The sequence below is a fragment of the Indicator indicator genome, unplaced genomic scaffold, assembly GCF_027791375.1.
Source record: "Indicator indicator isolate 239-I01 unplaced genomic scaffold, UM_Iind_1.1 iindUn_scaffold_57, whole genome shotgun sequence".
NCBI lineage: Eukaryota > Metazoa > Chordata > Aves > Piciformes > Indicatoridae > Indicator > Indicator indicator.
In genome coordinates this window covers 221,015-359,435 of record NW_026539190.1, presented here as the reverse complement: position 1 = coordinate 359,435, position 138,421 = coordinate 221,015, and the positions used below count along the sequence as shown (strand labels likewise).

At 54.3% G+C, this 138,421-nt stretch overlaps 1 protein-coding gene across 3 annotated transcripts; it reads left to right on the top strand.

The window, feature by feature from the left end:
- Nucleotides 1-72,946: 72,946 nt before the first annotated feature.
- NEDD4L (NEDD4 like E3 ubiquitin protein ligase) lies at nucleotides 72,947-121,530 on the top strand. 3 transcript variants are annotated; one of them, XM_054398478.1, is made up of 27 exons: nucleotides 72,947-72,998; nucleotides 94,056-94,106; nucleotides 94,562-94,623; nucleotides 94,723-94,825; nucleotides 95,639-95,805; nucleotides 96,695-96,827; nucleotides 97,748-97,924; nucleotides 98,219-98,283; nucleotides 100,742-100,748; nucleotides 101,480-101,614; nucleotides 102,060-102,179; nucleotides 102,638-102,835; nucleotides 103,900-103,977; nucleotides 105,484-105,538; nucleotides 109,057-109,115; nucleotides 110,936-111,001; nucleotides 111,669-111,898; nucleotides 112,527-112,648; nucleotides 113,245-113,315; nucleotides 113,871-113,966; nucleotides 115,322-115,395; nucleotides 116,355-116,415; nucleotides 116,858-116,917; nucleotides 117,293-117,400; nucleotides 118,096-118,192; nucleotides 118,639-118,711; nucleotides 121,326-121,530. In XM_054398478.1, exons 3-27 carry the CDS (start codon nucleotides 94,577-94,579, stop codon nucleotides 121,426-121,428), a joined length of 2,505 nt encoding a protein of 834 aa, XP_054254453.1. In that variant the 5' UTR covers nucleotides 72,947-72,998; nucleotides 94,056-94,106; nucleotides 94,562-94,576; the 3' UTR covers nucleotides 121,429-121,530. The 3 variants fall into 3 exon arrangements, with proteins under 3 accessions (XP_054254453.1, XP_054254452.1, XP_054254454.1); XM_054398477.1 differs by lacking the exon at nucleotides 100,742-100,748 and adding an exon at nucleotides 100,051-100,110 and having other exon boundaries at nucleotides 98,219-98,293; nucleotides 101,483-101,614; XM_054398479.1 differs by lacking the exons at nucleotides 100,742-100,748; nucleotides 101,480-101,614 and having other exon boundaries at nucleotides 98,219-98,293.
- The last annotated feature ends 16,891 nt before the right edge of the window (nucleotides 121,531-138,421 follow it).

Sequence of the window (138,421 nt, the reverse complement as noted above, 5' to 3'; positions counted from 1 at the left end):
GTCACCTCAGAGCCTTCTTTTCTCCAGACTGAACAGCCCCAACTCTCTCAGTCTCTCCTCATAGCAGAGCAGCTCCAGCCCTCTGATCATCCTGGTGGCCCTTCTCTGGACACCTTCCAGCATGTTCTTATCCCTCTTGTAATAGAGCAGTACTCCAGGTGGGGTCTCACCAGAGCTGAGTAGAGGGGGAGAATCACCTCCCTTGACCTGCTGGCCACACTTCTCTTGATGCAGCCCAGGCTCTGGTTGGCTCTCTGGGCTGCAAGAGCACATTGACAGCTCATGTTGAGCTTCTCCTCCACCAGCACCCCCAAGTCCCTCTCCTCAGGGCTGCCTTCCAGACAGTCCCTGCCCAACCTGGATTTGTGCTTGGGATTGCCTCGACCCAGATGCAGGACCCTGCACTTGGTCTTGTTGAACCTGATGAGGTTGGCTTGTGCCCACCTCTCCAGCCTGTCAAGGTCCCTCTGGATGGATCCCTTCCCTCCAGCCTGTCTGCTGCACCACACAGCTTGGTGTCATCAGCAGACCTGCTGAGGGTGCACTCAATGCCTCTGTCCATGTCACTGACAAAGATGTTGAACAAGACTGGTCCCAGGACTGATCCCTGAGGGACTCTGCTTGTCCCTGGCCTCCACTGGGCCATGGAGCCATTGACAGCCACTCTTTGGGTGCAGCCATCAAGCCAGTTCTTTATCCATCTCGTGGTCCACCCATCAAACCCATGTGTCACCAGTTTGGAGACCAGGATGTGGTGTGGGACAGTGTGGAAGGCTTTGCTCAGGTCCAGGTCAATGCCATCAGTTGCTCTCCCCTCATCTATTAATGTTGTCACCTGTTCATAGAAGGCCACCAGGTTTGTCAGGCAGGATTTGCCCTTGGTAACCCCATGCTGACTGTACCCAATCACCTCTTCACTATTCTTCTGTCTCAGTAGTGCCTCCAGGAGGATCTGCTCCATGATCTTCCCAGGCACACCAAAGCCTGCACACCATTGCCAGTCCTGACTCAGGGAATGCACCCAAAGGCCTCACTGCTAACACCTCCAGTGGCTGCCACTCAGGAAGCAGGGCTGCCTGCCTGCTCTGTACCCACACTGGGGACCAGCAGTGGCCAAAGGGACGCTGGAGCCACTGCCAGGGGTTGTCAGTGAGCAGGGCTGCTGGCCTGGAGCCTGCAGAAAGGCACCCACAGCACGGAGGAGTCCTGCAGTGCCAGGCTGACAAATTGCTTTAGAGTTAAGTTTCCTGACACCTGGTCTGCATGAAAAAGGCTAGCTGGGACATCGAAGCCATGTCACAAGTTCAGAGCAAGGTGGAGAGCAATCACCAGGTGAAAGAGGAGACAGCAGGAACCAACAGCACAGAGCAGGGGAGATGCCAACTAATGCTGGGCCAGCGAGGGGTGGAAAGAGAGCAGAGCACAGCTCCAGCAGCAGGATGGATGCAGGAAAACAAAGGTGAACCAAATACATCAGGAGGAGAGGGGATCACTACTGTTTTCTGCAGCAGCCATTACCCTGAGGAGGAAAGAGCACCCCAATTAAAAACCAAAGCCATGCAGGAGAAACAAAGCATGCCTAGCCAGTGGGGAAGGAGACTCAAAGCAATGCTCCACTCCTGGCAGAAGACAGACAGACACCTTCTGTTTGCCAGCTCTGCTCGTGCTCAGGCCTGAGCTGCAACAGAAAATGGTCTTTCAAGGAAGGCAAACAAAGGGTCTGGTTTGCTGCAGCTGGGGGCAAAACTGTCTCCCAGGTCCCAGCTGCTTTTGCTATCCCCCAGTAACATGAGCAGAAAGCAGCACTGCCTTGCCTGGGCTAATAAAAGAGCTGCAAAGAAAAGGGCCTCTGAAGACAGGAGGCTGAGGCTCAGCCAGTAATCAGCAATGTTTGAACACAGGCAGTGTTCAGGAAGCAAAAGGAATGAGCAGGAGAAAATCCAACCCCAGAAGAGCTGCAGAGCTCTCTGGGAGGCAGGATGAGCACTCCTGTGAGGTCTCCTTGGCCATCTACAAACGTTTAGACTCTGAGGGATGCTGCTGCCCAGGGACAGAGCTAAGCACTTGCAAGGGCAGCCAACAGCTTCCACACAGCTCCTGAACTCAGACTGGACTTCTGCCAGAGCTTACAGGCAGAGCTTTTGGTGCCTGTGGGAGCAGCTCTTGGAGGGCCTGAGATGGAACAGCACTTGCTAAACTTCTCAGAGCCCTTAAAGCAGTTGGCTCTTGGCTGTGTGGTCCTTACTCTCTAGCTCCTGACTCGAAGGCAGAGCTTTCAGTGCACTTCAGAGCAGAGCAGACCCCCTGCAATCAGACACAGGAGAGGAAATCAATCAACCTCAGCAGCCCCTGAGCCTGCACCCACCAAGCACCAGCCAGAGCATGGGCACACAGAGCACCCACAGCTGCAGCTGCCTTCCCCTCACACAGACCCTTGACCCTGGGCTCAGCTGGCAGCCTGGTGGCACCAAGCAGGGGTTAGCTCCTGGCTGTGGCATGGCAGGCCCAAGGCAGGCTGAGAGTCTCCTTGCCTCAGGAAGCTGAGCCAGGGCTGATGCAGGGGAGGGAAGGTGAGGAGCAGAGCTTTGTTTACTGAGAGGGCACAGAACTCAGGTGCACATTCCACAGCCTTTGCTCACCCTGCCAGCCTTCTGCCTGCTCCTGCCTCGGGGCAAGCTCAGCTCATTTGGAACCACTTACACACTGACTGCATCTGTTTAATGGCAGCAAAAAGCACCACGGCAATAACCCTGCTCTAAAGTCTCCTCTGGGAGAGGCTGCAGTTAGCTCAGGTCACAGGGAGCACCCAGAGGGGCCCAAAACAAAGATACAGATCCATGCAGGATGAGGGAGGGGGAAAGGAGAGGATCAGAGAGCTGCTGGGTTTGTTACCTGTGCTGGTGTGGGTATGAGAGGCCACAACACGGAGCAGAACAAGCCTGGCAGTGGCACACCTGCCAGCCCCCAGCCCCCTCACCTGTGCACAGCCCTCACCAGCACAGATCTCACTCTGCTGCAGTGCTGAGTACAGCTGCTCCTCAGGGTGCTGGGTCAGGACACAGCCCTGGCAATGCTTTAAGCAAGAGTCACAAACCAACTCAGACAGTACAAAAAGTCAGCCCTGGGAGCCCCTTCTGCTCTACTGGAGGCCTCTGGAGCTAAAACAGGATCAAAAGGCTGTCCCCAGGTGTTTAACTGTGTGCTTCTAGCCTGGGGCCACCTTCTCTGTCCTCACTTCAGGCAGACTGGAAGAGCCAGCACCACATCTTAAAAACCCAACAAGCTGAGCCCAGGCAAAGGCAGAGCTATGCCCCTGCAGGGAGGCCTCCTGGCACTTGTGGAGAGGGTCCCCAGAGCAAGCCTGCAGAGCAGCCACTGCCGACTGCTGGGGCAGGCAGGGGGCAGGCACCAAAGCCTCCAGAGCTGCCCCAGCTCAGCCCTGCTGCACCCTGCCCCCCCTGCCCAGCCACAAACAGCCTCCAGAGCTGCCCCAGCTCAGCCCTGCTGCACCCTGCCCCCCCTGCCCCACCACAAACAGCCTCCAGAGCTGCCCCAGCTCAGCCCTGCTGCACCCTGCCCCCCCTGCCCCACCACAAACAGCCTCCAGAGCTGCTCCAGCTCAGCCCTGCTGCACCCTGCTCACCCTGCCCAGCCACAAACAGCCTCCAGAGCTGCTCCAGCTCAGCCCTGCTGCACCCTGCTCCCCCTGCCCAGCCACAAACAGCCTCCAGAGCTGCCCCAGCCACAGAGCTGTGAAAAGGAAGCATTTCTGCCAGTCCCTCAGGGAGTTCCCTGAGCCTCCCCAGTGAGCCTGTAAGCCCAGAACACCAAAGTCCTGGTCAGTAAAACCTGGCTTGGGAAGCTCCATCCAACAGTCTACAGCCAGCACTCAGGGCTCCATCAAACAGCTCCTCAAACACTGCTGCTTTCCCTTCCCATCAGGAAGCATTGCAAGAGGAACAGTGGGAAAAGAATCCTTTGGGAATTCCTCCACCCAGGCAGCACTTCCATCCCTCCATCAGCCCCCACCCAGCAGGCAGAGTCCTCGGGCAGCAGGATATTGCATTTCTGCTCCACTGCAGCCACCCAGCCATGCTCCTGAGCACCATCCCTCATGAAAAATGCATCCACCTGCAACAGGAGCTCCAGCTCCAAGGGGCAAACAGAGCCACAGCTACTGCCCAGACAGAGCAGGCAGGGCCCATGCTACCCAGAGCTGAGAGGAAACTGCCCTGGCACCAAGTGCTGGGCTGGCAGATGTCCTCTGAGCAGCTGCCAGCTTCCAGCTAACCTTAGGATGTCTAAGGAAGAACAAGAGCAGGTAGCTGAAATGCCATGGATCAGCACCACTGGGCCAAGGAAACAACCTCACTGCAGGCCCTGGCTGAGTCAGAGCCCAGCAGCTCCACGTCAGCCAGGACAGCCTGGGTCAGGCAGGCTTTCCTGAAAGCAGCCTGGCCAAAGCATCAGCTATCAAAGCCCTGCACACCCTCCTCCTTGCACTGTGACCTGGCAGAAAGGTGCCAGCTGGAGCTGCCAGCACGTGCCAGGTGACTCAGGGTTCCCAGCAGAGGAGGTTAAAATGCCAGTGCCAAACCCAGCTGCACATAAATGCTGGTGGTGAGGCAGGGCACCTGCAGAGCCCAGCACACCACTCTAAGCCCCTCAGAACAGTAGAGCCACCAAAGGCTCAGGCAGTGTCCTGGAGCCTCAGGCTGGCACTGCAAGGGGAGAGAGCCCCAGGGAAGCTGTTTGGGAAGCAGCAGCTCTCCCCTGCCTCAGCCTGGCTCCATATCCTGCTGCATATCAGCCAGCCTTTGGAGCAGTGGGTGACCACCCATGGGGCAGAGCCTACTTGAGCCTGAATGGCAGAGTTCATTCCTCCTTCCACAAGGCTCAGCACCCTGCAGCTACACCTCGGTGTATCTATTGATCAGAAGTACTGCCCCTTACACACCCTAACAGAGAGCCAGACAGCAGCACTGATACCCAGCAGAGGAAGAGGAGCTGAAGATGGGCAGAGCCCAGTGCAGAACTGATTTCTCTTTACCAGCCCTTTTGGCTGTGCCAGGCTAAACTCTGGTGTCCCAGCCTGCAGCCAGCTGGAGATGGTGCCCCAGCTCCACAGCTCTGTGCCAAGGGGCTGCTAGCCTACAGTGCCTCACTTCAGACTTCAGCAGTGCTCTTACTGACTCCTCCACAGCTGAGGTGGGAAAAGAGAAGAGCCAGAAGTGTGCAGGATGAGGATGCTGGAGAAACAGAGACACTTCCCACTGTACAAACAAAGTGCTTTGGCAAGGTGCTGGAGCGAGGCTGCTGTGGCAGGAGAAAAACTTTGGCACACCACAGGAGGCAGCTGCAGCATCTCCTCCAGCTCATGCTGCAAGCAGAACACACACAGAGCTGTATACGACATGCCCAGGGCAGCCCTGCACCCAAAGGCTGCCTGCAGAGGGGTTCCAGCTGCACCTTCCTAGCTGTGAGCCCAAGGACTCACTGCTTCCAGCTACGAGGGAGTTCCCTTGGGCCCTCATTTAGCAAAGGGCCCAGCCCAGCTTCCTGCTGGAGGGAGCACTACAATTAAACTGGTGGCCATGGGGTGCTCAGCGGGACAGCTTCCTGCTGCCACGTGGGAACAGGAGTGTGCAGGAGGTGTCAGGGCAGAAGCCCTCACTGGGAGCCAACAGGGCTCTGCACAGGGATGAGATTAGGTGGCACACAAGAAGAGATTAGCTGGTCACCAAGAAGGCAGCAGAAACCAGCCACGGCACAGCCCCACAGCCTGCAGCCCAGGCTGCCAGAGGTGAGCAGGGGTGGCTGAGTGTGGGCCACCTGTGGAAGAACAGCAAGAAGAATTTCAGCCATTATCTGCCTAGGAATCTTCATTACAGATAAGCAGAGCCTCCACCAGTTAAAGTCCAAGTCAGGACAAGTTCTCTTTCCAGAAGATAAGCAAGCTGGCAGCCTGTGCTCCAGCTATGAAGGCCTTTCAGTCTGCCTTTCACAGAGCCAAAGAAGGACTCTCGGGCGTGCATGGGGCTGCAGACAGGTACTGCCCTCCTTCACCAAGCCTGGCAGGCCCTTGGAACTGCCCCAAGCAAAGGACACTTCCTGCCAGCAAGCAGCAGATTAGGCACTGCTGCACCCCTCCTGCCAGCACCTCAGAGCCACACTGCAGACGCTGCCCCAGGCTGACCTTTATCCCCTGTGTGCCCCAGGGCCCTCGGCGCTGCCTGGGGGCACTGCTGGGGGCACGCCGAGCCCTGGGGCTGCTCAGGGACACTCCTCTGCATCCTGTAGCTCCAGGAGCTTCCAGCTTCCAGAGGCTCCATCTGGAACACCAGAAGGTTAGGTCTTGGCTGCCTCCACCCCGCGGGACTGTGCCCACACAACAACCACAGAAAACCTCTTCTAGGCCAACGGGGAAATTAACTTTGCCCTGCAGAGGTCTCTTAACAAGAGAGCTTCTGTCAGCCCACCACAGCCTCTCACGCTGCCTCCTCTCAGGCAGAGGCCCTTTAGAGGATGACCTGCTGCTTTCCTTGATTTGTTTCCTCTTTGCTCTCTGCTGCTTCCTTTTCCCCCCTCCTTTTTGCTCGTTTTACACCTCCCTGTGCACAGCTACACAGCACTTGGCCAGCTAAAGCACCCAGCAACTACTGAAACTGTCCATCTCCACTGTCCAAGATATATTTCTCACGTGTGTAAGAGCACAGGAGGGAAAGCTGCACAGCACTGTCCACACCAGACACATCACAGAGCACAGCATCTCCAGAGCAGAGCTGAGAGCACCATTGCTCTCCCAGATGTATCATGAGAGCCATGTTCTTCACCCCTGCCAAGTGCAGGAACACGGAGAGGTTAAGTGATTTGCCCAAGGCCATGGGGTAAGTCACAGACAGGGCTGGGGTTGGGTTTCAGAAGCTCATGGCTAATACCTTGCATTCAATTACACTTGCACAAAGGCTCTCATTTAACAGCCCAGATGAAGGGAGCATCAAACCCTCTCAGCAGCCAAACTCAGTCACACCCCTCCCCACATCCAAATGCAGGCAGCACCTCACAGCAGGCCCAGTGTGATCAAGAGAAAAGCCACAGCACCAAAGCAGGTGGAAAAGAAGTTCCAGCTCAGCACAGAGCCAGCAAGGGGCTTTTGGAGGTCACCACCACAAACCACAGAGCAAGGCACGTGCACAGGCTGGCTCACAGGGGAGAGTGAAATGAAGACAACAGCTCAGAAGCCACCCAAAATAATCTCTATAACGCCTGCAAGCCAGCAAAGAGACAAACACAGGTGTGGGACAGACACAAAAGCAACCACACTCGGATGTGAGCAGCAGGAACAGCACTGCAGGAGCTGACGAGGAGCAAGACAAAATGATCCAATGCCACCTGACACCTGAACCAGAGTTGGAAGAGAAAAACAAATTTTAAAACCCCAGAAGCAGAAAACTGTGAGCAAATCTGAGCCAGCACAGACCCTTCATCAGGGAGCTGAATCCAAGGACTCCAGCAGCAGCTCCAGAGATAGGGACTGCAGGAGCACCAGGTTGTCCTAAGTGCCACTGAGCTGCCCAGGGCACTCCTGAGCCGTTTCCATCCAGCCCCCAGAAGACAAAAGAGGCTGCAGAAGCTCATTAGCAGAAGCTGGCTCTTGCCAGCAGCTCCCTGCCCAGCATGCCTCCTTCGGTTTCAAACTGCTGCTGCTGACATCCAAGCCAGGGGTGAAATGGTCATTAGCTGCTCCATTGAACACAGCTCCAGCCAGGCTCTAAAGAAGAGATGCTACTCAAGCTGTAGGGACAAGGCAGCAGGCAACAGGACTGAGACACTGCCTTTGGGGGGGGTTCAAAACTGCTTTCCATCTCCCAAGGAGGGAATTGACCTCACAGAAAGCTTTTCTGGCATTTTCTGCTGCAGAACGATGATGGTTCACAGCTATGACTGCTCTCAAGGCTCCACAAACACTGACTGATGAGTAACCTCCCCCTCTACCGAAGCTCTTTGCCTCATATATAGATACAGAAGGGAGGAAAAGGACAGAAACCGGCCAGGAGCAGAGCAAGCAGCCCAAGGCCACAGCAGCAGGCAGCAAAGCTGCACTGTGTGCCAGAGCTCAGGGCCACAGCGACCGGCAGCTGCTCCCCATAGCCTTACCTCCAGCAAACGCTGCTGCTCTCCTCGGCCAGGGGGGCAGGCTGGGCAGGTGCTGGGGAAGCCTGGAGATCAGCCGACGGGGGTCTCTGGGGGGAACAGAGAGACAGGGTGAGCCGGGCACTCCCGAATCCCTTCGGGCCCCAAGCTGGCAATTGCCCTTGCGTGAGACGGAGGGGCCAGCAGCGCGGCCAGTGCCGCGGTAGCTCACTCAGTGCCCACAGCGGCCCCACCACGCCGGGCAGGCAGGATGCAAGCAAAGGCCTCACCTGGCACTGCCCGCCCGGGCACAGCCGCCCGCGCTGTCCTCGGGAGGAGCATTCACCTGTTTAAATATTGATGGCCGCTACACCTCCGGCCCAATGGAAGCAGCGCGGCCCCGGCCCCCGGCCCCGCCCGTGCACAGCCGGAGCCGCCGCCTTCGCACCCCGGCCGGCTCCAGGCCCCCGGCACAGCCCGGCGGGGCAGGCTGAGGAGGTGACGCTCCGCAAGTCGCTTCGGGACGGCCCCACTGCCCTCCCCGAGCTCTTCTGTGCCGGCGGGGCTGCCAGCCAGCCAGCTCTGTCTGTCGGCCGGCCGGACCCGCCGGACAGCCGCCCGGTGCCCGCCCCGCTCCCCTGGCACCGAACCGCCGTCCCTGGGCGGGTGCCGCCGGCAGTGGCATCGCCCCGCTCCCGCCGCGGCCCCAGCACCTGTGGGCGCGGGGCCTGGCGCCGCTCGCCGCCTCGCTCGCTCACGGCTCTCTCACGCCTCCGACGGCCCCGCTCCGCCCGGCTTCCCCGCGGGAGCCGCCGTCAGACCGGACTAACGGGTTCCCCCAGTATGCCGGGCCGGCCCCGCCGCGCAAAACCAGGGGAGGGGCCGCGCTGTCCCTGGCCCTCTCCCCGTCCCCATTGCGGCGCGCCCGCACCCGGCACATGGCAGTGCCGGCGGCGGCACCGTCCCGCGGGGGAGCACGACTACAGCGGGGGAGCTCCTCCCGCCGCTTCCTGCCAGGCTGACCAGCGTGGCCGCAGCCCCACACGGGCAGGGGAGGGCGGGAAGGAGCCGTCCCTGAGCGCAGCCCCACACGGGCAGCGGAGGGCGGGAAGGAGCCGGCCCCGAGCGCAGCCCTCTCACACGGACAGCGGAGGGCGGGAAGGAGCCGTCCCTGAGCGCAGCAGTCTCGCACGGACAGCGGAGGGCGGGAAGGAGCCGTCCCTGAGCGCAGCACTCTCACACAAGCAGTGGAGGGCGGGAAGGAGCCGTCCCTGAGCGCAGCCCTCTCACACAGGCAGCGGAGGGCGGGAAGGAGCCGTCCCTGAGCGCAGCCCTCTCACACAGGCAGCGGGAAGGAGCCGTCCCTGAGCGCAGCCCCCTCACACAGGCAGCGGAGGGCGGGAAGGAGCCGTCCCTGAGCGCAGCCCTCTCGCACAGGCAGCGGGAAGGAGCCGTCCCTGAGCGCAGCCCTCTCGCACAGGCAGCGGGAAGGAGCCGTCCCTGAGCGCAGCCCTCTCGCACAGGCAGCGGGAAGGAGCCGTCCCTGAGCGCAGCCCTCTCGCACAGACAGCGGAGGGCGGGAAGGAGCCGTCCCTGAGCGCAGCCCCCTCGCACAGACAGCGGAGGGCGGGAAGCAGCCGTCCCTGAGCGCAGCCCTCTCGCACAGGCAGGGGAGAGCGGGAAGCCGTCCCTGAGCGCAGCCCCCTCGCACAGGCAGCGGAGGGCGGGAAGGCGCCATCCCGCGCGCAGTCAGCGGTCCTGCTCCCGCCGGGTTCCCGCCAAAGCCGGGACAGGCGCCGGTCACCCTCAGGAGGGAGCGGAGCGGGGTGCCGGGGCTGAGGGACGATGGGGTACCGGTGATAGAGGAACCGTTACCCGTGACGGTGGGGCCGCGCCGTGTCCGCAGGGCCATGGAGAGGCCTCGGCGGTGCCTCTGGCAGCAGAGCTGTCGTGAGGGCTCCGGCAGCGTGAGCCTGGGCAATGCGGCCCGGAGCAGTGCCTGAGGGCTGGAGAGCAGCAGGACTGGAACCATTGAGGGAGGAAGAGGAGACAGCCCCAGACCTTCCTTGTCTGTGTCATGGAAGAGGAGACAGCCCCAGACCTTCCTTGTCTCTGTTGGGGAAGAGGAGACAGCCCCAGACCTTCCTTGTCTGTGTTGTGGAAGTGGAGACAGCCCCAGGCCTTCCTTGTCGAGTGGCAGCATGGCCTGAGGCCATCTCAGCAGCATTGTTGTGCTACAGAGAGAACCTTGGGACACAGAAGCTTTGTGAGAGGTCAGCCTGGACTCCTAGTTCCCATGTCCAGGAGGACTGGAAGGACAGGGGAGCTGGAGGGTGCTCGCTGTTGACACTCCAGCAGTTTTGCTTGTTAATTAATGAATAAAGTCCTTACGTTTAGGGTTGGCAGCACTGCAGGTAGCATCTCTTTGCAGCCCTCTTCACTGTGTTTTTCTTCTTCCAGGCTGCTGCAAACATCTCTGGATCCTGCCAGGGCCTCATCAGATGAATAGGACAAGGTCTGACTGTAAGTGTGATTTCAGCTCAGCTTTCATAAGCTCCATGTTGTGCTCCCCAGAGCTGCTGGCCTTGGCAAAGGGTTCCCTGACCTGAAACCCAGGAAGTGGCAGAGTTTGCTGCTGGTAGGTGTCCTGGCTGTGTTGGTCAGGTCACCCTGGCTCCGAGGCCTCCAGGCTGCTGTTGTGCTGCTGCACACAGGAGCACAGGCAGCCAGACCCCTGCCCTCAGTGCTTTCTGTTGTTTCCCAAAACCTGCTTCCTGCACAACCATGGTGAAGAGGTTAAAACTTTGTTATTGTTGGGTTATGGGTAAGGTCCTGACGTTTGCCTGCCCAGGGCTCATATGGGATCTGTTTGACAAAGCCAAGGTTTGCCTCTTTGCCCCAGTGAGGACTGGCACTGGCCCTGGGTCAGAAAGTGAAAGTAATGCAGAGGGTTAAATGATTGGAGCAGCAGCCAGCCCAGAGCGGGGCCTGCCGCTGCTCCAAGCACTGCTGCAAGCTGTGCAGCTCCAGTTCATCAATCCTGGGTACCAAAGCTGGAGCTGCAGATCTCTGCACTGACACCAACACAGAGCAGAGCTGCAGCAGAAGCTCAGCCAAGTCTCAGGTGGACAATTCTTACCAAGCAGCTGGGCTGGAGGAAAAGGAGCAGAGCCTGGTGCCCGTCCCTGCCTCTGCTGACTCCAGAGGCTCAGCCCTGCACAGAGATGCTCCGTTGGGGGGGTTGCACCCTGACCCTGGCTGTCTCTGCCCTGCAGGAGCTGTTCAGCATGATTTGGGTGGAGAACTGAGGAGCACAGGCATGGCTGTTGAGCATGGCCTCCCTTTGGCTCAGGAGCATCCCCAGGGGCGTCCACTTCCCTCTGAGCATTGCAATGAAGGAGGGGAAGGTCTTGGCTCTGGCACTGGAGCCTTCAGAAGCTGTTGGGCAGTGCTGTGGGTTTGTTGTTGTAGCCTTGCTTGGTTAGTTGGAGCCCAGCCATTGCCCTCTGATCTTCATAAGGTGCCTCCTCCAGCAGCTTGGCAGCCAGCTGCAGATGTTTACTGCCTTGGTTGTGAGTGCCTTGACCTCGCTCCTGCAGTTTGCATTCCTCTCCCACAGGCAACTGGGCAGTTCCCCACAATTCTGCAGCCCAGCTTGGAGCAGATGGTCAAGGAATGCTCCTGCAGCAGAGAGCAGTACTTGGTCGTTGCTGCCTGCGTCGTACTCATAGGGGCTGCAGATTTTGGCAGGGGAAACGCAGCTGCGTTTGCTGTGCTGGTGAAACAGAACCAATGTGCAATGTTAGCCTCATCCCAGAGTGGTGATGGGAGCTGTGAGATGAGCCAAGTGCTCTAGTGCTTAGTGTGCTCCCTCTGCAGGAGCCTTTCCCATCTCCTGCTCAGTGGCTGGTCACAGGAAGTTGAACATATGCTTCTGTCCTGCTTTCTTTCTACACCAGCTCAGCTTCTGTATTTCTTTTAAATGGAGCTTCATCTATTTTTTAGTTGGCCTTACCTGTACAAGTGGAAGCTCCAGAACCATTCAGTGCTCCTGCTTTTGGTTTGTTGCCCCTGCCCTGGCAGCTCTGGTGGAAGCTGTCTTGGCTGACAGAGGTTGAGACGAGTGCGTAAGCATCCCCAGTGCTGCACCTCCTTAAGGAGGGAGTGACCTCTGGGCAGCAGTGCAGGGTCCCATGGCTTTGGGGTCAGTTTGTGTGCTTTGGGTTGATTCTCCAGACCCAGCTGCTGTGTCCCAGCTCCACTCCTTCCCCACAGAAGGTGTCAGTGGTGCCTAGTGCAGGAATTTCCATGCACTCTCAAACCAGTGCCCAGCTGCCTCTCGGCAGTTAACCCTAGCCCTGAAGCTTTCCCTGTGGGTCAGAGCTAAGTGGAATGAAAGCTTCTGACACCAGAGTGTTTTAGAAATGCAGCATCCCCTGCCTTTCACCCAGTAAGGAGGAGGCCTAGGTCCCTGGAAGCCTCTGCTTTGCTCCCCTGAAGAAGACAGTGTCCCTTTGGAAGCGTGGTGGGGTTCAGCTGTGCCCAGGATGTAGCTGTAGCTGCAGCTGGCCTGTCACAGCTTTGTTGCTCAGGTGACAAGAAACTTCTGCTCTTCTCAGGACAGATCTCCTTTGGAGCTTCACACAGGTTGTGGGGTTGACAAAACACTGCTGTGGTGATGGGACAGGGAGGGAAAAGGATGAGCTTGGACTCTTGCAGTTCTCACCAACACCGTCACAGCTCCTGACCCCTTGTGGAGGCTTAGATGATCAGAGTGTGCTTGGGCATTGTGCAGGGCAGAGCCTGTCTGAGCTGGACACTGCTTTGCTGTTCATCTCTGAGCAGCTGTGGCAGAGCAGGCTGCTGCTCTGTGATAAATTGAGCTTTGTTCTGGCCTGGAGACAGGGAAGAGACCTTTCAGTTTATTTTTCAGTAGCAACAATACTCAGCTTCCCTGTGCTAGCACAAGCCTCCTTCAAAGAGACTTTAGTTGGCCTAGCCCTGCAGCATGGTGCTGGCTTCCAGACTTGTGTCTTTCAGCACCTTTCTCCTTTCCACCCTGCCTCCAATTCCTTACAGAAGGATAAACCTGAAGCTGATTAAAGCTCAGTACTCTGTGAGCTCACCAAAGCAGCAGGTGTGTGCTGATGCCAGTGATGCCAATCCCAGTCCTGCCCAGGAAGGGAGTTGCTGGCCAGGGCTCCATGTCTGGTTCCTCCCTCAGGTCTCATCAGGCAGCTCTATTCACAGCTAGATTTGCATGAGGGCCTTTTAGGAAGATTATTAGAGGGAAAAGGCCTTTTAGCAGTGATCGATGGCCCTGTCCAGATACTGCTTTTCACACCCCTCAAAGCCCTGCCTGGTGCTTGAGGGCAGTGCAGCAGCCACTCTGTAACCCTTGGGCATGGAGAGGGCAGAGTTACCTCCCCCTGGCATCTTCTCAGCTTGCCGTGCCTGGCTTTGCCCAACAGGGGCCGACTGTGCTGTGTGAAATGACCAATTCTTTCTGTGCCAGGCTGCCTCTCTGCAGGCACAGCTCTTGCCAGCAGTGGGTAGGGCTCTTTCCTACAGCATTCCTGGAGGGATGAGGCCCCCAAACCCTGGAGATGTCCTGCAGGTCCCCAGGTTACACACAGCTCTGGGTTCCGTGGACACTGTGGGTCCCAGCCTCTGGCACTGGCACTCTGAAGCCTCTCTAGCTCACAGGCTGTGCCACCTTCTCCCTCTTCAGCTTTCCAGTTAAAAAGTTCTCTACATCTTTTAGCTAACCTGGAAGCAGAACCTGTGAGGTTTGCAGAGGCAGCAGGTGACCTCTGGCAGCATTCTGTGTGCCCAGCAGCTGTCTGCCTCTGTGCTGTCCTGTTCTGCCTGCACTGAGGGATGGAGGGAGGGCAGTGCTGCGTGCAGGGCAGTGCTGGCTGCAGGGAGTGCTGGGTGCAGGGCTAGCTGCTGCTGTGGTTTCACAGGACAGGCTGGGTGTTTGTCAGTGCTCACAAAGGTGGGTGGCAGCTGGGTTTAACCTCCTGGTTTCAAGTGTTGCTGGTGCAGGTGGAAACTTGGCTGCAGTATGTTCTCAGATGGGCATTTTGACTCACTTCAGGAAAGGCCCAGGCAAAGGCAAGCTTTATAGCAATAATTCTCTGCATGGGTTGGAGTCTGCCTCGGCTGGTTTTGTACTCAGGCCTGATCTGCTAACTTGAGCTCAAGCTGGAAGTGAGGCATTTGCACTATTTCTGATTTCTTTGCCTCCTTTTACCCCTTTTCAGCACTGAAATGCAAAGCTTTCAGACAAAACTGATAGGTGGAAGCCCTCCTAGGCTAAAGCCCTGTTTCAGTTACAGAGGGGCTGAGGCCAGACCCTTCGCCGCTTCGGACATAGCAGCTGCAGTATCCCAAAGTCAGTCTTTGGAAATGAGGGAGCCAACAACCCCCAGGAGCAGAGCTCTGCAGACTGCTCTCAGGGTACAAGAACACCCCTGCCTTCTGTACCCCCCCTGCCTTCTGTACCCCCCTGCCTTCTGTACCCCCCCTGCCTTCTGTACCCCCCCCTGCCTTCTGTACCCCCCTGCCTTCTGTACCCCCCCTGCCTTCTGTACCCCCCCTGCCTTCTGCACACATCCCCCCCCCCTTCTGCATCCCACCTGCCTTCTGCACACAGTGGAGGGACTTCAGATGGACAGGAGTCACTCCAGCCATGGAAAGGCTAGGGTCAGGCTGATCTCTGCTCTCTAATGACAGAGCAGGCTGCACTTGTGCAGCAGCTAGGCTGGGAGCTGTTGGGGCTATGAGAATTGAAGTTTATTAGCCATTAATGGGTTTATTAATTGAATGCATTGAGTGGGTTTATTAATTGCAGTACCCATGGGATGCTAGATAATGACAGCAGAAGGGACTCTGCTGCCCTGCCTGCAGCAGCTGGGCAGCTGAAGATTCCAGGCGGGTGCTGTGCAGATCCCTGCTCACTGCCTGCAGAGACTGCAGTGGCTGTGAACTGCTCACAGGGGGATCCCATGCAGGGCGCAGGCTGTCGTAGCTCAGGAGGCTCCAGATGCAGGGTGAAGCACTGGGAACGTGTGAAGGCCCAGGCAGGGGACTGCAGCATGAACTGCAGGGCAGCAGCTTTGCCAGAGGCTCAAGAGCACCTGTGGGCTCAGTTTACAACTGGTCATGGCAGAGGATAGTTCCCAATGCCAGCCCTTCAAACAGCTCTGCTAGCTGTGCACTCCCTTTGCTGGCTGCAGCCCACCAGAGCCACCCTGGCTGTCACAGCCATCCCCTTTCTGCCCAGAACCCCCTCTGCAGTGCTGGCTCCTGTCAGCTACGTGTAAGCCAGGGCTCAGTGCTTGCAGCAGCTGCAGAAGCAGCCCTCGTGCCGCGTTTGCTGAAGCTGGGATGATGCTGTTGGCTTTCAGAGCAAGTCCTCTCTCATCTTGCCTCCCAAAGCTACGCAGGGTGTTGGAGGTTTGTTTCCTAAGCCAGGTGCCTGGCACAGGGCAGGGCAGCCTGTCACTAGTGGTGTCCCCCAGGGATCAGTGCTGGGCCCCATCCTGTTCAATATCTTTATTGATGATCTGGATGAGGGGATTGAGTCCATCATCAGTAAGTTTGCAGATGACACCAAGCTGGGAGCAGGTGTTGATCTGTTAGAAGGCAGAAGGGCTCTGCAGAGGGACCTTGACAGGCTGGAGAGATGGGCAGAGTCCAACAGGATGGCATTCAACAAATCCAAGTGCCAGGTGCTCCACTTTGGCCACAACAACCCCATGCAGAGCTACAGGCTGGGGTCAGAGTGTCTGGAGAGCAGCCAGGCAGAAAGGGACCTGGGGGTACTGGTTGACAGCCGCCTGAACATGAGCCAGCAGTGTGCCCAGGTGGCCAAGAGAGCCAATGGCATCCTGGCCTGCATCAGCAATAGTGTGGCCAGCAGGAGCAGGGAGGTCATTGTACCCCTGTACACAGCACTGGTTAGGCCACACCTTGAGTCCTGTGTCCAGTTCTGGGCCCCTCAGTTTAGGAAAGATGTTGAATTGCTGGAGCATGTCCAGAGAAGGGCAACGAGGCTGGGGAGAGGCCTTGAGCACAAGCCCTATGAGGAGAGGCTGAGGGAGCTGGGACTGTTTAGCCTGGAGAAGAGGAGGCTCAGGGGTGACCTCATTGCTGTCTACAACTACCTGAAGGGAGGTTGTAGCCAGGAGGGGTTTGGTCTCTTCTCCCAGGTAACCAGCACCAGAACAAGAGGACACAGTCTCAAGCTGTGCCAGGGGAGGTTTAGGCTGGAGGTGAGGAGAAAGTTCTTCTCAGAGAGAGTGGTTGGGCATTGGAATGAGCTGCCCAGAGAGGTGGTGGAGTCACCATCCCTGGAGGTGTTCAAGAGGGGATTGGACGTGGTACTTGGTGCCATGGTTTAGATAGTCATGAGGTTTAGGGTGACAGGTTGGACTCGATGATCTTTGAGGTCTCTTCCAGCCTTCTTGATTCTTGATTCTCACTGCCACTCGCTCCTGTGCAGCTGGTGTGCTGGTACTTGCCTGAAGTGAAGGCGGGTGGCAAACAGAAGGAAAGAGCAAAGGCTCAGCCTGTTGTAAGTTCATCTCTGCAAGCCGCAGGGTGAGGTGCCAGCCCTGAGTGCTCCTCCTGCAGCCAATAATTGGAGAACCCAGCCCGCTGAACGTGCTGCTGCGGCGGCAGCCTGCAGCCTCGCCGGGCTCTGCTGGCCCTCAGGGGACTGTGCTTCCCGAGGGAGCACCTTCTGCTCCACAGGCGAGCTCACGCAGCGCTGGAGGCACTTCTGTGCTCGCAGATCCCTGTGACGCAATTCCTGGAGGCCTTCGTGCAGACTTTACTCAGGACTGGTACCCCAGGCAGCATAGTCTGGGTGTTTGACTTGCTGGCCCGCTAGAGGGCTGGGGGAAACTAGTGTACAGCAGTTCCCTGAGTGGTCCCTGTGGCTGTGGAATCCCCCAGGAAATAAAGCAGTGCTGTACAAACATCAAACAATGCTTACATCAAATCCAAGGAATTGCTTCAGTTGAGTTCTGGGAAAGTAGCTGCAGTGACTCAGGGCTGCTGAGTGCAGCACTAGGGCAAAGCAGAGGGCAGCAGGACAGAAGCTGTGGCTGCAGGCTGTGTGTATCCAGATGCTGTGAGGGGCTGCTGTGCACAGAGTCTGCACACGCTGCAGGCACTGAGTGCAGCTCCAGGGCAGAGCAGAGGGCAGCAGGATAGATGCTATGGCTGCACGGAGGCTGCAGCTGCTCGGCAGCCATGTAGCCTGCCTGCCTGCACAGGCTTCCCTGTAACAGGTTGGGTTTGCTGGGCTGGGGTCTGTCTCAGAAGCAGTTTCAGAGGCCATCCTGGTCGATCAGACCTGCACTGAGATCCCCAGCGAGGGCTCTCCAGGCGGTGGGCTCTGGGTGGCAGCCGAGCAGGCAGTGCTGCGCTGCCAGTGCTGGTGCAGTGCAGGGGCTGCAGTCGTAGCTGTGCCCTGCAGCAGCTCTGCCCTCATCTTTCCAGGCAGCAGCTCAGTGCTGGCAGAGCCCTGCCATGTGAAAGTGAGTCAATTTGTTTGTTTTCAGGGGAAGCTGCTGCTTTTAGCAGCCTCTCCAGAGCCACTTTATGTAACAGCTCCACGAGTGGGCTCCCACCACTGCCACCACCACAGCTATATATATTCCAGAGGTATTCCAGCACGGTGGCCACAGAGGGCCTGCCCAGAAAGGCTGCCACAGCAGCCTCCTGCTTTCCCTGCTTTAGAGCTCTGTGGTCCCTCTGCAGGTTTGGCACCGTGTCTGTAGGCACAGGGCAGACATGTGGCCCTGCAGGGAGGGCAGCAGGTCCTTGCCCACTGGGCTTTGTGCTGCTCAGCAGTCAGCCAGCGGAGCACAAGAGGGCACGGAGAGGGCTTTGCAGGGGCAGCTGAGGCCAGTCCTTGCTGAGAGGTGCCCAGGCAGGAGGCACTGAGGTGGCTGGCTAACATCACACGGGGCCTTGGCCCCTCTCCTGTGCACCACATCCCTACAGAAAGGTGCCTGATGCAGGCAGAGCATGGTGGGAAAGGCTGCTGCAGCACAGTGGGGGGAAGGACAGGGGGTACCTGCCATCAGACCTGGGGGTGCTTCACTTACCCTTCTAGCTCCTGGCCTTTTCTCTTAGAACCAGAAGGACTTGGACTGGAACACCTGGGCTCAACACATGGGTTGAAGGTGGTGTTGGAGTCTTTGCCCACAGTGTTGCACATGGCATCTTCTGTCTTGTCCCTGAGCACTGGCAGCGCTCAGAGTGCTGCTGGGCTGCAGAGCAGTCCCGTGTGTGGTACTGAGAGCAAGGAGCATTCAGCAGCAGACACACTGCCAGCGTTTTCCCCTTGGACTCATTTCTTTCTGAGGCACTGGGAGTAGATTCAAGACTGGAAATCAATCTGCAGTGAAGCCTGAGCTAGCTGGAAGTTCACTCAGGCTTCAGCCCCTGTCCCTCCCTGGCAGGGCTGAGTGCTGGTGGCAAAGAGCAAGTGCTCAGCTGCTGAACCTCCCCAGGGAAGTGCTGCTGGTGCAGGGCCTGCTGCCCTGGCTGGTGGGCTGAGCAGCAGCCACCCCAGCTGGGCACATCTGCATCACAGGCTTGCAGCTTCTCCAACAGGCAACCTCAAAACCTTCCCTGGCATCCTCTGGCCCTCTGCTGATTCTCCTGGGCCTTGGCAGCAGGCTCTTGTCTCCCTGCTGCCAGTAGGAGGAGTGATTTGCTTTGGTGAGTTGGCATCTCTGGGCTTGGCTTTCTTGGAGTCCTTTCAGCTCCGAGGCAGAGTGCCTCTGGTGCACAGCCCAGCAGCAGGGCTGCCTGCCAAGGTGCCACCAGCACCAACAGCTCTGTCTGGAGCACAGGGCAGCTGTCAAATCACACAGCTATGGCCATGGGTGTCTGAAAATGGGGCTGGGGAGAGAGAGGAGCCAAGAGCTGGGCAGGTCTGGTGGCCAGAAGTGAGGGAATGTCTCAGGTGGAGAGGCCAGAGAGGGTCAGTGCGCCTGGGGCACACAGACGGAGCTCAGGGGGGATGAGGCCACGGAAGGGCGTTGGGAGGGGAGGGTGCAGAGTGCAGGGCTTGCAGGGAGCAGGACTTGCAGGGAGCAGGACTTGCAGCAGGCACAGCTCTGCAGGCAGGTGGTGGAGCAGAGCCTGCCCCACCATGCCTGGCACCACGCTCGGCCATCTGCCGCAGCCCTGCTCGCCAGGCCCAGCTGGGCACCCTGGGTGCTGGCTGGCACCGCTCTGCTGTGCTGAGTCCAGAGGGCCAGCTGGCACTGCAGGCTGTCCCAGCAGCCCTGCCAGGGTGGTGGGTCTGCACCAGGCGGGGCTGGTGTGCCTGCAGGGAGCAGCCTTGCTGTTGCCTTGGCAGAGGCTGATGTCAAGCAAGCTTCATTTTAGCCCAGGGTTCTGCACCTACAATCGTGAGGGATACCGAGGGCTTCTGGAAAATGGGTCAGTTGGTTTGCCTTCCAGCTGGAGAGCTTTCACTGAGGTGCTTGTGCAGGGCTTTCAATCTGTTTATTTAGGATCCTGAACCCCCATCCCTGGCTGCCCAGCTCCCCTGCCCAGAGGCACACAGCAAAGCTGTGCCTGCTGCAGGCCAGGCAGGGGCACACAGAGCTCTCTCTGGAGGCTGTGACAACACACAGGGCTCAGCACCTTAGCTCAAGTCTTTCTTCTCTCCCTGCTAATCCTGCTCCCACTCAGCAAGGGAACAAGCTGCCAAGGCTCAGACAAATGTCAGCTCCAAGCCTTGTTCTAGAACAACTGAACAGCTCTCTGGAGAGTTTCTCCTGCCGTGCTTGGGTAGGCTGAGAGGCAGGTTCCAGTAGTGCTCAACCTCTGTCCTCAGATAAACAACCAGGTGTGGCTTCTGGCCACCACTGGCTGATCCACATTGCCTGCAGAGAGCCTTCTGCCTCCCAGGCTGTGTCTTCCTTTCCCAGAGACTGGAATTCTCAGAGCAGGCTCCAGTTCCACTGGAAAGCCTTGGGGCTGCAAGCCTCTAGAGATGAACAGGGAGGTAATGATGGCATCAACATCTCACACACATCCTACTGTTCTTTGTGCTTTCAGAGCACCCAGTGGTAGCCACCCTTGCCCTCAGGAGTGCTGCAGATGACTCTGGGCAGAGAAGCTCTGCAGAGCCTGACTTCAGTGGATCGAGGCAATGTGTCCCCAGCTCCCCCTGCAAGCTGTTAGCATCCTATGTCCGCAGCAAGGGCTGTGCTCAGAGCTCAGGACAAAGGCAGCAAAAGCTGCTCCCGTGGCACAGTCATGCAAACCTGCTGGGCCCTGGGCAGCTCCAGACTTAGCATTCCAGATGGATTCATGGGGCTTCCTTGCTGCTGAGAGTTTCTCTACAGACAGCAGAGAGGTGCTGCAGTGTCAGAGCAGGGGTCTGCCCTTCCAGGGCTGTTTGACTCAGAGGGCTGCCTGACCCCCTCCCTGTCATTTGCATTCCCTGCTGCCTGCAGGGACTCCTGGCAAGGAGAGCCATCACTGGCTCCTCTTGCAAGCATGCCAGATGGAGGGCAATGCAACAATGGCAGCAGAACAGTCTCCACGTGATGTGTAGCCAGGCAGGGCTGAATTTCACCCAGAAGGAGCAGCAGCCCAAGTGCTGAGCTCCTGTTGAGGCAGAGCTGAGCCCTGTCCTGCACACACAATGCTTTGTCTCTGCAAGCAGCAGAGGAGTTTGGGCTCTGCTGGGTGCTTTAGCTCCGGGCTGGCAGGGAGTGCCACAGCCCCTGAGCAAGGAGTGCTGGATGTGAGCTGGTTTAGCCCAGCGGCCTGTTGGCAACCCCCTGAGCTGTGCTCTGCCACCTCTGCTCTCTCCTGGCAGCCACCTCAAAGGTGTTTGGCTTTGCAGCCTGTTCCTGTCCTTGGCCAGGCACAGACCTGTTCCTTAGCTCTGCTCCTACCCTCCCCAGCCCTTCCCCAGTCCTTGCTGGTGCTGTGCTGGCAGCGTGCCCCTGCCCCTCACTCCAGCTGCAGCTTTCAGAGGCAGCTTGTGGTGCCACAGGCACTCACCTCCTCATGACACCCAGCTAGGGTAGTTACAGAGAGGAGCACTGGGGGGCCCAGGGGGAAAGCTGAGCTGCCTGCTGCCCATAGGGACCAGCAGTTTAGGTGCTCTAGAGTAGTGTTAACTCCCAGAAATGAAGAGTAAGTGTGGAGAAGGTGTGGAGTCACGAGCCCAGCTCTGCCCTGTTTGCTGTGAGGAGCCTGCTCTGTGCCAGCTGCCAGCCCCGCTCCACCTCAGCCTGGCCACCCCGGGCTGTGCTGTGTGCCTGGTTCCCAGCTGCCAGTCTTGTGCAGGTGTTTGGCAGACAGACATCCCTGCTCCATGGGACACAAGTGGCAGCCCCTGAGCAGGCAAGAGAAGCCTGGAGGAAGGTCTGGAGACCTGATTTCAGCCAAGGGTTAGGACCCTGGGGGCCCAGAGCTGAGGGTGAGTGTGCCACAGCCCCTGGGAGGGTTTGCAGAGTCCCTGCAGGTGCCAGCTTTTGCACCAGCTTTGATCCCCTCTTCCTGGCATCTGTGACACTGTGCCCCATGACAGCACAGGGCTCACCTCCCGGCCCTGGCTCCTAACTCACCCTTCAAACAGCACTGAGCCCCCAGGGTGGCTGCAGGTTCTGTGGCACATCCCTGGCACGGTGGCATTTGCAGACACTGCTGAGTGAATGAGGAGGCTCTGGGCTAGCCTTTGTGGATTGTTCCATGCCTCAGTGTTTGACTCACGACTCTGTGAGCTGCTATCATCTGCCTGCTCTCTCTACCTCTCACCTGCCCACGGCTCAGATCTGCCTGCCTCCTACTCACTCTTTGCTCACTGCACTCCTCCCAGTCCTGCTCTAACTAATCCCTGCAGCTCATTTGCCTCTTCTCTCTTTCTCCCCTCCTCTGGTGCTGCCGGGGTTCTTGGCCAGTCTGACAGCAAGAGGGAAGCTGCTTTCTGGGCTCCTTGACAGCCTTCCTCTGAGCACTCCATGAGTGGTGTGCTGTTACTCCTGACCCCATGCCAGCACTCTCTTGTAACCTTCATCCTGAGCAGCCAGGCATCCAGGTGGCTTTGTCAGCCTGCTGGCTGTACTCAGGGCTCTGTAGGTACCAGTGCTTGGTGTGACAGCTCTCAGCAGCCACCCCGTGGCACATGCTCCCAACCTGTGTGACGTGCCTGGGGCTGAGGAAACCTGCTGGTGCCAGAGGCTGGGTGGAGATGGAGCTGCTGAGTCACCAGTGAGGGCTAGGTCCAGTGCAGGCTCCCAGGGACAGCTGCTCTCTGGAAACTGCTGCACACTACAGCTCCTTCCACACAGCCCTGCTCGGAGGTGTGCACCTCAGCCAGCAAAGGAACTCTCTCTGGAGCTGTCCTGAGTCGAGCTGGAGCTATCAGTGGTGGTGCAGCTTTCCCTGGAAGTTGAGGTGAAGGATAAGAGCTTCCCGGGGGTTTCTTCAGCAGCACTGGAAGGCAGGGCAGATGCCAGCTTTGAGGGCAGCACCAACCACATGAGGACTTGGTTTAACAGCAGGAGGCCTCTCACCCTCTGTGAGTTGCTGTTACACCACTGTGCAGTCTGGATGGAGCCCTCAGGCCTTCTCAGGTGGTTGACTCCTCTGCAGGCAGCAGGTGCAAGTCCCAGAGCTGCTCCAGGAGGCTGAGGCAGAAGGCAGGGCATGGGCTGGGCCATGGCCTAGAAGGCCAAACATTAGGGACATTACCAAACATGCAGGCAGTGCTACTAAGGGTTTGCATTTCTATCTTGGGCTGCTCCTGGAGACTTCCCTGTGCCCTGGCAAGGCTCCAGACCTCTGCTAGTGTTGTCTTAGCTGATGTACACACATGGCAAGGGTCCTTGCTGCCACTCAGAGAGGGACAGGAAGGGGATGGTGGGGCTGAAAGGTCGTGCTGTGCTCCCTTCCAGTGGTCCAAAAGGTCTGGAAGGTCACAATTTGGGGGGTACTGCTGCTCCTCCTGAGGCCTGCAGCACACTTTACACAGACATGGTGGGAAACGTGCCCTGGGTTCTGCTAGAAGCAGATCCCTGAAGCTGAGAGGAGCACAGTACAAGGGTGATGATGAAAAGTGGGACCAGCCCTAATGATGCTTCTCAGTAGCAACTGCAGGAGGGTTTCCTTCTCTGATCAGCCTTCCCTGCCCTCAGCCTTCCTGCCTTTCCCCACCAATCTCTGTCCCCCCAGAAGCAGCAGTGTGTCCTGCACTCTCCAGCTGCCTGCCTGTGCTAACAGAGTGGGGTCAGCACCTCCAGGGGCTCAGTGCTCCTGGAGTGTGTGCAGAGCTCCTCTGGCAGAGCAATCCTCCCCAGCCCATCCACGAGGGATGGCAGGAATCCAGCAGCAGGCCCTCCAGCTACAGAGCATGGGGAGGTGTGATCTGGGCCCAGCACTGAGTCACCCCCCAAAAAACATCCCCCCAGCTGTCTGCATACACACATAGCTGGCAGCCAGGCTGGGGAGAGCCTGCTGAGAGCAAGGTGTCTCTTAGTCATTCCGAAAGGAGGAACAGGAGACCCTGGCTTGTGGGGAAACCTGGCTCGTGTCCTCTCCCTAGTCAGCCAGGCCACAGTCAGCTCCTCTCCTGCACTCCCTGTGCTCTGGTGCTGACCAGTCAGTGCCAGAAGCACAGAGAGGCTGCTGAGCAGGAGAGCAAGGGGGAAGTGACCTGCTGAGCAGGAGAGGTCCTCCTGCAGCCCCAGCCTGTGGGGTGGGAATGCCTGCAGCACCCAGCAGCCTGCTCCTGCTCCAGGGTGGTGGGAGCAGGCAGCAGCAGTGCCCCTGCTGTGCCCAGCAGCCACAGAACACCTCAGCCTAGTGAAAGAGCTGTCCTCCCAGGGTCAGGAGAAGGGCTTGTCCTGCCTTGGACAAAACTCTCCGAGGCTGCTGTGCTGCCACTCTGCCTTTAGAGTGGGAGAAGCCAGGCGGTAGCCACAGCGCCAGCAGGAGAGGGGATTGAACTCTGCACACAGACAGGGATGTTGCAAACCCCAGAGTACAGGGAGAGGCCTCCCTAGCCCCAGTGATATGCATGCCAGGCTGGGGCTGGGATGGGGTGGGGTTGCTGATTGCTGGTTGGGACAGGAATGACAGAAGAGAGGCTGCTCAGGCGGTGTTCCTGCTGTGTTTGTGTCGAGTGCTGGGGAGCAGCCCAGCACGGGGGCAAGGAGGCTGCTGCTCAGCTTCTGTGCTCAGGGCACTGAGCTGCAGTTGTTGCTGATCCAGACCCCAGGTGCCCCAGCTTGAGTGCTGGAGGCTGGTGTGCACTGCAAGTGTGGGCCCGGGATGGTCACTGTGGGTCTGCCAGGCAGCAGTGTCCCTGCAGCTCCCTGGGCCTGCAGCCTGCCCTGGGCAAGCAGGGCTCTGCCAGAGTGCACCAGCAGGTGTCAGGTGGCACCGTGCCAGCTCAAACAGGAGAGATGTGCTAAGGAAGGAGATCTGGAGCAGGGCAGCCTGCCGAATGCTCTGAGCTCCAGACTGCAGTCAGACCTCCCTCTGACAGGCTGCAGGCCTGTGAGGGGCCAGCAGAGCACAGGAGGAGCTGGGGAACTGACCAGGCAGGTGGCTCCCAGAGCTGCTACTGCCAGCAGGGCCAACAGGACCCAGCTTCTGGTTAAGGGCACAGCCCCTTAGGGCCTGCAGTGGTGACTCTGGGGCAAGATTTGTGCCAGCAGCTGAGTGACTGCCTCCCGACACACGAGCTAGGAGGTGAGGGGACCAGCAGAGCTGTCACTGAGCACTGCCTTGAGCCAGATGTCCAGTCAGTCTGGAAGCCCAGGGACCTCAGGCCGTGCTGGCCATGCTGTTTGCCATCACCTGGGATCTGACTCCCAGTGCAGGGCTGCAGTGTCTGAAGGCTCTCCTGGCTCCCTGCTGGGCTCTGGTGGCACAGGAGGATGTTGGCAGCAGGTCTGTGATGCTGGGAGCTGCACTAGGCAGGATCATGGCAGCCCTCACAGAATTCCTGCCTCTGCTCTCAGTGCTGAGCAGCTTCTGGGGGCACAGGGACAGCCTTTAGCACTCCCCCGTCCTCCAGGCCTTGCCCTTGGGCTGGGGATGCATCTTCTGCTTTCAGCAGGTCCTGGGTGAGTGTAGGGGCTTCTGCTTCTCCCTCCTGCTTCCTGAGCCAGGCAGGGCTCCTCTGTGCTGAAAACGCAGAGGCTGGCTGCCTGCTTTGGGAGCAGAGGAGCCTTTCGTGTGGAAATGCAGACCTGGAGACAGCTGAGGCAGGCTGACAACTTAAAGGGCAGGAGCATCAAAAGACCTCTTCTGATCTTCCCCCAGCCTTCCAACCTGCTCAGCCTGCTACTTAGTGCAGATCTGGTTACCCTGGCCACGTCCTGTGCTCAGCCCCAGCTCACACAAGATGCTTGACAGAGAAAAGTGTTCCAGGAGCTCTGCCACAAAGCCTCCCATCGGCTGTGCGAGGGCAGACCGCAGCCTGCTCATGCACCAGGCTCAGGGTTGCTTTTTCCCATCAAGGGGTGAGCAGCAGCTGGAGCATTGGTCGGGCAGGCTGCAACGTCCCTGGCAGCTGGCATGTGGTGTGGCACACGCCCTGGGTGGTGTAACAGGAGAAGCAGCGTGGTGCTGCAGAGATCAGAGCCCAGGGCAGGCAGGCTGCAGTGCCTGCTGCATGACTCATCTGAAGTAGCTGCATTTCAGTGGCTCTTGTTGGGAGGGCTCTCAGCCCCTGCTCTGCTGGGTGCTCTGGCTCACCTGCCCACGCTGATGTGGAGCTCAGAGCCAGCCTCGGGACAGGATGTGTGCATCTGAGCAGCTTTGCTTTTGCAGCCCTTCTCCAGAAGGGTCTCAGCCTGCTTTGATTTTGCTTCTCCCCGGGGATGTCTGCCTGGGATCATCAGTGCCACAGGCATCTGGGCAGACCTGGGGGCTCACAGGCAGCAGGTGCAGTCCAAGGGGAGGAAGCAGTTTGCACAGCCAGTCTGGTGATCTTTTGCACTGCTTGTGAGCGGAGGGTGAGGATCCTCTGCTCAGTTCCTGAGGCAGCAGAAAAGCCTCTGCCGTGCACTGGCTCTCATCAGCCCGGCCACATCGCTCCCTGGGGCCCTGGATGCTCCCTTGGCCCCACTGCCTGCAGAGCTGACACACCCTGGAAGGCAGCAGACTGCGGGCAGCTCCTGTCAGGGCCCCAAAGCAGGCCACTGGCTACAGCCAGGCTTTGCAGAACGATTAGCAGCCTCTTCTCAGAGGCTTTGTGATGCCACACCTCGCTGGGCAGGTGGGCACTCGGGGGAAGGCTCTGCTGAAATCCCTCCCTCCCCAGGTGGTTTCCTTTGCCCTGCCGGGAAGCTCTGCAGTGCTGGTGGGAACATAGCCCCTCCACAGCCTCCTCAGCTCTCACTGCTCTGGGGCAGAGAGAGAATGGGAATTCTGGAGTTTGTCCTGAGGGAAAAAGACCTGCTGCTGCTTCGGGAAACAGCAGGGCCAGGGTGGTGGTTTTAAGGCTATGCCTTTAGTTTCTTTTCACAGAGTTCGAGCAGGAAAGTAAAAGAATGTAAATAAATCACAATTGGGTGTAAGAAACAAAAATGATGATTATTCTCAACACTTCCACTGGGGAAATAGACATGTTTCAGAGTCAGTTCTCCAAACAAAGTCCAGTCTGTGCAGTCTGCCTGGTGTTTCTCTGCTGGGCAGTCTAGCAGGGTGCTTCTCTTCTGGCTTGGCTTTGGAGACAGCACACCTGCACGCTGACCTTGAGAGCTAAGTTCTAACAACCTCTCTGCTTCTTGTCCTTCTTCCTTCTGCCAGGGGGGGCTGGAGAAGGCAGGGAAGGGGGAGGCAGTGGGGCAGCTTTCCTGGCTTTGGCCAGGAGGGTTTTGTGCTGTTTCTGTTAATTGTACGTATCTGTAAGTCCTGTTTATTTGTACATACTCATTGCATTCCATTGCAGGCTGTAGTTTTTGCCTCTAAGTACAGCCTCATTTGCTTCAAAACTGAGCTAGTCTGGTGTGGTTAATGTGGGAGGGGAATTTCAGCCCACCACAGCCAGGCACTTTAACCCTCTCCTTTGGAGCTGGATGCACAGCACTGCTGCACAGTAACCCAGAGGAGGTGACCTTAGGTGGCTTCTGGTAGGTTTTATTTTCATGGCAGTCTTAGTGTGCCCCAGCAGCAGAGCTGTGAATGGAGAGGCAGGGCCACTCTGCCTGCCAGCACCAGTGGGCAGAGCTTATCTTGCTCTCCTCCTGCTGCTTCTCATCAGAACACATCTCCAGCAGCTCTTCTCCATAGCTCTGTGCTCAGCCCACCCTCCTGTCAGCCTGTCTGGGCTGCTGCTCACCTGAGCTGCAAAGCAGCACAGCAGCAGGCCCAGGCAAGGAGCAGCAGCAGCTCCAGCACACACTGGTGGCTCTGGAGTCGGGACAGAAGGTGCTTTGACTTGCTTTGGGAGTTGTTCTGGTGGTTGTGCACTAGGCTGCCACTGGCTAGGAAGTTCTGAAAGCAGCTCTCCATCAGCACCCTGACAGCCAGCCCGGGGTCCAGAGCGGCAGGGAGGTTACAACACAGTGGGAGGGTCAGGCAGCTGCCTCATGCCTGAGGCCTCAGAGCCTTACTGGAAGCTGAGTCACAAAGAAGCCATCCCACAGGTAGGGCAGAGCTTGCTGCCGCTGCAAGCAGGCCAAGGCAGGGGCTGTGGGGCACAGGTGAGGGGCAGCCTCGGCTCTTGGTGGGCAGCACTGCTGAGATGGGCTGGCTGCAGCTCTTGGCTTGGCACAGGCTCAGAGGGTATTCAGAGCAGTGCCAACAGGAAGGTTTCTCTTTTGGGGACATCACAAATCCCTTAGAAAGGGCATCCAGCTGCAGGCCCGGGGCTGGCTGCTGCATCCTCCTGAAGTGATGAAACCAGCAAAGAGCAGGAGTGGGCAAACAAGTGGGCGATACAGTATTGAGGCTGGTTACGTGGGGGTTGGTTCAGCGTGGCTCCGAGCTGTGGGCAGCTCTCCCTGCCAGCCTGGCGCAGTGCAGAGCCCTGGCACGCTGCTGAGCAGCTCGTCTGCTGCGTTCTGTGTGCAGCCCCTCCCCTGGCGGCTCAGCTCCTGCCTGTGCTGCAACAGCAGCTGCAGCGCCGCCGCCCCGGCACAGCCCCGGCGCGGTATTCCCATTTCCTGGGAAGCTCTCCCTGTTTCCAGGTGCGCGGTGAGCAAACCTCTTGCTGGGGAGCAGCAGCGGAGGTGGAGCTGCGAGCAGCCGCGGCTGCGCCGGGGGTGGTGCAGCCTCGGGGCCGAGAAGCTGTGCTGTAGAGCAGGCACTGGAAGGGCAGCAGGCTGAGATCTGTGGCTGCCCGGGCACCCCGAACACCTTCTGCCTGCCGGCTGGCCGCGCAGACCCTGCCCAGCAGCGCAGCCAGGCGGTGGCAGGGGAGCGCAGTGTGCCCTGTGCCCCCCACAGCAGCCGTGCCTGGCAGGCGGCGCCGGGCGCTCGATGGCCGCTCGATGGCCGTCCTGGCCACCCTTGGCTGAAAATAGCCTGATTGCTCCTCTAATTAGCAGCCTGCCCTCGGGGCTCCTGCGGGTTCAGCAGAGCGGGGCCATTCACCCTGGGCCCTCCGCAGCCGCTGGGGCTGGCGACTGGCACGGCGAGGCTGGTACGGCGCGGCTGGCATGGCGTGGATGGGACAGGCAGGGTGGGAAGAGCCCCACACAGCGAGCAGCCGCTTTGGCCTCTGCTGTGCTGCCAGGCTGCTGTTGGGAGGAGCAGCGAAGGCTCAGCCCCGAGCCTCACTGCAGCACTCACAGCAGGTGGAGGGAGAAGATTCTGCCCCTCTGCTCCACTCTGCTGAGACCCCCACCTTTAATGCTGAGTCCAGCTCTGAAGTTCTCAGCACAGAAAAAACATGGACCTGTTGGAGCAGGTCCCAAGGAGGGCCACAAAAATGATCAGAGGGCTGGAATGGCTCTACTGTGAGGACAGGCTGAGAGAGTTGGGGTTAGTCCACCTGGAGGAGGGTCCACAGAGACCTTATTGTGAGTTTTTAGTACTTAAAGGGAGTCCATAAGAAAAATCTTTTGGGCAAGACCTGTTGTCCTAGGACAAAGAATAATGGTTTTAAACTAAAAGAAGATAGACAGACTAGATCTGAGTAAGACATTTTTTACAGTGAGGGTGGTTAAACACTGGCACAGGTTGCCCCAAGATGTGGTAGAAGCTGCGTTCCTGGAAATGTCCTGGCTCGGGTTGCACAGGGCTCTGAACAGCCTGGTTTGGTCTGCTGGCCCCCTCCTGGCCCCCTGCTGGCTCCCTGGCTAGGTAGGAAGAGGGTTCATGACCACTCCAATATCATCTATGGGTGCTGGCTGGTCCTCCTTACTGGGGCTCAGCTCCTCTGTGTGGTATCGTGGCTGGTTCAGGGGGAGAAGGAGCTGCTGTGGGAAGATGAAGGCTGGTGGAGGTGGTGGGGCAGAAGGAGCTGCTGTGGGAAGATGAAGGCTGGTAGTGGTGATGGGGCAGAAGGAGCTGCTGGGAGAAGATGAAGGCTGGTGGTGGTGGGGCAGAAGGAGCTGCTGGGAGAAGATGAAGGCTGGTGGTGGTGATGGGGCAGAAGGAGCTGCTGTGGGAAGATGAAGGCTGGTGGTGGTGATGGGGCAGAAGGAGCTGCTGGGATTAGATGAAGGCTGGTGGTGGTGATGGGGCAGAAGGAGCTGCTGGGAGAAGATGAAGGCTGGTGGTGGTGGTGGGGCAGAAGGAGCTGCTGGGAGAAGATGAAGGCTGGTGGTGGTGGGGCAGAAGGAGCTGCTGGGAGAAGATGAAGGCTGGTGGTGGTGATGGGGCAGAAGGAGCTGCTGTGGGAAGATGAAGGCTGGTGGTGGTGATGGGGCAGAAGGAGCTGCTGGGATAAGATGAAGGCTGGTGGTGGTGATGGGGCAGAAGGAGCTGCTGTGGGAAGATGAAGGCTGGTGGTGGTGATGGGGCAGAAGGAGCTGCTGGGAGAAGATGAAGGCTGGTGGTGGTGGGGCAGAAGGAGCTGCTGGGAGAAGATGAAGGCTGGTGGTGGTGATGGGGCAGAAGGAGCTGCTGTGGGAAGATGAAGGCTGGTGGTGGTGATGGGGCAGAAGGAGCTGCTGGGATAAGATGAAGGCTGGTGGTGGTGATGGGGCAGAAGGAGCTGCTGGGAGAAGATGAAGGCTGGTGGAGGTGGTGGGGCAGAAGGAGCTGCTGGGAGAAGATGAAGGCTGCTGGTGGTGATGGGGCAGAAGGAGCTGCTGTGGGAAGATGAAGGCTGGTGGAGGTGATGGGGCAGAAGGAGCTGCTGGGAGAAGATGAAGGCTGGTGGTGGTGGTGGGGCAGAAGGGAATTCTGGATGTTTCCTCATGAGGAACAAATAGTTTGATTATGACTCCAATAGATTCTTGTGTTATTGTTCTATCAAAGTACACACTTAAGGACAAAGGACTTCCTATTAAAAGTATCTGAGATTTCTTTTTTCGTTTACTTGCTCTATGGAAATTAGAAGGAGTTGTATAAAACCAAAGAATTTGTATCCAATACTTGTTAGAAGGCTGGAAAATGTTTTGATAGATCTGGTTCTAAGAGGAGTGACAAATAGGTGCAGGGAAGAAATTAATGATCATGGAGGTTGCCACGGGAAGGGTAAACCTCCTCTGGATTAAGTGCTTTGTGAATGTGATCCTTGAAGCTAAATCTCTTGGTTTTAATAACAGAAATGCATTTTGTAGCTTCGCCTCTCTGCGTTCAAGAGGTACATCTCTAGGGAGACCTAATGGCAGCCTTCCAGTGCCTGAAGGGGGCCTAGGATAGGGATGGGCAGAGACTGTTTCTAGGGGCCTGTGGTGATGGGATGGGAGGCGATGGCTTTGAACTGGGGAGGAGTGGATTTGGATGGGATGTTGGGAACAGGCTCTTTGCCATGAGGGTGGGGGAGCATTGGAACAGGTGGTTGAGCTCCATCCCTGGAGGTATTCAAGGTGAGGCTTGACAGGGCTCTGGGCAACCTGATCTAGTTGAGGATGCCCCTGCTGGCTGCAGAGGAGGTTGGAGTGGATGACCTTCTGAGGTCCCTTCCTACCCAGACCATTCTGTGTCAGCACTCTGGGATGTACCACACCCCTCTGGCCCTGTCTGTTACTCTCACTGCAGTCCTGGAGGGGCATTCTGCCTGTGGTACTCGTGCCAAGCTAACAAACTCCAGCCTCCTAACCCACCGGGGCTGCTGTGATGGTGGCAGAGCACTGACCACCTGCCCTCACATCAGGGACCCTTCCACTTGGCTCAGGCACATCTGTGCCCTTCCATTGGGCAGGACCCATCCGTGGTAGGGCTGTCTGATCTTATGGAGCCATGGAGCTGCTGTAATAGGGCAGTAGAAACACTGCTGTGGGTCTAGCTGGCATGCTGGGCACTCACCTGGAGCTCTGCCTTCATCACCATGGGCTACAGAAAGGGTCTGACTTCAGAGCTCTCTGTGTATCTGCAGATCTCTTGTGTCTGGATCACAGCCCAGCCACCACCCTTGCATTGCAGCCACTTCTTTCCTGTCTACATCTTCCCACCAGGCCACACCAGAGCTGGTGGGCTCTGCTGCTGCTGCTCCACAGGGGCAGAGGTGTGCAAGGGACAGAGATCAGGTTGTCAAGTGAACATAGGAAGCAGGCCCTGAGGACTCCTGACAGTTTGAGGTGTCCAGGTACTGCTGGAATTGTCCATGTCTACCATAGAATCATAGAATCGAGAAGGCTGGAAGAGACCTCAAAGATCATCGAGTCCAACCTGTCACCCTAAACCTCATGACTATCTAAACCATGGCACCAAGTACCACGTCCAATCCCCTCTTGAACACCTCCAGGGATGGTGACTCCACCACCTCCCTGGGCAGCTCATTCCAATGGCCAACCACCCTCTCTGAGAAGAACTTTCTCCTCACCTCCAGCCTAAACCTCCCCTGGCGCAGCTTGAGACTGTGTCCTCTTGTTCTGGTGCTGGTTACCTGGGAGAAGAGACCAAACCCCTCCTGGCTACAACCTCCCTTCAGGTAGTTGTAGATAGCAATGAGGTCACCCCTGAGCCTCCTCTTCTCCAGGCTAAACAGTCCCAGCTCCCTCAGCCTCTCCTCATAGGGCTTGTGCTCAAGGCCTCTCCCCAGCCTCGTTGCCCTTCTCTGGACATGCTCCAGCAATTCAACATCTTTCCTAAACTGAGGGGCCCAGAACTGGACACAGGACTCAAGGTGTGGCCTAACCAGTGCTGTGTACAGGGGTACAATGACCTCCCTGCTCCTGATGCAGGCCAGGATGCCATTGGCTCTCTTGGCCACCTGGGCACACTGCTGGCTCATGTTCAGGCGGCTGTCAACCAGTACCCCCAGGTCCCTTTCTGCCTGGCTGCTCTCCAGCCACTCTGACCCCAGCCTGTAGCTCTGCATGGGGTTGTTGTGGCCAAAGTGGAGCACCTGGCACTTGGATTTGTTGAATGCCATCCTGTTGGACTCTGCCCATCTCTCCAGCCTGTCAAGGTCCCGCTGCAGAGCCCTTCTACCTTCTAAGAGATCAACACCTGCTCCCAGCTTGGTGTCATCTGCAAACTTACTGATGATGGACTCAATCCCCTCATCCAGATCATCAATAAAGATATTGAACAGGATGGGGCCCAGCACTGATCCCTGGGGGACACCACTAGTGACAGGCTGCCAGCTGGATGAGGCACCATTCACCACCACTCTCTGGGCTCAGCCCTCCAGCCAGTTCCTAACCCAGCACAGTGCTGCTGTCCAAGCCACAGGCTGACAGCTTGGCCAGGAGTTTGCTGTGGGGGACAGTGTCAAAGGCCTTGCTGAAGTCCAGGTAGACTACATCCACAGCCTGTCCCACAGCCACCAGGCTGGTCACCTGATCACAGAAGGAGATCAGGTTGGTGAGGCAGAACCTGCCCTTCCTAAATCCATGTTGGCTGGGCCTGATTCCTTGGCCATCCTTCAGGTGTCCACTTCCCATTGATGGGATTAAAAGGAGGTAGTGCCTTTACAAAGGAAGAATTTGCTAAGAGGGGTTGGGATAGAAAGGGAGGAACCAGACAGTTCACCTTATCTATCTGTATGTAAATCACAAAAGGGCCTCTGCTGAGTACCTTACCTCGAACCTTGCTGTAAATCAGGAGAGGTCTGGCTGAGGATCGCAGACACTGAACACAGCCTCAAGTGCTCAACTTTCAGACAGAGCTGAGGCTTAACAGACTCCTGACTATTAACTTCTCCACCCAGAGAAGTGAAGAACGGAACTGAAATGAACATAAGATGTGTGATGCAGGGGGTTACACGTGAAGGGGGACATGCAGTAGGTGTTTTGGGAAGTCTGTAAATCCTGAGTACCTTAGCCAGTGGGGAAGGGGAGAGGGAAATCTGTGTCTGGGAATTAGGATAAAAGGGGAACTGTGTCTCCCAGCAACTGGAGAGATCCCACAGGGAATTGTCCTGTGGCCTCTCACTTTATTCAAATAAAGTTTTAAAAGATTCCTCTGTCTCTGTTGTGAACAGGAACTTCTAAATCAGATTAATTTTTCCTTACATCAATGCTGGCACTCAGCTGACTGCTGCCTCATGGTGGCATTCCCAGGGCTGATGCTCGGCTTGGATCATGGCAAGCTGGTCCAGGAGTCCCCTGAAGAAGTGTCCTGTGCTCCTGCTCTGAGCCCTGCACTGTGAGAGGGAGAGCTTAAAGCAAGGGGGGACAACTGAAGAGAAAGGGACTGATGGGGCCTGGGAGGGAAAGCTTGGTCTAGGTGTGAGAGTGATCTGCTGAGTTCAGGAGAAGCACTGAAAGGGGATTGATCTTGGCAGGGGAAGGCTGAATGAGCCTGGGGCTGGGGTGCTGCTCTGGACCCATCTGCTCGAGGGGACGACTCTGCAGCTCCTCTGAGGCAGGGGGAGCAGAGGCCTTGCTGGACAGGACCCATCTTGGGTGAGCTGTTCCATGTGCAGTGTGTGCCTAGGGACACTGGTGTGAGCAGACCCTCACAGGCTGTGCGTTACCAGCTCACCACCGCTGCTCCTATGCTCTGGGCAGGGGTCAAATGCTCCCTTCCCCAGGAAGAGCTTTGATAGATGCTGGGAAGAGCCCTTCTGGTTGATGGGCTGCTTGTGGAATCTCCAGGAAGAGGGATCTTCCAGTTCCCTGTCCCCTGGGCTCTGCAGCAGAGCAGGTGTTAGATGATACAGAGCAGAGGCTGTGCCAAGCAGGGAGCTGAAAGCTGCTCTGGTGATGGCCACTTGTCCCCTTGCTGGAGAACACGGCGAGAGCCATCCTGAGCTGGTGGCAGATCAGTTTCGGTGGCCACGGCCTACCCGGTTGCACCTCCTGTGCACCCCAGCGTCCCCCTGGAGTTTGCTGGACAGGAGGCACAGGCGGCAGACCAGGAGCCCCCTGTGTGCTACAAAGCACAGAGTCTGCCGTGCCCGCTGCCTGCCCGCGGCTCCGAGCTTGGCGGGGGCGGCCAGGGACGCGGTGCCGGTAATGGGCTGCCTCCTCCCAACCCAGCCCGGCCCCTCGGCGCGGAGCTCGACGCCGGGACTCCGGCGGCGGCCGCCTCTAGCCGGGGCCGCGTAGCGGTTCTCCACGCCCTTCCTCGGTGCGGCTCTCAGTCGGCAGCGGCCCCGGGGAACTCGCACCGTCCCCGCTGCCGGGGCGCCGGCTCTTCCCCGCTCCCGTCCCGCAGGCCTGGCTCCGCCGCTCCCGCCCGCCGGGGGGCGCCCGCTCCGCGCTCCGGTTCCTGCGGCGGCGGCGAGTGGGGCGGGGCGGGGGTGTGAGAGCTGCCTGCCGGCCCCGGGGCGGGCCCCGCCGCGCCGCCCTCCGCGCTTTGTGCCGCTGCCGCCGTCCCTCCCCTCCAGCGCGGCGGCAGCAAATCGGCCTGGCGGGGCTTCCTGCCCCCGGTAGCCACCTCGGCCGAGGAGCTCGCCCGCAGCTTTCCCCCGCCCCTGCGGGCCGCCGCCGCCGGGGCTCCCCGTCGCGGGCAAGGAGCGTTCCTGCTGCCGCGGAAAGCCTCATCCGGCAGCGGCAGCGCGGGCGCGCCCCAGCGCCGCCCCCGGCCGGCACCGCCCCCGGCCCCTTCCCGCCGGCCCTCGGCTCTCGCCGGCCGCCTTCCACCGCCCGCCTTCCACCGCCCGCGGGCGAGGAGCAGCGGCAAGAGAGGGCGGCTGACCTGGACCTGGCGAGAGGGGCCCCCCGCGGAGCTCCGGACGGGAGCAGCGGCGAGCGGGACGCCCCGCGCAGCGGCTCCATGGCGGCCGCGGCCGTGGAGCCGGTCTACGGACTTTCCGAGGACGAGGTGAGCCGGGAGCCCCCCCGGGGCCGGGCCGGGGGCGGGAGCGCGCCCCCGTGCGCGTGCCCGTGCCGTCCCCGAGCGTGCTGAGGTGCGCACGGCCCCGCCCGCCGCGGGGTACGGGAGCCCTTCGCCGCCACCCACGGAAGGGAGGCGGCGGGAGCCGGCCCCGCGGGGAGCCCCTGCCGCCGAGCGAAGGTCGAGGGTCGGTCCAGGAGGGCGCCCGGGAACCCGTCGCGCCGCCGCCCCGCGGGGTGCCGCGCCCCCGCCCGGCAGCGCTGCCGGCCGCAACCGCGGGAGAGCCGGGGGACGCGGTGGGGGCCCGTGGGGCGCACTGCCCCCGTGGGCGGCGGTGGCCGCCCCGTGTCCGTGACCTGGCTACCCGGTCGGGCTCCAGAGGGGCGTCCCGGTGGCCGGTGGCCGTCCCCGCCGCCGAGCGCTGCCCGCCGCTGTGTTCCGCACTACACCGCTCGTCTGTGCTGGGCGTCTCGGATCGGGGGCGGCGGCGAACAAAGAGCCGGGGCTTGGGGCGGAGATGCCGGAGGTGGGGGCAGGCGCTGCCGGTATGCCCGGCCAGGGACCGGGGTAGGCCGGCCCGCAGAGTGTCGGGAGCGGGTGGCAGGCGCAGCCTGGTGCCTGCTGCAGATGGCAGCCGATAAGAGCAGCACCGGCGATAAGTAATCGCCGTGCGCGGGCGGTGTCGCCGGTGGCTTTCCGAGCCGCGCGCTGCCAGGCGGTTACCCTGCAGTCCCCTCCTGCTCCCGGGTGTCGAACCGGGGGCAGTACCCCTGGGATCGCACCGCGGAGGTGCCCCTTGTCCTCAGCAGTGTCCCGGAGCATCGGGAAGAGGGCGGCTTTGTCCCTGCGCTATGCTCTCGGCTTGGCACTGCTGGTGTCGGGCGTGTGGCATGCCCGGCTGCGTCCGCAGAAGGGAGCAGCAGCAGTGCCAGCAGCGCCGGCATGGGCTGGGCACCGGGGGCTGCCTGGCAGACTTGGTCTGCAGGGGACCCTGGCATGTATAACCTGGCTGCAGGAACTGCCAGCCAGTTCTGTTACCCTCTGGTGTGAGTGGCAGCAGATCGGGGTGATAGCAGCACTGGGTTCTGACTGGAAGGAGGCTCTGGTGGGGGAGTGCTGGGTGGTGAGCTCTGGTGTGTGAGCTGTGAGCAGCCAGATCTGAGGAGCTCAGTGTGTGATCACAGGGCAGAAGTGGAGCTCTGGGCACTTAGGGTGGGGAGCACAACACCGAGGAGGATCCCTGCCTCCCTGGGCACTCCGGGAGCCTTCCTGTGAGAAGGAGGCTGGATGGCAGTGACCAGGGCTCCGGGAGGCCCTTCAGGTGCCCTGCTTGCAGTGCCAGAGAGCCTGCACCGGCTGAGTGGCCAGGCCAGGGCCTGCTGTCCCAGCATGGATACCTGGATGCCCGGTGAGTGGCAGTGACTCATGCCACGGGTGCCACCAGTCTGGGTGTGCTGGTAGGGGAGGTCTGTGTGGAACTGGCAAAGCCGTGAGCTGTCCTGCTGGGACCCGAGCTGAGGGCTGGGAGCCTGGCTGCTGCCTATCCTGCTGTGTCCTCAATGGTGTCTTCTGCTCCTGCCTTCTCCCTTGCCATGTGCTGGAGCTGCCACAGAATGCCCAGGAGAGGCAGAGATGGGACAGAGAGCTGCTGGCTGCGCCGCTCAGTACCTGCTCCACCTCTGCTTGCAGCTGGATGGGACCTCAGGAGGGCAGGGGCAGCTGCTGCCGTGCTGCTCACTGTTACTGGGGACCTGGCAGAGGGTGGGCATGGTGGCCACCTGCCCAGGGAAAACCAAGCTGGGGGGGAAAGACCCTGCTTGGAAGTGCAAGGATTTGGCCCTGAACTGTGATCCACGAAGGTCCCATGGCACAGGTGCAGTGGTGACCAGAGCCACCCTAGCTGTGAGGAGCAACAGAGCAGTCCTTTGGTTTCTCTGCTGCTCTTGGTTGTGCTGGTGCTGAATACTCTGCGCAGATCATCTGAAAATACAACAGGAGACCCCAAGTGGAAGGAGGGTGGAGGAAAGAGGGAAAAGGGACAAGGTGTGGAGGAGCACGAGGAAGAGCACAGGTGGCATTCCATGGCATGATGTGCTGTGGTCTCAGTACAGCAGCAGCCTAACCCCTCCTGGAGCCTGTGATGTAGGTGTGGGCAAAGGAAGGCCTGAAGGAGGACCTCTCCCTCAGCAGGGGGCTGGCAGTAAGCTTCCCAAGAGCTGGACCCAGCAGGTGGGTGAGGAGGGCAGCAGCTGCCCCTTGGGCTGGGCTTGCCTTGCCCTGGTGCTCTGCAGAGCAGGCACTCCCTGGCAGAGGCCCTACCAGGCTCCTTCAGCTTCCTTGGGATGCAGTCTGCAGCTCTGCTGGCTGGTTCATGTGGGGCTGGGAGTGGGCCGTGGGCAGGACTGGCAGCCCTGGCACCCCTGCTAATGGGGAGCAGTGGTTATTTAAATGCCCCATGGCTTGCCAGCGAGGTCTCTCCCCACTCAGGAAAGCAGAGGCCGAAGGGTGGGTGTCAGCAGCCCTGTCCTGTGTGGCACACCGGGCATGTGCTGGGCTGCTGGCAGAGCCTGCACCCACCTCCATCTGTCAGGAGCTGTGAGCCTGGGTGGGTCCTCCTGCCCGGCCATGTGCTGTGGTTGTGTCAGCAGGCCGAGGGGCACCGGGGCTGGCGGTGCTTTGGGGACACCCTGAGTCAGCCCTGTCAGCCTGCCACCTTCTGCAGGCTCTGTTCTTGGGAGCCTGTGCCAGTCTCAGCTACCCACAGCGAGGCGTTTGTTCCAAGTAGCTGCCAGTCAGATTCAGTTCCCACGAGTGCCTCACCACCAGGGTGACCTGAGCACTGCCACTGGCTGCCTGGGGAGGTGAGTCCCCATCCTTGAAGCCATCTGGACGTGGGTCTAGGTGAGCAGCTGTGGGCCAATGGGCACCAGTGGCCTGTGCCAGCCTCAGGCAGCCCATGATTCCGTGACGTCTGTGTGGAAAGCTGCACCCCTGGCAGCTAGCAGAGCTGTTGTGCCCATGAAGAGCACTGCTGCTCCCAGCCACAGCCACCTGTGCCCTGGGAGCTGCTGCTTGTTGAGGAGCAGAGGGGAGAAGGGCGCAGAGCCAGGGGACGTGCCTGGTTCCCCCAGCTGCCAACGTTCACTCCCCTGGGGAGTCCCTCGGGGCCTTCGGAAGAATGAGTGACCTCTCAAACCTCATTTCCTCCTTGGCCAGTTTTCCCCTTCTCCCCTGAGCAGAGAGGCTGAGCTGTGGCCCTCAGAGCAGCACGTCCCTCGTTCCTTGCACACTGAGCTTCCTGAGAGGCGTTGAGGTGGAAGTGGCCCTGACAAAGTGGAAGCTTTCCCGAGTGCTGCCTTCCCCTTTCTCAGTGTGCTTGGGTGCAGGGAAGCCTTGCAGCTCCTCGCCCCCTCCTTGGCTGAATAACTGAGGTGGCTCTAGGGAAGGAACCCTGCCGTAGTGTGGGGAATCAGAGCGTTGCTGCGCCTCCAGCTCCATTCTCCCCTGCTCAAGTCCTATTCAGCTTCCCTGCCTCTGCTCCAGTAAACTGCAATTACAGCTTCCTGCTGAGCTGACTGCTGTCATGCATGAGAAGCTGTCAGAGAGGAGCTGCTGGGGATGCAAAACCACCTTGGTGCTGCTGCTTAGGGTGAAGAGTTGTGGGGGTGCACAGACTGGCCCCTCTTTCCCACCTTGTCTTTTGTCTGGCCTGGCCGAGGCACTGCCTGAGAGATGGATCCCTCAGGAGCCTCTGGAGCTCTGCTGGTGGGGGGGAGTAGAGCAGAGCCAGCCTGGGGGGTGCTGCAGTGGGAGCTGTGGGGGATGGTTCTGTAGAGCTCTGGCTGCTCTGTGCTGTGACATCACAGTGAGGTCTGCCACGGTGCTGGCACGGGGAGGGCCAGCCTGGGCAGGCTGTGGCAGGGACAAAGAGTCTGTCTGTGCAGAGTGCTCCAGAGTGGGGCAGTGGGGAGCTGGCTCTTGTGTCGATGTGCTGCTGGGTTTGTTGGTCTGCAGTGATGCCCCTCCAGGGGGTCTCCCTGCCTGTGCTCAGTGCCAGGGTAAGGGGCTCTGTGTGGGTGCTGCCCATGAGGTGGGGCTGCCAGGGCCTCAGCAGGAGCATGCTGCTTAAGCGGCTTCAGCTCTGCCTCTGGGTGCAGAGAAGTGACATCCTGGAGCTTGGCAGGCTGGAGGGAGCCATGAGGAGCTGCTGGTGGGGTGCTGGGGATGTGGCTGTGCTCTGGGTGGCTGTGACTGAAGGCAGGTGCTGGCTCCAGGGGCATTGCCTCCATGAGAAGTGCCTCTTGCTCACCCTGCCTCTGCCCTGCAGCTGGCCAGCCGCAGGCCCTCCCAGCTCTCACCCAGCCCTGTCCCTGCACTGCTTCCTGGCTCCTGGAGCAGCCAGGGCTGGCTGCCGGGGCACGGGAAGAGCGCTAGGGTGGGCGAGCAGGGCACGGGCAGGGTTTTGGTGATGTGCTGGGGAAGCAGCTGGTAGGCAGCCGTGGCTCCAGTGGGGCACAGCCAGGCCTGGGCAGTGCGCTGGCAAAGGGTGCGGTGCCCGCTCTGCAGCTGCAGCCCTGCTCACCCTGCTGCCCATGGGGAGCTGCTGCCCGTGCTGCCCACAGGGCTGGTGCTGAGCGCCTCCTGGGGTTCAGTGTGCCCAGGTCCATGCCATGTGCTGGCCGTTGGAGGGCGCTGTGCGGTGGTGGAGGTCAGCTCCAGGCTCTCGGGGGGCTCTGCACTGGCACCCTGTGCCTGGGGGGCAGAGGTGGGCTGCCACAGCAGCCTTGGCACAGCTTTGCCTGGGAGCTGCTTTCAGGAGGCTCTGCTGGGACCTGTGGCTTGTGTGGAAGCAGAGCCAGGCACAGTGTGGATGCCAGAGGAGCTCCCCTTTCAGAGGGGACTCGAGGTCATCCCTGGGGATGGGGAGAAGGGGCTGGAGCTGTGGGCAGCCGGAGCTTCCACAGGCCATCAGTTACTGTTTGTAAGCCCAATGCAGCTCCCTCTGCAGAGCTGTCTCCAGGGCTGCTGTGACACCTGGAGGCCACCTGGGAGCCTGTGGGACTGTGCTGTTCCCTTTGTGGCCCACTTGTGGGGAGGAGGTGTCTGCCGTGGGGCTGTGAGCTCAGCCCTGTGCTGCTGCACGGACAGGGCTGGGTGCAGCCTGTGTGGCAGCCAGTTGCTGCCAGCTGCACTGCCAGCTCGGCCCCAGAGGCTTGTGTGGGGCCAGGCTTCCTGCTGTGCCTCATGAAGTGGGAGCTGGGGAGCCTGCTGTGTACCTCCTCAGCAGCCAGGGACAGCTCCTGTGGGCCACAGGGAGAGCTGCAAGGGCCAGCCTGGTGAGTTGTGGGGTGGTCAGAGGTCTCAGGAACTGTCCGGAGCTGCTGTCGCTGCTGCCTCCTCCTGCCGCTTTGCCTTACTGGTGCCCTGTGGCAGCAGCAGCACAGCAGCAGCAGCACAGCAGCAGCAGCACAGCAGCAGCACAGCAGCAGCAGCAGCAGCACAGCAGCAGCAGCAGCGCTCCCCAGCAGCTCTGCACCTTGCAGAAGCTCTCGGGAGCTGTCCCCTGCAGCCGCTGCTGTGCTGGCTGAGCCAGTTGAGGAGGCAGCAGATGCTGGGTGGCTCCTGCAGCAGCAGAGGAATGTGGTCTGCCTGCTGGGCTCGCCCCAGCTGCTGCTCTTGCTGCCAGCCAGGACTGCAGCTTCCATGAGTGCTTGACCCAGCACCCTGCCAGCCCTTGCCAGTGTGGGGACTTCCTCCTGCTGGAGACCTCCCTGCCCCTGCTCCCTCCAGCTTCTCCTCTCCCCTCCTGTGGGGAAGGAAGAAACCCAAAACCCAAGGGCAGAAACTGTCTTCTGCAAAGCAGCAATTTGCCAGCAATTAACCTCAGAGTAAGAGCTGTGGTTAAACTGCACAGGCCTGGGAGCTAACTGCAGCTAAACCCCAAACCACCCAAGCAGCTGCAGCCGAGCACAGCAACCCCAGCCCAGGAGTCATGGTGCACCCTGCAGCATGTGCTGAGGGCACTGGCAGGGCATGAGCAGGGACTCCTTGGGTGAAACTCCAGCACCTTGTCTCTGTGCTGGGCTGTGTGGATCAGTGGTGGGTTGGTGCCAGGCTGACCCAGGGCAGGTTTTACTTCTCTGCTGGAGATTAGTAGCACTGTTTGGCACAGCCCCCAGCCATGCCATGCTCTGTTCTTCAGCAGCTCCTAGTGTGGGGTAATCCTGGCCTGAGGTGGGGGAATGTCCCTGCAGCCTGTGCTGGGCTCTACCTGAGCGTGGCTCCAAGCTCCCTCCTGTGAAGCCTCTGTACAAGATGCTGGCACTGCCTTGCTGGCAGCTCTGCAGAGGTGGGGACTGCTGAGTAACTCCCAGCAGAAGGCATCCAGGCAGGACTTCCTCACCAGCTGGCTCTCTGCTCGCTGCTGGGGGGGAGAAGCTGTCCTGCTGGTGAGACTGGACAGGAGGCCTTGAGGGTTCTCTGCTTCCTTGCTCTGCCTGCAGGGTGGGTGCTGGCTGTGTTTGAGGGCTTTGGAGCATGAAGTATTTTTATCCTAAGAATGAAGTGATGTGGAAGATAAACAGTAAGGAAGAAGCTTTTTGGGATGTGTTGAAGGGAGCTGAGCCAAAGGAATTTCTTTGGCTCTGTGCTGTGCAGCCCTGCATCCCTTCCTCCAGCTCCTCTGAGGAGCGAGGTGAGGTCCCGCTCAGGCTGGGAGTCATGGAATCTGTCATCAGCTCCTGCAGTAAGGCAGCAGAGGTGGTGAGCTTCTGAGTGGTGGTGCAGCTCCTCAGTGCTGTGGTGGTTGTGGTGCTGAGCAGCAGCCAGGCTGCTTCTCGTGCCCCCCTCCGCTGTGCCTGGCAGTCCTGCTCCCCTGCTGCTGCTGGGGGAAGGCAGAGGCCTTGCATTCAGACCTCTTTCTCTGCTTATGTGCACAGGCTTTACAAACCACCACTGACCTGCCCCAAATGAACACCTGACAGGTGTTCCTTCCCCAGCTCTCCTCACTGCCAGCTGCTGCTGAGGTGCAGCGGAAGCCAGGGGCCTGCATCCAGCAGCTGCTGTCTGCTGTGTCCAGGGAGAAGCCCCAGGCCTCAGGAAGCCTGGGCAGGCTCTGGGCTTGGAACCTGGAGGGCCAGCAGATCCCTGGCTCTGTGCTGGCCACGCTGGCTGCTCCTGGCAGAGAGGGGCCCTTAGCCCAGCTTGCTGGAGGAGCTGAAGTCTGGAACTCTGTGCTCAGTGCAGGCTGCCAGGGCAGCCACAGCTGGGCATGGTGTGGGCCTTAGCTGATGTTCATCTGCCCCACCTGTGCCTCTCAGGTGTGGGGTGGGGCATTGGCAGCTCCTGCTGAGCAGAGGGAGGCAGGGGGCTGGCTGAGGTGGTGTCTGGAGCAGCTTCTGCTGAAAGGGAGGTCCTGCTGCTTCTGTGCACCTTGGGGCCTTCCAGGAGCCCGTGTTGTGCCTCTGCTGGGCTGTGGGACTGCAGGAGGTGCTGAGGTTCAGAGGTGAGTGTGGGGGTGCAAGGTGTGTGCAGAGGAGGGTAAGCAGCACTGCTTGGGGCTGTTTGGATCTCTGGGGTGCAGAGCTTGGCTAGAGAACCCTGATGAAATCTGTGCTGAGTTTGGCTGGAGACAGCTTGCCTGCAGCCTTCTGGGAATGTAAGCTCCTTGGCAAACAGGTGGGGAGAAGGAAGGCTTCCTGCTGCTACCTGGGGTGGTGCTTTGGGGTGTGTGTTGGGGGGGACACCAGGCTGTGCCTGTGCTGTCTGCTCATGCTGCTTTTGCCCTGTTGCCAGCCCCCAGTGCTTTGGGGAGCAGCTTTCCTCTTGCCCCTGCTGTGGTGCCTGCCTGCAGTTTGTGCAGGCCCTCTCCTGATCCCAAGGTGAAGCTCAGCCAGGGAGGGCTGCACAGGGCGCAGGAGAGGTTGGCTCCTGCTGCTCAGTGAGCTGCAGCTGCTTGCTGGGCACCCACCTTGGGGAGCTGAGCACCAGGGGGGGCAGGACAAGGCCTTGGTTGCCATCCCTGCTGTGTGTTGTGTTCTGTCTAGTCCAGCCTTGCCACTTGGCCCTGACCCTCCTTGCCCGTGGCCATAGCAGGCTGGCCCCGGAGGGCAGGTGGGCGATAAGCAGCACAGTGCTCCGGGCCCATCCGGGGCTGTGTGGACACTGCTGCTCCTGCAGCCCTGGCTCGGGAGGCTCCTGCTGCCGTTTCTCCTCCTGCAGGCCAATCTCCGGGTGTGCCCATCTTGGGCTGGCAGTCCCTGCGCTGATGAGTAACAGTTACAGAGGGCTTTGTGCTGCAGGCTTCCTTCAGCTCAGCGAGGGAGAGCCCAGTTACCTTCTCCGGGTGCTGCTCTTGGTGAGCCCAGGGCGTTCTGCCTGCTGTGTCTCTCCTTTGCACCTGCTCTTGGCTGCTCGCACAGAGGCGGAGGGGTGGCTTTGGAAACCCAGCAGCTCAGACCCAAAGCCAGAGGGGCTGATGTCAGGGCTGACCCTGTGGGAGCAGGAGCTTGGGCTGGGGAGGTCTCTTCCAGTCCAAGCTATCGCTGGGCAGCAGGCTGTGAGGGGCTGCTGAGGGGCTGCAGCAGCTGGAGAGCTTCTCAGAGCGTTGTGCCACCCTGCAGGGCTCGCTCTGCTCCCGGATCGTGTCCTGTGCCTTGCTTTGTCGCAGCGAGGAGCAGGCTGGCGGCTGGGGGACGCTGAAGGCGTCCCCCAGCTGCAGGCTGGGAGCAGCAGGGCAGGTCCCTGTGGCCACCTCTGGGCGCTGTGCTCCAAAGGCCGGGCCGGCGGGCTTTGGAGCAGAGCTGGGGTCCTCCCTGGTGTCAGCCTGCAGGCCTCGATGGCTTCGATAAGGCAGGAATGCAGGCCAGGAGCTGTGTCACCGCCGGGTTGCTGTGGAAACCCCAGCTCCAGCAGGCTGCTTTCCCCTGCTTAACGCTTGCCCTGCCGGGCAGCCCGCCATGGCCTCGTCTGCTGGCCTCCCCTCGGGCTGGCACCCTGCTGGCACTCCTGGAGTCTGACCCGGGGCAGCGCCCTCAGCAGCTCAGGTGGCCTTCAGAGGTGGCCCGGGGCAGGCTTTGCTTCCCTCCCTAGGCAGCCCATCCAGCAGCAGGCTGTGCCCTTCGGGACTCTCACATCCGCATGGGCCTTGCAGGCAAGCTGTGACTCGGCGAGGCTCCTGGTGAGCTCCTGCCCTGCATGTCAGCAGCAGCTCTGGTGGGGAGCAGAGGGGGCTCCCGGAGAGTCACGGAGCTCAGGAGCTGCCCTGCCTCCTCCTGCTGGGGGATCAAAGGCAGAGCTGCTGGGGAGGTGGTGGCTCCTGATGAAAGCTGACTCCCTGCTCCCATCACTGCCTCCCAGCTTTGGCAACCTACCTATGAGCTTTAGTCATCTTCCCATCCCTCGGCTGCCTCCCTTCATGGGAGGAACTTGTACTTTTCCTCTAGCTCTGGCTCCCCCAGCCTGCTCCTCTGCCATTCCCTGCAGCACCTCCCTTTGGCACCCCTGGCTGGCTGGGCCCCCAGCTCTGTGCTCTGCTGGTTTTTGCCATGAGGGTGCTTGGGCACAGGGAGGGCTCCCTGCCCCAGAAAGCTGGCACTGGTGTCTCTAGGGCACTGATGCCTTGGTGTGGAACAGGCTGTGGTTGGTGCCACACAAGGCACTGTGCTTTCCTTGCCCAGGGCTGGGGCTGTCCCCTTCATCTCCACATGTCTCCTTCATCTCCACATCTACCACATCTGTGGTAGAAGGCAAGCCCAAGTTTAGCAGCCACTGGGCAGTGCTGGGTGCCAGGCCAATTCCTTGGGTTAGCAATCACTTCCATCTCAGAGGCTCTGTCTCTACCTGTGCCCCTGTGCTGCTGTAGCAAGTCCATCTGTGGGCCTTTGAGTCAGCCCACAGGGTAAATGCTGCATCCCTTCTTGTTCTTTGGTCTTCAGGTGCTCTCCTGGTGGCTGCCTTGGGTTGATCCTGCAGTTAGGTGGGACCTGGCCTGCAGGGAATATATTTGTGAGAACTCAGCACCTGCTGATGCTCCCCAAAGAGCCTGGGAGGAGAGGAGAGCCTTGGAGGCTGTGTGTTGGGCTGGCTGCCCCTCAACCCTCTGCAGGCACCTCTGAGGTTTCTGTTGGCTGGGTGGTGTTTGGCTGGGAGTTACCTGGGTTGGGCAGCAGCTCTGGGAAGTGTGGGGCTTTCCCTTTGCTTGCCCAATAAATCCCAGCACAGCCACCCTCATTCTGGCTTTTGGTGATGTCACACAGCCTGGCTGAAATCTTACACAGAAAAGCTTCCCCCTGAGTTTGGGGGCTCCTGTGGGCAACAGCTCCAAGCTGCTTGGAGTGAGCTTTGAACAAGTGTGGTAGGGCAGAGCAGAGGGTGAGGCAGGAGCTGCTCATCCCCCTGCTTGTTCTGCCCCTCTCTGGCCTTGTTAGTGCCACAGGGTGAGGCAGGAGCTGCTCAGCTGCCTTGTAACTTGGCTGGGGAGCTTTGCACTGCGTTGTCCTCTGCTCCCTTGCCTTTCTGCTGCTTCCACACATCTGTGGCTCTGGGAGCTGCTGAATGCCTGACCTTATTGCAGCTCTGCTGCAACGCATGGGCCCTCAGTGTGCCTTTTGTTGGGTGCAGCAGCCACACTCTGCATCCAGAGTGCCTGGCAGAACACAGAGTCCAGGCTTTGTTTGGGGCAGTGAGTGCTGAACACTCGAGTGAGTGTTTCTCAGTCTAGTCAGGGTCAAGTACCAGCTTGGCGAGCAGTGCCTGAGCTAACCCCTGAGCTTTGGCCAGCAACAGCCCAGCCAATGTGCTCAATTTCCCAAACCTGAGTCAAGCAGACCCCAACTCTTCCCAAATCAGCCTGAGCTGGGAGTGCAGTGGCCCCTTCTGAGATGCTCTGGTTTGCAGCTGCAGGAGCTTGCTGGTCCTAGACTTCACAAATGCTCTTCATGAGCAGAGGCCCAGGGCTGCTTTGGGGGTCGAGTGGGGAGGCCCAGGGAGAGGAAGAGGTGGAATGTGGAGTGCAGGGGGTTGGAAATAGAACTGGGTGGGTAGGGTGAAAGCTGGGCTCAGGCACTGCTCTGAGTGGCTGTGATGGGAGAGGTTCAGCCCTCAGGCTGGATATCCAGAAGCTGAGGTTTGTCCTGAGGGACAAGAGATGCTGCTGGGGGGTCTGGCTTGGGGTTCTTTCACTGAACAAGGAGCTTGCTCGAGATGGAGAGGTCAAAGGTGTGAGCTGCTAAGGCTGACTGACAGCAGCACTCGGGGAGATGTTGATGTCTCCAGCAGGGGAGCCTAGAAAGCTGTCCACGCACAGCAGTGGTTAGCTGCTGCTGGGAGATGCAGTTTAATTGCTGCTGGGTAATGGCAGGATTCATGCAGCTAACAAACTGCAAGTGGAGCCTCTGCAAGATGCCACTGCTGGCTGCTCTGAGCTGGGCTCTGCTGGGCACAGCTCTCAGGGCACTTAAGGTAACAGCCAGTGAGCAGCTGCAAGAGGGTCCAGCTGCCCTCCCAGCTGAGGTCACAGCCTGTCTTTCATCCTCTGCACACTTAGGCTGTGCCAAGCTCACTGTGACCCTCAGACGAGGCAGTGAGCATGGAGTGGGGGCACAAGGCTCCGTGCCAGCAGTGTGCACTGATCCCTGAAATCCCTTCAGAGAGCTCTGTTGGGGCAGGTAGTGCTGCAAATGGAGCAGACCCCAGCAGTACCAGTGTCTGTGTCTAGGGGGGGGTCCTGGTGGGGCAGACCCCAGCAGTGCCAGTGTCTGTGTCTGGGGGGGGGTCCTGGTGGGGCAGACCCCAGCAGTGCCAGTGTCTGTGTCTGGGGGGGGATCGTGGTGGGGCAGACCCCAGCAGTGCCAGTGTCTGTGTCTGGGGGGGGGTCGTGGTGGGGCAGACCCCAGCAGTGCCAGTGTCTGTGTCTGGGAGGTCCTGGTGGGGCAGACCCCAGCAGTGCCAGTGTCTGTGTCTGGGGGGGGGTCGTGGTGGGGCAGACCCCAGCAGTGCCAGTGTCTGTGTCTGGGGGGGGATCGTGGTGGGGCAGACCCCAGCAGTGCCAGTGTCTGTGTCTGGGGGGGGATCGTGGTGGGGCAGACCCCAGCAGTGCCAGTGTCTGTGTCTGGGGAGGGTCCTGGTGGGGCAGACCCCAGCAGTGCCAGTGTCTGTGTCTGGGGGGGGTCGTGGTGGGGCAGACCCCAGCAGTGCCAGTGTCTGTGTCTGGGGGGGGATCGTGGTGGGGCAGACCCCAGCAGTGCCAGTGTCTGTGTCTGGGGGGGGATCGTGGTGGGGCAGACCCCAGCAGTGCCAGTGTCTGTGTCTGGGGGGGGATCGTGGTGGGGCAGACCCCAGCAGTGCCAGTGTCTGGGTCTGGGGGGGGGTCCTGGTGGGGCAGACCCCAGCAGTGCCAGTGTCTGTGTCTGGGGGGGGATCGTGGTGGGGCAGACCCCAGCAGTGCCAGTGTCTGTGTCTGGGGGGGGGTCGTGGTGGGGCAGACCCCAGCAGTGCCAGTGTCTGTGTCTGGGGGAGGTCCTGGTGGGGCAGACCCCAGCAGTGCCAGTGTCTGTGTCTGGGGGGGGGTCGTGGTGGGGCAGACCCCAGCAGTGCCAGTGTCTGTGTCTGGGGGGGGATCGTGGTGGGGCAGACCCCAGCAGTGCCAGTGTCTGTGTCTGGGGGGGGGTCGTGGTGGGGCAGACCCCAGCAGTGCCAGTGTCTGTGTCTGCGGGGGGGTCGTGGTGGGGCAGACCCCAGCAGTGCCAGTGTCTGTGTCTGGGGGTCCTGGTGGGGCAGACCCCAGCAGTGCCAGTGTCTGTGTCTGGGGGTCCTGGTGGGGCAGACCCCAGCAGTGCCAGTGTCTGTGTCTGGGGGTCCTGGTGGGTGCTTGCTGGGCCGAAGGTGCTGCAGGAAGGAGCTCTCCTTTCTGAGGTGCTTAAGCGTTTAAGAGCCTCGGTGGCATTTTCAGTTGGTTTCCTGCTGGAGGCTTTCCCAGCAGAGCCTGTTTAGGAATTTTGCTGTCAGTCAGTGTGGCCTCCCTGCCAGGGAAGGGTTCCCAGCAACGCCTGCTGCAGGAATTCCTCATTCTGCAGGTGACAGACTCAGAAGTGCAGCTGTGGACTCCGGGGAGGCAGAGGCACAGGTCCGGGCTGCGGTGTGGGCGGGGAGCAGTCCCGGCTGCGGTCCGGGCCAGAGCCGAGGCTGCGGTCGCGTTCGCGGCTGCCGTGAGCGGGGCAGGCGGCGCGGAGCTGGCCGGCCGGGGCCGGGATCGTTAGCTATGGATCGCATTACATAACCGTGCCGCGCTGGGCAGCTGGCAGCCGGGCGGGCCCCGCAGTGCATGCAGCTGCAGCTCCCCCGTCTGCTGAGGGATCCTCCTGGGAGCTCGGGCAGGCACCGTCGGCTTGCCTCACAGAGCTCTGGAGCAGACAGCTGCACACCCCTGTGGATGGCCGGGCGTGCCCTGGAGCAATCCAGCCTCCAGAGCTGCTCGGTGAGGCCATGCAGACCTGCTGGGAAGCCACTGCGTGTGGTGAGGGTCTGGAGTCACCCCCAGGGCTGCACCTGGCTGCTTGTGGCAGTGTGCAGGGGATGGAGATCAGGGGGTTGCAGGAAGTGTAATTCCCAGTTTGTCATCATCTCAAACCCACTGCAAGGTGGTAGTGTTTTCAAAAAGAAGAAAAGTGTGAGAACATCAGAGGCTGGCCTGGAGAGAGGGGAAGCCCAAACTGCCATGCTGGGAAGGGTGCTTTGGAAGCAAGTGGGGACCTAGGCCAGTGTCTGCCTGCTGAAATAGAAGGGCCAAGGGGCAGTCACAGTCACTGTGGCAGAGGTGGTCTCATACCCAACCACCACTCCAAGCACTCATGGGTTTGAAGCTGTCCAAGGCAGCAAGTGCACTGGAACTAACCTGACTGAGTTTGGTGGTTGTGGTCCCTGCTGTCAGCTGGAGGGGAGAAGTGGTGACCTCTGGCAGTGTTACAGCCTGAGAGGAGAGCTATTGGGTAAGAATTTTCCTTCCCTGGCACAGCTGGATCTAGAAGATGCATGTGCACAGCCTGCATGAGAGTTAGGGTGAGCTGAAGGAGCTAGAAAGCAGCCTGTTGGTGAGATGAATTCCTTCAGTGAGGGCTATAAATAGGCCTAGATGTTAAATAAGGAGCAGAGAGTTGTGTGCAGTGCAAGTCCCTGAGTTTCAAGCCCTTGTCCATCCTCCTGGGTGTTTCTAAAGCCCACTGGTGACCTGGTTCAACACACCTGCTGAAACAGCTCACAGCTGCATGGAGCTCCACTGCTGCTGCTAGCAGCAGACCCCAGGGCACCTCCTCTGTTGTGAGCAGGTTTCCATGAGGCCAACAGTGTGACGGCAGCCCACTTCCTATCAGGGTGCTTTCAGCTCAGGCCAGGGGCTCTCGGCCTGGAGCTGTGCCTTGGAGAGCTGTGGCTTCAGTGAGTGACTGCACGGAGCCAGGAGGAATGGCATGGCATGCTTTCCTGCAGGAGCACCTGGCTCTAGCTGCTCTGGCTTTGAGGCCTCCTTCTAGGCAGAGGCATGTGGATTTCTCTGGTAGGCTGAGAGCTCTGCAGGAAGAGAGATGGGCTCTGTTGGACTGTGGAAGGATGAGCATGGCCGGTGCTTGCAGGGAGGAGGATCTGAGCAGGGTTCCTGAGCTGCTGTGGTTGAAGCTACCTGAAGTGAGGTTTTAGTTTCCCTGCTTGGGCCGGCTGAGGGGGTGGATGTAACCTGGTGACCTGTGCTCTGCTTGCCTCCACTGATCCTCTCGGGGAGTGGAGATGAGGTTCATGGCCTGGTGCCGGTCCCTGTATTCGCTGCAGACCAAGATGTTATCAGGGCCTGTTTGCTCAACTGCCACTGACAGCTCTCAGCATAAAGGACGAAGAGAGCTGTGCTGAGCCCTCCCAGGAACTGCTGCCATGGCCTTGGGAAGCCCTCTGATGTCCCCAGAGGGTGAGCTGTTCTCCGGGAGTGCCTCTGCTCTGCCCGTGTCCCCAGCCAGCCGTGGTGGTGCTGTGTGCAGGGTGTGGATGTGGCACAGCTTCCCGCAGCGCTGCGCTTTGCCTCCCCAGCTGTCCTCTGGGTGCCTCACGGCCAGAGCCTGCCTGACCCTTCTGCAGCCTGACTCCTCTTGCCGGGTTTCAGCTGCTGAGATTCCCTCTGGAGGCTGCAGATCCTCCTTGGTTGCTCGTAGCCGTGGCAGCACTGAGCAGGTCGCTTGGGCCATCACCTCCTCTTGTGGTGTCCAGCTCACCAGGGGCTCTGCCTGGGGCTTTTCATCCAGGACAAGTGAAACATTAAAGGATCGGTTAAAGATTTGTTGTCGTTTCCATGCTGATGTGGTTTGCAGCCCAAACACGGAGTTAAGGATCTGTTGTCTCCTCTGCTGTGCTGTGTTTTGCAAACTCTCATGTATAATAAAAACAGAGCCGAGGTGCTCAGTGGATGAAACCGGATTCACAGAGCCTCTCTCGGTCTGCAGGTAACTTTCCAGAGGGATCTGGTTTCCCTCCTTCCAGCCAGTGGAAATTTACCTCTCTGGTGCCTATCTTGGTTTGAAATCAGAAGTGTCTCTGGGCAGAGAGAAGGGAAAGGCCCAGCCCCAAGCCAAGCAGCACTGCCCTGGCACGGCTCAGCTTTCCTCAGGTGCAATCCTCCAGCGCTGCTCTTTCCCCTCCCTACCCTGCCCAGGGACTTTCATTGCCTGCCTGGGACACGCTGCCGCTTCGGCCCCGCAGCTGCCGCGGAGCAGGGGGTCCTGTGCTGAAAGCGCTGCACAGCACTCGGTGAGTGCGTGGCCCCGGGGGTGCTGTGCGGTGGGTGCGTGGCCCCGGGGGTACTGTGCGGTGGGTGCGTGGCCCCGGGGGTACTGTGCGGTGGGTGCGTGGCTCAGGTGGGTGCTGTGCGGTGGGTGCTGTGCGGTGGGTGCGTGGCCCCGGGGGTGCTGTGCGGTGGGTGCGCGGCTCCGAGGGTGCTGTGCGGTGGGTGCCTGGCTCAGGGGGTGCTGTGCGGTGGGTGCGCGGCCCCGGGGGTGCTGTGCGGTGGGTGCGCGGCTCCGAGGGTGCTGTGCGGTGGGTGCGCGGCCCCGGGGGTGCTGCACAGCGCTCAGTCAGGGCCGTGGGGCCAGCTGATACCTCCAGCTCCCGCACGGCAGCCGGTGGCTTTCCCCTGCCTGTGCTGCAGGGCTCGCTCGGCTGGGTTCCACAGCCCATCTGTTCGGGGCTAGCTGGTGTGGATGGATGGCTCTGGAGGGGTGAAGCCGAGGGGTGAGCCGGGGAAGCAGCTCACGGCTCGGGGGCTGTGCCACCCCACGTGCTGTCCTTGTTGCTGCCATAACTCTTCCTCAAGCTGGGGGTCTGCTGGTGTCTGTTCGTTGCCAGTGCAGTCTGGGGGTTGCTGGGGGATTGGCTTTCAGTTTCTTAGCTCATTTAGGTGGAAACAAGCTAAGTCCTCCCAAGGGCCGAGTGGGCTGTCTGCAGAGGCTGTCCTTCAGCAGAGGAGAGCTGTGCCCCCACCCCGGGCCGTGTCTCAGGCAGGCAAGAGTCCAGAAGCTGGTGTTAATCATTGGCAGGGCAGCAGAGTCTGGTCAGCAGTGGATGGCAGCCTTGATGCCTCACCCAGCGCTTTATGGCAGCCTGCTGCAGCAGGGAGGCAGGCTGGGCTCGGAGGGGTGAGGGCAGAGCGTGGGCACAAACAACTGCAGGGATGCTTCCGAGCTATGAGCGTTGTACTGCTGCCAGCAGCAGCCAGCCCGGGCTGCCAGCAGGGCCCTGCAGCAGCGCTTGGGCTCTGAACAGCAGCGTTGTGTGCTCCCAGGCACAGCCTGCATCGCAGCTGAGAGAAGGTGACTCAGGGAGGAGAGCTGGGGCCGTGCTGGAGCTGCTGGGAAGAGAGCACCACCAAAGGGACGTTCATAGAGGGCTCAGCTCCTCGGGAGTTTGCTTTCCTGCAGGTGGCTCACAGCAGGCTCTGTGGGGCTGAAACTCGCCCCGCAGACAGCTTCAGGCAGACTCCAGTTTCCCCGGCTGTGGCAGTTGGGCTTTGACTCCTTCCCCAGCAGTGGCATCAGACTGGACAGGTCTGGCTTCCCCTCCTGACCTTCCCAGTGAGCTCAGAAGGCTCTCAAATCTGTGTCGGGCTTTCAGCTCTCTAAAGCAAACAGCTGAGGTGTCGTGGCTGTGCCAGGGCAGACCTGTGGGAAATGTTATTGTTGTGTGAGCCAGCTCCAGGGAACAGAGCTCAGGTTACTGTAACTGAAGCCTGTGTCTTGCACTCGGGGAGGGCTTATCAGGGGAGAAAAGGTACAGCTGATATGGGTGGCTGCAGAACCTGTTTCTGTAGGATCCCTTCCAGGCTGAGCCTTGCTGGCAAAGGCGGCCAACAATAGCCTTCATAGCAGTGTTCCTCAGGAGCTCACCAGAAGGAAGTGGCACACTCAGCACCAGGCTGATGCCCCAATAATGGGCATCTTCAGACACTGCCACCTGTGCTCGAGAGGTGGCTCTGAGCTGCTGAGGGCGCAGGCTTCAAAGGCTTTGTGTGAGCACAGCCACCTCTGACCAAGAAAAACAACACAACAAACAGATGTGCTGAGTGTCTCCCCCTGGGGCTGGAGACAGCTCCGGAGTCTGAGCGAGCTGCTGGGAGTGTGGCTCGGGGTTTGCCACAGCCCCGTTCAGCAAATTGCCTTCTGCTTTGTGCCTGTTGCTGCTGCATTATTGATGAGGTCATTATTGATATCTGCTTTACTCTGCTCCTGCTTAATTCCCAACAGCTCCCAGTGTTTGGGTCCAGGCTGTTCTTTGGCAGATAAGCTGTGAATGAGCCCTCAGCCTTAACCTCTTGTGAACTGTTGCTGTTCCCAGTGACTTGCAGAGCAAGCACTGATCCCTGCTCTCCTTTTGTCAACAGGAGGAGTCTCGTATCCTTAGGGTGAAGGTGGTGTCTGGCATCGACCTAGCCAAGAAAGACATCTTTGGAGCCAGGTAGGTGGTTTGCACTGAGTGCCCAGCAGGGCAAGGGCACTCTCTGTCTGATGGCTCACACGTGCTGGGGGAGGCCATGAGAGATGGCAGGGGTGGCACTTGGGGCTGTGCTGGCAGGAGAGTCTCAGTCACAGCAGTGGCTGCCCTCTGAGGCTGGTCCCCAGTTCAGCCAGCCCCAGCTCTGTGTGGGGCAGTATCTGGCAGCTCCTAAAATGGCTCCTGGCTGACTCCCACCTGAGGCAAGCAGGGCCAAAGGCAGTAGGACCTTCTGCCTCATCGAGGAAGCTCTGCTTGCCCTGCTGAGGGTCAATGCCATCTCTTGGCTGCCAGGCCTCCAGCTCTGATGTGGCAGCCAGGCTGTGAGTGGGCTCGGACACATCCCGATGCCACTGTGGTATCTGGTACCTTTGAGAGAGAGACAGGCAAGGAAAGCTCTGCTGGTTGGCCCTCACCATGAGCAGGCTGGCAGTAAGGACTGATGGAGAGCTCGGGGAGAGTGCCTGAGAGCTTGTCTGCCAGGCTGTGGCAAGCCCAGGCTTCAGTTCCAGGTGAGCCTTCAGCCAGCCTGACTTTTAACTGGGGACTTGAGAGGGAAAAGAGAAGATATTGGGGTGCACAAAGCAGCCTTCAGGTGAGTGCTTCCCTCTTCACCTGCCCACCTAAAGATGGGGCAAACAGTGCATAGTTTGGCTTTGGTCAAACCAGCTGTCCAAGGAGAGCACTGGGCTGTCATGGTCAGGGGGAAGGTGCAGTCAGTCACTTGGTGTGGTCTCAGGTGCAGGAGGAGCTGTGCTCCAAGCCCAGGCTTGGTGTGCAGGGACCTAGAGAGCCAAGTCAGGTAGCTGCTGGGGGAGCAGCTGGCTCTGGAGCCCAAGTGAGCTGGAAGGCTGGGCTGAACTCTTTTCCCTGAAGGCTCATTCTGGTTTGATGTTCTTGCTGTCTCAAGCCTGAGTGTGAGGGCATTCTTTCTGCAAATGCTCCAATCTACTTAGGAGATTTTTATCAGCCTGAAATCGGTGGTGTCCAACTTAGCTTTTAGTGGTGACTAATTTGTTAATGTATAAATGAGCCTCCCTGGGGACCTGCCTGTATCTCTTTAACGATGCTTACAGCCTGCTCATTAGCTTGCACATCCAGCCTGCAACTACACCAAAGCAGCAATTAAAAGCTTAATCCACTGCCATTTTAGAGTGGAATTGGCTGAGTGCAGACTATGGCAATTCAAACCTTTTTTATTGTCTTCTCCCAGCTGTGATGCTTTGGGGAACAGCTTTTGGTGCTGTCAGCCCCAAAAGAAGCAGCTCCTGTCCATGGGGTGGGACACAGTGCTTGCGGAGGAGGTCCAGGGCTGAGGCACTGAGGAAACAAGATTCCTGTTGCAGATAGTAGCCCTGGAATTGCTGGATTTCTGCCCTAGGATTGCTGGATTTCTGCCCTAGCTTTGCTTTTCCCACATCTCGTCTGTGCAGCCCTTTCACACAGAGTTTTGGCTTACTTGGGATGTTTAAGTGGCTGGATTTTGTTGGTGGATCCCCAGAGCTTTAAGTTTTACCACTTGTGAAGAAAGCCAAGCTAATGGTTGGAGTACTGCATCTGCTCACTAAGAGCAGCTTCCCCTGCCCCTTAGTGCTGGGGTGCAGAGCTCAGCCAGCCTGTGCCTGTGAAAGGTTAACTGCAGGGCCTGCCTTGGGCTCTGCATCTCTCTGGCTGTGCCTGGCCCCTTTTCTTCAGCTCTGCTGTCTGAAACATTCCCTGCAGGCCTGCAGCCTCTGAAAGCCTTCTCTTGCCTGGCTGAATGCAAGGAAGGTCTCTCAGCATTGCAGAGCACTGGAGAAACTGGCATTGTTGTTCTGCAGGCTGTGACAATAAAGGGAGCTCAGTGCTTTCCATTTCTGCCTTTTTTTTTTGGCCCATGAAATCATTTCCTTGTTAAATCCCTCTCAACTCCTTAAATGTAATGTCTTAATGAATTCAGCTCCTGTTTGTATTGTTCTGGGTAATGAAGGAGTGCAGATTGCCATGTGATTAATGCTGGCTACGCCACACACTCAACAATTACTATTATTTACTACTCTGTTTGTGCTCACACATCAGGAGTGATGCTCTGAGCATCAGCGTGGCTGAGGCTGTGCTGTGCAGGCCCTGCAGACACAGGCACTGCCTGGGGACAGGGAACGGAACTGCCCCTCCTCAGCACCCTCAGATTCAGCAGTGGGGATGGTGGTGCCAGGGCGTGCAGGCTGCAGGCTTCTGGTGGGGCTCTCAGGCTGCCCCAGGGGAGGCAGGGCTCTGATTGCTGTGCATCCTGTGGGCTGCCCGTGGAAGGGGAGCACGTGTGACGTGGCATAGGCCAGCAGGTGGTTGGTTACCTCTAGGCTCTTCTCTTCAGGCCACTGTCATCAGTTCTCCCCCAGTTCAGGCTGTGCTGTATCCTGTGTTAACTGGAAACTCACTGGTGACAGCTGTATCCCTGGAACTATCCCCCTGGCATCTGTGCCACCTTGACACTGGGTTTTAAAGCCAGCACATCCTCCTCGAGCTGACACCTCCTTTGCTGAGCCCAGACAGATGAACTGAAGTGAGCTGCTCTCAACAATTAACCCAGCAGTTTTAGAACCCGTCTGGCTGGTGATGAGCTGCCTTCTTCAGAGCCTCTGGAGAGCCCTCCAGAGCTCACTGCCCAGCTCAGCAGAGAAGAGCTTCACCTGCAACTTCTGCTTGGTTTTTATCTCCAGAAAATCTCGGTTCTGCTACTTGAACCACACTGAGACTCAAATAAGAGTTTTCACTCCTACAGACTTGGACGAGTGCTCTGGTAGGGGTTGGGATGAAGCTGTGCCCATCTCCCAGCACCACTGCCTGCAGTGGGTTCACACAGGGAATGGCTCAGCCCTGGCTGTCCCAGCACTGCACTGGAGGGGCAGCTGCTTCTTCACTGTGCTCAGTGCTGCGTGCACTGGGGAGAGGAGAGCAGGAGGCAGCTCCAGACGGTCCCAGTGCATCCTAGAGCGCTGCCAGCACTGCTTCAGGGGGGAGAGGAAAGCAGGAGGGGCAGCTCCAGACGGTCCCAGTGCATCCTAGAGCGCTGCCAGCGCTGCTTCAATGCCGGGAGCGGGCAGCAGAGGGCACCAAAGATCTCCAGCGCCTGCCGCCCGCTGCCGGGGGACAGCTTTCGAGGAAAGGAGCTGCTGCTGGGCACCCAAAGCAGCAGGGCTTGGTCCATTGGTACCAGTTCTGTTCGCCAGGGTGCCCGGGTTCCAGAGGCTGTTAAAAGAGAAATCTGGCTTGTTAATGAGTGCCAGGGCTGGGCCATAATTCCTGGAGCTGGCAGTGCCATTGTGAAGAGCAGTTTCCAGCAGGTGATCGCTCATAGAAACCTATCTGCCATGATCTCCCAGTTCCCCTGAGGCTGATCTCCTTAAAAAGGGGCAAAATCTCCCAAGGACACCCTTTTGGCCTGAAATATCTGAGGCAGAGCCTTTGTCTTCTGTTCCTCTTCTAGTGATCACATGGAATCATTGAGGGGAAAGGACCAAAGTGAGCAGGAGCTTCTATTGGTTAGTGTGTTTGAATTTTTCCTCCTACACTTAGTGATGTCTCCTACTGACAGCTGAAAGGTTGTCCTGGAGAGGCTTCCTCTGGGGAGTTGATTTTGTGTGAAGCATTTCCTTCTGCCCTACCCTTTCAGGGCTAGGATGGTGTGCAAGCATTGAGGGTTGGCTGGCATTGAGCTTTCACATGGCTCTAACTCTGTTTCTCTCTGTGGTTCATGAGAGTTAGTGCCTACATTGTGTTGGTGTCCCTCTCTTAAAGTTCTCCTAAGTGAGTCAGGAGGTGTTCTGCTGCTCTGGCAGCTTTAAACTGCAGTGCCAGTGAAACTTCAGGGCAATCTACTGCCAGTCAACACTGCTTTTTCCTTTCAAAGAGGAAGATCTGGTTCTCAAAGCAGCAGTGGAACCAATTCTTGCTAAAGAAAGGATGTCAGGGCAGGCACTTTGGTTTCAAATCCATTTGTCTCCCAATCACATGCTGTTCTGTGGGGCTCAGTGAAAGGAAGACAGCAATTAGTGCCTCAGAAGAGGAAAATGCCAAAGCTGCTTGTGAGGGAATAGCAAAATGCCTCCAGGAGCCTGCAGAGAGTGGCTTGCACTTGTTGTTTTGTGCCTGCCAGTGCTACCTGCCAGAAGGAGAAGCATCCCCTCAGCCAGCTCTGGTTGTGAGGGAAGGAATGCTGGGGTAGCTCTCAGCTGAGTTTCTGGATGCAGGCTTCATGAGGGTGCTGCAAGCTTTGTTTCTGGTGATGCTGGTGAACCTGCAGTGGTGCTGCCTAAGGCTCCATCTGACTCCAAAGCCTGCTTGGGGCTTTTCCCTCTACCAGGGCAATCATTTATTACTCCTTAAGTACTGTTCCACTGCTGGGAAGAGCGAGTGGTGTGCCCTTGGCCCAGAGCTTGCTGTGGACACAGTGCCAAGGAGCAACCAGCCTTAGGGCTGTGAAACCATCAGTGGTGCCCTGGGGACAAGGTGCAGTTGGAGCTTTTGGTTCCCTTTTTTAGTAAACTCAGCATCACAGAGAGCATGCAAGTGGGTGCCTGCCTGTAGCCCCTGTGAGGTGCCAAAGGGTGGGCTGGGGCAAAGTGGGAAGGAAGATCCTCCAGCAGCTGCAGTAGGGCTCTTGGGGTTCAAGGTTGAAGTGTAGCTCTGTCTGCTGACTGGGCCTGGGGCTAGACAGCACCAAAGTGCTACTGCTCTGGTGAGGAGAGGCTGAAATCATGGCCTTGAGCTGCTTTACATAGAGGAGCTAAAGGAGAAGAAAATGCAATAATGCTTGTCAGGAAATGCAGCTGCATTTGTAGCTGTGTAGTGAAGGACCCCTAGTGGGTGCCCCAGCTCTGGCTCTTCTGTTCCTTCCCCTTGCAAGCAGGGTGAAGAGGGCTGTGGGTTTGAGCTGCCTTGTGAGGAGCTTTGCAGCAGGTACGTGGAAGTGCTGCTGCAGTGCCCTTATCTCATGAATAAACAGATAAGATTCTGTGTGATAACTTGGGAATGATTGGAAGTAAGCTGATGCAGAAACAGCTCCATAAATAATAGCACCATTAAATCCAAGATGGTGTGGAAGCCTCAGGTGGTGGTACTCAGGTGTTGCACTGGTGTGCACAAACTGTCAGATGATCAAAATGTGATTGTGGCAATCCTTGTGTGCTTGGCCATAGAAGTGAGCAGGGGTTTTGTGTACCTCAGGGGTTTGAGTTTTCTTAGTTTGAAAAGGTTTAGGTTTAATGTGAGAGGTTTTGCCCTAACTTGTAGTTTGAAACAGAACCCAAACCCCTAGGGCGTAGCTGCTGGCCTTCTGTGGAGCAGAGACCATGGCTCTTAAAAATGGAGTTTGGAGCAACACTGTGAGCTGTTCCTCACCCCTGAGGTGCAAACTGAGCTCTGATGTGAGTGCTCAGTGCTGTTACAGAGCCTCAGGCCAGGTGGGGATGGTTTACAGAGGGTGCACAGATGTCTGCAGAGAGCAGAAACAATAGGAGGAAGAGCTTTAGTGTGCACCTGTGTGAGCAGAGCAGGATGCTTTAAAAGATCCCTGCTCAGCTGCAGCAGGCAGTTGTGTGTCAAGGAGACCTTTGCTGAGAGAGACACTGGAAGCTGCTTTCCTCTGGGGAAGTCACTGCCCTTGCCCTGCCACTGTGCCCCTGGCACTGCCCTGGCCAGGAGGACCAGGTGGATGCTTGATGCCATCAGAACCTTCTTGCAGCAGTGAGTAACAGCACACCAGAACAAGGCTGAGCTCCTCCTCTCCAGGGTTTTGGGCTGCTCTTGAAGCTGCTCTTGGGTGACTCGTGGCTGCAGCCTCCCTTTGCCTCGTTCGACAGCAGCTGCCTGCTTTTGCAGATGGAGCTGCAGAGCTTTGATAGGCAGCCCCTCAGTTCTCCACAGGGTCTGTGCTTGGATCCATCATGGGAAACAGTTCCTGTGACAGATGCCTGTCCCTGGCAGCTGAGTCACAGCAGATTCCCTGTCCTCCCTAAAACAAAGAGGAGCTTTCTTGGCTGCCTTTGGGTTTCTCTCCTGTTCTGGGGTACAGCCTGTTGCTGTTCAGTGTTTGTTGCTGAAGGTGAGACTCTTGTTACTGAAGGAGCTTCGTGAGCTCGAGATGCACCTAGTTCATCCTATACCTGCCTTCCTCGGGGGGCAGCTGCTCCCAGCCAGGCTGGGGGCAATGGCACAGTGCCTGTGATGGCAAGAGTTGGCTTAACCCTGCACACCTGGTGTGGCTTTCTAATGGGACTTCATGGGGGAAGCAGCTGGCTGGGTGATGGAGAGCAGAGTTGTGTGTCCATGGCCTTGCTGTGTGCTGAGCCAGTTTAGTTCTTTACCCTGCTTTGGGGGTCGGGTGGGGGAAGAGCTGAGCTGGCTGGGTGCACTCAGGGTGCTGTCCCTCGGGGGCTGCAGCTGGTGCCAGCTGGGCTCCTGTGCAGCCGGAGGACAGGAAGAGCCCTGGCTGCCCGCCAGCCACTTTGCACCTGCCCAGAAAGTGCTCCTCAAACCCAGCTCTGGAGTCTGGGCACACTGGCTGTGCAGGGCTGGGTGCCAGCTACAGCCTGAGGGGAGCTTGGGGGGAGCCTGGGGGCAGCCTGAGTGGAGCCTGGGGGCAGCTTGGGGGGAGCCTGGGGGCAGCCTGAGCGGAGCCTGGGGGCTGCTTGGGGGGAGGCTGGGGGCAGCCTGAGTGGAGCCTGGGGCAGCTTGGGGGGAGGCTGGGGGCAGCTTGAGGGGAGCAGCCTGAGTGGAGCCTGGGGGCAGCTTGGGGGGAGCAGCCTGAGTGGAGCCTGGGGTAGCTTGGGGGGCAGCTTGGGGGGAGCCTGGGGGCAGCCTGAGTGGAGCCTGGGGCAGCTTGGGGGGAGCAGCCTGGGAGGAGCCTGGGGGAAGCCTGAGGGGAGCCTGGGGGAAGCCTGAGGGGAGCCTGGGGGAAGCCTGAGGGGAGCCTGGGGGCAGATTGGGGGGAGCCTGGGGGCAGCCTGGGGAGAGCCTGGAGGCAGCTTGGGGAGAACCTGGGGGGAGCCTGGGGGCAGCTCGGGGGGAACCTGGGGGGAGCCTGGGGGCAGCTCGGGGGGAGCCTGGAGTCAGCTTGGGGGCAGCTTGGGGGGAGCCTGGAGGCAGCTTGGGGAGAGCCTGAGGGCAAGCCTGGGGGGAGCCTGAGGGCAGCCTGGGCGGAGCCTGAGGCTGCCCGGGGCTGCCCTGCGCCAGCTCCGGCAGGTCGCGGCCGGTTCCCGCCGGTTCTGCTGCCCACAGCACAGGGCACAGCTGAGCCCCGCAGGGAGAGCCTGGCCAGGAGCAGGGCAGAAGGCAGTGGAGGGGCAGGAAAGTGAGGGAAGAAGTGAGGGGAGGCAGCCAGGACTCAGAACACTCTGTGAGGAAATGGAGCCCTGGGGCTCCAGAACTGAGCGAAGGAAAGCTGGAGGCAGTCAGTGTCCCACGCCGGGGGATGTGGCGTTCAGGGGGGCAGCAGGGGCACTGCCAGTGGCTGCAGGGGCAGCTGGGCACTGCCTCTGACTGCCTTGGGAGCGAGCTGGCACCTTCAGAGCGCTGTTGGATGCGCTTGGGTGAGAGAAGGAGGAGCTCTGGGGGGAACGAGAGCCTGGGGCAGCTCTGATTTGCCTCTCAGGGAGCTTACCTGCAGCCAGGGCAGGGAGCTGCAGCCTGTGTTGGTGTGAGGGAGTTGTGCTGGGCAGGAGCTGCAGCCTGTGTTGGTGTGAGGGAGTTGTGCTGGGCAGGAGCTGCAGCCTGTGTTGGTGTGAGGGAGTTGTGCTGGGCAGGAGCTGCAGCCTGTGTCGGTGTGAGGGAGTTGTGCTGGGCAGGAGCTGCAGCCTGTGTCGGTGTGAGGGAGTTGTGCTGGGCAGGAGCTGCAGCCTGTGTCGGTGTGAGGGAGTTGTGCTGGGCAGGAGCTGCAGCCTGTGTCGGTGTGAGGGAGTTGTGCTGGGCAGGAGCTGCAGCCTGTGTCGGTGTGAGGGAGTTGTGCTGGGCAGGAGCTGCAGCCTGTGTCGGTGTGAGGGAGTTGTGCTGGGCAGGAGCTGCAGCCTGTGTCGGTGTGAGGGAGTTGTGCTGGGCAGGAGCTGCAGCCTGTGTCGGTGTGAGGGAGTTGTGCTGGGCAGGAGCTGCAGCCTGTGTCGGTGTGAGGGAGTTGTGCTGGGCAGGAGCTGCAGCCTGTGTCGGTGTGAGGGAGTTGTGCTGGGCAGGAGCTGCAGCCTGTGTCGGTGTGAGGGAGTTGTGCTGGGCAGGAGCTGCAGCCTGTGTCGGTGTGAGGGAGTTGTGCTGGGCAGGAGCTGCAGCCTGTGTCGGTGTGAGGGAGTTGTGCTGGGCAGGAGCTGCAGCCTGTGTCGGTGTGAGGGAGTTGTGCTGGGCAGGAGCTGCAGCCTGTGTCGGTGTGAGGGTGCCACTGGAGCCTGCACCACGTTCAGTGCAGACCTTGCCCTGTGCTGGAAATGTGTCTTGGTGCAGGCAATTGCTGCCTGCTGAGGTGGGAGGAAGGCTTGGGGAGAGCAAGGCAGAGCTGAGCAGGTGTGCATGTCCTGACAGACGTGTTGCTGGACTGGGTTACACTCATTCCACTGGTGTGGTGCTCAGTGCTGTACTCTGTTGTTTAGTGGTAATTCCTTTTTAATGAAGTATACTTCATGTCTATCAAAAATTGCTGCTTTCTGGGAACTTTTGGCAACTTCAGCAACTCTAGATGTGAAAAGAAACTAATTAAGCTGCAGTCTCCTGGCAGTGCCTCCTATACTGCTGGGAGAAAGCTTTGGGAAGGGGCTGCTCAGGCTCGTTCAGACTCGGTGCATGCAGCTGGGGGAAGAGCAGTGCAGCATTTCTGAGCAGTAACAGATGGAGTTTGGGTCAGGGCAGTAAGCAGCTGATCTGCTTTCCTTTGCTCATGGCTGCAGGATCTTACATGCCACATCCCTCAGGAGCTCCAGCTAAAGGCTGGCTGGCCATGGGCAGGTGCTAAAAGCACAGTGACCCTGCAGAGCATGACCCTTCCAATATCCACACAGAAAAGCGAAGGATGAAATCTGCCACTGCAAGGAGAAACAGTGGAGTTGAGCATACACTTACCAGCCAGGGTTGACAAACTCAGGCTGGTGGCTCATGCAGTGTAAGAGTTTTGGCCTTCCACCTCCTAACGACTTCCAAGGCTTGTGGCCTTTATAGCACAGGTGCCATTTGGACATTCTACCTTCCAGCAGCTCTGAGGCACCTGCTAGTTTGAGCTGGACAGCGTGGGCTGAAGGAGGGCTTACCCCAGGCATAACCCAGGTCCATTTCCCCATCTGTTTCCTCTCTGTGGCTGAGGCAGGTGTTTGTTGACAGAGGGGGAGCACAGGGACAGGACAGGGGGTGGGGCGAGCCAGCTTCAGCAGCAGTGCTCAGTTAGGTGGTTTGAAGTGGCTCAAATTGTGGTCCGTGGTCCATGTCAGCCTGGATAAGCCTGTTCTGAACAGCCTCTGTGTGTGTTCGTCGGTGGGGATGCTGCCTGCGGCTCCTGTTGAACTTTGCTGTTCCAGAAGTCAGCTGTCACTGAGCCGTGCTCCGGGTTGTGTCTTTCCCCCCTACTGGATGTTAGGACTTGTTAAGGTATCTGGGAGGGTGAAATGGCATAGGAAGGATTCAGATCTAGGGGCTGGTGCATGCAGATTCTCTGGCAGAGCATTCATTTGCCTCTGTCTTAGAAGCACAAAAAATGGCCTGAGGAAAATGGAAGAAGCATGTCTGCACTTCCATCTCTTTGTAAGAGCAAGAGATAGGGTTTATTTCTGAGATGTTTTTAGAAAACTGAGCTTGTCTTTATGCTCTGAGAGGGTCTCAGTATAGAGATCTGGTCTTGTTGCTCTTTACTGCAACACAGCATTTTAAAGGAGTACCCCAGAAAGGTGGGGACACTGTAGGTGGAGTTTGAGAGACAATTTTTAGCTCCCTTTTTCACCCACAGGCACTTCTTCGCAGCTGTCTGTGATGTGAGTCACTATCTCTAGCAGCGCTTCGAATAAAGTCTTGCTAGATTTCTTGTAGTGCTAGATGAGGTGGAGCCTTTCTTTGGAAAATGAAGAGCTAGAGGGAAAAGGTGAGGCCTGTGAAGCGGCTCTGGGACGTTGCAGGGAGGTGAGAGCTTGGGCTGCTTGGAGGCAGTGGATTGCAAGGCTGGCTCTCCAGTGAAGAACAAGGTAAGGCTTTCTTCTCCTGAAAGCAGACATTCCTCTGCTCCAGCCTGGGTAGTCACTTCCTGCCTCCTTTGGTAACAGAGACTTGGGTGGCAGGGGGAACAAAGCCTGGTGTCTCCTGGAGAGAAGCTGGTGGTGGGTGTGTATCTGGTACAGACACCAAGGCTGAAGCTCAGACACCGAGCAGTGAGGCAGCGCAGGCAGTGTGCTCTGCAGCATTGCTGGGAGCTGGCCTCTGCTTGTCTGCTTGCACTGCTCCCTTGCAGCAGCAGGAATGGGGAATTCCCCAGGGAAGGTGGTTATGGGGTAAAATGTTAGTGACTGTGAGAGAGATTCTGCCTTAGAATGCTGCTCTTTGTGAAAGTTTGTTAAAGTTACCTCATTCTAACCTTTTTTAAGGAGGCCTCTTGTGGCTTTGTTTCCATCATCTCTTTGATGGAAGAATCACCAAGCAGACTAGGCTGGGATCTTCTGAATTCGGTCAGGTGAGGTGTTGGTAAATCCCTCCCCTGTTCATGGGAGAAGGGTGAGACAGAGGGAATGAACCTGAGTTGTGGTGCCTGGTGCAAGACTAGGTTCCCCTGAAGCAGTTGTGAGCAGCATGTGGCAAGCAGGCCTGCACCCACTGCAGAGCAAGCCATGCTAAATGCTGCACCTGGAGGCAGCTTCAGCTTTGCCACCAAAATGTCTCACTGCCCTCATGTGTGCCTGTGGGGTCACCACCCCCAACTTTTGTAGGCTAAAAGACATAAGTAATCCTTGGGGGCATGGGCAAAGATGTTTGGGGCTTGCCTTCCAAACTGTTTCAAGTGTATAGCAAAGAGGTTTTGGGGCTTGCCTTTCAAACTGTTTCAAGTGTATAGCAAAGAGGTTTTGGGGCTTGCCTTCCAAACTGTTTCAAGTGTATAGCAAAGAGGTTTTGGGGCTTGCCTTCCAAACTGTTTCAAGTGTATAGCAAAGAGGTTTTGGGGCTTGCCTTCCAAACTGTTTCAAGCACATGTAACAAAGAGGTTTTGGGGCTTGCCTTCCAAACTGTATCAAGTGTATAGCAAAGAGGTTTTGGGGCTTGCCTTCCAAACTGTTTCAAGCACATGTAGCAAAGAGGTTTTGGGGCTTGCCTTCCAAACTGTTTCAAGCACATGTAGCAAAGAGGTTTTGGGGCTTGCCTTCCAAACTGTTTCAAGCACATGTAGCAAAGAGGTTTTGGGGCTTGCCTTCCAAACTGTTTCAAGCACATGTAGCAAAGAGGTTTTGGGGCTTGCCTTCCAAACTGTTTCAAGCACATGTAACAAAGAGGTTTTGCGGCTTGCCTTCCAAACTGTTTCAAGCACATATAACAAAGAGGTTTTGGGGCTTGCCTTCCAAACTGTTTCAAGCACATGTAACAAAGAGGTTTTGGGGCTTGCCTTCCAAACTGTTTCAAGTGTATAGCAAAGAGGTTTTGGGGCTTGCCTTCCAAACTGTTTCAAGCACATATAACAAAGAGGTTTTGGGGCTTGCCTTCCAAACTGTTTCAAGCACATGTAACAAAGAGGTTTTGGGGCTTGCCTTCCAAACTGTTTCAAGTGTATAGCAAAGAGGTTTTGGGGCTTGCTTTCCAAACTGTTTCAAGCACATATAACAAAGAGGTTTTGGGGCTTGCCTTCCAAACTGTTTCAAGCACATGTAACAAAGAGGTTTTGGGGCTTGCCTTCCAAACTGTTTCAAGTGTATAGCAAAGAGGTTTGGGCTTGCCTTCCAAACTGTTTCAAGCACATATAACAAAGAGGTTTTGGGGCTTGCCTTCCAAACTGTTTCAAGCACATGTAACAAAGAGGTTTTGGGGCTTGCCTTCCAAACTGTTTCAAGTGTATAGCAAAGAGGTTTTGGGGCTTGCTTTCCAAACTGTTTCAAGCACATGTAACAAAGAGGTTTTGGGGCTTGCCTTCCAAACTGTTTCAAGCACATGTAACAAAGAGGTTTTGGGGCTTGCCTTCCAAACTGTTTCAAGCACATGTAACAAAGAGGTTTTGGGGCTTGCCTTCCAAACTGTTTCAAGCACATATAGCAAAGAGGTTTTGGGGCTTGCTTTCCAAACTGTTTCAAGCACATATAACAAAGAGGTTTTGGGGCTTGCCTTCCAAACTGTTTCAAGCATATCTGGGAAATGCCATTCCAGACTCCAGGGGACAGAAGGGAAACCATTCAACGGCTCAGTCTCACAGGACTCTGAAAAGCTTTTAAGGGATATCGATCTCTTTGGTGTGGGCTTGTTTACTTATCAGGCACAGCTTCTGGATAAGAAATGGTGGTGGTGAATCTCAGGTCTTGCTTCTTTTCCTCTCTCCTGTTTCCTTATGTTATGTTTAACAGTTTCTGCTTTTCAACTGCTTGTTGCTATTCCAAAAGCTGAAAACAAAGCCAAGCTGGCAGTGCATTTTGCACTGCTTTGAGACCTCCTCAACAAGTGCTGTTTTCTGTTTATTGGCAGTGCTGCATTTGTTGACAGTAAATCAGATAGAGGCTTTAGGGAACATTAAGATGACACTGTGACTGAAGTAAATAAAACCTTCTGCCCTTTCCCTTGATGGTCCTTCCTGCCTCTTCCAGAGCAGAAAGTGTTCCCATTTTCAGCCAGTGGAGTGAGTCAGGCTAGAGAGTGAGCTCTTCTTGCCTCACTGCCTGTGGCCTTCAGCTTGGGTCCTTCCCCTGATCCCTTCCTGGGCATAGCTCCATGCAGAGACATTCTGCCCCTGAAGAGGGTGAACACAAAGGCCAGAACAGCATGAGGGGAGGTGTGAGACTTGTACTGGCAGCACTCTCAGCTGGCTTATAGTGTCTGCTCAGCACAGTGTTCAGGTCAGCAGGTGCAGTGACTGAACAGTCTCCAGTATCTAATCACTGGGCTAGATTCCTCCTCCTGCTCTAGGAGTGAGAGCTTGGCTTGGTAGCCTTCAGTCTGGCTCAGGCTGTCCTGTTTCTAGAGCAGGCAGAGGGGTCAGTGGTGTTTTCAGCAAAGGCAGCATTCCCTTGTCCATTTTCTTTGCCCATAGCCACGGGGCAAAGCTGCCAGTCAAAGGCTCAGTAGTGCTGCAATCGGTGTTGAACTGAGCAGGTTCAAGCACCTTTTCAGCCTGCGTTTATGAGGCTTCACTGACAGCTCCAGCCCCACACACTTGTGCAGAGACAAAGCAGTGCTGAACCTCTCTGTGTCTGTGAAGCTGTGTCCCCATTAACCATGGTGTCCTCTCTTGCAGTGACCCGTACGTGAAACTCTCCTTGTATGTGGCAGACGAGAACAGAGAGCTTGCTCTGGTGCAGACTAAGACCATCAAAAAGGTAGGTGTGTGCTCTCCTGCTGCAGGGCTCTGAGGGGGGTCACGGTGCTGAGGCATAACTGTGGCACAGCACAGCACCTTCAGGCTGCACACGTGTAATGGGCTTTCCCACGTGGAAGTCAAACCAAGAGCATCTTCAGTATCTGGGGCCTGGGGACAGGATCCTATCTGCTGCATGTTCTTCTCTGAAGCTTGCCTTATTGGTTCTCAGTGCATTGTTCACTTTCTCCTGCCCAAGTCATGTTTTACTGAAATCAAGAACTAAGAAACTAATGATCATTTGACTTCTAGCAAAAATAATAATTCTCCAATGTCCCCTTCCAAAATTTCCATTTTCAAAATATTTCCCTAATGTAGAAACTGAAAACAGCCAAGTGACAGAAGATGTGCTGTAAGAAAAGCCTGGGACCACACTGAAAATGTTTCCATTTTTTATTGGAACCAAAATGAACTTTTGTTTGGTTTCTTAATTTCATTCCATGGAGCCCAGAATTCCACTAGGGGGTATTTGTCATTATTAGGCCCTAAGATTTTAGAAGGTGTTGTTTTGTTTTGGTGGGGGGGATTTATTTTTAATTTACTCGTATTGATGTCAGAGAGGAAAAGTCATAAAAGGGTCTGAAAAGCAAAGGAAAAATAATGCATTGACATTTTTATGAAGCTCATCAGTGATTGATCTGAACCCACCACTGCAGAACAGAACAGTGGGGAGAATGGTCAGAGAGAACTTCAAATGGTGCTGCTCTGAAAGCAGAGCACCAGGTGCCACCAGAGAAGTGGTGTGGAGATCCAAGCAGAACTTCACAGCCACATCTCCTGCTTTATTCAATTTCCAGTGGCCTTTGTAGTTCTTTGTTAATTCTTGCTCTAATAACACTGTCCTTGTTTGAATAAACACTGCTGGTGGAAAAGCACAAGTGCTGAAGACAGGGTGTGCTCAGCTCCTACGCATGTGAAATCTGAGGTTGAAGTGGTGTTGGACTGGAAATGAGGCTACCACATTCCTGCTGCTCTGAAGCAGCACCTTGGGGTCCTAGAGAGAGTAAGAAAGCTGCTGAGAAGGCCACAGTAAATGACAAAAGGTGTACTGAAGGTGCGACAGGATGGTATGGATTGTATCCAGAGAGAAATGTGGGTACTGCCCTGGGATGGAGGAGAAACAGGACAAGGTTTGCACAGCAACCCTGCCATAGTCAGCAGGCAGCTGCTGCTGCTGTGTTCTTGGGATCTGCCTTTTTTCACTGCTTCTTGTAACTGTCACTTAAAGCCTGCCCTGCCTTAGTTGTTTCCATAACAGTAACAAGGACTCATCTATTGGAGAGTTACAGCTAGTCGTTTCTGGTTTGGATTGTTACATTTCACCTCAGGACTTGTCCTCAAACCAAGAACCTTCCTATGCAACTGGCCATGTGTTTTGTCCATAGCAGATGTCATTAGTGTATCTTGATTTGGAGTTAAAAAAAGGAAAAACTGAGCAAAATCAACCTCAGGAGTGATTCTGAAAGACTGGCAACAATCTCCCTCAGCTCTGTAACTTTTCTTTTGCTGCGGGGGTGTCTCACCCTTCTCTAGTTCCTTAGTCTGCTCATTCTGCCCTGCTCAGTCTAATGGGTCACTTTCTGTGTGGTACTGTCCTGCAGGAGTGCCTTGGAGGAGACAGGGCTGCAGGGGCCCTTTTTGTCCCCCTTTTCCATGACCTGGACAGTTGTCTGATACCTGTCCTGCTGCACCTTCACTATATGCAGTGCTTGGGTGCAGCCAAAGGGGTTAATGCACAGTATCCTTGCTCTGAAAGAAGAGTTATCAGGAGGAGGTTAGCTTCCTCTGTCCTGTTTGTTTTGCTTTGTCTCCCCCACACACTGGGGTAGCCCAGCTGTGAGTGTGATGAATGCCTCCTGTTTCCTTTTGAATGGCCTGCTAGAAGTGCTCCTCGCTTTCTGCAGTGGCTGTTTCCTCTCTGCCGGCCTTGCAAGGTCCTCAGTGTGCTCTCTGTTCCTGCTGCTGGGCCTGTGATGTTGTGTGTGGATTCCTCTAAAAGCTTGGGTGAGCATCACCCAGCTTTCTCAGCTGGGCTGTGATGAGCTCTGAGGGCTTCACTGCCACATCCCCTGGGACAGCTTCTACCTTGGTCCAGCCCGTCTGCTGCTCTGCCTTTCCCTCGCACAGTGTTAGACACCATCTCCCTATCTGAGGGGGCTTGGTCTCCTCACTGAGCTTCAGGCTTAGCAGCATCACTCCTCTGCTCTCAGTTGTGTGGCTGGAAGCCCTCTCAGTGCCCCTGCTGATATCCTATGGCACATCTAACCCAGCTTGACTCTTGGCAGCTTGGTATCTGTGCGGCACTTGCCCTTTTTAGGATGCAGCTCTTTTGCTGTGGAGGCTTTTTGTTGTTTCCCTGCTGACACCCTTGATGAAGCTATTCCTGCATTTATTTCTGGGGCCTTCCCTCCAGTGCTGTGCTCCTCTGCTGCAGCTCTACCTTTGTGCTTTCCGACTTGACTTACCGATGGTTTGCGTGTAGCGGTGCAGAAGTCTGTGGCAGATCCAGAGTGCTTACCCAGACCTGTGCTGCACAACACATCCCAGAAGCTGCCTGTGGTGGGCAGCATTCAGAATCCACCTGCTGCTGCCAGCTGCACACAGCTCTTCTGCTGGCACCAGCCATGCGAGGCATACAGCAGTCAAGGGGAACTGCTTTTGTTCTTAGTACGAAAAGCTGAAAGTTGCCCTCAGCCCCACTCTTATGCCCTTCACCTACACACGTTTCATTCCTGTCATCTACCCTTTACAATGTGCTTTACTTCCTTCAGATGCTTCCCTACCCTGTCCTGAGGTTGTTTAGCACAAGCAGGAAGAACTGAGGGTGCCACTGCTAACCACCTGCTCAGCTGTTGCTATAGGTTCAGGGTCTGATCTTCTCTATGCTGTCATTTCCTTTTGGCCTCCTTGCCCCCCACCTTTCTAGAGCAGGGTTTTCACGTGTCAGTGGGTGGTAGTTTTAGGCTATGCCTTTAAAATTTTTCACAGATCTTGAACAGAAAGAAGATATAAATAAATCACTATTGGGTGTAAAAAGGAAAATAATGATAATTCTAAACAATCCCATTGGAGAGATATCGTACCATAAGATTTGGTTCCCAAAACAACCTCTCTCTCTTCTCACTTCTTCGCTCTGGGAGGAACTAACTGGCTTCTGCTTGACCTTGGCTGCATTGTTTTGGCTAAGTCTAACAGCAACTTTCTCTGCTCCTTTCTCTTGTCCCTTTTGTACAGGGGGATAGGGGGGAGGCAGGGTGGGGAGAAGCTGTTGCAGCTCCCCTGGTCTTTGGCCAGGGGCGTCCTTGTGCTGTTTGTTAATTGTAAATACCTGTAAATATTGTATATTTGTGCATATTCATTGCATTCCATTGTAGATTGTAGTTTTGCTTGTAAATACAGCTTCCATTTGCTTCCAGCTGAGCTGGTCTGGCAAAGTTAATGTTAGGGGGAAATTTTCAACCCGACACATGGTGTGTGGTTTAGGCTGGAGGAGGTTCACCCCAGCTGCAGAGGGAAGGAGGCTGTGCAGTTGCTAGCTGGATGTGCTGGTGCGGGCATCAGCGTGACTCCTGTACTGGGGAGGAGGGCTGTGTGGCTGAGCTGCTGCTTCCTGGACGTGGTCAGTGCCTTGCATCCCCACCGAGGAGCTGGGGTGGACAGCTGACATCTGCCTCTGCTCTGACAAGGCTTTGGTGGGTGCAGAGCCAAGCTTTACTGATGACTCTTCTGGTAACTGCTGTGTGAGAGCATGAGGCAAGGACTTGGCAGCAAAACAAAGAATTGAACATGTCATACTTGGTTTTAAACTTGTCTTAAAGGGAATGGCCCAAATTACTAATGTTTGTAGCTCTCATCTTTTTAATCAGCTTATTATTTGGTGCCTTCATATTGCAGTCTACATGCATCTCTTATTCTGAACATTTCAGGTTATTAAACAAACCAAAAATCCACTGTAGGCCTGAGGAAGATGAGCAGTGTCACATCTGTTCAAAGGAAATCACCTTTCCTTTGGCTCTGTTATTTCTGCTGTTTAAATTGCACTCTACAGCTGTCCTTTTAGCAGCCCCAAAGTTGTCCTTATCTCTAAGTAACTCTTTTTTTGAAAATCTGGGTTTAAATGAACCGAAACCGAAACATCTTCAGGTTTTATTTTTATAGGTTCTGTGATTTGCCTTTTACTCATAGAAGCCTATTTATACCTAACATCTATTTTAGGCTCATCTGACTCAAATATCCTCCTACGTTTGGTTTACTCAGTACAGAATTTCTAAATAACTTCATGGCAATGTTTTGCTCTCTTTTCTGTTCTTTATCTCCTGCCTTTGTCTTTTTCTCTACAAATTCAGCACTTCCATGCACGTTTTGATAATTGCAAAATGGCAAACCTAAAGAGACTTCAGCATGCAGATGTGTTTGTTTACTTTTACAGACACTGAACCCAAAATGGAATGAAGAATTTTATTTTAGGGTAAGTTCCCCTTTACTTGTAGACGTTCTGCTAATGGCTGCAATTGATCCTGTGGCACTATGCAACTCATTTTTGTTATGTGTTGTTTATATGCTTACATAGAGAAAAGCCTGTCCTGATGTAACTGTCTTCTGCCCCTGCAGTGGTGCAATGATCAGCAGTAACTGGCCTAAGCTGCTTCAGAAGTGAGCTGCTTCACAAACTCTTTTTTTACTTCAAAATGTTTTTTTTAGCAGTGTGTGTTTGTGGTTTTAAAGCCTTAATGCAGCGGCAGATGAATGATACCTTCCAAGAGCCAGATGGCAAAAATACTGAAACACAAATGTAGAGAAGGAAGACAGGAAAAGACCTCCTGTTAGTTGCCCAAAATGCCAAAATATGCTGCTTTCCCCCCTGTAGTTTCATTTTAGTCTTTCTCCATTTTGATTATAGAGAGAACCAAGTTGTAGCTAAAAGGGAGTGGTTTTTATGAGAAAAAGTGATTTTAAATGTTTGGAAGTGGTGGAGGAGGGCTTGAAATCGTGGTTATCAAGCCCGATGTAACTGAAGGAGACAGGCGACAAAAACTCTGTTGCTGGGAACGTTTTTCCAAAGGAGGAGGAGGAGTTAATTGCAGCACAGCTGCAGCTCTCCCAGGAGGAGGCTAGGTAGAGTTTCAAGGGTTTAAATATCTAATCTGGAACAGCTGCCTGAGAAAAGATGTCCTTGTAGGCTGTCACAAATGGGGACTTGTCATGGGCAAGGTCCCAACACTTACCTGTCCCAGAGCCTGGGGCCTCCTGTGGGATGTTTGACAAAGCCAAAGTTTGCCTCTTTGCCCCAGTGAGGACTGGCACTGCCCCCGGGTCAGAAAGTGAAAGTAATGCAGAGGGTTAAATGATTGGAGCAGCAGCCAGCCCAGAGCGGGGCCTGCCGCTGCTCCAAGCACTGCTGCAAGCTGTGCAGCTCCAGTTCATCAATCCTGGGTACCAAAGCTGGAGCTGCAGATCTCTGCACCGACAGCAACACAGAGCAGAGCTGCAGCAGAAGCTCAACCAGGTCTCAGGTGGACAATTCTTACCAAGCAGCTGGGCTGGAGGAAAAGGAGCAGAGCCTAGCACCCGAGGCTCAGCCCTGCACAGAGATGCTCCTCTGGGGGGGTTGCACCCTCACCCTGGCTGTCTCTGCCCTGCAGGAGCTGTTCAGCTTGGTTTGAGTAGAGCTGCTCTGGGAAGAGAAGTGCAGTAGCTGTCCTGCATGGAGCACAGCAAGGGAGAGCTTTTCATGGGGGCTGCCAGGCTACTTCTAGTCATAGGAGCACTTAGAACACGCGTTCCAGTGCTGCAGGTGAAGTGCCTGCAGCCTGCTGGTCCTGTTCTGCTGGCCTAGTTTTTGTCCCCACATTAAGGAGTAGCCATGTTAGCATGTGCCCAAGTGACACCTGCCTGAATTCCCTCCTAGGTGAATCCAACCAACCATCGCCTGCTCTTCGAAGTGTTTGATGAGAACAGACTGGTGAGTACCTCCTCTCCATTGTGTCTTATTAATCACAGAGCTCTGTTACAGCTGATGGAAAAGCAGCACATCTGAAAGGAGTTTTCCGTTTGCTGGTCAGTGTGCCAAGAAATGCAAATAGAGGCATAAAAAGCATCCATTGTGGGGACTAACAGGGCATTAAACACAAGGGCAGCACCCTGCTGGTCCTCCTTAACTCACTGTCCTGACAGTGGAAACCTAGAAGCCTCAACATATACCCTTCCTTAGGCTTCTCCACTGCAAGCCAATGAAGTTCCAACCTTTCTTGTCACTTCCAAAGCAGCTGCTTCCTCCCCAGATAATTTTACTGTTTCTTTCCTGCATCTTGTACTACCTTTGCAGCCTTTTTGGGATGTGGTTACCTGAGTTGCAGCTTGTCCTTGAGAAATGGGTGTGTGAAGGTTTAAGGTCATGGCAAAATAATGCTCTCTGGTACGTTTCGGGTTTGCTGCCTCACAGTGCCCAGCACGTTGGTCAACTTCCTGTGTCTGATGCAGTAGCTCCTCTAGGGGTGTTCCAACACCTCTCTGTTCAGATTGCATAGATCAGGCCTTCACAGACAGCTGTGGAGTGCCACTGGCATCCTGGACACATCGGGTTCAATGTGCCGGCGAAGTGGCAGGCTGGCAGAGTGACTCTTCTTGGGTCTGTCGTTTGAAAACCCTAACAAAGTGCCTTTGTGAGATCAGGTGTTAATGTTTGGTTGGTTGCTTTGTGAGGCTGTTGTGAAGATCCTTCCACCTGAAAAAGCCAGTATGGAGACATTGGTCTTCAAAAGTCAGCCTTTTCCTCTGTCTGCCTGTCGAATACAGAGCAAATTAGAGCACACAAGGACTTGGAGCCCAGTGATTCTCTCTTCTTTAGGAGGAAGCAAACTGGTAAATCTGCACGGTGTGCGTTTGGAGTGGGCTGAACCTGAGCTTATTTATGACATGGCAGTGATCGCAGTGACCGCTTGCACTGCTGCAACTGCCCAGTGCCTTCAGAACTGAAAGGAGACCCTTGGTCAGTTCTTGCTGGCTCTTGGGTGCTCTGCCATGGCCAGCTGGGACAGGCAGTGCTGAAGCAGCCATGATGTACCCTAACTGGAAGGCAGAGCGTGTGAGCAGGGCGTGGGCTGTGCCATGTGCCCGGGGGCCTGGCCAGGCAGGCTTGCAGTGGCAGGGAGGGCAGAGGCGTCGCTCTGGCTGGTGGAGGACAGTGGCATGTGCAGGGCGTCCCTGTGTGACAGTAACACAGTCCAGAGAGAACTGTGAGCAGTGACAGCTGAGAGAGGACACTTTTGGTGTGCTCGTTTCTGATCCTGCAGTCTGTGTGCAGGCCTGGCCTCACATTGGCCACTGCTTGTGGTCCTACCTCAGGCTGCCCTTGGTCCTCAGAACCCCCTTGGCAAGGCAGCAGCCTGCGGGTGAGGAGCTCCTTCACCTCAGAGTGTTCTGAGCTTCTGACAAAGCACATACGGTGGGGCTGCAGAGCAGCAGAGTTCTGCCAGCCAGCGTTTACAGAGTGAGGAGACACTGAACTGAGCATTTGGGCTGTGCTCTGAAGTACTCACTGTCAGTACCTGCGTGGGTTCTGCTGTAAGAACTCCATTTTTGCCTCATGTTCCCAGACTAGCAAAGCATTTCCTTCCCTTTCTATCCCAAATCAAAGGAGCCTGCGTGATGCAAGCTGCTGCTGCTTCGGCACAAAGAGAGTGTGTCCTTGGGCAGTGTTTATTCTGCAGGAAGAGAGAAATGCTATCAGCACCTATGCTTCCACAAGGCCATCTCCAGCACTGGGGCTGTCTGGAAGCTGTTCATGTTTTCCTTCTTGGCTGGCAGTCCACTGAAAACAATAGGGGACTGTGCTGTCTGCTGGCAGCTTTATCCCTCCAGGCTTCCATTTCTCCTCTGATTGGTCACTTTCTGTCTTTTGAAAGCAAGCTGCTGGCAAACAGGGGCTCAAATGTCCAGAGAGAGCACTGACCCTGCACCTCCCAGTGTTCGGCACCGCTGACACCATTCTGCTTTCGAGTCTTCACGGTGCCAATGCCCATGCAGTGAAATGAAGCTGCACTGTGTGCCAGCCTTAGTGCCTGCCCTGGGCGTGCTGACAAGGGCCGTTGTGAGCTCACTTCAGATGTGAGTATCCTCAGGCTGCTCTGCCTGGCAGCAGAGCTGAGTTAGGGAGTTTCTCTGTGCTTGTGTCCTGTCTGTGCTGCTGCAGAGGGCTGGCGGCTCCCGGGGAGCATAACTGTGCTCTGTGCTGGTGACACTGGCGACTCTGCTGGTGCTCTGGCTGGAGGCTGGCCAGCACTGGGCAGTGTTTGTGCAGTGTTTGAGACCGGTTGGTACCAAGAGACATGCAGCACCCCTTGCCGGCTTTTCTTCCTCCTTGCTGCCTGGTAAAACGGAAAACTCCTTTGTCTTCTGCCATCTTGCGCACCACTGGTGGTTCTGTGTGAGGAATCTTTGCCATGTGTCCAGCTGCTTTGCCTGCCGTGGTTCTGGTCACGCAGGGGGACTGTGCAGGGCAGGGCAGGCTGTGCCGTGTGTGCCGGGACAGCGTGGTGGCTTTGGAGGCGAGAAGTTGCGCTTAATGGCGTGAGGAGCAGAGTTAAAATGGAAAGCACAGCCGTGCTGTACTGGTGCTCTGCCACGACAGCCTGGTGCCACACCACAGCGGAGCGTTAGCTGGGAATAGTTGCTTTCATCTGCATGTGAGTTAAACTTTTCAGGCTGCCTGGAGGTGGTTTGGCTGCAGCGGAGTTTCTGCGCGCGCCGCGGGTTAAATTTATAGCACTGCCGAGCGCTCGCTGCCGCGGTCGGCCGGGAGCTCTCCCGCTGGGGCCGCTCTGCGCTGATGGAAAAGGAGCAGCTGTGAAGGTGCCGTTTCAGGCTCTCGCTGGCATTACAAAAAAAAAAAAAAAAAAAAAAAAAAAGAAACAACAAACCCCCACCAGCTCCCACCGGAGAGGGGGAAGCAGGCCACGTGACTCCCGCCATCCTACCCTATGTCACAGTGTGTAGGAGCCCGACCGCTCTCACCCAATCATGCCTGGAATGCTGCTTGCCACTTGGGCTATTTCTGCTATCTGTCGCTATCAGGGCTGCAGTGCTAACAGTTTGGCAGATGGGACACTTTTTCTCGGAGTTTATGTCTTTGGTTTTTAACTCCTGGCAGTGCCTGAATTGTTGCTGTTCTCCCTCTCCTTCTTTCCTCTCTGTAAAACCATGGCCCATCGGCTGCGGTTTCATTTTGGCTCTGGGCGAAGCAACACAGCCCCCGAATCGGAGATCCTGGACCGGGAGAGAGAAGATGAATTTTTTATGGCATTCCACACTCTGCCGAGAAGGAGCAGCCCTCACGCCTTCTCCCGCCACGCAGCAGATTATGGTGGTGGTGGGGACTTGCAAGAAGTGAGCTCCTTGAAAAGGAGCACATCCATGTTTATTCCCCAGCTGCTGCACAGCATTGATGCGCGTCCGACGCGGAGCTCCTCCATGCAGATCTCTCTTCAGCGCAAAGCTGCCAATGGCTGCGTGGACGAGTGCGCAGCACCAGGGGCTCTGGAGGAGACGCTGCCCGGCCAGCCCTGGGGCAGTCCAGAGCACCATGCATCCCCTGGGGGAAACCAGTCATCTTCTCCCAGCGCTCCTGAGGTGTCTCTGGAGAGCTCTGCAGAGCTGGAGCAACAGGTGAATGGAACTCCCTGCTGCAATTGCAGAGTGTTCTGTGCTGTTCCTTCCAACAACCAGAGCCAGGAGGCTTCCTCAGATGCCCAAGGAGGTGAGGTGAATGAAGCAGCGTTGGGCTTGAACATAAGCGGCGTGAGGATTCAGCATCGGGCTTCAAGTGCAGATGTGCCTCAGGTTACTCTCCTGCCCTTTGGTGCTGAGGCTCAGGACAGTGCTCCCAGCCCTGAACCCCGGCGCTGGTCCCTGCAGCATGTGCCAGATGTGTCAGCAAATTCAGGGAAAAAGTTCCTTGTTCTCCAGTTACAGCAGCCCCAGGCGAGCGACACAGGTGCGGGGGGCGAATACAACTTCGGATTTACCGGCACGAAAGGGGACAGGTTGGTCAGGTTCCCTCGGATCCGGCTGGAGCGGAGCACGTCCTACCCCGTGCAGCCGCCAGCAGAAGGGACCAGCCCTGCAGGGGATGGACGGAGCTCGGAGCCGCACGGAACCCCTCCCAACGGGGCAGAGGTCTCTAGAAGCAACTCGGTAGAACGGATTCCTCAAGGGCATGGGTGCTTGTTTAAAATCAGACCAGATCAAAAGACAAGGCAGCAGCACTTCAGAATTCTTGTCACCCGTGGTCCCGAGGAACAAAATCGGGGTGTTGGTACAGAGGGTCTTGGCACCGCTGGTCCCACGGCAGCCAGCGCCGCAGTAAGTACGATGCCGAGCGTGCTCTGCTAGTAAAACACAGACAAAAGCTTCTGGGCTCGAGGCTGCTGAAGCTCTGCCATTGTTAGTGCTAGAACGTTCTGCGTTTCTCTGGAGCAAGCCACCAATCATCTCTGTTTCTAACCTAATGCAGCTTTGCCCTCAGTTGTGATACATGCAGGGTAATATTTTGAGATCCTAATGTCACACGTGTCTCTCGGTCCGGTCTTATGTCAGCTGGAAAGACTGTTAGAAATCAGAGCATTCAAATGGCCAATGGACTGCTTGTGGCTGAGGCCTTGCCATCTGAGGAGTCCCTCCTGCACTCTTGGGTTTAGAGGGCACCAAAGGGTTTGGTCTTCAGTGTAATGTATACACGCGTGCCTCTGCACAACTTCAGGCTGTGTGTTGTGATGCAGTAGTAGCTGAGGCTGGAGAAATCTCACCATAATTCCAGTCACAGTGTACTGGCTTAGCTAAGGAACCAAGTTAGGAAAAAAATAACCTCATAGTAATTTTGGTGGTGGTGGGTTTTGCCTTCTGGAAATGAAAGACGTTTCGGTTTGTGTGTACAAGTCCCAGTCAAACCAGTGCTGGAGTGGCTTGGCACAGCCTGGCAAAGCCTCTCGTTGTTTGTGCTTGATTGGCTCAGGAGGGCAGATTCCCTCTGGCTGTCCTTTGTTCTAATGGGAAAGGATTGATGGTTTCTGCTTGTGAGCCTCTTTGCAAAGGCCCAAGAAGGAATGAAGCGTAAGGGTTTAGATTAGTCACTTGCCTAAATTGCTGTGCTGTGCAATTCAACACTGCCCACTTGAGTTCCTGAGCTCAGTGCTGCTGTATATAGACCAGGGACTGCTCTGCTCCAGCTGTGAGAGCAGATTCACTGGAGCAGACTTTGGTCTCCATGGCTGGGGGGTTCTTGTCCTGCACGTTCCTTCTCCTCCATCCTTTCGCAGCACAAAGGCTGCTGTAGGCTATGAGGCTGTAGGGTGACTGCATCTGCCCTCAGCCAAAACTGGTGGTCCCCAGATACTTCTGAATAGCTCTTTTAGCTCAGCAAGTTGGTGTCCCTAGGCTTTGGTTTAGAAAAGTGAAAATGACCTTGCAGCACAGGTTTGGTTTTGGTCTCTGTAAGCCAGCAGTTTGGTCCAGCAGTGTTTAATATCGTTCCTGCCAGCCCCGGAGTATTTCAGCAGGGGAACCTGGAAAGCAGAAACTTCACTGATTTTATTTCTTCACTTCACCTTTCATGTCTGCAGCACATTGTCAATTGATCTCACACTGAAAAGGAGATCTGAATCTCATATGGAAAACAAAATGGGAAGGTAAGGTCTGATTTTCCCTTTGCTAGTCGGTGTCCCTTGTTCCTTTCCAATAATAGCTGTGCAGGGAGACCCACCATAACCCATGATCTAAGTCACTGGGATGTTAAACCCAGGACAAAGACAGCAGAGGTGTCCAGGTCTGTGCTGCTTGCACAGCCTGGTCCTGCTGCCTTTGCAGCACTTCCTCTTCTCCTAAAGGATCTCCCCCCAGGTCACCCCTTTGATCCTGCTTGCAGCAGTGATTCACAGGACAGGCACAGTCAGTGTTTCCAGAGGAGAATTAGGGAATTTATTCCTATGTGCTGCAGGGACCATGTGAAATCAATTTAGCCAGCTATGAGGCATGGCAGCCACCGAGGCGCTTGGGCCAGATGGCACTGGCATGCTTGGTGCAGAGAGCTTCAGAGAGCAGGAATGCATGGAACTGAGCACTTCTGTGGCCTGCTGTCGGGTTTGTAGGGGCCTCAGGAGCACTGCGGGGAGAGGTGGGTGGCTGGCAAGAGGCCCTCGGAGTGTGGGGGCTGCAAGGTGAGAGCGTGGCTTTGTTTTGGCTACACATCAAACGCTCTGCAGTAAGGTGTTCCTCCTCTGTCCCACAGAAGTGTCTTTGGAGGACCACTGGTGTGAGTATGGGTACGCCTGAAGCCTTGGCTGAGCTGAGGGGAGGAGGTGCTGTGTTACTTCTGCACTCCAGCTCCTCACGTTTGTGTGTCTGTGATTGATACAGGGCCTGGGGCTGCACGCAGCAGCTGCTGCAGCCGTATTTATCTTGAGTGAAAACATTCGAGCGGGCGTCTGCTGTCCTCCTGCTCTCAAGTGTTTATGACCTTTCAAATATCTTCTGTTTTAGACAAGCCTTTTGGGGCAAGCAGGATGTATTTCATTACAAGCCATTCTAAAATCTCGAGTACAGCATGAGCTTATGTCCAGTGGTGGGAAATTGGATGTGGAAGCCTTGTTACAAATTGTTCTGAGGGCTCCTGTCATGTCTGTAAGGCAACAGGATGTGCTGAGTGTGTACAGGCTGGGGCATGTAACAAACACCCACATTGTTTATAGTTTGGGGGCTGTATTTGTGGGAAAGGCTTCAAAAATCTCCTGGATTGGACAACTGTTGGAGAGACCTGACAAAGGCCTCTTTGTGGGGAGAGAACACGACGTGTCCTCACGGCGTTGCAGGAGTAGTGCTGGATTCGAGTTAGCTGAGGCAAACAGCAGCTCTGGGTTCGGCAGAGATACATCGCTCGCAGCTTGGCTTGTAGTTTCCTTTCTTTAGAAATAACTTGAGAGTAAATACTGCTGTGAAAGTGCAGAAAATCTGCTTATGCTCCTAAGATACCAGCTGGGGCCTGCAGAGCCAAGAAACAGGCTCCTTTTGCTCAAGAGGATATATGCTCCTGAATCACCATTAGCTGGCAAAGCCTGCCCTGCAAGAAGCAAAAGCAAGTGAGATAAATGTCATGGTTTGCAGGCCTTTGAATTTGTAGAAAGCTGCTGCTGGCCCCATCTTCAGGCTGTATTTCTATCCTGGTGTTTTCTTTCCTCATCCACTTGTTTCAGATTTCTATGCTGCCTTGGATGCAGTGGGCTGGAAGAGCAGAGCTGCTTAGCTAGCTGTCCCAGCCTGTGCCCTGGCCCAGCTCTCTCCAGCATGTAGCCATTTCCTAAGCCTGCATTTCTAAAGCACATACCCTGGGGTGGCAATTAGAAAGGGCAGTGCGAGAGTAACATTGGTCTGGGTTTTCAGCAGTATGTCTTGCAAAATGAGACACATTTTGGTTAGTATAAAATTAAATTCCGGGTTGAATCGTCTGGGGTTTTGTTTTAGTACCTAAACCGATCCACTTAATAAGAATTTTTTTTTTTTTTTATTCCTTCATCAGTGGAAAGTCTGAAAGTCTTCCGTGAGGTGGTGTTGAGACACCAAAGGGTTTGTGTTGCTGATCAGCACCAAAAAAAAAAAAAACATTGATAGGAATTTTTTAAGGATGAAATAAAGCAAAAACCTACTTCCCCCCAGTTTCAAATAATGACTGCCAGAGTTTATTTATCCAGGTTAGTTAATGCAGTCCACAGAGAGACCTTAATTGTGTCTAAGTTTGCTGCTCTTGACCACCATGGCTGTGGTCACTCACCAACCCTTCCATCCCCAGTGTACAGCACTTCATTCAGCCTCACTCCTCATCTCTAACTGGCCCCCATGCTGGGACTTCCTTAGGGTGTGAGCTGGTCTGAAACTGTGCCTGACCTGGAAGAGAGGCTTCGTTGCTTCTCCTACAACTTCTGAACCAAGCCTGGGTGTCCAAGAACTCCAGAGAATAAACAGAAGTGGTACAAACACTGTTCCCTAGAACTTGGATATAACTGTGATGCTTTGTCATGTGGATGGTGATGTGCATTAGCCCCAGCAGGCTGCTATCCCTTAGCATCCTGCAGCTTCCACTGAGTGTGGTACAGATCAAGGAAAGACAAAGCCTTTCCAGTTTATTTGATAGGCTTCTGTGTATCAGGGCCATCTCTGGGAGCATCTGGAGCTCTTCCAGAGCAGGCAGAAGCCGTGTCAGGAGGCAGTGTTTGCTCCAGGCCTTTGTGAGGACAGCTGCCTCGGTGCCACTCACCTGCACACGGACAGGGGTAGCCAGTGCTGGGGCAGTGCTGCCACACAGGGCTCACACTGCACGGGGACTGCAGCTTGTGCACTGCTCGTGGCTGTTGGGAGACCTGCTGCAGGGCCTGCTGCCTGGGCTCTGTCAGGCATTTCTAGCACATCGTTGGTGTGGTCCTTAGCAGGCTGTTTAAAACAGCTCAAGTAAGCAGTGCTGTGAATTTCCTGCCTCTCCACTCACTGTACAAGGAGTGCAGATGCCTATCTGGAAAGCCTCTCTTCTGTGCAGATAAGACTTTGACATCTGCAGGTAGAGGTGATGGATTCCATCCCTCGAGTCTGCTGAGGTTGTCTGTCGAGGACAAAATCAGTTCCCCTTCCCTCCTCTCTCCTGCACAAGCCCACCTGAAGTGATTTCCCTGACCACAATAGGCTGTGCCTAGAGATTGCCATCCCTGTCCTCCTCTTCTGTTGAGGGATCATGATAGTTTCCCCCCTTGCCCTGTTGAGTTTTCCCCCTCTCTTCACAAGCCATCCATCAGCCTGCACACCAGTGCTTGGGTCCTGGAAGGGCAGGCTGTCCTGTTCAGACGCCTGCAGAGCAGAAGCTGACTTTGCAAGAAGGAAAGTACCAAGGACCAGACTCACTGCTGTGTCTTTTCCTTTCTTCCTGTGAGTGGAGGACAGAGGAGGCTGCAAGTAGAGTGAATTAGCTTGCAAAATCACAGAAGGTCACGTTTTGGGAGAGTTAGGGACTGGCAGTGCTGTCCTTGCCTGGTCCCTGCACCTTCTCAGACCTCCCTGGGAAGCAATTCTGAACCTCACTAGGCTTCACTGATAAGTGTTTTTTACCCTGAGAGCTGAGTCCTTTGGCGTTTCTCTGCAAAAAAACCAGGATACAGCCTTGAGCAGAAGAGCTGGAAATAACATCAGCCTTTTACTAGCAGTAATAAAGCCTTTGCTGCTGCCTGGAAAAATGGTGTGCTGCAGCTGGGTACAGAGCCACCTGCACCGCCACCCTGGGGCCCTCGCTTTATAGTGGAAATGCTGACACAGGCCAGAGCCAGCAGTGCTGCCTGCTGCCCAGTCCTTCTGGTGAGCAGGGCTGTTGGGTGAAGGAGAGCGTGGGCATGGGCATGCCTGATGGCTCTCCTTGCTCTAGAAGCTGTTCTGATTCCCACCCTGTCCTGGTTGCTTCGTGTCTAGACTTGATCTCGTGGCTGAATGTATCACTGTGTACATTCACCTGAAACCTGTTGCTTTTGTTGGGCTTCCATCTAACAGGATGGCATTGGCAGCCTCTGAGGGTCAGCAGCTGGGTGCAGAAAAGACATGAAAGCCTTAATAAAGGCAGCTGTGTGACCATGAAGGCTTCTGTCTCCAAAAAGAATGAATAAATAAGAAGGAAAAGACTCCCTTTTGCTCTGTCCAGATCCTCTGATGCTGTAACCCTGTGTCCTGTGTGTGTGGGGCGGGCTCATGCTGCAGCTGAGGCCCAGGCATCACCACTGCTAACACCCTTCCAGTTTGCAGGTCTGGCATCTGCTGACTCTGAGCCTGGGCCAAAGTGAAAGGCAGAAGGAAAATTTGCTTCTGATTAGCTGGGTTGTGCAAATAAAGCCCCAGTGCACTGCACACTGGGTGTCAGTTCAGTTCCTTGGCTGTGCTGTCTGTGCTTTAGAGGAGAGATTATAAACTTGGAAGGTGGGGGGGGTTATCTCCAGTGAAAAAGATTCAGCTCTGCCTCTCTCAGCTGCCCTTCTTTTCTCTTACTTGCTGAAGTCTGGTATTCTTAATCCAACCATACAGAGGTTTTTAATGGCAAAGAAAAACTCAGAGTCACTGTTGGAAGAAATAAGGCAGCAGGAACTACTCCTTCAGTATGCAGCAGCTTGCTGGACACACATAAGCATGAAAATCTGGAGGATGGTGTTCATCAGACAGAGAAAATCCTTTCAAACAAAGTGTTGGAGGCTGATAACAATCTTAGAGAAAGTTACAGCCTAGATCTTACCTCAAGTGAGTGTTAAGCAGCAGAGGTCAGTTATTTTTAAAAGCAAAACCTTTCTTGCCTTTTAAAGTTATTTCTACTCCCTATCCTGTAGGTAAAGCCCTCAGCACATCAAGTTGTGGAAACAGCAATATTATTTGAAGGGCTTAGGGTAAATCACAGCTAGCTAAAATAGTTCTGCTGCTAAAGAAAGTGTCAGGCTTGACAAAGCTAAGAACTGCCCCCGTTGTTTTGCACATCATCTGGGCAGGGGCAAAGCCCTCTGCTTTCAGTGCTGCACAGTCCTCACTCAGCACTGAAAGCTGGGCTACAGATCTACTGAGCACTGAGGTCTGCCTCAGGCATGGCTTGAGGCTCACAGCCTTGTACAGCATAAGGCATTCCTGTGCTTCACAGCCGGGGAGGGTGCAAATGAGCCTGGCTCTTGGAGCTGAGCAGGAGCCCCCCGGGCAGCACTGGGAGCTGTGCAGCCTAAGGCTGGAGGATGCCACGGCTGTTACCAACGCTGCAAGTGTTTTTAGCAGCTCTCTTGGGGAGCGCTTGCCAACACACTGAGCTTGCTCTGAACAGCAGGGAGCTGTGCTTGCTGGAGGTGATGGTGGTGGCTTTGGGAGGCAGCCTGGGGACTGTAGCAGCCTGCTTCCTCACAGTCAGCCAGGACCTGGGCAGACGCACGAAAGCTTTGCGCAGTCCCCAGGGCACACGAACCAAGCTCCAGCTCTGAGCAGTTGTACCTATTGCTGTGGCTTACAGCACTTGTGACGTTGCCAGCTTTCCCCACGTGCCTCCACACATCCTGGCACTCACCTTGTGCCACTGTGGGGAGAGGCACAGCACTAGGCTGCTCTGCCCCACAGGCCAGGATCAGACCTGCTGAATGCAAAACAGGTGGCGAGGAGAAGAGGCAGGGATGGTCTCCAGCACAAAACTGATTTCTGCTGCTGTGCACTCAAGTGTTCAGTGAGATAGCAAAAGGATCTGTGCTGGATCTGCTAGGAGCTCCAGCAATATGAGATTTCAACTGCTTTGTGTGGTCTGAAGGTCCATGGCCAAATCCTGAACTCTCCAGAGGTGTTGGGAGTTCTGCCACTGACTTTGGTATGATGGAAGATGCAGTCATGAACTTCCTTTTACTCTGTTCTTACTGTAGTAGTAAGTACTGTAGTAGTAAGTACTGTAGTAGTAAGTACTGTAGTACTACTGCTGTAGTAGTTCCAAAGGCTGCAGCTTAACAGCTCTGCTAAGGTAAAGGGAAGCTTCTCAGCCTGGCTACTCAGAGGTCATTTGGCTGCAGCTGCGGCCCACACTTAAGTGTTACTCTATGTGTAAGCACATCTGTGTGAGGGAGCTCTACAGACCACCTCCTGCCTTTCCTACAGGCAGCATGAGCCTGTAAGAGGTGTTTGCAGGCAGGCTGGCTGTGGGAGCCTGCATACTCACCGTGCACAGCCCCGGATGGTTTCACACCTGTCAGGATCAGCACTGGTTACTGACTGCTTTGCTCTCTGCCCTGCAACCATTCACTGGCAAGCAGGAGCTGGCACTGCAGCTGAGAGGCCCTGTTCCAGGCTGGGGCAGCTCCATGGGACCCACCTCTCCTGTCCCCCACTGTCCAGCACTCTGGCTGTGTCCTGAGCTGCAGCAGAGCTGCCTTGGGCAGATGACAGCAGTTGGGTTTCTGGTGCCAGCCCAAACAGATGCGGGGAGAGGAAGCAGAGAAGAATTTGGTGTTGTCTGTTTGCAGCGCCAGCCCCATTCTCCATGGACCTGCTGTCTGGTTGCCCTGCCCTGTGTTCCCTTCCAAGGGCTCTCTGGGAGCCTGGAGCTGGAGAGTGCCTCGTTGCCTTTTGTTACGTTCCTGAATTTTACAGGGATTAGTGTTTCTGACCAAGCATTGCAGCAAGTATTTCTGGAGTCGTGGCCTTCCTGCTTTTTGTTCTAATCCAGTCTGAAATACAGAAACATCAGCTCCTTGTGCAGAAACTCAGCATACAGACAAAAGAGCTTAGTGGCTGAACAATGAGCACAGCATGGAACAGGCTTTTCCCCATATTCCTTATTTGTCACCCTGGGATGCTCTACTACTGGTTGCCCTGCTGCTTGGGTTTTACTGACTGGAATGGAAATGAGCTATTTAATAACTATTTATCTTGATTTTAGCAAAAGAATTGCCCACCTTGGATAGTTTCCTGTCCTGTGACATGAGCTAGGGCAAGAACATGGATTGTTTGGAGGATTCTTTTGTGTCAGCTTGCCAACTCTCCAAAGGTCCCTTCTGAGGAGTGCTCTAGCAATAGCCTAATTCACCTAACGATCCAAAATACCAGCTAAGAGAGAGGTGCCATTGCTTCTCTGTTCAAAACATACTCCCAGTGGAAACGGGGCTCCTGGGCCTGTCTGGTTTGGAGCTGTACATGTGAAGGACCACTAAGTGAACAACACCTGTTGTCTGTTACCAGCAGGTGCCTCATTTCTCACTTGCAACCTTCATCAGGTCTCAAGGTTCTTGCTCTTGGCAAGCAGAAGAGTGGTTCACTTGTGTCAGCTTTGCCCAGTCTCTTGCCTCCCTGAACACCAGGGCTAGTCAGGGCTGAAGGAACGTGCTTGGTGCTTTGGGAAGCTTTGTCTGATTAAATGTCAGCCGGCTTTCCCCTTTCTCTGCCTCCTGATACCTCCACAGCTCTTTTCTGTGTTACTGCAGTCTTGTTTAGCCTCAGCCTGTGATTGTTCCATCAGCCACATACCTAAGGTACTGCCTCATGGTCCAGGATAAACATGCTGATGGGGCCTGATGTACTGCAAGGGGTGACTCGGAGAAGGTGCTTAGCATGCCCTGGCTGTTCTTAGGACACTCACTTCTTGCTGGGGGTGACCAGAGCTGTCCCAGGAGGCTGGAGCTCTAGCATGTGCTTTTAGCCAGAGGCCTGGTCCCACAGCTTTGCCAAGCCTGGCTGAAGCTGCTGATTCCTAGTGCTGGTGACAAAGATGTGCCATCTGCTGCTGCGGACCGGGAGAGCGTCAAGCTCCAAGGCAAAGGAGCTGTAGCTGGCAGCTGGACACGGCCTCAGGCCCTGCTGGGAAGCGTAACTTGTACAAATGTTAGCTGCTGTTTGCGTGCCCCTGCAGCCAGGGGTGCTGTGCAGAGTTCACCAGGGGTCAGATAAACACCCGGTGCCGTTCCAAGGCTGCCTCTGGGCACCGGCGCACGGTGCGCTGCACGCTCAGGTTACAGCGGGGATCGCTGGGCTGCCGCGGCCTGTTTACAGTGGCGGGGGCCCAAGTGCGTGCTGTGTGCAGCAGGGGGTGGCACAGCACACGCCAGTGCTTGTGGAGGGGGAAACCGGGGGCTTGCTTTCGCCTGCAGTCCTGCTTTGGTGGATTGCTCTGCGCCTTGGAGCGAGGAGGAGGAGTGCAGGAACAGCACTCGGCAACAAAAGGGCATCCCCTCGGTGCAGGGGCGCGTCTGGTGGGGATCCCAAAGTGTGGCTCTTCCGCTGGAACGGTTCTGCACCATCACCATTCGTGCAGTTCTTTGCTTCTGCTCTCTCTGGAGAACGGCAGCGTGCGAGAGCAGAAGGGCTGCAGGGCAGAGCGCCAGGGGTGAGGTGACAGAGCACGCTGTTTGGCTTGCTCACACAGGTGTACGCTGAAGGTATGGCTGTGTTGCTTATGGTAGCGTCCTCTGCTTTCTGAGCTTGTTAAAACAGCAGTGCCTTTGGGGCTGATCTTACCAAAGAAAGGAAATAGGGCTCCTGGCTGGTAGAGTCCCATCCACTTTGGTTCCCGTGGAAGTCACGGACAGCCCTAAGCCTCTCCGTGGTTTCCCCCAGTCAGGTCAGAGTGTCCAGGCAAGACAAGGAAAAGATTGCTGGAGTACTTCTCAAGTGCCTTCTTCAGGAAGCAGCAGGAGGCAGAACCTGCCATTGTAAGAGGTGATGTACATTCTCAGTGTTTGTCACTGCCCTGTGCTGAGCCTTTCAGCATGGTTGCAGGAGCTGTGCACATTCTGCATTCTGGGCTCTTCATGGGTCTCAGCCGCTGCAGTTCCAGGCTATACAATGAGAAGCGGAGCAGCTTTAGAGAGACTATCAATCCCCTTAGCACCTCAGAGCAGTACTTGGCTTTTCTGAGGCTTCTATTTCTTTATTGCTTTCTGCCAAGAAAGCACACACAGAGAAAAATTGATTGTGACAGATGCAGAGTGAAATCCAACAGTCTGAATAGCAGGCTGAGCAGCAGGACAGCACTGAGCAACAGGAAAAGAGGATGAGTCAGTGAGTGAAGAGCAGAAAAGAAATGGTAATAGAGAGAAGACAAGATGCGTGTCACAGATCACGGGATGCTAGGGGTTGGAAGGGACCTCTGGAGATTGAGTCCAACCCCCCTGCCAGAGCAGAACCATAGAGTCCAGCACAGGTGGCACAGGAACATCCAGACAGGGCTGGAGAGTCTCCAGAGGATACTCCACAACCTCTCTGGGCAGCCTGTTCCAGTGCTCTGTGGCCCTTACAGTAAAGAAGTTCTTTCTCATGCTGAGGTGGATCTTCCTGTGCTGTAGTTTCCATCCATTGCCCCTTGTCCTACCCCAGGGCACAAGTGAGCAGAGGCTGTCCCTTCCTTCCTGACACCCAGCCCTCAGATATTTATAGACATCATGTCACTGAAGTGGCCACAGTGCCACAGCACCAGGCAGTGCTGCTGAGCAGTGTGCCAGCTGGGTCTGCCTGGGGTCACCTGCTCAGCATCACGCTGCTGTGGGGCAGGTCACAGAGCTCCCACCTGGGAGCACAGAGGGGCTGCACCTCAGGCAGTCACTGACAGGAATGCAGTCACTGCACCTTTGGTCCGTTGACGTTGGGGGCTGAGCAGTTTTGACAGCACAAATGTGGCATTGATGGGGCCCACCCCATCTCTGTACCAAGTGGTGGGACACAGGTAGGTGTGTTGGGTGCCAGCTCATGGTTACAACCCTCCTGTTGTAAACCTGCCCTGGCTTTGCTCTCTTCCTTTACCAGGTTAGCCTCACAGCTGAAATGTTTTGACTTTGAGCAGCATTATTTTCTAAATCCTGTGCCTTTTATAACACAAGTGGGGAATTGGAGTGCAGCTCAGTAGTTAGGGTGAAAATGTCCTGTAAGCACTGCTAGAGGAACAGAAAGCATTCCTGCATTCTTGTACAAATGAGTAACAGCAGATAACTGCTCAGGAAACAAACCTGCTTGTGTTTTGTCCTGCTTTTGCTTAGAGACTTGGAATAGGCAAAGCTACTGCCACCAGCACTTGTCCTGTCTTACTCTGTGGTTAAATTGTGTGCCTCACAGTTGAACACCGAGTAGCTCCAGAACCCTCTTTAGTAGTACATTCTGTCTTCAAATCAGTTTCCTGTGGAGAGCTGTTTGTAAAAATGGATTCAAACCAGAAAATGCCAAGCCCAAGAAAAAAGGAGAGGTTTAACAACCAAACTTGAGTTTACAACATAAAATACCTTTTCTAAAGTATTTTGCTGTCTGGAAAGAGCTGCTGAGAATCTTCGGTTTGGGTAAACTCTTGAATATTTATATCACAAAAAGAAGTGGTGAAAGCAGGTTAAAGCTGCTTGAGCTGGAGATGGAAGGAGGCAGTGCCATCCTGAAAGGATCTGCTGGAAGGGACTTGTTGGTTCCCCTCTGCTGTCTAGGCAGTTGTTGGGAAAGAGACTCACTAATGGTGCTGGCACCCTGAGGGTCTTGAGCAGCACCTTGGATTGAACTGTGCAAGGAGAAAGCAGCAGTTCAGGGTGAGAGTGGTTTTGCCAAACTTGACCTCCTTAGAGACTGGGCATTTTGTAGTCCTTGCTGTGAAGGCTCTGGCCTTTAGTAGTAAATTCTGTCTTCAAATCAGAGTTTCCTGTGGAGAGCTGTTTGTAAAAATGGATTCAAACCAGAAAATCAAACCAGAAGCTGTCCCCTCTGTCCTGGGCACCTGGCCTGGTAGGGGTGATGCCACTGCCTCAGCCCAGCGCCAAGGCAGGCAGTGGTGGGCTGGAAGCTCACGGAGAAGGGCACAGCATGGACCTCTAGAGGGAGCTGGGAGTACCTGTCTCATCCCTAACCTAGCCAAGCTGCTCAGGTCTGTCAAACCTGGAGAGAGCTGCTTGGAGAGGCTGGAAGCAGGCAGGGCTTGTGGCTTGCTCCTGCAATAGCTGCTGCGAAGGCAGCACGGTGCCTTTGCCAAGAGACCTGCACTCAGTGAGGGATGCTCCAGCTCCTCTGCTTTCAGCCACACCAGGCTCAGACTAACAGGCAGGGATCTGTTCTGGCAGGAGGTAGAACTTCTTAAAGAAAAGGTCTAAGAATTCCAGTAGCAGTAAACTGGAACTGGTTCTAATTTAGTCCTTTCTGGTCTGGTTGTTTTAGGCACTTATTGATTACTCTTTCTCCTTTAAGTTTATGTAAATGGAAAGAGTTTTGTGTCATTTGAGCTGGTAGGAAGAGAGAAGAGGCTTTAATGTTGGTATTCCTCTCATCAAATGATCACCATAGCTTTATTCATGTGCATGAGGTGAGGGAGTCGATAAGCCTTAGGTGCAAAAAGACATCTGTGCTGGCTGGTTAATGTTCTGCCAGTATAATCTAAGCAGTTAGAGAGCATGTGCTTCATTTCAGTTAACAAATCCATGTGGTGCTGCTGCTTTTCAAACAACAATGAAAACCACTTGTACGGACAGCGTTTGCCTTGCTCAGCTGCCTTATCCTGGACCCAGGGGCTCTGGGAGGTAGAAGACAAATGGAGGCAACTGGAGATCTGGTGGTGTTTATGGGGAGAAGCAAATGCCCATGTCTGTCACGTCTTCTGTCTTCTTTAAACACACTCCCTGCTGGGGAGAGAGGAGGATGGATTCTGACTGTGTTACCTGTACAAGTTGGTCGTGCAGCAGTGGTTCCTGGAGGAGAATAACTGCTGTTAGAAATGAACCGCTGCCTCCTTCACCAGCAAACCCAGGCCTCTGCTGCACTGCTCCATCCCTGGGGAGAGTTCTGGTCTCTGGCACAGGGGGAAGCAGCTCTCTCTCCAGGTACAAGGGGTGATGCTGTGAGGCTGCTGGGTTTGTGCATTTCCTTGGGCATGTGCAGCACTGGGGCATTTCCTGTTGTGCAGGCTCCTGCAATGGCTCCCCTGCTACTTGCCTCAAGCGCAGGGCTCAAGCAATACAGGAGTCAAATTTGCTTCATTCTTGCTGAATTTTACACTGAATTTGCTTGGTGGTGGAAACTGCCTCTTCACAGACTCATCCATGTTTTTCTTGGCTGGGATGGTTTAGCTTGCCAGTTTGTCCTGCTTTAAAGAGTGCTATTGGCTTCTGGCTTTTAGGAAGCACCAGCTCCAAGCCTAGTTGTGTCCCCAGAGCCTGGTGTGGTTCTGCACATGGAGGGGCTGCTTGAGGCTGGCATACTGATCATTCCTTGCAGCTGAGGCCAGTGGTGGTGACAGCCTGCCACAGCCCTTGGTTACGTGACCACACACCCCGTGTCGCCGTGCTGGGTGGCTGGCTGCAGCCCGGTGCCAGCAGCTCCTGCTCCTAAGTGTGAGGGAAGGATGAGGAGCCAAGCCACAGAGAAGAGAGCTGTGAGCCTTTAGGCACTCACAGGAGCTGAGGGCTCCAGTGCTGTGACACGAGGTGCTGCCCACCAGAGTGGGTCTGCAAAGTCTGGGAACAGCTTCCGTTGTTTAGGTAACGTAAGAGGGGCCCTGAGCTGCATTGGGCTGGTCCTGCTGGTCTAGGTGGTCCAGGCCCTGCTAACTGAGGGACACAGTTGTGTGCTAAGCACAGGGCAGGGGGGGTGTGGGCTGAGAAGACTGTGGACTCGGAGTACTGTCCTGTCATCAAATTAATCAATGTAAAAGTGATTGTAGGGCTGCTGTGAGCCAGCTCTGAGACCCAGCAGCACCTGGGTTGCAGTGTGGCATCTGTAGCAGTGCACAGCAGTTTGTAGGTCAGGAAGCTGGGCTCATTGTGACCAACTAGAAATGCCAAGGGAACTGTAGGTTGATGCAGTGCCACTAGCCAAGCTGGTGTCTGGCCAGGGAACTTCTGGGGGACTGTGGTCGGGAGCCTGCTGCCCAGCAGAGTGGGCTGTAGGCACACAGCCCTGCACATCGTGCCCTGCACGAGTTTCTCCTTTCCCTATCTCTGCTCAGTTCTGTGTTATTTCACCTCCAGGGCTGTGCAGCTGTGGCTAGTTCCCAGGCCAAGGTGACCAGCAGCACATTTCCAATCCCAAATGCTTTTCCACTGCTGCTCAGCCATCGTAACCTTTCTGGGCTCTTGGAGCAGTCTGTGATCGGTGTTCCCAAGGCTAGTGGACTGCTCTGGCTTTAGAGACAGGAAGGCCTGGGGCTGCTGAGACACTTGGTGGTGATGGGCTTGCACCTTTGAGGGCAGAAGATGCCACACAGGGTTTCAGCAGCCCAGGCTGTTACTCTGTGCTTGGGAGGAGAGCTGTGTGCTTCAGGAGCGTGTGTGTGTGTGTCCACATCCGATTGCTGTGGTCTGGGATTGCTTTGCCTCCTCTAGGCCACACCAGTTCATGCTAGGGGGCTGCCTCACCATCCTGGTGCTCGCCAGGCACACCTGGCAGTGGGCATCAGTGATCCCTGTGGAGATGCAAGGTGAAAAGCAAAAGGCAAAGCAGGAAGGGGGGGCTGTGAAGGCTCAGCAAGGAAGTGTGCAACAAGGCAGCTCTGAGAGCCTGTGCTGCGTGGTCCTTGTCCTGCATTGCACTGCCTGTGCTCCTGGCCGGGCTGCAGCTGCTCACCCTGCTGACCGTGCAGCTGAACGGGGCTCAGGGACAGCTTTACCTGGCAGAGGGAGCTGAAACATTTAGCAGTAGGTCATATTTGAATGGCAAACTGGCCTGAGGACTGTCCCCCTCGATTTTCCTTGTGTTGGACATCACCCAGGATAACTGTGTGGTGCTGGCTGGGCTCCAGGAACCCCACCAGGTCAAGCACCCCATTCCCTTGGTAGCTTGCTGGACATGGGAGATTTTGTCTCCCCTTGGGGTTTGGTGGCAGGCAGCAGGTTTCGCTGTGACTTATGTAATGAGTGAGAGACTCCAGCAATGGCATGCAGTCAAGAGCTGCCATGGCTGGTGTGTGAGCACAGCAGAGATGAAAGGCTCTTGCCTTTCTGCAGGAGCAGTGCATGACTGTGCTGGCTGGCTGGACAGATTGGGGTCCCTAAGCAGGCAAGTGTATTTATGGTTCTGCCAAACAAGGCTGCTGGTTACCTCCCACTGCAGAGAGCTGCCAGGAAAGTAGGACAGCACCTGAAGTAATGAGGTTGTGCATCCTTTGTGAAGCTGTACCAGGTGTAAAAATACTGCTTCTTTAACTGACTCAAGTAGTCAGGAGCTTTTGTGCTGCCTTCAAAGACCATTTTGAATGCGGGCTTTCCTCCTGCTCTAACTCCTTTACAGTCAGATGGATAGGAAGAGTGACTTATGAGTTGTGAGGTGGCATAAAGCTCCCTGGGAGTCTCTAGTGAGCAGATGGGATAGCAGCTTAAACCTGACCGAAGCACAGGCCACTTGGGGCTGACACTCCTTTTGTGTGGCTCCATGGGCACACAGCCCAGCAGTCTGTGCCCACAGCTTGGGGATCGTGGGACCTGATGCTATCTTGGTAGCAGAAACAGAATTCTTACAATGTTATCATATAAAATATGAATTTTATTGTTAAGCTTAATGCTCTGCTATGAGAAATATGTAAACTTGGCTTTGGAGCAGCAGTATGCACTTCCTGGAATTCTGTGCATAGTGTGGCTATAAATAAGCAGCAGGTTATTTGGGAATCACTAGGGCTGATATCTGGTGTCATAAACAGTATCTGGGAGAAACTGCTGCCCCTGACAGACAGCTGAGCTCGGGGCACGCAGCGTGCTCTGCTGCTGGACCCTGGGGACCCAGTGGGCACAGGGCTGCTTGCCCTGCAGCCACACAGGAGCTGCTCTGAACATGTTGCCAGGACTCCACTCACCTGCAAGCTAGCCCCAAACGCTAGAGAGACCCTGGAGATGTCAACATTGGCAAGTCTGGCTCTGAAATGGATTAATTTCAAAGGGAGTTTCCTTTCATTTGTGCGTGGGTCTGGCCGGAAGCAGCCTGTGAATGGCCAGGGCTAAGTGGTAAGGACTGGAGGATTAGCAGGCAGGCTGATGGGAAGGGTGTGGAACTGGGGTTCAAAAGCCCCAAACCTGCTGGCACTTTGCTGAAGTCCTAAAGCAGGTTTTTACTGGGGGAGATGTGCTTGTGGGGGAGACAATCCTGTCACTGCCCTTTGGGTGCTGGGCTCCCCTCCCTGTCAGATGGAAAAGAGAGAAAAGAAAGAGCAAGGGCCTGGGATTGACATGGGCGTTTCAACATCATCTGAGGAGTGCCTTCACTCCACCTTTCAATGCCAGAGCTGGTGATGGCTCTGGGCTCCCAGTTCTGCAGAGGCTGTGGGAGGAAACAGGACTTGGCTGAGGGTGCACCTAACATACTGTGGCCTCAGGAGCTGTTTGGTGCTCTGCTGAAACAGAAATGGCAACAACAGAGCTTGTGCAGACAAAGGGGCAGAAGCCACTGATTGCTAAAATCATGGTGTGCAGCCCTCTTTATGTGTGCTTCATTATGCCTGACTTGTGAGACTTTTTCCTGATGTAAAATGGTTCATTTTCTGTTTTTTTTTTCCCTTTGACAGACTCGAGACGACTTCCTGGGCCAGGTGGATGTGCCACTCAGTCACCTCCCAGTAAGCTCTGCTTCTGCTCCTGCCTCAGCAGGCTCTGCAGTGCCTCACAGGGGTGACACCCCTGAGGGGATCTAGAATTGCTTCCCTAAAGCATTCCAGTCCTGTTTTCCCAGAGCAAGCACTCCCTGGAAAGTGTCAGAGACTTACAGATACTGTGAACAGCACAGGAGCTGGGAGAAACAGTCTCCTCTGCAGGGACAGGGAAGAATTAGAAGGGGCTTTAGCTGGGCTTTTCCACATTGCTCTGAGCTGGGAATGAGCCCAGCAAAGGTGTCTGTGGGTGCTGCTGCAGCAGGGTGCTCACAGTTGGGTGCTCACACTGGTGGAAATGGGCCTGGGCCAGCTTTATTGAAGGCCTTCTCTAGCATTTCCACTGCCTCTGCCATAGGAATGTGCTTTGTGTGTCTCTGTGTCATGGGCGAGCCCTTAACCTGCCTTTATCTTCCTGCTCCCAGACTGAAGACCCCACCATGGAAAGGCCATACACATTTAAGGATTTCCTGCTCAGACCAAGAAGGTGAGGGGGCCCTTTGCATTTGACAGCATCCCTCGCTTGAGGGTTTGTTGCTGCAGCCTGCCAGGGGCTGTGGGGTGAAATGTTCCTCCTGTCTCCTAGCCACAAGTCTCGAGTGAAGGGATTCCTGAGGCTGAAGATGGCTTACATGCCTAAGAATGGAGGCCACGAGGATGAGAGCAGCGAGCAGAGGGATGACTCTGAGGTGAGGCTGATGCTTGTGTGAGCACTCCACTTACTACAGGGTCGAGTGTAGTGGTAGAGCAGCTGGCTGTTGAAAGCTCCAACCCTGGAGACAGAGTTAGTAGCAGCTTCCTCTCTTCCCCTCTCCAGTTTTTCATTAGTTAGAACTTGGTGTTTTCTCAACCGTTCCAAGTATTTCAAAGCATTTCTGCTACCATGAGGAATTCTAAAGTCTGACTGGCTCAGATTGTGAGCAAGTGGAAGTCATGCCAAGTTAAGAGTTCAAGGAGTCTGTGCAAGTGATTTACAAACACAGGGGTCTGTGTTAAGTACCTCTTGTGCAGAGGGCGTTTCACACGAGGTGTTGAAGGCTTTTCTTTATTCCTGGGCAGCCTTGACTGCAGAGACTAACGCTCAGGTCAGCACAGCAACTTTAGGGCTTCTCAGCTCTCTGTGGACCATCATCCCTCTGAGGAATTAGCTGCAAGTCAGGGCTGTCAGTGACTCCATCCCAGCTTTGCCTGCCTCACCAGTGATGTCCCTGGGAGGGAGGACTGAGGGCACAGCTAGCAGCTGGCTCTCCCTGGCTCCTGCACCTGGCCACCACCAGAGCAAGCAGCCATCTCAGGGTGTCTGGGACCTGTAGCAGCCTGAAGGGTTTAGGTTTTGGTCACTGACATGAGGTGTACGCTGGAAGCACTCAGCCTGCTCTTGGCTTGGCATTTCAGTGAGGCTGGAACTTCTCTCTGGGCTGAGCCTGCACCTGTTGGCTAAGGTGAGCAAGAGCGACAGCACTTCCCCTTACCTTGAGCTTTTGTTTCCCTTCACTCATAAGCATGGCTGGGACGTGGTTGACTCCACCGACTCCGCATCTCAGCGTCAGGAGGAGCTGCCACCTCCTCCCCTGCCCCCTGGATGGGAAGAGAAGGTGGACAACCTGGGGCGGACTTACTACGTCAACCACAACAACAGGACCACGCAGTGGCACCGGCCAAGCTTGATGTGAGTGGCAGTGCAGGGTGCAAAGTGATCACTAAGGGCAGGGCTCTTCCCAGCAAACAGCCATTGGGAGCCGACTCCAGGCTGGAAAAGCTGTAAGCAAGCGCTCCACAAAGCCATTTACAGAGGCACACAGGCTCCTCAGCACTCTGCTGCTGGGCTGGGGATCTGGAGCTGTGCTTGACTCAGAGCCTCACAGATGTGCTAGCTGCCTGGGAGCCACTCTGGCTATCTTCACTTCCAGAGGACATCTTCATTTGTCAGCAGTGCAGGAGAGCTTCCTACCTGCAGCAAAGGACACACAGGGAATTCTGGGGGAGGCTAGGAAACCTGCAGGTCGGGGGGAAGTTGGCATGTTTGTTTGGACCTTAGAGAAGTGGGAGACACGGGTGGAACTTGCAGTAAGGAGTTTGCCAGCAATAAATTATTCTTCTGTAGAGACCATTGAAAAGGTAAGGGGAAAAAAGGTCTATTCTTAAGTGTTAATTAAAGTGGCTAACTTTGAGGAGCTCCTGGTTCTCACTCCATGTGCAGAGTACTGTACCTGTATGCACTGGTGGTGCTAAGGGGCAGCTTGCTAAAGCTGTGCAGGCTCAGCTTCCCAGAGCCAGGTCTGGTGGCACTGCTGAGTGACACCCACCCCACGTCTCAGTCCGAACACCTGGCACTGGGCTCTGCCACTCGCACTGCAGCAGCAGTGGGTGTTCCTCCTTCAGTGACCAGAGGCCATCACAGCCTTTGGGGTGGGGGGTGAAAGGGTCTCTTAGGAAGCCTGGCAGGCAGGAGCAAGCGTTTCTGTAAGCAAAAGCACGAGAGGCTCTGCAAGCCACAGACAGGCTGGGTATTGTCAGTCGCCCTTCCTTAGCTTCCTGTTCTCTGCTCCCTCTCCCAGTGATGTGGGATCCGAGTCAGATAATAATATCAGGCAGATCAATCAAGAGGCAGCCCACAGGCGGTTCCGCTCCCGCAGACACATCAGTGAGGATTTGGAACCAGAGCCGATGGAGAGTGGAGACATTCCTGAGGTAGGTGAAGGTCTGGGTTAAAGCACTTGACCAGACTTCAAGCTGCTGTTTCTCATTTGTCAGCTAATGACTGCACCACATCCACAGCCCTCTTTGTGGCAACTGCCTCCCTAAGACAGCCTCTAAGCAGAGCTGTGCTGTGAAGGCCCCACACACTCCTGCTGCCTGCTCCGGAGTGCACACTGCTCAGTGCTGTGCAGATCCTGGCAGAAGTCTTCCCAATTGCAGGCATTTCTTGTTAGAGATGCACTGATACACTGCCAGCGTGCTCTTCAGAGGGACAGTGGGATCAGGGCTGTGATTTAGAGGAAATTGAAGCTGGGGGAGTTCCCCAAATATTGAGTTATTTAGACTTTGGAGATGTTATTAATCAGGGCAAGTGTGTGTTTCATTTACACCTATACTAAATAAACTACATTTGTAGGCCTAAGTAAGACTTTGTGCAAAGCTCTAATCCCACTCAACTTCAAGGCATATTTTCTGAGGTGAATCACAGGCTAAGCTCTTTGCAAAAGCAGTTTTGGGTTCACTAAATGTTTTTGAGAGCAGCAAACAGTGCTGAAGCTGTTGTAGCACTGGTCATTGGTACTGTCTGGTGTGCAGGTGCTGAGTACTTCCTGCCATGCATTTTATTCTATAGGAAAAGTGACAGTTTTTTCTTAGGAGTTTTCAGTGAGAGTGCAGAACTGGTTTGAGCTGAGTATCAAATGGGATTCCTGTAAGGAGATCTCTTTTTAATCACCTTTTGGACAGCATCCTTGTCTGTGTTAAATCACCATTAAAGCACTGACTGCTCCCCACAGAGCAGGCTATGTGTGTCCTAGGGGCTGGGTTGTGGTGATAAGCAGCCTCGATAAGGGGAAGGGCAGGGCTCATCCTGGCTTTATAAACCCTTACAGTGGCTGCTTCTCTTCCCTTAGCCTTGGGAAACCATTTCGGAGGAGGCAAGTGCAAGTGGAGATTCCTTAAGCCTGTCCCTGCCGCCGCCGCCTGCCTCGCCCGTCTCCCGCACCAGTCCGCAGGAGCTGTCCGAGGAGCTGAGCAGAAGGCTGCAGCTCACCCCCGATTCTAATGGGGAGCAGCTCGGTGCTTTGATGGTAGGTGGCCAGCACAGACCTCTCCTGCACGCCTCTGTGGGGCTGACACAGCCTGACTTGCTCACGGGGGCTGGAGAGGCTGAGCCTTCAAGACATCCTCATGTCAGCACTGAGCCAGCTGCTAAGCAGGGTGTGCTGCTGTGGGAGCCTAGCCTCGGGCCCTGCCGCAGAGCTGCAGCAGCAGTGCCCTGTGCTCAGCAGCTCAGATTAAATGAGGGACAAGTAAATGTACTGAGTGATCCCTGTGTTTTAAGCCCCTTCACCCTAAAGACATCTTTCTTTCCTCCTTTGCAGCAGAGAGATCCTTCTTCAAGGCTGAGATCCTGCAGCGTAACTGACACCATTGCCGAGCAGTCTCAGTTATCCCTGGTAAAGCAAAGCTGGCTTCTCTTTCTCTCTTTTGCTTTGAGCATCCTCTCATTCTGAGGAATACCTTTCTTGGGCCACTTCTGGTCAGACACAGGCCAGGAACCAGCGTGGGCATGTGGCTGTCCCACATAGTAATGGATGCCACCATAATACCACCCTGGTAAGTGGCTGAAGTGAGGACACCCCTCAGGGAGCATCAATACACTGGCTGTAGTTAGCAGAAATGGAGTTTGCTACACCCAAGATACACTGGAGAGAGAAAACCCTCCTGGGGTGCATTCAGCTGGGTGGGAGAGGAGACCCTCTAGACTGGGAACTGCAGCAGCTACGGGACTCTCATATTGGGGTATATTTTTGTGTCCCACTTGGAGTATATGAATGTGTGTGATGTTGAAAAGGACTGGTGTTTTATCTACCTAAAGGCAGCCTTTTTGAGAGGGGAATCCAACAACAAGAACTGGGTAGAACCACAGCTGCTGCTTTTAAGAGAGCGCTTCAGGCAAGCAGCTGCTGCTGCTGCAATCTTTGAAGTGCAGATTTCACACAGAGAAGGACAGACTGAAAAAAAGAGATGCTCTCTCCCACCACAGCCCTGCACACCTTTGCTCTAACTGATAGAGGGTTCTACCTGTTTCCTCCTACACCCTAGGATGGAGATGGCAAAGGTGGCAGGCTCCAGAGAGACTGCTTAAGAGAGAGACTCTGGAATACAACTGCTGAGGTTTTCAAAAGAATCTTTTGAAATCAAAACTTTCCTTCCAGACTCTTCCTCCTGGTTTTTGAGTTAGGAATTTATTGCACAGGGATTTACCAACAGCCACTTGCTTAGTATGCCTTATGGTAACAACAGGAAGCTTGCTGTGCAAGCTGCTGTCTGCCTGGCTTGTGCTGTTCCTGCTGGGCAGACACTGACAGCCACCACAGAGGGTTTCTCTCTGCAGTTTCTCACACCTGTCTGCATCTGCCTCTGCTGCTGACAGATACAGGCAGCTTTGAAGCATCCTCTGGCTGTGCTGTCTCTGCTGGCTAAGCAGCAGGGCAGTTTCCAGGACAGTTCCACCTCTGTCTGTCTTCTGTCTGCTGCACAGAGCTGGCTCAGAATGCAGCCTGCTCTAGAGGTCGTCTGCTTCTTTAAGACCAATTCATGGAGTCTGGGTTTCTTTACCTGCTGTGATCAGACTGAGACTGGTGATTTGTCTGTGGATCACTCCTTTAACGAGCAAACTGTTCAAACCAGCAGAATGCAAAGCACTGCTCCGATAGGAGGATGTTACCTGCTGGTGACTGTGCTGATGATCATCTATCTTCTAGCAGCCAAATCTGTATTCGTTCTAAAGGCCTCTGTCAATTCTTGCTGAAAGGCCACAGGATCAGTTGCATCTTTTCCATTTGACTGCTTCTGTGCACTCATTGATGACCTGAAGGTGTCCATTTGGGGTTTAAATGCCATGTTTGTGGGCGGAACATGCACGACTTTGGGGAGGGCAATTCAGTTCTGTTCAGAGCAGCTATTGCCCATACCGAGTGCAGAGCATTGCACACAGCAGCGCTGGAAATCAGTTTCCCTGGTGGTTTGTGAAGGGGACTCTGACTTGGTTATCAGTGATTGCTGGCTCAACCTCTTTTGCTACCATCTTAAGCGTCGTTCCCACCTAATTGCTCGCTTTTCATGAAGGGGAGTGTCTGTGCCTGGTGCTGCTAAGGCCCTGCCTGGTGGGGCTCCCTGTGCTGACTGTGCCGTTGTTGTGCTTTGCCAGCAGGGCGGCCCGGCTAGGAGAGCTCGTTCCTCAACCGTCGCAGGGGGCGAGGAGCCCACGGTAATCAACCTTCCCAAGCCTTTCTCTCTCAACACTGGCCTCAGGGCACTTCTTCACAGCGGCTGCTCAGGGACGGGACAAAGGCTCTCAGTGTGTTCTTCTGTGGGAGAGTATCTTGAGCTCTTCTACACAAGGGCCCAGCACATGGAACAGAGTTCTGCAGGTTGCTTTGTGGGTCGATGAACCCACAGTGAGGAGGAAGGAGAAAGGCTGCTGGTAGCTGAAATTATCTTCTCAGAGTGATAGAGCAAGGAAAGATCATGTAGGGTAAGGAGAGCATCTTTCTTGTGTTCCTGTCTCCTGACAGTTGCTAACTTGCAGCATGCCACTGCCTAGTGAACAGTCTATGGATTATTTCAGCTTTCGAGCTGAAAACCTCTGGATTATCCACACCTTCTGTCCTACAGACAACAGTAGCATGGAAGAGGGTGCAGCAGTCAGCCACTGCTCCAGGAGAGCTGTCAGTCACTGTCAGCCCTCCATGTCTCCCAGACTATCAGGTACCTCAACCATCTAACCTGTAACTAAAGCAGCATCTGTGGACTGGTTTCAGACCACATCCTGCTGCCTAATCGACCACTGCTTTGGAGCCCATCAGAGCAGTCCTGGAGAAGGCAGTCTGCTTCTCAAGCCTGCCAGTCTGTGAAGCAGAAACTGCATAGCCTTTCAATCTTGACTGCTGAGTAAGGAAATCAGTCTCATCCTTTGTTTGCCCATCTGCCCTCCTCTGTGTTCTGTTCCCTGTTGCAGTGTGGCAGCTTTCTGACCCCTGCAGCCATCCGATTTCCCTTCTTGATTACTTCAGCAGTTCTCCAGCTCTTTGTGTTCTGCTCTTCTCTTAGAAAGCAACCAGACTGTCTTAAGAGTCCTGGGAAAGAGGGCTCCAGCATATGAAGCAAGAACAAGAGTTCATTGCTTTGCTGGAGCAAAGAATGTAGAGTGTAGGAGAAGCTCAGTGTGAAGAGGAGCTGTTGTGGGCCTGCAGGGAGTTACCTGCTCCTCCTGTACCCTGTAATTCCATCTCCACTCTTTGGAGCCATTTTCCACGGCAGAGATCTTTGGAATGATCATAAAACACAAGTCAGTGTTGAGGAGGACGTGGAAACTTTGTGTGCCCTGTGGTTGGTGTGGTGACTAAAGCTGGAGCCTAGGGGCAGAGAGTGGCTTGCCCTGCTCCCTGAGCCTGAGCATGGGCAGTGTAGGCTCGGGCAGAGGAGAGCAGCTTGCGCTCAGTGCTCAGCCGCGGTGCTTCTCTGTACCTCTGTGGTGTTCAGGAGTGCTGCCAGTTGCAAGCTCCATTTTTCTCAACAACAAACCTAAAGCACGTGTTTTCTCTCTCCTGAAACCCCATCTGCCCTGCCTTGTGGAGCAGCCCTCGGTGGCTTATGTGCATACCACGCCAGGCCTGCCCTCGGGCTGGGAGGAGAGGAAGGACGCCAAGGGCCGCACTTACTATGTCAACCACAACAACCGCACCACCACCTGGACACGGCCCATCATGCAGGTGGGTCTGGTACCCTGCCCAGCCGGGGCAGCAAGCACCTTGGCACTTGCTGAGCTCCTCGGAGCCCTGCCATCCGAACCTAGATCCCAGGCAGTGCTGTCACAGCTCAGGGTAACCACAGAGTGACAGGGGGCTTGGGGTGGCTTCCCTTACCTGCATTTCAGGGCAGATGGAGCCAGGTGCTGCAGTGGCAAGAGTGCAGAGAGGCACCTCTGAGCTAGCAAAAGGAGAGAAATGCATTCCTGTGGTTGTTTGAAAGCTGTGCTGATCTCTTCAGGGTACCTCACATCGTCTGCCCTGCTAAGGAATTAAACTACATATTTCATCCCCAAGAAAGGGTGTTTGGTATTTCCTCATAATCAATAGTTCTGGCACTTTCCAAGTGTCCTGGCTGCCTGAACTGTGCTTCTGACTACTTGCTAACTTGGCTTTCCTTCTGAGACAGCTTGCAGAAGATGGCATGGTGGGGTCAGCAGCAAACAGCAGCAACCATTTAAGTGAACCCCAGATCAGGCGGCCTCGCAGCCTCAGCTCCCCCACAGTAACCCTGTCGGCTCCTCTGGAGGTGAGAAAGGTCCCTTCTGTCTGGCTTCTTATTCCTTTGCAGCTGTGCAGCACAGCCACTAATGACACTGCAGTTCTCCATTAGGATCTCTGCCCTGTGCAGCACAGCCACGGAATGCTGTGTTCTGTACGATTAGCACATCAGCTGCACATCTGAAACGCAGCACTCGGAGCCACAACAACTACAGGGGTGTAAAAGCAGAGCTGTGTTCTAAGTGAAACCCTTGGTGCTGGTGACTGCTGGAAGTACAGCAGCAACACATGCAGCTGCGTGTGCAGGATGGTAGAGTTAGGATGCTGAGTGTGCTCTGTGGCCTTTCAGAAGGGTGTTCCATGTCTGGTGTTCCAGGGGCTCAGTCCCAGCGCTTCGCTCCTGCAGTAACTGCTCCTGGAACCTGCAACTCCTGCCTGTGAGGCTGAGTTTCACTCATCTGCCAAACTTCTCTGTTCCCCCCGCAGGGAATCAAGGACTCTCCGGTGCGCAGAGTGGTGAAGGACACTCTTTCCAACCCCCAGTCTCCACAGCCCTCCCCTTACAACTCCCCTAAACCACAGCACAAAGTTGCACAAAGCTTCCTTCCTCCTGGCTGGGAGATGCGAATAGCACCCAACGGGAGGCCCTTCTTCATTGATCACAACACTAAGACTACCACGTGGGTAAGAAGCTCCAGACCATGCACTTTAAATCACTTACATGCTTCTGTCTGCCCCCCACTGTGGGCACCGCACTTCCCTGGGGAGCCTGAGGGGTGTTGCCAGGGATTTCACTGAGCCCTCCCTGCAGGCACCACCAGCAGCTCACCTGTGAGTGATTGGCGCCACCACTGCTGCACTCAGGGCAAGGAAACTGCCTTGTTCCTGTCCCCTAGCTTTTGGGGCATTTCTCCATCACATGCCATGCAGCAGTGCCCTGCAGTTGGCATCTGACCTTTGCATAAAGACAAGCCAGTGCCTGCCAGCACCAGCTGTGGGCTTTGGAGGTGCACAATGCTGTGGAGCTTTGGGCTGCAGAGCCCGAGGCTCTCCATCCCTGGATCTGACAGTGACTGGCACTGCTGGTTTATCCCTGGGATGGGTGCTGCCCCTTTAGCAGACTCCAGTGATGCCTTGGGTTTATGTCAGCACACTGCATTTCTTAATTCTGCACTTGTGGCCCACAGCCTGAAGGAGTAAAATTACAGCAGGGTAAAAGAGAGACAAACAGCATTGCTTCTCATCCCTGAAAGGGATGTGCACTTCCATCAGCTAGGCACCGTTCCAGCTCCCAGTCAGCACCACTTATGTATTGGCAGCAGTGTTCCCAGGTACATGTGGGGAAATGATGTGTCTGGGATGCTTTGCCCCTTTCTGCCTCATTTGGACATGGATCTAATGACAACAGTGCATTAGCAGAGCTGTCAGGAGCCCATTTCATCCTTTCTGAGCCCTTAGTGCTAGGAGGGCTGGTTCCCTCTCTAAGAGCCCAGATGTGCACATGTTCCTGAAGCCTGGCCCTGGATGCAGCACACCCCCAGTGCTGTCACTAGCTCGTGGCAGTGCAGGGATCCTGATGGAGCATAGCACACCTCCAGATCCGGAATGTTCTGTCATGTCTAGGTGGTTTGGGTTAGTCTCAAAAACTCAAGCAGTAACTGTAATGCAGGAAGAGTTCCAGGTAGTTGTGTGCTTAGCCTGTAGACCTGACTGGACCTGCTGGATTTACAGTTCCCTGTTTCTTACAGGAGGATCCACGGCTGAAATTTCCAGTGCATTTGAGATCAAAAGCATCCCTGAACCCTAATGATCTGGGCCCCCTTCCTGTAAGTGGCCATGTGCTGTTGTGTGTACACACATACACCTCTCATTGCTTCTCTTGGGGTATTAAAGCTACCAGAAAGCTTCCCTGGGACCTGCCACAACTCCTCTGGAGCTGGGAGCTTTGCAGACACTGGCTTGGGTTTATCTTGATGTACTTTTAGGTGGTTACCTCTTGCTTGAGGGGGAAATGGAGCAGATTGTTCCAAGGGAGCTCCATCAGCATGTAAAGGCACTCAGGAATCAATTTCTGCTACCACCTCTGGTCAGCCACCCTCCTCTCAAACACCTTGCAACCCACTACAAAACCCCTTCCCTTGTGCTCGAGTGGGGCTGTGCCGTGTCAGTCCCTGTGCAGCTGAAGGTACCTCCTGCTTGCAGCTGGTCCTTAAGAACACAGCTGTGGCAGCAGCTGCTCTGTTGCAGCTCTGAGCTACTCCCAGCATGCCTCGCCTGGCACAGGAGTCCTGAGGGCAGAGGTGAGGCACACAGGGTGAGCCCAGGAGAGCCTGGCATGCCCCACTGCAGACACTGTTACTGACAGAGCTGCCCAGCCTGGCAGTCCATCTCAGAGAGCTGGGAAGGGCTGCAGAGCTCAGTGGGCTCTCGAAAGAGGGGAAGTTCAGTCCCTTCTCATCTGAGGCTCAGCCACAGCATGAGCCAGCCTGGGCAGCCCTTCAGACACTGCCCCTGTCTGCACTGTGATGATTTGGAAGGTGAGGAAAGCGGCTGGATGAGGAGGGAAGAACTGAGGACTAGAGCGGTAGGTTGAAAATTCCCCCCTGCATAAAATTGCCAGACCAGCTCAGTTGGAAAGCAAATTAAGCTGTATTTACAAGCAAAGCTACAATCTAAAATATGAAATGCATGAATATGTACAAAATACACAATATTTACAGGCATTTACAATTTATAGACAGCACAAGAACACCCCTGGACAAAACCAGGGGCCTACCAATAGCTTCCCCTCCCTGCTCCCTTCCCTCCCCCTGTACACCAGACGAGAAAAGAGCAGAGAGTTGCTGTTAGTTCTTAACCACAAAAAGGTGGCATTGGAGGTCAGCAAAGCCAGCAGAAGCATAAGTTAGTATCTGCCAGAGCGAGGAAGCCGAAAAGAGAGAGTTAGCTTATACAAACTAACTTTGTTAGTAGTCAGACCATTTGGGCTATTTAGAACTTAGCAGTGTTTTCCCTTTTACTTCCAATGGTGATTTATTTACATTCTACCACTTTCTGTTCAAGATCTGTCGAAAATTTTCCAGGCACAGCCTGAAACTACCACAACTAGTGTCCACTGATGGCTTTGCTGAATGCAGCCTGCCTCCCCAACCAGCCAGTTCTTTGCATCTCCCTAGAGTTTTGGCTGGGAAACAGTACATCTGTGATGCTTTTGTGTGGTCTGCCTCCCAGGCCTCTCTCGGGCAGTGAAGCAGGGGTGGGTGATGTGTGGCTTCAGGCTAGGTGAGAGTGGCACTAACTCACTTCTTGTCTCTCCTCATTTCCCTGTTCAGCCTGGCTGGGAGGAAAGAATCCATCTGGATGGAAGAACCTTTTATATAGACCACAGTAAGTAAGCAGCCAGGTACTGCAGCAAGTAGACAAAGGGAGGCAATCGATATCGAAGTGAAAGCTTTACAATTTTACTCTTCATTTAGGAAGCCAGGTGTTGATATGTGGAGACATTGATACCAGAGACTTAGTGCCCTCCTACGGTACTGTATGTTCACTGGAAGCTTGCTTTTAATTGGCTCATCAAGCTTTGTCCCTCTCTGACTTGTGAAGCATTAACATCCCTCTCTGTGGTTTCTTTTGTTCTCGTTGATATTTTGGATTCGTTGTTGTTGTTGTTGATGATCCCATGGCTTATTTGCACTCGGTGAATTAAAACACACACTAGGAATAGAAAATAAGATGAGAAGAGACCATATAGCCACAACTGCAGATACAGGCAGTGGAGAAGTGAGCGCTGCTACACTCTCTTTCCTCTCCTGGAAGGCCTTGTGGCAGTGCAGACTCTGATCTTATTTCCTATTTACGGCATGTCAGCTGCACCCAGCCCATCGAGCTGATCCAGTTCTGTTAGTGGAGTTCTAGTGCAAGTGATGTCTCGTTGTAGCGTGTCTGACGACAGCATCCGGACCGCTCTGTGAGTTGGTGTTGTTGCTTGAAGGAACCCAGAAAGGCTGGGCTGTTTCTGCTCCTTTTGTTCTTCAAGGCTTCTGTAGTCAGAGATTTCTGCTGGTGGCATAGACCTGACAGAAACAGCAGGCTCACAAACCTGGGAAGAGGGCACACAAAACTATTGCAGCTACCTGGCAGTGTTCTGTTTCTCCTCTAGCAGCACTGCCTCTGCGGCTTTTCTCTCTGCATGGATGGCATCAAATCAGCATTAGGAGACTGTCCCTGAAGTCACGCAAGGGTCTAAACAAAGGTCAGAACTAAGACACTCAGCCAGCACAAGACTGACCTCTTCCAGGCACCAGTACACAATTGCTACTCCTCATACCTTCTGTGATTGCTTTTCCCAACAGACACCTGGAAACTGAAACATGGCAAAAGTCTCTCAGCTGCTGCCACTGAGGAGGCACAGGATAAGGCTCTCATTTAAAACACGTGCAGAACTGTTCAGCCTCCCTTACAAAGCTGCTGAAGCCTGTGTTAGTCTCTGAGAGTGAAGGGGATGTCAGAGCTGTGCACTGGAGCTCCCCCAGAGCTGTCCTAAAACTAAATGGATTTGCATTTGAGCTGAGGGGTTTTAGCCTTTTCTATAGCAGCTTTTTTATAATGCTGCTGTTTGGTCTCAGCCACTGCAGTCACAGTGCCAGCAGCTGTGCCCATCCCCAGTGTGCCAGCCTCAGCAGTGCCTTGCTGTGGCCTCAGGCACTCTCTGCTGAAGAATCAGGAGGCAGCCAAGGTAACTAGAAAGAGACAGCCTTGGCCAGAGGTTCCCCAGATACAGCCTGTGACCCTCTCTGCCCTGGTGTACCAGTTGCAGCTGTTGTTGTCACCCCTGAGAGAGGCAGGCAGTGCAGACACTGCTGTGGAGGGCGGAATCTCAGCTGCTAGAGCCAAGCCAGGTACTGCTTGGCACACAGTGGCCCCAGAGGGTTTAGCTTTTCACTGTCAGCAGTTGCAGCCTTTGCAGGGGTCAGTCTGGCACCAAATGCCAGAGTCTCTGGTTTTCCCTACCACTGGTGCTTGGCAGTGAATCCATGCCAATCAGCATCATTTCCCACCCACAAGCAAAACCACCTTCTGCACTGCCCAGGAGCCCTAGAGGAGGTCACCTCCCTACTGGGAGGCATCCTGAAGGAACCCACACACGTCTTTCAGCCACGGGCAGAGCAGTTCCTGGTGGGTGACTGGCAGAGGGATGGATACACTCAATGGGTTCCCCTCCAGTCTGCCCTGGATCCACCACTCTTTAATAGATGGAATAAATGAGGGCATGGGGTGCTTAGTGCAGCAGCAGACAGCAGTGGAGGAGAGGTAGGAGGAGAAATGCTGCTGTAGTGCAAAGAAAGGTGAAAGTGCTGCTCAGAATGGGAGTTTTGCTGGAAAAGGGCAGGAAAAATACCATCAGCTGGACATGAGTTACCTGAGCCTGTGAGGTGTCTAAGAGCTGCAGTAACCTTTCCAGTCTCACCAGCACAGGCAGCATCTCAGTGACAATGACTGTCCTGTGTCTAGTGCTGGGGTCTAAACTTCCAGAACATGGTGGAGCACTGGGAAAGGGAAAAGAGGAGAAGAGGGGATCCTCAAGGGCCCTAGTGCCTGACTGATGAGGAAAGGCAGGGAATTGTACGTGTGTGGAGGCTCTGGACAGATGGTAGGCCTTCAAAATGTGCTGCACAAGGAATGAGCTGGGTAAGACAGAATCTGGAGCTGCAGTTCCTCCACCATTTCTGAGCACTTAAGTGGACTTGATGTGTAAGGGGAAACCAAACAGTATTTGAGTAGTCAGTTAAGTGATGACAGAACAGATTTCTTGAAGTGCTTTTGGTCCTGTTGAATTTTCTTAACGTTTACCAGCTGCCACCTTTCCAGTCCCAGCCCCTTTTACAACATCCTGGGGTGCTCAAAGCTGATTGGTCTTCTCCAGCTGTGGAAACATGCCAAATACTTGTGTTTTGATACAAGTGGGCCTGGCTCTTTGCTTTTACCTACAGTGGCCACAAAAACTTTTCTTTTCAAGGTTTCAGGTGTTCACTCCCAAACCTAGGAATTACAGGACTTAAAACCAGGATTACCTTGCTAAACCCCTGCTGACAGCACAAGGCAGCTGTAACACATGGAGGTGTAGTTACAGCCCTGTCAGGAAGGGAGTAGATGGCTTCAACCTTGCCATTGCAGGGGGCACTAGTTTGGTTTTTGGAGCTTTGTCTTGTTGCAACATCATCATTTTGTTGTGATTCTGTTGTGTTCAGAATCTTGTGAGGAGCAGCTGTCTGGAGGTGGGGAGAGTCCGAGCATGGTCCTGTATAACCTTACCATGGCACCCTCCTGGTGCTCCTCAAAACCATAGACAAAAGAGCTGGATTCTGCCTGAGCCTCCTTTGGTCAAACCAGAGTCATCTCTTACACCTTGCCTGTACTGGTTTGCCTCCCTTCGTGGCCCTATGACCTCTTCATTAAGTCACAGACTAGGACTTTGGGTTTTAAAGAGACGTTACCCCCTCCACATTCCAGTGCAGCCTGCTAGAGGTACCACACCCTGTATCCAGCATCTCCAAGACCTAAGCCTAGCCTGCCAGACAGGGTTTTGGGGTTGCTTTCCCTTCCAGACATGGAGTCTGTGTACCTCTGACAGGGGTCAAACCCATGGCCCACGGCTGTTCGCCTACAGCCACTGCGCACTAACATGACAGTGCAAGCACAATGCATCCTCTTGTAGGTTTGCACCTTTGAGTCAGCCTTCTCAGCTAAGCAGTGATGGGCTCTGGATGGAGATGAGGCTGCAGCCTTTCTTAACCCTGCAGAACTAAGCTGTGGAGCTGGTAGGGCCAGCAGGGGTAGGGAGCCAGAGCAGCCTATGTGCGGCTGGAGCAGAGGGGTGACGGCAGCGTTGCTTTTGTTCTTGGCAGATAACAAAATCACGCAGTGGGAGGACCCCAGGCTGCAGAACCCTGCCATCACCGGCCCCGTAAGTACTGCTGGGGGCTGGGCCTCACCTGCCTTCACTGTGGGCCGGGCTGCCGGGGTGCCTGTGGTCCAGAGCAGGATCTGGGCTATCTGGGGATCACTGGGATGGTTGGAACTGCAGTGCTGTGCATGCATTCCCAGGCCAGGCAGCAGGCTCCCACTCGGATGGGTTTGGAGGCTTTCCTGGCAGTAGCTACCTGGCAGGGGAGTTTCTCCTGCCTTCTGGTGTTGCCATGAGAAGTTGGCTTCTGCCTCGGAGTTGTCTGGGAAGCACAGATAGATTACTGGCAGGTAGGACAACAGATCACAATTGCAGATCAATATGGGTATTTCAAAGTACCAATGTGTGTAGATGGGTCTTGGGGCTTGCTGTAACGCTGTAGGGATGCCTGCAGGAGAAATGTTCCTACTTCCCTGCCTTCTGGGGCACTACTGACTGACAATTTCACTGTGCTGTGCAGCTTGGGGGTTCTGCAGAGCAAGAAGCTGTTTCCACTCAGTAAGGCAGAGCTGTGACTGTGGTTCAGAACTTGAGGCCATCAGTTCTGAGAGATGTAAAGAGTCCCAGCCTTACAAACAATAAATGCTTTTACTGCATTCTCAGACCTTCAGCCACCACATACATGGAGAGATTCTTTGACCTCTTGTGCTGGTTTCTGATGGTCAGACCCTAAGATGTTCCCAGATGCCAGGAATACGTTTTTATGCTGGGCAAATGCCCAGGATGTCTGAGGGTCTCAGCACTCAGCAGCCTGACTGCTGCCTGGTGTCCCTGCAGTTGCTGCAGTTTATCAGCAGGGTCAGTGCCCTGCCTGCACAGCAGGCTGCTGGCCTGCCCATATGTCATGTACTGGCTGCTCCAAATACCCACACAGTTGGGCAGTGTGCTGTGAAACCCTCATGCTGCTTTGCCCAGCAAGGGAAGCACAGAGGGCAGAATGTCTGGGAACTGGTGTTCCCAGGTAATCAGGCTCAGCCATGATCCCCTTAATTCAGCAGCAGTTGTTTGTGTGGCTGAGTTTGGTTTCCTGAAGAGTCCACTTTACAGCCACCTAAGCATTAAGGATTCATCTTAACGCTTCTAAGAGCATTGGTGGTGCCGTGACAGAGCGGAGAGCTGCTCACACTGCACATGGTTCAACCACACAAACACTGACAGATGGTTTAATGGCTGCACTAAAGTCCTGTTATCATAGCAGGAAGATTATTTTGTTCTGAATGTAATTTTGTCATGGCTCCTCTAGAAATACTCCCAGCTACTCCTCTCACCTGCATCCACTCATGAAGCTACACCAAGACCAGCCCTTGCTTCAGGCCCCAGAGACTGAGCTTGGAGCAGAGCTGTGCACATGTGTTTCAGCCCTCAGGGAATTCAAACCCACTCTCTTGCTCCCAAGAAATCACCCTTCATCTCTTCAGCTGGCTGCTCTACTGGCTCTGCTCTCCCTTCTGTCCTGCCAGGAGAGCAAAGGGAGAGCAAGGGTGTAGGTGATGATCGAGGCTCTTGGATTACATTGATCTGGCATATTATGTTAAAGAACAGAACGAAGCCTTCTTCCTTCCCAAAGAGCCCACAGAGAATGAAGGAATCTCACTAAACACACAGCAGTTCCTGGTCAGAGCCAAGCCTGTGCTTCTGTTAGCTGAATCACAGCCCTGGCTTGTGGCCATTTTCTCCACTTTGCACTTGGAGCTGGGGAAACAGGGAGGCTGTGGCTGCTGTACATCCTGCTGTATTAGCTGAGCCTATAGCATGTCTACGAGTGCCTGTTTAAGCAGTGCTAGAACAGCTGGTGAGAAGCTTGTGATTATCTCCCACAGGCAGTGCCCTACTCCAGGGAGTTCAAGCAGAAGTACGACTACTTCCGGAAGAAGCTCAAGAAACCAGTGAGTAGAGCCCTACTGCCCACCGCCCCAGCACGGGCACACACTGGGGTACCTGCCTCTGGCACACTTGCAGTGCTCCCTGACTGTGCTGCCCTTGAAAGGGTTTGAGTAGGAGCCAGAACAGTGAAGCAAACTTGTGAGTGATGTCTCAACAAAAAACCTCTCCAGACCTCTAGGTCTCACAAACCCAAGGCAGTGGGGCAGTGACTGATGATTTATTCCCTATCACAACTCAGACTAACTGGGATGTTACTGTAGAGCCTTTAGGCTGAAGGGTTGAGGGTTGAGACTTTACCTTCAGCAGCTGACTTGGAAGGGCAGAGCTGGAACCCAGGGCAGAGCAGAGCCCGCAGTGACGCTGATCTGGCATAAGCCTCCGGTCTTCTTATCCTGTGGAAACCAGGTTCTTCAAGGAACCCCTGGAACAGAAAAGGGGTCATATTAGTTTGCAAGGGATGTGACTCATACCTGGCAGGCAGCTGCCTTGCCTGTCCTTACCTGTTTATTGACAGCTCTGTCGGGCTCCTTGAGTTTTGGCAGTGGGTGCCAAGCAGCCTCTTACTTGTCAGGAAAGAGCAAGGGGAAACTTTACACACCAGGTGTCCAGTCTGTCACTTATCACCCTCTGTTGAAGCTAACGAGGATACCATGATCTTCTTTCACACAGGCTGATATTCCAAACAGATTTGAGATGAAGCTACACAGAAATAACATTTTTGAGGAGTCCTACAGAAGAATCATGTCCGTGAAGAGACCTGATGTGCTAAAAGCCAGGCTCTGGATTGAATTTGAGTCGGAAAAAGGACTTGACTATGGAGGTGTGGCCAGAGAGTGGTTTTTTCTCTTGTCCAAGGAGATGTTTAACCCTTATTATGGTCTCTTTGAATACTCAGCAACGTAAGTGGCCATTAAAATATTTGTTTCATAAGAGCTACGCACTAGATGTTGCAGAGAGCAGTTAGCAGCTCTGTGAGCAACCCAGCAGTGCAGATGAAGCTGTTACTGTGCTAGGTGAGGAGGGGCTTCCCCGTTGCAGGTGTGGACATCAAGCTCACTGCTGTAGGAGGTGCTGAACAGATTGTAAAGGGGCTGGACAGAGCCTCTTGCCTAACCTGGGGGTTGGGTGCCAAAGAGAATCCTACAATTTGAAGCCCTGACGTTTGGTTGTGGAGAGTGAAAAGTGAAGCCCTATGGAGAAGGACAGCTTAGTTGAAGTTCTCCTTCCATTAAACACGTTTGTTTGCATTCAGTGCTGCCAGGCTTTACCCTTAGGGCAGCACAGCCCTCTTGCAGATGTCACCCCACAAGAAGGACTTTAGCCACCTTTGTCAGGTGGTCACTGCAGTCATAACAGGGCAGGTTCAGTTATGGCAGCCGCCCCCAGCCTGGCCAGAACAGGTGGATAGAGTCCATTAGCAGACTGCAACAGGAACTGGCCCCGAGCTCAGCTGACTGACTGACATATCTAATCGCTGTTCTTTAAAGGCATGGTCATTTAGCTGTTTCTTTTCTTTCCCCAAAAAAGGGACAACTACACACTTCAGATTAATCCTAATTCAGGTCTCTGTAATGAGGACCACCTGTCCTACTTCACCTTTATCGGCCGTGTGGCTGGCCTGGCAGTGTACCACGGCAAGCTCCTGGACGGTGAGTTCCTGGGCTCTCAGGAGGGAGATGAGGGCTCCTGGAGAGAAAGTAATGGAGCTGCCACTTGGAAGCTGCATTCCTGGTGTGAATAGTGGTCAAAAATGACCTCTGCATTTCTAAATCCTCACTATCCCTGAAGGAAAGCCACAAAATTCACAGCAGCTCTCTGCAGGCAAGCCTGCAGCCTCAGCAGCTGTGTGGCTGGCAGCTGCAGCACGCTTTGATCTGGAAAATCATTCCTGATGGAATGAGAAAATACCATTTCTGTCTTGGGGATCCCACAGCACACACTTTAAGGCGCCCATGTTCTGTTAGCAGTGCAGGAAGTTCAGCTGGACAAGAGTGGCAGTTTGAAATTATTGAGTGCCTTGAGCTCAGCTCCACATCTTGTGTCTCTGCCATTAAACATTTTGGCCATGAGTGGCTGAAGGTCATTCATGGCAGAGCACTTGGAGCTGAGAAGCAAACGGCACGGGAGCAGTGCTGGGACTCAGCTGGCTCCCTGGGAAATGCCACAGTGTCTTAGCTCCCAGCACTCCTCCTGTGGCAGCCGGGGAGGCAGAGCCTGCAGCTGACACTCTTTCTTCTTTTTTTAGGCTTCTTCATCAGACCCTTTTACAAGATGATGCTGGGGAAGCCAATAACTCTGAAAGACATGGAGTCTGTGGTAAGACAACTTTTAAACCATCTGCAGTGATGTGAGCTTTTCCTTTGGGGAAACTTCTATGAGCCAACAGTTCCAGTAATGGTGGTATAAAACACAAAGCTGTGGCTGCAGCACTGCATAGAGACAGGCAGTTAGTAAAACCAGCACCAGTGCACTGCCAGGGTGCTGCAGAGGGACAGGGGAGAGGATCAGTGTCAGTTAGCAGGACTGACGATGCAGTCAGTCACTGCAGGACAGGATGGTGTCATGCAGCCGTGTGTATGTGCTGCTGGAAAGCATGCAGATGTTTTCTACCCAGTTCTCACCACTGCACAGTGACCCAGGGCGCTGCAGCCAGTCCTTGTGCTGCCAGTAGTGCCAGTGTGAGGCAATTAACAAAAGTCACCTCAGGCCAAAAGTGGACATGAAGTGACCCATCCCAGCCTGCTTTACAGTAGCTGTGCAGTGACTCAGTGCTCATCCTTCCAGTGCCTTTGGGTTCTTTTTGTCACCTGCTCAATTTAGAGCACTCAATTAATATTCCCATCCTCAAACATGTTTAATTGTGGTCTGCAGGACAGCGAATACTACAACTCCCTGAAGTGGATCCTGGAAAACGACCCTACAGAGCTGGACCTCATGTTCTGCATAGATGAGGAAAACTTTGGACAGGTGTGTAAAGGTTTCCATGTTGCTATTGGCTGAGGAGTGTCTCCTGGCTGTGACTGAATGCTCACGGTCAGTGTAGACAGACTGTGGATATCTGCCTCTGTTCCTGCCTGCACGGCCTCCGAGACTGGGAATGCCCAGCAGGAGCTGATATTCTCGGCAGCCAGCAGCGTGCCCTCCTGAAAAAAGCTCCTCACTAGCCTTGGCCTGGGACTGTCTGGGGCTTAGAAGGCTGCAGCTGACCTCACAGGACAGAGGCAGGATCGGAGTCAGGGAGGTGCTGTGTTCGGTGCCTTTGGTACACTGCAGCAAAGGGCAGCAGGCCTGTTTAGAAGGGTCCCATCTATGTGTAGCTTTCTCCATCACACAGGAGACACGTTCCACAACTGATGGGTAAGGAGCTGGGGGCAGAACTCTGCAGGAGGAGCTCTAACTACAGCTGAGGGGACAGAGCCATATTAAAGCAAACTGCAGGCATCTGTCTGAGCTGCTGGCTGGACATCCCGTGGTGCAGATAACTCTCTTGTGCTGTAATTTGAGGGCTAAAGCAAAAAAAAACATGAGTTTGTTGACAGGAGTTTGGATCTTACCTGCCTGCCATGAATGGCCTGGGGTTTCCTCCTTTTCAAGCTATGGAGCTGGAGCATTTTGTGATGCATGCACACACATAGTGACTGTACAGAGCAGACTGGGTTTGTACAATATTGGAGCTCAGTAATACTTGTGTCTCTTAAATTTCTTTGCTTTTAGGCTTTTGTGACCTTTTTAAGTGCCCTTGTTTAAGTCTTAGGCCCACTCCAGCCCCTGGGCTGGAGGTAGCACTGCTGATGTGGCCCACAATGCCTTCCGGAGAGCTGACTTCAGCCTTCCAGTGCTTCCAGGGCCTAGGTGCAGTGTGCTCTCAAGGCAACAGGAGGGTTTCAGTTACACAGTCAGGGAGAACATCAAAGCCAGAGAGTGAAAAGCTTCTGTACCACACTGAGGTGTTTGCTGGAAATTTTTGTCATCATCTGTAACAGTTTAGCTTCAAATTAGCCTTAGCCTTTCACTGCAGAAGGTTGTTCTCTGACTCCAGACGTACACCAACTTACTTGGAGATACTTCCTGCTCCTCTCCAAAGTTTTGTGGACCTCAAGTAGCTAATTGTGGTGTTGCCAGCAAGGCTGATTTCTGTTAGCTTACAAAAGATGCATCTAATCCCAGAAGAAAATAACAGTGTTGGGGAGATGCAGGCAAATGTCAAATGGGCAAAGCCTCAGGTGGCTCAGCAGGAGAGGGACAGAAGAACTGCTTGGAGGCCAAGCAGGTTCTGAGAGAAATGTGTCCTGACGTGATGTTGTGTTTGGGTTTTTGTGCAGACATATCAAGTGGACCTGAAGCCCAACGGGTCAGAAATCATGGTCACCAACGAAAACAAAAGGGAGTACATCGAGTACGTACGCGGCGGTGGGCCTGGTCCTGCCGGGGCAGCTCCTGCGGCCTGGCCTGCGCTAGTGTCGGGCAGCCCTGGGGGAGACAGCTTTGCTGTTCACACTTTGCACCTGGCTGCTTCAGATCATCACCAACCTTTCTCTTTCACTGGAGGGCACAAAGGAAGAGGTGTTTGAATAGCTGTGGGCCAAAATGCAGAGCCCAGCAGGGTTTACAAGGAGAGAACTCTTCCATGGCTAGGCAGGGGCTGTATAACCTGAGTCAGCACTTGGCTGTTCTGATTTGAAGATGATTAGTGCAGCCTGAAGTGTTCTACATCTCTCCCCACAATTCCCTTTGGTACAACTGTTGTAGTTGCTGTACTTTTAAAAGACAAACCAAATCGGCCAAGCCTTAGTTTAGGCTTACTCTTAGGCTTCCTCCATTTTTCTGCCTACCAGAATGGAAAAGCAGGAACTCATCTGCACTTGCTGGTGCTCCTAATATGGTAATAAATGACTAGTGCTAGGAAGGAGGGAAGGAGCTGGCGTTCTAGAGCCTGTGAGGTAGCTGTGCTCCTAGGGGTTAGCACTGAAAGAAAAGCCTTTGCTGTAGCTTTACTCGTCTGTTTCTGTACCTATGTCGCTGGTGATTTCCTCACCTTTTGTAGCCTTTGTATGGAAGGGTTAATTGCTCAGAGCTCAGGAAGGATAGAGTGTCTGCTCAGTCAGGTACCAATAGCAAGCTACCTGCCACTCTCTCAGTGCCCAGGCAAAGCCTGCTGCTGCACTCACCTGGCAACAGGAGGGTTAGTAGCAGAGGAAGTGGCAGGGCTACTTCAGAACCTGCTTGTGATGTACAACAGTCCTGGCTTTAACTGGGCCTTGGCTGAACTCTAGAGGAGGAGCTGAAAGAAGGGAGGTGGCTGACCTCTCTAAGCACTTTGTATCTTATAGTGAGTGGGGTTTGTTTCTCCTGCAGCCTGGTCATCCAGTGGAGGTTTGTGAACAGAGTTCAAAAGCAGATGAATGCTTTTCTGGAGGTAAGGCTCTTTACCTGCTTGTTTTCCCCAAAACACAGATTTTAATCATAGAATCATAGAAGGGTCCAGGCCAGAAGGCACCTCCAAAGGTCATCTAGTCTGACTTCCCTGCAGTCAGCAGGGACATCCTCAACTAGATCAGGTCGCCCAGGGCCTGCATATATCTTACACCTCAGTGTTAAGGGGGTGAGGATCTTTGAGTGCTTGTGTTTGAGTTTATAGCTTTCCCTCCTATAAGAATACACATAAGAGTATTTGTTCTTTCCCTGATTCTCCTTCCACCTGAAATTATTTTGAGCTTGAAATAATTTACTGATTAATGCTTTAAATTAGGGACTCGTACTTCAGCAACTCTTTCATTTTCAACCCCCTCAGCTCCTGTTAGATAAAAACTGAATTTTACATGGTAGGAGACTTTTAATTTTGCTCTGCTCCCTTTCAGGGATTCACAGAACTTCTTCCTATTGATCTGATTAAAATTTTTGATGAAAATGAGCTGGAGGTGAGTTTAACATCCAGAAACAACACTCGGTAATGCTCACCACAGGCACGCTGTGTTTCAGGCTCACATGTTATGATTTTCAGACACAGAAGTTTTGCTGATAGTGGGAAATGAGATCTTTCTCCCCAGTGAATAAATCTGTTAATCACTAAATAGCACAACCTGTGGTAATTCTGTAAAGCACAGCAAAGTGCAAGTCTGTAGCGAGCTGGTCTGGTGGGCTTGCTTGAACCCCTTCCAGCCCTGCTCTGAGCTGAGCAGCACGCAGCTGGTGTGCCTCTCCAGAGCACTGCCCGTGGGTCAGGGCTCACTCTGAGCTGTGCTTTGCAGGCACGGGCAGCACACCCTCGTTCACACATGCCCTTCCCTCCCCAGCTGCTGATGTGTGGCCTTGGTGACGTGGATGTCAACGACTGGAGGCAGCACACAATCTACAAGAACGGGTACTGCCCTAATCACCCTGTTATCCAGTGGTTCTGGAAGGTAAGCCTGCTGCTCCTCCAGTGCTCTTGGGAGGCTGCAGGGAGAGCTGTGCTGCGAGTGAGAAGCTAGTCTAGTAACAGACCCCAGGCAGGAGCTATAAAAAGCCTTTTGCAGTGTTTGTGAGGTAAGGTACCTTGCAGAAAGCAGTGTCCCCAGAAAACCTACTGAAATGTTTTCCCAGGGTAGCTGTAGGTTTGTTCTTAAAAACATGAGCCTCTTCCAGTATGTGTGCCCTTCAGACTCTTGCTGGGTCTCTTGTCTCACTTCCCTGCCCATGGCAGGTATACCTGGAGACTCTGCATGTGTCACAGCCCCAAAGGTGCTGCTGCAGTGCCACACTGATCTGATTTTCTGTGCACCTTTGCAGCCTCTGGATTTGAAGGCTTTTCTGTACTGCCCCTCTTGGGCATATACTGTGTGCCATGGCCCAGGCAGGGACCGGTCACTGACCCTTCTGACCAGTGGCTCCCTGGGGTGTGCTGGTGACAACTGGCAAAGGATGGTGCCTCTTTAAGCAGAGACAAGCCAGTATGTGACATGTGTGCCTGTCATGGAATTGTCAGGGTTAGAAGGGACCTCAAGGATCATCTAGTTCCAACTGTTAGTCAAAGGTGGGCTACAGGCCAGTACAAGCAGTGTTTGTGCAGCTTGGTCTGTCGCAGTGGCAGCTTCCTGACAGTGCCCTGTGCCCCCAGGCCGTCTTACTGATGGATGCTGAGAAGCGGATTCGGTTGCTGCAGTTTGTCACTGGGACCTCACGTGTGCCTATGAATGGATTTGCTGAACTGTATGGTGAGCCCCTTTCAGCTGCCCCCAGCTCAACACTCGCCCTTGCCACAGCACTGCTGAGCTCTCAGAGCCTGCCTCAGAGCCCAGGGAGCACTGGGGCAGGTCCTGTGCGCTGTGGGTGATACAGACACTCTCCAGGAATAACATCCATGCCCTGTGAAGGAGGAGACTCCTGTGTGCTAAAGCAGGAATTCTGGGTACCGAGTCTTGATGTCTGAGCCTGTTTCCTGTGCACGGCACATGCCCCACACAATGGCAGTTAACAAGCTATGGAGCTTGCAAAAAGCAGCCCCATTCCTATTTGCTTTAAACTACTCTTCATTAAGAGTTTGCAGCAGCTAGGGAATCCAGCCTGCCAGTTATACAGCGTTTCATCTTAGAAAGAGTATTTAGGCAGTCTCTGTAGTGGCCACTGCTTCATATCCCCTGTGATTTTCATTTTCAATCAGGTTCAAATGGTCCTCAGCTGTTTACAATAGAGCAATGGGGAAGTCCTGATAAGCTGCCCAGAGCTCACACATGGTAAGTCAAAATTGAGACACTTGCCTCACTTTACTGTGCTGTTCCACTGCCAGGGAGATCCTGCTTCTCTAAGGGATTTTAGCTCTGGCTCATACAGCTTTGTATAATACAGCTGGTCAGTATTCAAGGATCACCTCCTCTGTGTCCAGGAGCAATGTGTACCAACAAAGAGGAAAGTAGGGAAGAATGCTAGGAGGCCTGCCTGGATGAGCGAGGAGCTGCTGGACACACTATCACTTAAAAGGAAACTCTACAAGGAGTGGAAGAAAGGACAGCTAGAATTGGGGGTATATAAGGAAGCTGCCTGAGCAGCAAGAACCCTGGTTAGGAAAGCCAAAGCACAGTTTGAATTGAATCTAGCCAGGGAGCTCAAAGGGAACACCAATAATTTCTACAGGTATATTAATGGTAAAAAGAAGCCTAGGGAAGGTGTGGACAAGTCACATGGAAAAGGCTGAGGTTCTTTACCTCAGTCTTCACTGCAGAGGCCTCCAGCCACACTCCTGGAATAGTCATGGAAGCTAATGGCAAGAACCAGAAGGAAGAACTGCCCATCATAAGTGAAGATCAAGTTCGTGATCACCTGAAGAACCTGAAAGTGTTGAAGTCCATGGGACCAGATGGGATACACCCACGGGTACTGAGAGAACTGGCAGAGGAGGTTGCTCAACCCCTCTCTATTATGTTCCAAAAGTCCTGGCAGTCTGGGGAAGTCCCCACTGACTGGAAAAGGGGAAACATAACTCCCATTTTCAACAAGGGTAAGAAGGAAGAACCAGGGAACTCCAGGCCAGGCAGTCTCACCTCTGTGCCTGGTAAGATCATGGAGCAGATTCTCCTGGAGGCACTACTGAGACAGAAGAATAGTGGAGAGGTGATTTGGTACAGTCAGCATGGGGTTACCAAGGGCAAATCCTGCCTGACAAACCTGGTGGCCTTCTATGAACAGGTGACAACATTAATAGATGAGGGGAGAGCAACTGATGTCATTTACCAGGACTTGAGCAAAGCCTTCCACACTGTCCCACACCATATCCTGGTCTCCAAACTGGTGACACATGGGTTTGATGGGTGGACCATGAGATGGATAAAGAACTGGCTTGATGGCCAAGTGGCTGTCAATGGCTCCATGTCCCAGTGGAGGCCAGGGACAAGCAGAGTCCCTCAGGGATCAGTCCTGGGACCAGTCTTGTTCAACATCCTTGTCAGTGACATGGACAGAGGCATTGAGTGCATCCTCAGCAGGTCTGCTGATGACACCAAGCTGTGTGGTGCAGCAGACAGGCTGGAGGGAAGGGATCCATCCAGAGGGACCTTGACAGGCTGGAGAGGTGAGCACAAGCCAACCTCATCAGGTTCAACAAGACCAAGTGCAGGGTCCTGCATCTGGGTCGAGGCAATCCCAAGCGCAAATCCAGGCTGGGCAGGGACTGGCTGGAAAGCAGCCCTGAGGAGAGGCACTTGGGGGTGCTGGTGGAGGAGAAGCTCAACATGAGCTGTCAGTGTGCACTTGCAGCCCAGAAAGCCAACCAGCAGGTCAAGGGAGGTGATTCTCCCCCTCTGCTCAGCTCTGGTGAGACCCCACCTGGAGTACTGCATCCAGTTCTGGAGCCCCTGTTACAAGAGGGATATGGACATGCTGGAAGGTGTCCAGAGAAGGGCCACCAGGACGATCAGAGGGCTGGAGGTCCTCTCCTATAAGGATGGACTGAGAGAGTTGGGGCTGTTCAGTCTGGAGAAAAGAAGGCTCTGAGGTGACCTTCTTGTGGCCTTCCAGTATCTGAAGGGGGCTACAAGAAAGCTGGGGAGGGACTTTTTAGACTATCAGGTAGTGATAGGACTAGGGGGAATGGAATAATGCTGGAAGTGGGGAGATTCAGGCTGGATGTGAGGAAGAAGTTCTTCACCGTGAGGGTGGTGAGACTCTGGAATGGATTGTCCAGGGAGGTGGTTGGGGCCCCATCCCTGGAGGTGTTTAAGACCAGGCTGGATGAGGCTCTGGCCAGCCTGATGTAGTGTGAGGTGTCCCTGCCCATGGCAGGGGGGGTTGGAACTGGATGATCCTTGAGGTCCCTTCCAACCCTGACTGATTCTATGATTCTATAAATGGGATACTCTGAACCGTGTGCCTGGATCTGTATGTACCTATGTGGCAGGCCAAGCACAGCCACTGGGTACCTGCACAGCTCAGGAGGGAGCAGGGCTGCTCTCCAGTGCCATGCTGCAGCTTCTTACCTCTTGCGGACAGCACTTGTTCTGCCTTCTGATGGACAGCATAAGGGCTGCAGCAATGCAGCAGATGTTCTGCCATCAGTGCTGGTGCACTCACCCCAGATAAACTCCTTCCACTGCAGCCTTTACAGTACAGACCTTTATGTGCAAGCCTTTCAGCAGTAACTGCTGCATGTTACAGTGTGTGAGAGCAGAGCCAGCTCTTCCCCTCCGTCACCCTGCCCTTGCAGAGGCAGCTGCTCATCTGTACCCAGCGCTGTCGTTCCTGGAGCCAGGACAGCCTGGCTGCAAGCACTGGCCAGTTAAAGCAGAGGGAGGCGCTTGGGCTCCCTTCCCTGCGCCCAGTGCTACTGTAAGTGATTCCCTTCTCCCTCCCCTGCAGCTTTAATCGCCTCGACTTACCTCTGTATGAATCTTTTGAAGACCTGCGGGAGAAGCTGCTCATGGCAGTGGAAAATGCCCAGGGCTTCGAAGGTGTGGATTAAGCGGCCATGTTTCCTCCCCTTGGCACCAGTTCTGCTGCCCATGGGCGTGTGCCTGGGCCTGGGCCGACTCTGGCAGAACGGTTGCACAGCACTGGTTCATGGAGCAAAGCCCGCGACCGTGCCCTGGTGCAGCCAGCGGGAGCTGTGCCCTGCAGGTGCCTTCCTGGCCTTCCCTGCAGCCGCCGACTGCTCCACGCAGACTCTGATCACATTTCAGCAGGACTTACTCTATTTATGTTGTGCCTCTGCAGGCAAAGCCCTTAATAAATATTTTACATAATTTCTAATGACAATGAATGGAATTAATCATTTTACAGATATAGTATTACAGCTCATGTTTACTTTAACAGATTTAGACATCTTCAGATTTTATTTCATGACAATTAAATATCATATACTTGGAAAATGAGCATTTTTCTTAATTTCATACCAGACTTTATGCCAGTGTCATTTTTTTAAAGCACATTTTGAGCCGTGTGTTCCCAAAGCGTTCAGGCAGTAGGAGAAGGCAGTGCCGGAGAGCAGCTCTTTTCCCTGAGCAAGTGGATGTTTTTGTACCCAAGAGTCCAGGCTGGATGCTGCATTTTTGTACAGATCCAGAGCAGCTCAAGTCAAGGCAGAACCACAGCCTGCCCTGTCCCACATTCACCACAGCAGCTGCGTCAGCATTGGTAACACCTGCATGCACTATAGAGCGCTCTGGGGCAGGGCTGGCATTCACCAGCTCAGGAGAGGATGCTTAGCACTGCCGTGATCTCTGTACAGTGACTCTTTGGTTACCCTGGCACAAGGGGACGTTCTGACTGAACCCTGGCACTGTGTGACTTGGCAGCATGGAAACAGCTCTGGTTTGTCTCCCATCTGTATGCGTTCGCTGACGCCGCCCAGCACCAGCGGGGCTCTGGTTGTTTCTGACTGCACCGACTCTGAAGGCACTTTATGTAACACATGGACATCATATCTGTTTTTATCATGAACATTAATGTGATTCTCTCACTGCACATGTCTTTCTGGTGCAATATCTATCAGTTGTGAATTTGGCTGCTGCTGATGTATAAAAGAAAACAAACCACAACAGCTGTAGAGCTGAGCCTGCAGACATGTTCCTCAGCAACTGGTTTTGTGATTTATTTTTTACTTAATCACAAAGATCTATTTAATAGACACTGCTATCTAATCAATTTTGTTACCCATGACATGTTGCATGCTGAAACTATAATGTCTGAGTTGCATCTCTTTTGTGACGGATTAAAGGTGAAAGATTTGTACTTGATCCACTGCAGTGAAATGGTTGCAGCACCAGAGCAGGTTGGAGGTATGGCCTCAGCAATGTAACCCTTGGTGGTGCCAGCTTTGCCCACACTTATGGGGAGGCACACCCTCACCTTCCCCCACCCCATTCTCTTAAGCAAGGCCAGGAACTGCAAGAGGAACAAGTGGGGCCAGGGTGCATAGCAACCCCCAAATATCTTTGCAGAACCCAGGAACCCCACCTGCCATTGCTGTAAGTGACCAGAAGTGCCAGGAACAGGGTAAGGGAAGCATCTGCTACATAGGACCAAAGGAGGATTAGGGAACAATGATAAGGACTAGGGAAACATCTGCAGCTTCCCCACCTGCTGAAACACGTTGCTCAAGGGTAACCAATCCTCACTTATCATATCATTAGCAAGGTAACACCCCCACCCTGGCTAGAAGCCTCTCCAAGCAAAAGCCCCCTCCTCACAAAACAGCTGTTGTAAAACAGAGGACAGCAGAAGTTGTTACATGTACAGACCTACCACCCAGCGAGGTAAGAAAGTAAAGCCTCTGCTTAAGGCAGCCTATAAATAGGTACCAAATGTTGGGCTGGGGGTGCTTTGTGGATGAACACCGCAGGCACCCATCCCTGCACAGAAACGAAATACACAAATTTCTCAGCTCTGTGTCAGCTCTTTGCACAGCAGCTTTGGGTAACACCATCAGAGACACTGCTCTGCTTGCCAACAGGAGCCAATACCTGTTACAGGTAACATCCCAAGCAGCTTACTAGTGCTGCCTGTTGGCTGCTTAAAGACACCAAGCCCCTGGATGACTCAGCCTTGCAGCCCAGTTACTGTGCATTATACTGTGGTCCACCATCTCAGCTTGGAACTGCAGCATGACTGTATTCATTCATTCACCACTCTCCTTACTGTTCAGCTACATCAACACCACAGAGCAGCAGTTAATATGCTTTGTTTAAAGTTGATTTGTGCTCCTTTGGGCTCTGTCTGCTGGCAGGGCTGCCTGTACCTCATGCTCACCTCGAGCAGCCAGGTGCTGTTTCAGAGGTGAATTCTCTCAGCTAATGCTGCAGCCACCCTTGTGCTGCTCCTGCATGCCTCCCCATCAGCAAACAGCTCCGCTCTGAGGGCTCCAACACAGCACTGACCAGCACTCCACAGCAAGAAGTTAAAGCCAAAGCAGAACCAGATGGATAGGGGCCTCTCTTCCATGATACTGAGGTGTCCTGGCATTACATCAGCAGGCTTAAGAACCCAAATACCACACTAAGTACACTTGTGTTTCTAATTGGAAATGAAAAGCAGATTGTGGCAAGGCTATGTTCCAGGTGTGAATTCTTGCCCTATGCCACCTGTGTATGTCTGGTAAGGTTTTATTGTCCTTGAGAAACAAGGAAGCACAAATCCCACCACCCTGTCAATATGCTCAAATCCCCAAGCAGGATTCCAACCATGCTCTCTACCCACGCACAGGAGATGCTGTGGTAGCTCCATTAGCCCTGCACACACCTGCACTGCCAGTCCTGAAACTTGTCTACTTCCTACCTCTGACAAGGCAAAAATCCTACACTATACAAATTCATTCCTTCTCTTTCAAGCCTGCTGTCACAAAAGCAACCACAGCAGATCCAATTACAACTCCAGCTGGACATGTATCTGATGACCAGATTCTTCCACAGCAGCTGATGAGCAGCACGGCCAGTATCTCCTCTGCTTCTGCACTCCACGACTTCAAACCCAGCTGAATGACAATTTGGAGCTTCTCTCACTCAGAGACCAAGTCCACACCTCCCACCATCACCTGTGTTCCTACAGAACCTGAGCCCAAGGAGGGTGCCCAGGGTTTGCCATGGCAACCCATGAGGAAACATTCCTGTTTCTAACATTCCCAATGAAAGGATCACAGGCACACATGTCTTAATGATTTCCACTGATTGTTTTCCCCAGATTTGGACTGAGAGCCTGGTTCAAATGCAGATGCATCTGCTATTTTGGCCCCACTTATTTTTCTGCTCTTTGCTATGGGCGTTCCCTTAGCTGGACAGAGCAGACTCTCAAGTTTAAAGTGCAATATAAGACAAACCTTTGATTTGTCTGTGGCTCTGCACACATCTCTGAGCCACAGAGCTTCTCTGCAGGCTGCAGAGCTTTCCTCCAAACCACGGTGAGCTCAAGTCTCATTTTACAGACCTCTGTCACCACTGGATTAGCCAGGGGACACGACCTCACTGAAATCAGTTTTTAAACAAAAGGCAAACTCTGAACCTTGGACTGCAGTTAAAGGATAATGGAGATGGCCACTAGGTCAGCCCTTGGCAAACACTGGTCGCATGGAGCAGACAGACCCTTCTCTGCTCTAAGCATTTTACCATGTCAGTGGAGAACATCTCCCCAGTTTGAAGGATTTTTTTTTTTTTTTTACACAAAAACAAACCACACTTTGAAGCAGCTAGAGACCGTGTGCAAGTCTAGGAACCTCCTTCTGCAGTCCACATAGAGCTCAGGGAATTGAGGGCTACTTGTTCCCACAACATTTTCCCTACCATCACAGTAATTTCCTGTGCCCCAGTGCTTTACTTCTGTGAATAGCTTTCAAGAAAATAAATTTCAAATGGTTCCAATTCCTAACCAAGCGTGCAGACCAGACCCTTCACTGTCTGATTAGATAACAATAATGGACACAGAAATTGTAACTCAACATTATCTAAATGGCTGCTTACACCACCATCTTGGATCCAGCATTGCCCAGTTGTGCCCTGAGGTTTCAAAGAGAAAACCAGAGCACACAGTGCAAAGCACAAATAATTTTCCCCCTTTCATCAAGGACTTTGTTATGTGATAGTGAGGCAAGAGACACCTCCCTGTTGCTCTTTTCTGCCTTTCATTTGTAACAGCAGTACTGACCCTAATGTGAGAGCTAGCCAATGGTCCAATATTCAGGAAGACTTAACCCTCAAGACACAAAAGCAGGTAGGGTTACATTACAAGGAAGTAGCCCAAGACAAATCCAAGCGTTCCTCAAAAACAGCCTAGATCTGCCAAATGCTCTCTTGACCTTGTGCCAGGAGAATACCAACTGCAGGAGTTTACGCGTAGGTGCAAAAGCTCTCAGCTAACAACCACCGCTTGGCAGTGCACTGACACACAGAACTGCTAAGAACTCCAGCCAGATAAAAACTCATCTCTCTTTAGATTTTTTTTTTTGGACTCCTGATTCTCAGAAAAATGGAGGTGCTGATATGCTTTCTGCAAATATAACCTGTAGTGGTGAATGGTCACCAGCACTGTACTTCCTTCAGCGGCTTCTGAACACAGAGAAACTTGCCAGGACTTAAGTCTGAAGACAAACACCAAAGAGTCAGTATCAGTTCTTCTAAATCCCAGGTTTGGACCAGAACTTGAATCTCCCTCAGCATGGAGTCCTGGAAGCAAGATTTTTCCTTTAACAAATTAGAAGATACCCCTGCATCCCAAGGAGACCTCTTCTCCTTAGAATGTAGCAGTTGCTTTTGTGCCTAGCATCTTTCAGGTCTTGAATGCAGGAACTAGAAAAACTCAGATCAGATGCGGCTCACAGAGCCCTGGCCTCTGATGCGTTCAGATCCTTGAAACATGATTTGGTGACACCTACCCAGTACATCCACAATTTTACCAGAAACAATTGCAGATTTGTGAAGCATACCTTCAGCACCTCCGTTTCTGCTGGCTCGTACTACAAAGTTGTTATTTGCTATATGGCAAACACAGTCTAACAGCATTGGTACAAGCAGCACTTTTTTCTTTCTGGTGATAGGTGCTGCACAGAGATCAGACCTGGCTCTGAGCTGTACTGATGGCAACGCTCCTTCCAACTTCATTCCAAAGATCCATGTTGTTAATACTACCTTACACAGCTTTCACCTGGCTCTACAGGAATGGAAAGAGACTAAGAACTCACGCTACATCCACCCCTAAGCTCCTCTAGCTCTTTTTCACAAAGTCTGAATATACTGCAACCCTCACTCTTGCTCAGTTCCAGGACAAGCACACTGCTGGTTTGAGGAACAGTCCATACCCAGCTGATGGCAGACAAACTGTGGTGAAGGTTGCTAGGCCACTGGCCATCCCATTTGAGAAGTCCTGGCAGTCTGGCAAAGCCCCCACAGATTGGAAAAGGGGAAACATAGCCCCCATTTTTTAAAAGGGGAGCAAAAAAAAACCCCAGGGAACTACATAGCAGTCTCGCCTCTGCACCAGGTGAGATCAGGGAGCAGATCCTCCTGGTAACTGTGCTAATTACATGGCAAATAACGAGGTAATGGCTGACAGTCCACATGGCTTCACACTGGGCAAATGGTGCCTGACCAATCTGGTGGCCTTCCACAGAGCTGCTGCTCTGGCAGGCATGGGAAGAGCAACTGATGTGATCTACCTGGACCTCTGCAAGGCACTCAACGCTGTCCCACACCACATCCTTGGAGAGATGGAAGATGGAGAGACATGGACCTGATGGATGGACCACCCAAAGGAGAAGCAACTGGCTAGATGTATGGACAGGGAAGTTGCAGCAGATGATCTCTAAGGTCCCTTCCAGCCTGAGCCATTCTAGGATTCTATGAAACTGAGGGAGAAACACAACCTCCAGGGGAGTCAGAGGCCTTCCTGCATCTGCTACACACAAATGAAGGTTTCCCGGAGAAATCCACAACGTTTCAGAAGGTCACAACATCTAACAGCAAGTGAATACCAGCACAAGTGGCACTTAACAGAGGACACTGTCACAGCAGCTTTAGGTCACCCTGCGGAAGGACCTGCCACCAGTCTGTCCTGCTGCACTGTCACTATTTTAAAAATGCCTTTTTATCCTTTCCCCTTCTTTTTGTTTTGCCCCTATGGCTGATGTATACATACATCTGTCTCCAGCACATCTTATCTGTGCCACTGGCATCTGTTTAAATAGCTTTGTTTGAGCACATCTGTCCACATCCTGAAGGACAGGGGTCCAACGACCACGGTGTCAGTTCATCTGGTCATCTACTGGGTGGCTTGTTTGCTCTGGGATATCAGCTTCTACTGGCAAACTGAAAGGGGGGCAGGAGGCTAACACCACCCAGAAAACTCATGCCAGGGGTTCCATAAAACCTTTCACATTGTGAAATACATGCAAATTGTATTCTAAAATTCATTGAAAAGCCTGCTCCAAACCCTCGTCCTTCTTCATGAAGAGCAGAAAAACAGCCAAACCCCAACAGCCCACTGAGGAGCAAAGCAAAGGGAACCAGACCCAACCCCACCCCCCACCACAGCAGGCAGGCTGCTGGTGTATTTGAGTGCAGATTGTCATTGCTCCCTTGTGTGGCTGCCAGCTTCCACACAGCTTTCACTGAGACTGCAAAAACCCTCTGGAGGAACTCACCACTGTCACTGCTTGCACTTGGGATGCTCTGGCTTTGTTCAATCAAACAGAAGGTGGCACTGGCACTGCCCACAGAACCCACAGCCAAATATACAGCTGATGGTCACCCAGGCCCTTCTGCCACTGTCCCTCACTGCATGCAGACTCCAGCAGAGAGTCTCTGCAGCTGCCACATTTTGTGTCACTCAGGTTGCTCTTTGACAGTGCAGCTCACCCAGAACACTCTGACCTATCCAAACCAAAAGCAGGAGCTGGTGCGTGCATGCAGGTCTAGAACCAGGCCCCTGCATCACCTGTGTCCCAGGCAATATCTCATGTCAAAAAGCACTAGTTCTATCCAATGTCACTTCATTTAGAATCTGGTAGTTGCAGAGCTGAGCTACATGAACACCCCTGCTCAAGCTGGTAACATGTTGCTCAGGGAGTTTGGCCAGTCTCCATCTGAGGTGGACTTCCAGATCCAAGTGAATAAAGCCCTGACCAGCTTAGTTGGAGCAGGAGGTTGGTCTAAAGACTTCCTGGCAGCCCTTCCAAGCTGAATTATTCTAAGCTCATGCGATCTTCCTGTGCCATTCTGACACCTTCAGAGCTGACTAAAGCATGTAAAACATTTAACTAAAGTTAAAGCATGTTGTTAAGGGCATTGTTCAAATGCCTCAAGCACTGACAGGCCTGGTCATCCCCCAGCCTCCTCTCCTCCTAAGGAGAGAAACCCAGAGTCCTCAGCTGCTCCCCACGGTACTTGCCTGCCAGCCCTGCCACCAGCTCTGTTGCCCTCCTCTGGACACATTCAAGTAACTTCACACCCTTTTTAACAGTGGAGCCCAGAACTCCGCAGTGCTCAAGCTGAGGCCTCACCAGCACTGACTACAACAGCACAATCCCCTCTCTTGACTGGCTGGCCATGCTGTGATTGATGCGCCCCAGGATGCAGTTTGCCCTCGATGCCAGGGCACGCTGCTTACAGAGGGCTGATAAGCACAACTAATGTGTAACCCTCTCAAGTTCAGGCAGGGGAACAGCTCCAAGCAGCTCTCCATGAGGCTGGCAAGCCTTACCTCTCTTGTCACACCGCAAGCACGTGCATCTCCCTCCCAAGGCATGCTGCCCAACATCAAGACACACTGCCTCCCCACACCAGCATCAGCAGGCACCACAGCTGGGCACAGTCTGAGCCAGCCTGAGCTTCGCGGGTTCAGCCTCTCCTCCCCAAGAGGCACTCAAGAACAGTTCCATGCTTGGGAAGCCCGACAGCCTCCACCAGGAGAGCAGGCTCCTGCTTGACCCAGCCTGCCCGCAGCTGCTGAGGCCACAATGAAGTCTTCTAGAGAATAGCTCAGTGCCACCATGAGGAACACAGCCCGGGCCCAATGGTGCCCAGCAGCCCAGACCAAGTCCTAGAGCAGTAAGAAACACAGACATACCCAAGCCACAGAACAGGCTCGTGCTCGGTGCCTTGTGGCCTGAGTAATCGTTAACAAAGGCAGAGGTGCGGGAAGGGTCCCTTCTGACCCCGGAGCTGCACACACAGCCCGTGGCACTCCATGTTAGAGGCTGCTGCACAGCACAGGCAGGTGTAGAGCACCCTCACATAAGTTGGGAAAAGAGCTGGAGGAAATAACCCACTTGCCACTGGGGATAAAGACTAAGACTTGGTGTGGTGTTTTAACTCCCTCAGAAGAAAAATGAGTTTTCAGGAGTGTTCTAGGAACAACAGGTGAGTTCTACATTTCATTTCATGCACAATCTGTAATTTATTTTTAACTTGGTAAGCAGGCAGAATAATCTCTGAATCCCTGTATAAGCCTTGAAAGTAAATAATAATGTCCAAGTAACTGCAAGCGACAGGTGAGTCTTCACTTGGACATGAAAATAACTGATTTTTACTTGATCTTTACTTGAACAAGTCAATCCTCTAGTTAATAAAAAGAAAAGCCAGTTCACTGAGATTGCTAAAACAAGAGCTACATGCCTTGGTTTCCATAGCAGAAGAAAACATTGTTTTATTTTAGTGCCAGCAGAAAGGTTTAGCTTTTAAAAACAAAACAAAGACATACAGAAAATTTAAGCCTCTTCAGATGATGTCTGCTGAGACCAAACATTCATTTTTAAAACTCATGTGACATAGAGCCCATGGTAGCTTAGATCTATCCTTCGTGCTCTGAGAAACAGCAGCAAGAGAGGGGCGTGGTAGTGCACCATGGGGCTATGCAGTGGCTATGAAATACTATCCAGATGGGCACCATTACAGGGTTGTGCAGCAGATACCTTGGTACAAAGAAGTTACTGAAGCATCCCAGCAATATCTACAAACACAAGTGCTTTGGAGACATAGATATTTAAAGCAGGCATTTGCTGCAAAACAAACAATTGTCCTCCCTTCTCCCCACTTTGGTTTTTTTTTTTTTCCTTAAGAAGCAACTCAGCCCTTTCACAAGGGGATATCCACCTCCCTATTAAAAAGAAACCCACAAAACAACAACAAGAGTTTGTGCGGCAAACCAGCTCCTCTTTCAAATAGCAACACAAGGAGACAAGAAGTGAAACACAGGACAAGGAAAATCCCCAATGCATTTTTCATGTAACGGTGCTCTGAGTGCAGCGCTGTAAAACCTGGAAAGCTAATGAGGCCATAGCAATGGAAGTGAAGCTCTGTTGATCTGGTAGGGGCAGCTAATGCCTGCTATTTCCATCCAATGCCTAACAGCTTAGAAAAGCCGGGTGTTATCAGAGAGCTCCTGCTTTCCCTCCCCTCCCCACTCACAGCCAGGAACTCCCCTTGCACACTGAGCTCCAGCTGCCTCTGCAAACAAGCCCACCTTTGCACAGTCACATCCCAACGGTGGATTCTAAGAACAGGCCCAAGGCACAGCCATGGCATCACACATTTGAGCTGTCCTGGCAAGATAACAGGATATTCTTTACTCTGAGACAGCAGCAAGAGCTGCAGCTTTGCTGGGAACACGCACATTAAACAACACAAAGCCATTAGAAATTCCAGAGCACCACACCACAGAAGCGTTTCCACTTGCAGCCTCCCCGTGCCTACTGGAGAGGCTAACAACCCACAAGCTTAGCTAGTGCACCACCCTGCTTGACAGCCCTCAGCATCCACACCCTTCCATTAATGGAACCCTCAGAGACAGCACAAGGGAGAGAGGCGGGGAAGGAACAAGTTTTGAGGTGATTTACTTCTGATTCAACTAATTTCCCATTGGATACCCATTCCACAAAGACCACCACATCTAATACATGCAACAGCAACACCACCTCCTGTTTTAATCCCTGAGCACTGGAACCACAGAGCCATCTCATTACAAGCAAAGATTAAAAGTCCACTTACCTGTTAGCTGTAAGCTCCCCGCCTCCAGCAGTCAGTCCAGAAGAGCCATTGCTGTCCTTGAGTGTGCCATCCAGTGTAGCAGGTAAGCCTCTCTAGTTGAACCCAGCCTATTCTGGCAGCCCAGCCACTGCTGGGATCACCTCATAGCCTCCCAAGCTTCCAGAAAGGTGCCACCCTTACATCTAGCCTTTGTAGCTCCTAAGCCTGCCTCTACAGACTGCAGACTGTGGTATTTTTGTTAAATAAGGTTGCAATTCCCAGTGCTAGGCCGGGCATTGCTATCGCTCCATTCAGTTTCTTGCTGCACAGAACAGTAAACTATTTCATTACCTAGATACAACATTGTGTAAAGTTTATGTTTAGCAAGGGAAGTGTCTGCAATGCCACATGAAACAAGTCCACTGATCTTTTTAGTCACCAGTTTCCAAAACATGGATATTATAGCTATTTTTCTAATTGGGGAAACAGGTGCAGAGGAATACTGAAAACACACAGACCTGAGCTGTGCTTAAGCAGTCTTATTTTGGCTATTTCTCAGTTTTGCTTTCTGCACTTTCAGCACAGACCAGCTGTGGGCAGTTACTTCTGTTTGGCCAGAGCCTGGGCAAACTAGGGGGAGGAAAAATACATGGAAGTGCCCGCAGGGGATTATGGAGACATTCTGTTAACACCTCTTCAAGGGGCTAAACCGATTTTAACACCTTCAATTCTAATACAAAGATCAAAAAGGGTAAGAGGGGTGTGCAAGCGTGCACTGAATCTTTTGTCATGGTGTAAGCTGAACAGCCTCAGCTGTCCAGCTAGAGTGAACTGCACAAACAACTCAGAAGCTAAAAAATAATTATACTTGTCTAAAGCAGGCAAAAGACACAGGGTACGTTTTCCACCCTGCTTACAACCCTTTCTACCACAGCCTTTCACTCACTGCTGCCTGCTGGTGCTGAATTCACCTGGGCAGCACTTCATCCCTCCAGAAAGGGACATCATGGGCCTGATGGCCACGCTGGTGGGGACAGCCCTGGCCCTGCCTGCCACCCCCTGCACGTGCCCAAAGACACAGAGACAACATCCCCCGGCCTGCCCCTTCGGCAATCCTCGCTGGCCCCTAACAGGACCCCGCCCTCAGCACGCCCCTTCTGGAAGCTTCTGTGGCCTCTGACAGGACCCCGCCCTCAGCCCGCCCCTTCGGCAATCCTCGCTGGCTCCTAACAGGACCCCGCCCTCAGCCCGCCCCTTCGGCAATCCTCGCTGGCTCCTAACAGGACCCCGCCCTCAGCCCGCCCCTTCGGCAATCCTCGCTGGGCTCCTAACAGGACCCCGCCCTCAGCCCGCCCCTTCTGGAAGCCTCTGTGGCCTCTGACAGGACCCCGCCCTCAGCCCGCCCCTTGCGCAAGGTTCGCTGGGCCCCACCCCCGGCCGCCTTTTAACCCGCCCACACCTAGCCGCCTTTCCTCCCTCCGCCTGGTGGGCTGTGGGGGGTCTGTTTCGGGAGCACGCGGCTCTCTGTGTCATTTTTGAAGTGATTTAACTGGGAGTTAAGAGATTTCCATCCACTAAAGGCTCTTCACGTTCTGAGGATTTAAAGAGGATTTCACCTTTCTCAAACAAAAGTGGATAAAGTTGTTTCTCACCTGTACAAAGCAGTGCAGGTGCATTGCAGGAAAGGCAGCCTGGGGGGTCCCTGCCAGTGCACCGACTGCAGCAGGGCTGCTGTGTGGGGAATCTGCAGGCAAAGCTGTCATACCTCTGCAGACACCTGTCCCTGGGGTGCACATAGGCAAAAGGCAGCAAGACAAGAAATGACCTCCGAGGGTAGGGGAGGCAGCCCACAACTGAGGTTTCTGTCTCTGCTGAGGCAAGGTGGCACTGGCCACTGCTGGGCAAAGCTGTGATTATTTCTGGCAGTGCCTACTGGGATGCAGATGCCAAAATTCTTTGGAGTGAGAGTTTTGAGCTGAACAGCTTTTACTTACTGCATCCCATGAGTGCAGAAGTCAGCATATAACAGGGCATGGAGAGACTGGAGTCAGGAACAACAGGGAGGTTGGTCCTCCACCTGTCTTGGAGCAGAGAACAGCAGCTTGAATGACTTCCATGCTTATACTGGCTGCCAGCAAACAGAACTCCGTACACAGCAGCAAAGTGCCCTGGCGCTGCCTGGCCCAAATTCAGCAGGACACTGCCATGTGGGGCCGGGAGGTTTATGGCCATGTCGCTGGTGCTTCCGGCTGCCTGTCCCTGGAGAGGAGGCCGGCGGAGCTACTGGTGGAGCACAGGAAGGGAGGGAAGTCACAAACCCCTGTTTGTAAATGTCTGTTACCTTGTGGTTCACTTTGTTGCCATTTGTGATTTATGGAACGACCTTTTGCCTGCAACGTTCAGGCTGCACCAGTGGAGGATGGGAGCCTTTATGACTGCTGCTGGATTGTTGATTTCCCAGGTGAATGGAGGCAGGAAAGTCTACCAGGGCAAAAAACTGGGAGCTGAATACCCCAACACCAGTGCCTGTGGAGGGGGCAGGTAGTGGGAGTATCCCCCTAGGAACAGGTACCCAGCTGCTTAGTGCCAGCCATCTGCACAACATCCTCACTCACAGTCCTTCCACACCTGCTTTGCTGGAGAAACTTCCTGGGTGGCACTTGTTAGACTTGACACACCTCACCTGATGATTATCCTCAGCCTGAACTCTGTGTTGGATGTGTCAGGTGCTGAATTGTCCTGGGGAACACCAGGATGATCTAGAACTGATGTGCTGAGCTGGATGATTGGGAAACTAAGATCAATTTCATTTGCTGAGCCCCAGCAGAAATCAGAAGAGATCATGGTTTCCAGGTTAAATACCTTTGCTCTACTTTCTGCTGCTCTGAGTTAATCTTTCTCTATCTAGTAGCCCGAGTGACTAAAATAGGTAATCTTTAACCACTAGCCATCGACTTACAAGGGTCACAACATCTTCCCTTCAGTGATCTAAGCTGTCCAAGCCCTACCTACACCTCCCGTTTGCCCATTGCTCTGTGGCATTAGCTGGTAAACATGCTCCCTTGAATCTTTGTGCAGGCTGATGCCCCTTGAATACTGCAGAAATCTTGGCTTAACAGATAAATAGCAGCCTTCCCACTTGGAGCCCAGGAGTTCTGTAGCAATTTCCTCTCAAAACCTGCATGGTCATCTCCAGAACTGACCTAAGCCAGCACAGAGTCACTGCAGTGGACAGCTGAAAACATAGGGACACATTCAGTTCAATTGTTGGATTTGTCAGTTTTCTCCATAGAAGGATCTGGCCTAAATCTTTGACCCAGATTTATCTGACAGTTTCAGATCAAGGAAGTCGTGCCCAGCGCTGGTGGAGGGCAGGAGGATTTTTCCATAGATGAAGGAGCCAACCACAAATCAGTTCAAGAGTATCGATTATATGGCTCATTAGAGAGAGAGCTGGAGCAAAGCCATAAAGGTACAGCCTAAGTTCTCAGATGTGAATTGCCAGTAGTGAAACAGTTCTGAGACTGGAATCCAGGGAAGAAAAACCATTAAATATCAGGATTCCAGAGGACTGCAGAACTGGTGGCTCAGTTGCTCCTTTTTAAACCTGTGCCTTACAGATTTTTCATCTCAGAAGCTTTTGCTCCAGCTTCCTCCCCAACCGACAGTATAGTTTCTCCCTCAAACCCTGGATTGTGGGGTTTAACCCTTTCAAACAGGCTTTTAAAATGAGCTTTGCTGGACACATAATTTATTTGTGGTCATGGTTAACCAGCTACAAGGAAGGTTTACTCTTCCAAAGGGATTCATACCACTCTCGAACCCCTGCAGGGCCCTGTAATGTTTAAACAGAGTAAACCAGTTCTCTTCACATACTGTTGAGAGCCTCACCACACTGAATATTCAACCACTCTTTTGCTCTTTTTCTTTACCAAAGCATTTTGTAATGAAGGTTTTGCAGAACCAAGCCATAGCTGCTTACTGCTTGTTAAATCTTCCCAGTGTGAAAAACTTTTCGGGTTTTGCTGCTGCAGTAAGTTGTTATTCCTTCAGTTCTGGAGCTGTTCTTTCACTCTGTCCACACAGAAGATACTCTGTTCCTCAGATTTCTGTTTGCCTCTTCATATCCTCCACATCTTATATGAGAAAAAATGCTAAGAAACAACTTTAGTCTTTTGTGTCGTGACACCTTGGTCAGCAGGAGCTGTGCACATGCAGTCGAATCACAGAATCACAGGCTGGGGTTGGACGCTACCTTTGTCACAGGATGCAGTGACAGCTTCAAAGTTAGATCATTTTGCTTAGGGTCGTATCTATGTATTATCAAGGGAAGAATTCAGCCCTCAGATACATATTGCATTATTTGTCCTTGTGCCACCTTTAGTAACAATTAAACAAACCAGTTCCTCTTTTTTTTTTTTTTAGGAATTTCCAAATAACTTGGCATTAAGTTCCAAAGAACTGGCCCAAAAGCAGTCTGCAGCAGTAATGTCTGTTGCAATGCTGGGTCAGGTTCCCTCCACAGCACCATGTGCAGTGCTCAGAATTTCACTTACAGTTGCAGATCATCATTTTTAGGAAAACAGTTTTTTTTTTTTTTTTTTTTTTTTTTTTTTCCCCCCAGAAACACAACCCCAGCAGTACCAAGGAAGTGGTGTTTCCTCTGTAACTAGAAGGAGCACACTGTAATCATTTTTCTGCCTTTTCTGGACAACGAGGCATTTGGGAAGCTGTTAATTTGAGGTCTCTTGCCCACTTTTAACAAATAAGCAAGCTGTGATATACCTTCTGTGTAGCCTTCCAATGCACATCCAGCTTCCCAGAATGGTTTGCACACAGCATTCTGCTGTAATTGCACAGGTCACTTCCAACTAAATATTGTCCCTAAACCTTGGGCTACTATTATGGGCAGACTATGAACTAGTACTACTACTACTAGTTGTAATTCTGTCATCTTTATACTATGTGCAGGTACAAGTCCCAAATGAGAGGCTTTTCACCAAAACCAAGTAGTAGTAAGACCAAGTGAAAGCAGTCCTTGCTTCAGGAGGGTTTGCTGAATAGCTCAGTGGCAGAAGGCAGCAGAGAGGTAGAGAGCACCACTGAAAAGCCCTAAACACCAGAATTCTAACCAGAGAAAGCAGCTGTAACTGGAGGGATTTACTTTCTAACATTACAGGAAATCTCTTAGCAGCCACAAGCATGGCAGACACAGGCCCGCTGCACCAGATGTCTGCATGCAGAAATTCACTCCAGAATTTCCCCAGTCACCTTCCCATTAAGGTCTTGGTAAGAAAAAATCATGAGGCTGTATCAATGCATCCAAGTGGCTGCACAGCCAGCTGAGATTGCCAGGCAGCCACAGTCCCCCTTCTCCTGCAGCAGATGAAGTTGGGGAGCACAGGGTTCTGTCTCTTTCAGCCCCAAGGGGTGAGTAGGATTTTGCTGTTACCCTACTAACCATCACCTGTTAGCATTATTAATTTGTGCTTTGTGCTAATTAAAGTCCTTAACAGACCTGGAAAAGGGCACAGTGAGGCAGTCAGCTCAGTCTACGTTGCACAACTCACACTGCTTTTACAACTGAAGTTACTTCATGAGATCCCCCAGAGTTCTGAGTGCTGCAGTTTGTGTAAGAGGAGCACAGCATTGTTAACTGTCTGTGAAGTGATGAGACTGCCTAGACCCTACACACACAGCTTCATCACTGCACAGGAAGCCCAGTTCAGGGCCTCCTTTTCTTCATGCCTGCTGACACTTGTGTTGCTGCTGTACCTGAGGCTGGAGCGATGCAGTGAACAGCAGCTCAGCAAACAGTGCTTTAGGAAGCAGCAGCAGATAGCTCTTGCCATGACAGATCTGCAATCCCAGTACCTGACAGCCTAGAGGAGGAAAGACATGCCATGAACTGGTAAAGATGGGGGTGTTCCAGGGCTTTGTAGCTCGAGTTTCTTCCATTGCATGTTTCTGTTCTGTGTTTGAATCTACTACATGCAGAACTCTTCTCCCCAGGGGAGAGCTCTGATTCTCAGAGCTCATAAATCCTGCCCCATTTCATCTCACCCTGGCAGCAGTGAGGGAAAGCATGTTAGGAAGGAGAGAGGCTACATTTGACTTCTGGCCAAGGTCTACTGGTACTAAGGCTGGAAAGCAAGGGATGTGCAAGAGATAGAACATTTGCAGTGGGTGTCTGCTGCTGATAGACACATCTAGCCCAAACCAGTATAGCGACCTGGCTCCTCACTTTGCTGAAGTATTATATTCAAAATGTTGCCTCTTAAACCAAAATAATATTACTTAGGACTTATAGATAATATTCTGATGGGATAAAAGCATGGCAATGGCCATAGGCAACAAGACCCTCCTTAGTTACCTGACAGGAGGCAAGCTGCAGTGAAGGTGTGGCTCTGGTTAGGGGAATCTCAGGTTCAGATCCCTTACTGGCCTTCACAGAAAATGGGAAATTCATCCTGCTCTAAGCTTGGGGTTTATGCAAAGGTCTAATTGTTGATTATCTGTATGAGGTCCTGAAATGTGGCATTGCTGCTTTAGCCAGGGGTGCTCAGTGCTCAGCTGAAGTCAGACCTTTCCCCCATCTCGTACATGTGCTAGAAGTCAAACCCTTCAAAAACGAGACTGTGGCTGTTTGGGAGTTCTGAGGAAAAGACAGTAAATCACGATCAGAACATGAAAGCAAGATTGGGAAGACCCAGCAGTGAAGAGCAAGAGGAACACTGTGATCTGAGGAACTGATGAGATCAGGCTCCCTGGAAGAAGCAGGCAAGCAAGCTGAAGAGCAAACACTCTTTATCTCGGGGTTAAATGAAACAGGCAGCCCAAAAGCCCCTAGGTTTTGCCTCTTTCCCTACCCACATATGCTCTCCCTGAAGGGAAAATTGAGCTTTCAGAGCTTTCCTTCCATGCTGTAATCTGACTAAAGGTGACTCTGGCTCTGTGAAGTGAGGGCTAGCGCCCTCCCCCAGATCAATATTTTAATAGGACTTATCAGAA

Bases quoted from the DNA above. Each gene is read 5' to 3' on its own strand.
- NEDD4L (XM_054398477.1), top strand. From the start codon at position 94,577: ATGGAAAGGCCATACACATTTAAGGATTTCCTGCTCAGACCAAGAAG. The intron at 115,396-116,354 runs GTACGTACGCGG...TTTCTCCTGCAG, and splicing joins AACAAAAGGGAGTACATCGA to CCTGGTCATCCAGTGGAGGT. The intron at 118,193-118,638 runs GTGAGCCCCTTT...ATTTTCAATCAG, and splicing joins TGGATTTGCTGAACTGTATG to GTTCAAATGGTCCTCAGCTG.